At 38.0% G+C, this 143,679-nt stretch overlaps 5 protein-coding genes across 9 annotated transcripts; 2 read left to right on the forward strand and 3 right to left on the reverse strand.

Annotated features, from left to right (window-relative positions):
* Positions 1 to 25,809: 25,809 nt before the first annotated feature.
* LOC149823302 (serine/threonine-protein kinase PCRK1-like) lies at positions 25,810 to 32,285 on the forward strand. The gene is made up of 4 exons (XM_090020012.1): positions 25,810 to 26,869; positions 30,139 to 30,399; positions 31,115 to 31,237; positions 31,660 to 32,285. The coding sequence occupies exons 1-4, from the start codon at positions 26,441 to 26,443 to the stop codon at positions 32,194 to 32,196; spliced, it is 1,350 nt and encodes a 449-aa protein (XP_089876138.1). The 5' UTR covers positions 25,810 to 26,440; the 3' UTR covers positions 32,197 to 32,285.
* A 4,106-nt stretch (positions 32,286 to 36,391) lies between these two features.
* Positions 36,392 to 45,293, forward strand: LOC149823303 (serine/arginine-rich SC35-like splicing factor SCL30A). 2 transcript variants are annotated; one of them, XM_090018766.1, is made up of 8 exons: positions 36,392 to 36,481; positions 39,748 to 39,897; positions 40,044 to 40,121; positions 41,093 to 41,257; positions 41,414 to 41,454; positions 44,467 to 44,539; positions 44,646 to 44,834; positions 44,960 to 45,293. In XM_090018766.1, exons 2-8 carry the CDS (start codon positions 39,755 to 39,757, stop codon positions 45,075 to 45,077), a joined length of 807 nt encoding a protein of 268 aa, XP_089874892.1. In that variant the 5' UTR covers positions 36,392 to 36,481; positions 39,748 to 39,754; the 3' UTR covers positions 45,078 to 45,293. The 2 variants fall into 2 exon arrangements, with proteins under 2 accessions (XP_089874892.1, XP_089874893.1); XM_090018767.1 differs by having other exon boundaries at positions 44,963 to 45,293.
* A 1,995-nt stretch (positions 45,294 to 47,288) lies between these two features.
* Positions 47,289 to 71,019, reverse strand: LOC149823304 (Radical SAM superfamily protein). 4 transcript variants are annotated; one of them, XM_090018769.1, is made up of 11 exons: positions 70,780 to 71,019; positions 70,598 to 70,673; positions 70,383 to 70,480; positions 63,599 to 63,700; positions 62,981 to 63,067; positions 62,754 to 62,870; positions 50,288 to 50,391; positions 49,554 to 49,693; positions 48,555 to 48,691; positions 48,354 to 48,395; positions 47,289 to 47,872 (listed from the first exon to the last, which is right to left on the reverse strand). In XM_090018769.1, exons 1-11 carry the CDS (start codon positions 70,966 to 70,968, stop codon positions 47,846 to 47,848), a joined length of 1,119 nt encoding a protein of 372 aa, XP_089874895.1. In that variant the 5' UTR covers positions 70,969 to 71,019; the 3' UTR covers positions 47,289 to 47,845. The 4 variants fall into 4 exon arrangements, with proteins under 4 accessions (XP_089874895.1, XP_089874894.1, XP_089874896.1 ...); XM_090018768.1 differs by having other exon boundaries at positions 48,255 to 48,395; XM_090018770.1 differs by lacking the exon at positions 48,354 to 48,395.
* An 8,136-nt stretch (positions 71,020 to 79,155) lies between these two features.
* LOC149823305 (receptor-like cytoplasmic kinase 176) lies at positions 79,156 to 83,961 on the reverse strand. Its single transcript, XM_090018772.1, has 6 exons — positions 83,615 to 83,961; positions 81,518 to 81,849; positions 81,223 to 81,358; positions 80,440 to 80,582; positions 80,176 to 80,299; positions 79,156 to 80,019 (listed from the first exon to the last, which is right to left on the reverse strand). Exons 1-6 carry the CDS (start codon positions 83,676 to 83,678, stop codon positions 79,568 to 79,570), a joined length of 1,251 nt encoding a protein of 416 aa, XP_089874898.1. The 5' UTR covers positions 83,679 to 83,961; the 3' UTR covers positions 79,156 to 79,567.
* Positions 83,962 to 111,078: 27,117 nt separating this feature from the next.
* On the reverse strand, positions 111,079 to 119,632 carry LOC149823306 (triosephosphate isomerase, cytosolic-like). The gene is made up of 9 exons (XM_090018773.1): positions 119,546 to 119,632; positions 118,223 to 118,298; positions 117,573 to 117,696; positions 116,072 to 116,156; positions 115,107 to 115,239; positions 114,326 to 114,420; positions 112,385 to 112,463; positions 111,455 to 111,537; positions 111,079 to 111,335 (listed from the first exon to the last, which is right to left on the reverse strand). The coding sequence occupies exons 1-9, from the start codon at positions 119,582 to 119,584 to the stop codon at positions 111,285 to 111,287; spliced, it is 765 nt and encodes a 254-aa protein (XP_089874899.1). The 5' UTR covers positions 119,585 to 119,632; the 3' UTR covers positions 111,079 to 111,284.
* Between the last annotated feature and the right edge of the window lie 24,047 nt (positions 119,633 to 143,679).

Below are 143,679 nucleotides of genomic sequence, written 5' to 3' on the forward strand. Positions count from 1 at the left end.
ATGAGAGTGTAGTGAAGCTTGGTGAGCAAGAAATACCGGTGGATGATTGTTTCAAATATTTGGGATCTATCATTCAAAAGTATGGAGAAATTGATGGAGATGTAAATCATAAGATAAAGGTTGGGTGGATGAAATAGAAAAGTGCAACTGGAGTGTTGTGCGATCGTAGAATGCCATTGCGGTTGAAGGAAAAGTTTTATAGGACAACTATTCAACCCGCTTTACTATATGGTACATAATGTTGGATTGCCAAGAGACATCATATTAAAAAATGAGTGTAGCTGAGATGCGTATGCTTAGATGGATGTGTGGAAATACAATAAAAGATAAGTTTCGGAACAAGGAGATACGTAAGAAGGTAGGTGTTGCATCCATTGAAAATAAGATGACAGAGAATCGTTTACTGTGGTTTGGACATATTCGGCGAAGGCCTAATGATGCTCCAGTTAGAAGGATGGAGAAATAAGAAAATATATTAGTTAAAAGAGGTCAGGGTAGGCCTAGGAAGACTTGGATGGAGATGATAGGAAAGGATGTGAATGCTTTGAACCTCACCGACGACATGGCATTTGATAGAAATGATTGGAGGAGAAGAATTCATGTGGAAGACCCAGTATGATTTTCTGTTTTGGTTCATATCGCCGACCCCAATTGTTTTGGGATGAAGGCGTAGTAGTTGTTGTTGTTGTATATTTTTTTCTTTTCTTTATTTTTTTCTTCTAAAATATAATAATGCATTGATTTCATCAACATACTCGTTTTAACCGTATAAAGTACTAGACGGCCTGCCTGAGTGCAAGCGCGAGCGTGTCTTAGCCTCCTAATACTAGATCCAATACAGAACCATCCATTAATGAATCCGATTGAACCATTACATAAAAGAATTTATTAATATATATATATATATATATATATATATATATATATATATATATATATATATATATATATATATATATATATCAAGTTTTTTATCATTGGCTTCGCCTTAATCGAATCAAGCTCTAGGAAGTCAGCCTGCGTATGCATCGACATTTAGTAGCTCCGTGAAACAAGGTTCGAGATTAAAGCATTCAAATGATAAAATACTTATGTTATTATTAGGTGAGTAAACTCAACGAAAAAATATTGACTTTTGAAATCAATTTTATAAAGTGGTTTCTTGGTTAAATCTTCAAACACATTATATTAAGAGACTACTACAATTACATATCTGATTTGACATTTACTATGCACAAAGTAACTAAAATTCAGAATTCAACTAATAAATAAATGTCCAATTAAATAGTACTTTAACAGTTCAAAAAGTATTAAAATTTAAATAAAATAATAAGCCCTTGGGATCATCAAAAACATCAGTGTGCACAACCCCCTCCAACTTCCTTCACTCGCTCTAGCCATCACATGTTTCCTGAAAAACATTTTAGTTTGAAAGAATGAGACTTTGAAAAGTCTCAGCAAAATTCACACAACTAATACAATGTACAACACATAAAGCTTGCATGATATAAGTATCTCAAAATTTACATCAACTATCAACAAAGCAAATATAAAGTTTCTACAAGCTATTCATGAATTTTAGATTTATAAGCATGTAATAACAATCTTAAATATGCTACCATCAAACTCCAAATGAAAATAAGACATATATCAATGAGCACAAATTCACTAACTTTCAAGAACAAGAATAATTTACAGTAATATAAAGTAAAGAAAAATAAAGTGCAATAAAGTAATGTGAGCAAGTAATTTATGTTTTATCTTGATTTCTCGGTCTACCGGGTATGATGTAGACCAACCCAAAATAGGCTGACTAGGTCGGGTGTTTATTACGCTATGTATTTTATTATGTCTGAGTAGCTTCTTTAGTCGTATCCCCCAAGGATGAAACCCAGAATCATGAGAAAAAACAACTGCCTCGAGAGAACTCTACTCGAGGACGTGACGCTTGTGCCACAACGATGATCATGATCACTCACTTATGCTCTCATACATTCAAATCATTGCATTATTTATATATGGATTCATAATTCTTAAAAATAATAGGTCAATTCATATTTGGCCATTCAAGCATGAAACACATGCACATACTTTCTAAGTAAATCAGTTAGATATTCATGATACATAGGTATGATATGTTCGAATTAGACAATCATAATACAATTATTTGTAACAAAACTATGTAGGCGTGTTGCGTCATTCACCTAATAAGTCAACCTGGTCATTTGTAAGCGTGATGTGTCATTCACCTATATGTTAACATAAGCGTCACAATCATAACTTTATATCAAGATCTAAAATCAATAAGAATTGATTATCATATCTGAATTCAACATATAATCATGCTAATAATCGATTTATCATAAAAATCACATAATCAAACTAATATAATTAAATAGGTCCACAAATCTCACTTGCAACATGTATAGAAACAATAAATCTTATCATTAACTCTATCACAAATATTTATCTCAGATCAAATATGATTCAAGCACTGAATTTATGAAAAGTTTAAAGAAACAACAAAACATAATCAAAGTCATTAACTCGACCTTTATGATAAGAGCTCTCATAAACCCATACCAATCAAATCGATATGACTATAATTAATATTTTAAACTTTTAATCCTTAAATCATATTAAACCTAATTAAAATATCTATGATAACATACACATTAAAGAACTCATTACAACTGGCCCATGACTAAAAACACACAAGTCTTTTTCCCAGACCCAAGCCCACATATGCCCAAACTGAAAATACTTACATATTTCTAATTACGTTCAATTATAATAATGCTTAAACAAGATGAATACACATGACTTAAACTCAGTTCATGCCATACAAACTATCAACAATTTATATCTCAATGAAATATGCCTTTTTAGAATAGATTAGAACAATATATTTGTAAAACAATATGAAAGGAGTCATATATTACACATATGATTCATATAAACATCCTAATCAGATCGTCTCACATGGGTAGCTCATTAATGTTAATGCAATATGACATAAAATCACTAATAATATGCAATACATGTCAAAAATATATCAAGATCATAAGTTTTTAACACGTTGCTAATTAAAAACAAGTATAAGTTATTGAAACAAAATCAGATATCTGGTAATCTAATTTTATAAAATCTATCGAGAATAGCAGAAGACTGAAAAAATCATGGTATTTTTATCATGGTTACCTGTACCTGTCAAGAATATAACCCAACAAACTGTTTGCAAAACAAATAAATATAAAAATAATTACAAATATTTTATAAAACCCTATTCTGACAGAGTTTCAGTCCAGAATCTATAATATGAAGGATTTTAATCAGATTAAGGTATTTTTTGATTTTTTCAAATTTTTTTTTATAAAACCCTGCTTACACGATCTGATATTAGGTAGTAAGTTTCACCCAAAATTTTTATAAAATATTTGGAATAATTTTAAACATGCTTTTATAATGTTTATCAAAGATAGGTCAAAATCATCCTGTAAACAGAGCCAGAAATTGAGGCTCTGTTAAAATAAACATATCTGCATTAATACAGATCTAAAATGAGAAAAACAAGATTCTAAATTCAAGATCAAGATTGTAGATAATCATGGTGATTTTATTTAAATTTTTTGGACTGGTATTCATAGAGTGATCAATTTTTTCCAAAACTTATCAAGAAAATTTTATCAGACATCATAACTTTAGGTTTCTCAGAAAATGATTTTGTAAAAACCCTTTTTAAGATTCTAAAACTTTTAGAATCCAATTATTTTTTATTTAATCTAACTTAATGCAGGTTAATACATGAATGACATCATAAAGAATCAAATTATGATTAGATCTAATACGAAATAACAACAAAGCCCTAATTTCACATGTTTCTCAAAATCATTTTTAGGGAAAACTCATTGTTTGTGTTTTTCGAACCAAGAAATGACTTTTTCAACCATGAAAACATAAAGAACAGATCAAGAATATATTCAAAGTTGTTAGAAATCAAAATACTTCAATCATATATGCTCCAAGGGTGTAAAAGCATCGGCTATGTAAAAAATCTTACCTGTCTATAATCGATTTTCACAGTTAGAATGAAGAAAATGGATGATTTGACTCCTATTTCACCACCACCAAACAACTAAGTGCATGTCTAATAGCTGCACAAGGGTTTTTCAGGCCTTTTAGACGTTTTGGAGGAGTGAAAAAACCAAAAACAAAACGGAAAAAAAGAAGAGAGAAAGAGAGAGAGAGAGAGAGAGAGAGAGAGAGAGAGAGAGAGAGAAATTAGCTTGTTAATCCTTCTCGTGAGGGCCTCTATTTATAGATGTATTTAGACAAGAGTCTCATCTCTAATATAAGAAGTTATTATTTATTAATTTTTTTATTCATAAAATAAAAAAATAAATTATGCAACCTAATTCATTAAATTTCAAAATTATTTAAGCTATAAAAGAAAAGTAAGGACTTCTTACCTTAGCATAGGCTCTAGTGATATGGTAACGTTTCAAGAGGCCTACAAACCGAAAGACTCAACAAAATTTGATATTTAAATAGTCAATTTGACAGCCCTCGAAACGTAGATCATCATGGTGGTCTTAAATTTAATCATACACATATGGATTGGTAAGAAAAGTTAGTCGATGTCAAAAAATGTTAATTTTCGATATATAATTAGGCATGAACTTCGATCGATGATAAAATGATCAAATCAACACCAATTTGGGCATGTAGATAGTCGATTTTGATGCCCTTCAAGGTTAAATCCAATTTAATAGGTGAGCCACTGATCAGGAAAAATTTTTGTTGAAACAATAATAATATTCTTTGGAGCGTTTGATGCCATGGGTCAAATCCAATAAGATTGGATCTAAATCCAAAATCGATAATTTAAAAATATACAAATCATTTACTTTCTTGTTTAGTCCACATATTTTAGTTTTTTCAATTATCCTTGAAATATTTTTCATAACTTGAGACAAAGGTTTATAATTAATCAAAATCAAGAAAATCAAGAATATCAAAAAAATCTAGAAAATCAAGAATTCATGATTATAGTCATGAATGCACTGATAATTCACCATTTATTCATTTTAATTATCAAGAAAAAATCTTGGGCTTTACATGTCCTCACCTTCACTATATAGACTCCAAACAACCTATTATATATATCTCGTAAATAACAATTACAACTTACATCATCCTCATGTAGTTGATCTATTATGCAAGCAATTTTGTATCATTCCTCTTCCAATGATATTTGCTTTTCTACACTCTTTTACAATGCTTTAGGTTGGATTGTTCATCCATGTCAGACTCACTTCACATGCACAAACGAGAAAATTGATGGATTGTAGGCTATTGTTCATGTGAGCTGATGTCAATGTGCTCCCGCCTCCAAATCTATCAATATAGTAACATTGATAAATATCATTTTTCATACAATTCATGAAATTTAAAACATAAACAGTTGGTAAACATACCTTTATAAACAAAATTATGCCGCAAAGTTCCTTTAGACCTTTATGTACTGCAACAAGTTATGCATAGACGTGTATAAGAGAAGCGCCCCCCCTCCCATGCATACTCTTAAACCTTGTCCAAGTTAATAAGGAACTATAAATATACTGCAGTGATGTGGCCACCAGTGGCATCTCCAAATAAGCAGGATTGAAAGAAATACATGAGGAATGCCTAATGCTCCTTGTCTATATTTGGTCCTAGAGCTTGAACTATTTTTTTTCTTCTCATGGTATATATCTACAACCATCTCAGTGTGATTCTCTTTCCTTTAATTGTCATCTTTGTTGCTCCCAAATACTGCTACACCAACTTTTTCACATCCACCAGCCTACTTCTAGAGACGAGTCTACCATGACACTAAAAAGCCATAATGTGCACTATATCCTCCAAAGTTACGGTGTTCTAAAAATTTGGAAACTAAAATTGTTTTTTGCATTCCATCTATTAGCCATTGCATCTACTTTGGTGTGCTTAAATCTCTGTGGCTTAACCTCTAAAAACTTTCTGAAGTACATCACATCAAGTCATGCCTTCTAAAACTCGACAAGTGATATATACCACTCATGAATCAAATACTAACTCCAACGCATTTGTAAGAACCACAATGGCTGTAAAAATAACAATGTTTAACATAATTAGTTAGATAATTATACAATAAAGTACTCAATAGGAAGCATTTTTTATAAACTTATTATTCTTTTCTCTCAAATGCATTTCAACCTAGATGGTTCGGGGACAAGTGTCATGACATTCTTAACATCTTTCTCTACCTTATGTGAAAATACACTCTCCTCTGTTGTATGCTCCTCTCTTCTATGCATTGTTGGTGATTCATCCCCCTTAGGTGATTAGTGGATCACCACTTGTATGTACTCTTGTATGCATTAATATTCATTCATCTTGTACTTCTTCACTGCCTCAATATCCTCTATTATCGCATGTGCGAATGCCATGAGGGTACCTGACATCCATGGTTTGCTTATGCAGACTTTCCCTTATCGACATGCTCTGTTATAGGTGTCAAATATATATTGTAGCCAATTATCACCAGCATGGAGACCACCTGGAGTTGGTGGGCTCAAAGTAGCACCAATTGTACTATAAATAGTCCTAGTGTCAGAGGATAAATTGTTTCACTCTTTATAACTATTCACCCCCAAATCCACTAGTGGACTCAAATTGAAAGTGGCTTCAGGATAAATAGTCATATCACCCAGATTTGTTGAGTTCAAATTCACTATGGTAGAAGTGTCCACATCAAATACTTGCTCATATAGCTTGACACTTTTTCTTTGTCCATCTTCTTTACTATCATTTTCAACTCGTTTTGCAAATATGTTATAATCCAAATTTTTATTTATTTCATCTTGATAATCATGACATGGAAGCCTAAAACAGTCTTCATCCAACTTCACTGCACCAAATGCTGAGTCTTTGAAAGAGTAGATCATACTAGCAACCACTTGCACACAAAAATATAAGGTATTGCCAAATGAATAAATGAAAGTCCATTATTTAACCAGCAAGTATTAAAATCATTCTAATTATTGTTATTGTCTATGGTTGGGATATTAGACAACTTGATGTAAAAAATGCCTTTCTCTATAGAAAGTTGAGTGAAATTGTTATTATGTAGCAACCCCTCGGTTTTGAAGATCCAACTTTTCTAAAACATGTTTGCAAACTAAGAAAAGCCTCGTATGGATTAAAGCAAGACACCCGAGCTTGTTTTGAGCGGTTAAATATTTTCTTATTTGACTTCGTGTTCAAAACCAGTTTTATGTATCCTTTAATGTTTATATATTCTTAAAGTCAATTTTTTCTTATATTAATAGTGTATGTTGATGACATGGTGCTTACTAGCAACAACCAAAAATTCATTGAAGGCTTTATTTAAAAGCTGAAGCAAGAGTTTCATATTAAGGACCTAGGGAAGCTCCATTACTTTCCAGGAATTGAAGTTGAGCACACCAAGGATTATTTTTGTGTTAAGTCAAATATGCAAAAGAGCTTCTTGAATGAGCTCAAATGTGTGTGTACACCCATAAGTACATACATGGTTGCTAAACTAAGAAGTATAAAAGGGGAAGAAGGTCAATTTGAGGATTTTACATATTATCAGATTGTGGTTGGGGCACTCTAATATCTAACCATAACCATCCTGAGATATCTTTTTCGGTAAACTATGTTAGTCAATTTATGCACAATCAAACAAATGAACACTATCAAATTGTAAAGAGGATTCTTTGGTATGTTAAAGCAACTATAGACTTTGGAATAAGAATTTTGGCCCAACTAGGACCTCTATGCATTTTGCATTGCGGTTTGGGTTGAATGTTCAACTACCATAAGGTCAACCACCAGGTTTTGTACATTTCTTGGAGGGAATTGCATATCGTGAACTGTAAAGAAATAGAACACAATAGCCGGATCAAGGGTTGAAGCATAGTATCATGCCATGGCTTCCACTATGACAGAGCTAAGTTGTATATTATTTGTTCTTAAAAAAATTGGAGTTATGGTTAAAAATCCGCCAATTATAAACTATGACAACATCAACTCCCTTCACATGATAGTCAATCCTATATTTTACAATCATTCTAAACATATTCAAATTAATTTTAATTATGTTAGGAAAACAATAGCTTATCATAATCTGGTTACCAAATTTGTAACATCAGAGTGCCAGCTTGAAGACATTTTCACAGAATCCTTGGGTAGAAGTCAGTTTGAGGCTCTTAGGAACAAACTTAGCCTTTGTAGTAGATTGAGTTTAAGGTGTAGTGAAAGCAGGTATAACATAGTTACTAGTCAAGCCAACTCGGCCAACACAATCAACAATACAACAAGGCAGCATTTGGTGACATGGCTGGGAAATTTGAATTTTAAAGGAGATAAAGATAAGCCTAACTCGTCTAGATTCAAGGAGAACCAAAAGACGAGTATAAGGAAGGGTCACAACTATCATTGCTGGCTTATCTCCTCACAACTTGCCTTTCATTTTTTGTATGGGATTTTTGCTATTTTCATGGGATTATTATCTTCATTCTTTGTGTCATTTTCATGGCTGATCTAGTTTTTATCTGTTACATATATATTTGCTTGACACCATGAATAAAGTGAGTGTGTGAGGAGTTGATATGTGGATGTAGGTTCTTGCAAACCAAACTAAGTAAAATTAAGTTGCCTCTTGTTCTCTTATTGTCCTTATCATATTTGATCTGTATCATTATAGTCACATTTAAGATATGTTTTATTTGGTCATAGTGGGGATAACCAATCACAACTCAGAAAGTAGAAGCTATGATTATTGGTCATAGGGTCAGCTTGTGGCCAACTTTTCACAAGATCCAAGGCAAAAACAATCATAGTTGGCATTCACAATCATAACTTGCATTTTTCTCATGTTACACTAACCTTGAGAAAGTGTTATGATTGAGATTTATAATCACAAGATCTTCAGAAAATCTAAGAATCATAGGGCATTGCAATTAGTCTTGTCAATCTTGTAGATGCAACAATAACTTGATTAGTAAAGGTGTGTTTGAAAGCTTCTGATCTAAAATCTAATCATCTAAGGTTGTGTGGGGCTTGCCGCTATCAGTGTGAATCTCAAGTCAAAATCCAAGGCTAATCAAAAGAGGGAGTTGAGATCCTTTAGTTTTTTTTTTATACTAATATAAAAGAGATAAAAGTCAAATCCTTAGATTTGAGAACCAAGGAGAGGAGGTCAGTATCATATCCTTGGATTTTGATTATAAGGATCTCACTTACATTTGCGATCTTGAAGCTTGCAAACACAACCTTATTGTGGGTGTTCCTTCTTTAACAATCAAGTTTTTCATCGATCGGACTTTACACATTGGATTTTTATCATTCATTTAGTGAATGACATGTTTTGTATTATGAATTTTTTATGTTTAGGTGTATTTTTTAAGTGCTAAAAATAAACAGCCCATAGTACTTTATACTGTAAAGTTTTAAATGCATTGTGAGCCATCGATTTTTCATGTTTTAAAAAACATGCCTATGTCATAAAGTCTTCATGTAAAGCATATTTTTTACTAAATAAATTATAAAGAATAAATATATGAGGTCTGATCGATGAGATTCTCAAGCATTGGAGGAGAGTCATCTGATCATCTTTGGTTATAGATTTTGGACCTTCCTTTGGTTAGATGGTCTCCCTTCCTTATATATACATACATACATACATACATATATATATAAAGCAAATAACAATTATATTAAAATTCAAACTTGGTGAATACACTGAATCTAGGACAAGCGCCCAAAAGACATTCCATTGACGAAGCTTGGCTTGTAACTCTCGATGGCAGCTTCTACATCCATAGGTGCTTCAGCTCCTCTAGCAACTTGCCCAACCCCAACAGCATAGAGAAATCACCACTATTTTGTTATAGGCTGAGAGATGTCATGTGAACATAGACATGAGTCAAGGTATATTTTGTTGCATTCAAATGTGATTTGGAATCTTATACAAACAAGAGAGTGAATCCCCTTCGTCTTATTAAGATGCTTTAGTTTCAAGCCCACACACGTCTCTAGGAGAGTCTTCTCCTATTGTTGAGTCCCACTCTATGGATCCTATTATTTTCTCACTAGATCTTCAACCTGCCCCAATCTGAACCCATCACAAGATTACCCTGTGTGGATACCCAAAAGGTGATATTGATGGTGCGAAATATCACCAACAATCTAAAAAGCACAAACAAGATGATGTATACAAAATTAAGGATAAACACACTCTAAATAAAATAAAATAAAATAAAATAAAAAGATGAAAGTGAAGTCACCATGGGCTCAGGTAGCCCTCCTAAGATGTTGACTTTGATGAGTGATGAATTCAACAGTACATCCACAGTACACGAGCTTAAGGAGGTTCAAATCCAAAAAAATGGATCCTAAGATAGGTGATCTACACCTATATTTGGTAAGTAGGTTAGTCAAAGTGAGGGTATTGGGCTAGGTTAAGCTCTCATAGCTACAACACTCAAACACTCTGAATCTAGATGTTGAACTAGGAAGCCTACACCTCTATTTTATAAATTGTTTTTATGGATTTGAAACTTAGCCTTATGGATTTAGGATTCAAATATTTGGCATGACCTTATTGGTTGGAGGTTTGAAGGTCGCTTTCTGATTTACCAAAGTTACCTTGCTTAGTCGCTAAGGTTCCTTGGATAAGAAGATAAACATATGGGTTTTTTAGGTTCTTGAATAGGGGTAAGGTTCATTGTATGGAGTTTTCAAGAGTTTAGGATATAAGAGGTTTCTAAAAGTTTATTCTCATTCTACATGTGAATCTGGACCAAATGAGTTAAATCACTTGCTAACAATACACTATGCTAATTAGGGGTGGCAATCGGGTCGGGTTGGCGGGTCAGCATACCTCAACCCGAACCGACCCGTTTATTAAACGGGTCAGCTGTGGCAAACACGAACCCGACCCGTTTAATAAACGGGTAACCCGACACGACCCGCCAACCCATTTAATAAATGGGTTGGGTCGGGTAAACGGGTTTTCAGGTTGGTGGGTCGGGTTGGCGGGTTGACGGATCGGGTTGGCAGGTAGGCAGGTTGGCGGGTCGGGTTGGCGGGTTGACAGGTCGGGCAGACGGGTTGGCAGGTCGGGTTGGCGGGTTGACGGGTCGGGCAGACGGGTTGGCGGGTTGGCGGGTTGACCCACCCGCCTAACCCGTTTATTAAACGGGTCAGGCGGGTTGGCATACCCCCAACCCGAACCCGACCTGTTTAATAAACGGGTTACACGGGTCGACCCGTTTATTAAACGGGTTGGCTTAAGCCCAACCCGAACCCGCCTAAGAGGCGGGTTGGCGGGTCGTGTCAGAAATTGCCACCCCTAATGCTAATGACACATAGTGCTAACGATGCTATTGAAGTGCTAACAACACTCTAAAATGCTAATAACACATAAGGGTTTTTCTAATGACAATTCATGATTTTTTGGACACTACTAAGATTACTTCAAAGAGCTGCTAATGACACAGAACTAATGATAATCCAATTTCTAATGATAATTTAAGAATTGTCATTAGTAGACAGGTTAAACTACATCAACAGATTAGCTTGTTTCAGCCACAACTTCCTATCCGAATGTCAGGTTGAAGTGATTTTTGATACGTTAGAACGCTAGCATCCTCTGCTTTAATTCATTTTTAAGTTCACACCAAAATATATCGTTTTGGTGGTAAGAAATTTATTCAAAATGGACCCTACTTAAAAAATAAGATTTTTACTATGCATGTCACCTTGTTTTACTCATAACTCCGGATTGGAATATCATATTTTCCTCATTTTTTCTTGTTTTAAAGTTGAAATCCTTTAGTTTAATTCATGTTTTGGACAAAAATCTTTAGAATATTATTTTGAAGGCCAAAAATAAAGTTTACATAATAATAAGCCTGAAATGGGCTGAAGACACTGGGTTTTGATGTGCGACTCTAGCATGAAATGATTTGGTTAAAATTGGGGTGTCTACACCCTGGTTTATGGATAAAACCCTAAACCCTAAAACTTACCTCTCTACCAGATACCCTATACCTCTTGTTCTTCTCACTAGCCTCTCCCAAGACTAGGAACCTACATCTTTTACCATTGCTAATAAAGACCCAAACTAGAGGAAAGCTACATCCAATGAATTCAATGCACTCATTCATAATGTGATCTATGTCTTAGTTCTGCCTCAATCCAACCATCATGCCTTTAGGTATAAATGGATCTACAAAGTCAAAAGATAGGTTGATGGTAGTTTAGAATGGTACAAAGTCAAACTAGTGGCCAAGGGGTACAACCAATAGGAGGGTATAGACTACTTGGAGACTTTCACTCTTATCATCAAACTTACCACTATCTGTATTGTTCTTCCCTTGTCAGTTGGGAATAATTGGCTGGTCTGCCAACTGAATGTCCACAATACTTTCCAACTGAATGTTCACAATACTTTCTTACATGGAATTTTACATGAGAAAGTGTTCATGTCTCAACCACCAGGATTTCAAGATCCTCGCAATCACAATCTTTTGTGTAAGCTTCAAAGAGCTTTATATTGTCTAAAGCAGGCCTGCAGGACTAGTTTCATCGCATTAATAATTTTTTTCTCAGAATGGGTTCTTGAAGCTCCAAAGTGGATATATCTTTATTTGTCTACCCTACATCAAACTTAGTTATTTTTGTTTTGATATATGTTGATGGCATTATAGTAATAAGAAATTTTATGAGTTTGCCATTAAAGATCCGGGTCCACTTAATTTTTTCTTGGTATTGAAGTTATACTAGCAAACTCATGGGTTCTATTGTGTCAGCGTAAATATATTTTGGATTTGTTGAAATGGACCAATATGGATGGATCTAAACCCATTAGTACACATATGGCAGTCAATCCATCTTGGAGACAACTCATTCTGGATCTACTTTTGAAGATCCAACACTATATCGTAGCATTGTTGGAGCACTTCAATACATTAATCTTACTAGACCTGATGTGTGTTATTCTGTTTTTAAATTATTAACACACCAAGATTTTCCCTAGAAAAACAGATTTCAATTGCCAAGAAAAACTCTTAAGATTTGTGAATCTGGTTTAAGATATGAACCCTCCACCAAACTAAAAGCTTCTCAAACTTGACTCAAACCGGTTGGGCTGGTTGGTGTAATGAGAAGTATTTTGATACCTAGAGTGTTGGTTACAAGCTAGCCTGCCACAAGCTAGTGACAGATATTGGTCTCTGCTATCTTTCGGCCAGGCAAATCTTGCGATAGTATAGGTTTATTTTATAAATCTTGAGAAAATCTTGCAAAAAAAGGAGGGATAGGATGAGCTCATATCTTTGTCACAGCACTTATATATGTCATATTAGAAATTTCATAAAAAAATCATCTTATATCGGGTATCCACACCTGTATCCATGTGACATAGATCCATATTGACTAAGTACTTATGGGAACCTTAGCAGGTAGCGGTTTTGGCCTGCTTGACTGTCTTACATGAAGTTGATGGGAGTTCACTCTCAGTGTTGCCTGCATGTGAATGGTAGTACTGATACTAAAATTTTGACCATATCTCATGGACTGTGCCTGTGACCTGAGATCAATAATTCATTGGAATCTTTATGACTCTTGGTACTGCCCTAGCGTGGATATCGAAACCAATACATATGTTTGGAATGAGATTTTGATTGATCTTTCGTTACTATCTCTATCCTCCTTCCTTGGTTGTGGTTAGGGGTGGCAATCCTGTTGGGTTGGCGGGTCGACCCGACGGGTTGGTGGGTCAGCATACCTCAACCCGAACCTGACCCGTTTATTAAATGGGTCGGCTGTGGCAAACACGAACCCGGCCCGTTTGATAAATGGGTAACCCGACACGACCCGCGAACCCATTTAATAAATGGGTTGGGTCGGGTAAACGGGTTCTAAGGTTTGCAGGTCAGGTTGGCGGGTCGGGTTGACGGGTTGGCAGATGGGTTGGCAGGTTGGCGGGTTGACCCACCCGCCTAACTCGTTTATTAAACGGGTCAGCCGGGTTGACGGGTTGGCATACCCCTAACACGAACCCGACCCGTTTAATAAACGGGTTAGGCGGGTCGACCCGTTTATTAAACGGGTTCATTTTTTCCAAACCTGAACCCGCCTAAGAGGCGGGTTGGCGGGTAGTGTCAGGTTTTGCCACCCCTAGTTGTGGTTGTGACATATAAACAGAAAATCCTGCAATGTACAAACGGGGCACAGCTTGTTTGGTAGGAGCTGTTAGTGCAAGTTACCATGTGTTGGGACCTTGCAAAGTTGCAAGTTCAAAACTCAATGGTATGTTGTGTAACTGGAGCGGGTCGAATCCTGCAATGTGCAATTTGGTATATATGGCAAGCTGAGTCAGTGCGATCAGGTCTTTGTGTTGGGTGCAGTCTTTTCGGGTTATGGATTAAAAAAAATGGTTATGTTGATTTTATCCAGTCACCCTTTTTTTTTTACTGTTGTTTGTGCCATTTAGCTTGTAGATTGGTACCCAATGCTGTTTCTGCAAGTTTAGTCCACTAAATTGCATAGCATTGAAAGTTGGGTATCTCCAACTTTGCAGCAGATTATAAGGTATCTCAATTCCACTATCCATTATGGGTTATCTATGATCTGTTCCAGGTATCAAGAATTTTAGCTTTTACAGGCAGGATGGTACAATGGAAGTTGTCAACTGATGCTTCTGCATGGCTAGGATAAGTGTGCATCCAGGTGAGAATATAAACTAATCCTAACCGTAGGATATGAAAAAAATCTCATCATGTCAGGTGATGGGACCCATTCTCCTACCTGGTGCCCGCTGACATATACTTAGTTACAAGCTTTGCATGATGTGTCACATTGATAGACATGCCGTTTAGAGGGTGTCATGAGTGACACTAATCATACTCATTATAACACGATGACACAACTCTGACATGTATAGTATTATTTAAACCCTTTTTCTAGTATTTTGATATATTTTAATAAAAATACAAATTTATATAATAAAATATAAAAAACAAATAAAAAAATGTGTTTTCCTGTTTTTTCAAAAATAAAATTTGAATTTGCATGTAGAACTTGGGCCATCTGTTTGGTTGCATGTAGGGGTGACAACAACGTCCGGTTTGGTTCGGACCCAGCTGAAACCAGACTTGGACCTGATTTTCGGGTATGGTATCGAGTCTAGACCCAAGTCTAATCAAGTTCACTATAAGAAAATTCATATCTAGACCCGATAAGAACTACATGAACCAGCCCCGAACCATACCGGGTAAAACCATATTTTTTTTATCATTTTTACATTGAAAAATTGTAGGTCTTAATTAATTGGAACTCGGGTCGGATCCAGGCCTGATATAAAATTTCACAAACTATACCTGAGTCCATGTATTAATCGGACCTTCGGATCTGGATGCGGGTCTTAATCAGTTCTTCTTATTTATCACCATACCCAGATCCTATAGGGATTGGTTCGGGTTGAGTACAGATAAATCGGACCTATTGAGCCCCTATCTCCGCCTCCATCCCCGCAGACGTTTTGATTTTAACCTTCTTCCCTGCCTCCATCCTCGTTTCATGTCCTCTATTCCTAGTCCAAACTGGGTGAGGCAAGGCATGTTCTGTTTTCCCTCAGTCCAGTGTCATTCCTAAAGAGTATTTTAGCATTTTACTAACAGGGATTGGGGACGGGACTTGGCGCGGTGGGAAAAAGCGTAAGTCCATCTCCACCCTTATCCCCGCACCGGTTTTGTTTTTAACCTCTATCCTTGTTTCATGTCCTCCATTCCCTGTCCAAACAGGCGAAGCAAGGTGGGGAGTGCCATCCCTACTAAGAGAATGATATACATATAGATAAGCTAAGTGGGATTTAACATTTTTGTGTCCAAGAATTTTCAACATTTTTTTTGACGTTTGTAAGCAGAAAAGTAGACCCTCCTTCTTAAGAAGGTAGTTGAGATTTGCTTCCATAAGACCAAGAGTAGGGAGAACTTTTACACCTGTGAAAATAGCGCATTTATTTTAGTCATTTGGCTTTGAGAAATCACAAGTTTGCCTGGTTCTAAAAAAGTTTCTCACCTGATATAAAATAATACAATTTCTCATGTGAGAAAGCAGTTCACAGGCTTTGCAAACATGTTAGAATTATGATGTCTTGGCCATTAACATAATGCCAACTGTCAACTATTGATGATATTTTGGTCTAAAATGCAGGAGGATGCTTTCTTGGAGCTTATATTTGGTACTAACGAAGGTACGAAACAATTGAGCTAACAATAATATATGCAATTTGTCATGGTTTGTTTGCTAAGAATTTGACCTTAATCATGTATTTTTTTTAAAGCATGATTTTTTAAGTTACCAAATTTTGGTACATTGTGAACCATTGGTTTTTAAAGCTCTTGAAAAACTTGGGTACATGTCACAATTACATGATTCAAAACTCATTTCCTACTAAACAAACATTGTAGATTACATCCATAAGACTCGACCAACAAAATAAAGAATAACAATATGAAGAAAAAAAATAAAAAAAAAAATATGAAATAAAAATGATTTCTACGCGAAAGTTTCTTACCTTCGTTAGTACCAAACATTTTACCCTCATTCTTGGTATATTGACAAATGTCTATTTTGACTTGGATGCCGAACAAAGGAACTGGGCCCCAAGGGGCTATTGGATAGACTTCAATTATCACTAATGGCGGCCCATATCTGTCAAGGTGGGTCCGAAAGAGGGGAGCTAAATGGATATGGTCAAGGGGGCCTTGGACATGCCAAGGTACAATTAATTGAGGCTGGACAAAGGGCTGTCCTATTTGAACTGATGGGCCCACTAGTTAGGCTCATGCGCCTAATCAGCCCAATCCAAGTTAGCTTGTGATTATATACATTAGGTGTGGCAATCTGGTCGTGTCGGAGGGTTGGCGGGTCAGCATACCTCAACACGAACCCGACCCGTTTATTAAACGAGTCGACTGTGGCAAACACAAACCCGGCCCATTTATTAAACGGGTAACCCGACACGACACGGTTAACTCATTTAATAAACGGATCGGGTCGGGTAAACGGGTTGGCGGGTTAGGGGCGAGTTGGCAGGTTGGCGGGGAGGGTTCGGGTTTGGGTAAACGGGTTGACCTGACCTGCCTAACTCGTTTATTAAACGGGTTGGCATACCCCTAACACAAACCCGACCAGTTTAATAAACGGGTTAGGTGGGTCGACCCGTTTACGATACGAACCCATTTAAGCCATACCCGAACCCGGCTAAGAAGCGAGTTGGCGGGTCGGGTTGGCGGGTCATGTCATAAATTGCCACCGCTAATATACATACACACAAATATATATAATAAGGCCGAGCCAAACTGGCTTGTTTCTAAATGGGTTGAGCTGAAGTCAAAAATCCTAGCTAAGCTCTGCCCATAAGCAGCCAGTTTGGGTCGACCCATGAGCAGCCTGACCCGTTGCCCACCTTACATCGGATGATATTCATCATTATGATGGATGGCATCCAAGAACTTTCCACATTATGGCACTGATCATGAACATGGCTCACATGTGCTTGCCATTAAAGATCACATGAATTTTTGTGTTGTGTAGTGATTGGATGTGGGCAATTTGGTATGGGAAGCATGCCCTACATCTCATTTTGTTTAGCCTGTTCAAGGAGGACAGGCGCATACCATGTGCATTGTTCCTCCTACTGCTGCAAGCTCAATTTGGCCATGCATTTGCTTTTTAGGTTTTTAAAGGATCTTTAGAACCATCTTGTTTTCGCTCCAAATTCCTAGTATTTCATGTGTTATAGGCATAGTGACAAAAGTTTAAAACGGCAAAATATAGGAAGGCACAAAACTTGAGAGAGGTTGAAATTTTTTATAAATCTCGCATTTTTTCGGCAAAATCTTGGGAATAAAAAGGAAATTAAAATATAAAAAATTAATTAAGAAAATATAAATAAAACACATTTAAAAATAAAAACATTGAGGCTTTTCATGATAAAATATCTTTTAAAAATATAAATATCCCGATATTTGTCTCGGTTTGAAAATCTTGCAAGAAAAAACCATTTTAAACTTTCAAGCAATTTCTCGCGGTATATCGGCGAGATGTTTATAAATCTCGCGATATTTGTCACAGAGGTCATGTGTGTGCATGAGAGAGAGAGAGAGAGAGAGAGAGGGGTGTGGGAGAAGGGAACATATAGAGACATATCATAATAGTGCTATCTCTGGTACCATCTTTGTTTTCTCTCCAAATTCTTGGTATTTCATGTGTCATGTGTGTGTGTGTGTGTGAGAGAGAGAGATGTGGGAGAAGGGAACAGCTAGAAAAATATTATAATATTGCTAAGTATATGATCACATGTAGTAAAAAACAATACATGAAGAGTGTTCAAGATATCACATTATCATGTAGGCAATATGTAGCCCCAAGGGGGTTGGCGTAGTGGGGGTGGGGCCTTGGCTGCTAGACAGGCAGTCCAGGTTCGATTCTCATGGGCATTGCCCCTTTGCGCAAGCCAACGCGTAGCATAGGCCCTTGGGGCCGGGGTCCTAGCCTTGAAGTTTTATGGTGTCTGATCGACGACTATAGATATGGCAGGCTGAGTCAACGCGGTCGGGTATTCGTACCACAGGTGCGGTTTCTTCGGGTTATAAATCCAAAAAATAATGTGCAATATGGTGATCTTGTACAGGATTGATTATCCTAGGGATCATCATGGTGGCTTGCTCTATGGGTGTTCTTTGCGGACCACTCACTTGGGGCTTACTATCTTTGTGAGGTTGGGAGGATGTCTTTTACATGTGAAAGCAAACAGATCAAATTGAATCGTTCTGAACATAAATCCAAAAAAGATTTGGATCGTTATCAAAATCCAAAAATAAGTTAAATTGGTCCAAAAAAATCGGCTAAAATTCTTCCCACTTGCTTATCTTCCTTTGGCGTTTATGGATACTGAACAATTATTCCAGTCAATTGACAACTAAACCAATTTTGAAATTTGTGATACATGGATATACACAAAGAAAATAAGATTTTTTTTGGAATATTTAAAGAATGAACATTTATTGATATTTGTATTCATTTTAAACATTTATCCACATTTTTGTTCATATTAAATGAGGTCACGATGCAGGCTCAAGTGGGTAGCGGAGTGCAACGGATCAGATCCAGGTCGGATCTTGCCAAATCCAAATCTAAATCTCAATTTTGAACTGAAAACACAAGGGTTGAATCTGGATCCCAAATACATGTCATAGAATGGGACCCAATAAAAACATGATTAAAAATTAAGCTTTTTACATTAAAAAATGCAATCAAATTGGATTTTGATCCAAATCCAGATTTGATCAACCTAAAAGTCCAATCTAGATCTGATCTGAATCCAAAAATAATCTGAATAAGCAAGTACCAATCCAATCCGAATGCATATTCGGATCTTGTTTGGAGGATCTGACCAAATTCATATATATATATATATCCCAAATTCAAACCGAATATCCAATTATATCCGATTCATTTACACCCCTAACTGGTACAAACTATGGGCAAGATTCTGTTTGCTCCCATCCTTCAAGTTACCAAAGAAAAGAGAGTGCTAGGGCTGCACTAGGCCACCCCTTAACGTGCCTCCCATTATACATATTGCCTCTAAAATGGTTCCCATTTCAAGATCTAGGGTTCTTGCTCCACTACTTTTAGGGCTCATATCTTAATATTTTACTTAGAGTTTTCATTCAAGGGAAGCCTCTTTCCTTTGAAAGAGCCACTTTGAAGGGAAAGTGCTTCAATGTAGCCGAGATCGGCGATTCATCGACTAATGAATCGCAATCGGTTACAGGCGATCTGGAGATCCCACGGTGGATCGCCAGCTCGGTGATAAAGCAGGCGATGTAAATGCAATATATCGCCTATTTAACATGGTTGTGCTTCCAGGGTGAGGAGCACAGTGACAAAAGTTAAAAACGGCAAAATATCGGCAGTCAAAAACTTGGGAGAATTTGGTTTTTTTTTTAATCTTACATTTTTTCAGCAAAATCTTGGTAATGAAAAATAAATAAATAATATAAAAATATTTTTTTATAAGAAAATATAAATAAAAATATTTAAACAAGATAAATAGCCATTAAAAACGTAAATACTGTGTTTAAATCATGATATTTATGTTTTGACAAAAAATTATGAAAATTTGAAAATATCATGAGAAATCGCCGTTTTTTAACTTTCAGCCAATTTCTGGTGATATTATGGCGAGATTTTGGCGATATTTGTCACCACGAGTAGAAGAAAAAAATATCCTGAAATGGGAACGTTAGTTAGAGGAATAGATGGAGAGAAAGCAATAATGAGAGAGAGAGAGAGAGAGAGAGAGTCAACCATAGTCTTATTAAAGAATATGCGTTAAAAACTAAATGACTTCACCACAAAAATAAAACCATTATCAATAAATAAAAAATAACATCAATATAGGAAATAAAATTTGAAAAAAATGAATATATAGAAAATTAAAAGTACTTTATGTGTATTCATCTTTTTATAAGGTAATATCCAATTAATAAGTTCGATAATAAAGCAAAAAATTAACCATCTTTTAGGACCAATTAGGCAATATATTCTCTATAAACTTCAATAATTTCAGCACTTTTGTTATCATAGTTTCTAGTTTTAGTTGCTTATATTTATTAATGTAAAATGAGTGATATTGCCGATTAATCACAAGTTAATAAGGAGTTTGAATGCCGAGATTTAATTTTTTTTCCTATTAATCACGATTTGCTGAGCAGGGCGATCCCTGAGGAATGGCTGAGGACTAGTTTAGGGATGACAGTGGACAGGGGGGAAATAGGGCCTCACCTTGCATCGCCCCGTTTGTATTGGGGATGGAGGCGGGGATGAAAGTTAAAATCAAAACCCATGCGGGAATGAAGGCGGGGATGGACTTACGCTTTCCCCCGCCCCACCCCGATCCCTGCCTTTCCCCGTCCCGACCCATCCTCAATCCTTGTAAGGGATGGCAATGAACCGAGAGGAAACGTGGCCCCGCCTCGCTCCATTTGGACCGGGAATGGAAGACATGAAACAAGAATGGAGGCAGGGATGGAGGTTAAAATCCAAACCCGTGCCGGGATGGAGGTCCGGATTTTGAGATGAGGCCCGGGTGGAGACCTTGTCCCCCACCTCAGTCCACTGCCATCCCTAGACGAGTTCGGCTACTATGAAGTGCTTCTATAGGGAGGAAGGCATGAACCCATTTTGACAAGAAAGTTGTGTTTGCCCCCCTCAATAGTTTTTCCTTTTGTTTATTATATGGGAAAACTAGCATCAGGTCAGTAATGCACTAGAACCTATGCGTAACCCCAATCTTTACCATGCTTTTATAACCCACGAACCCGTTACCGAATCCAAATATCCAAAGAAACTTTGGGTAAAAAGGTACTTTGTCTTGATTGAATATGGCCCTAAAGGCCAATTACTCGAACCCGGCTCGGCACGACACGGCGGGCGGGTGCGCGCGCGTGTGTGGTGGTCATCCTACTCTCTTGTTCTCAAGAACAAGTGTATGAGTTCACATGTGGCTTATAAAGCCCACAGAAAACTCAAGCACAAGCAATATGAGACTATTCCACCTCATCAAGACCACTTCCTCTAAACAACCCAGTTTCTCATTTGAATTTTCTCTCCCTTCCTTCTTACACCTAACACATTGTGCTATGCTCACCATGCCCAACAATGTAAACCCTCAAGGTTGCCCACTAGGGAGTTTCATAGTGACAAACGTTAAAAACTTTAAAATCTCATTTTTCAAAAACCCCTGAGAAATTAAAAAAAAAATAATAAATCTCACATTTTTCTGCAAAATCTTGGCAATAAAAAATAATTTTAAAAATTTTAAAAATATTTTTATAAGAAATTATTAATAAAAATTCTTTAAAAATAAAATACATGGTTTTTCATGATAAATAGTTGTTTAAAACGTAAATATCGCATTTAAATCACTGTATTTATATTTTTTCATAAATCTTGCGATATTTTAAAAATCTCGCAAGAAATTGTCGTTTTAAACTTTCAGGCAATTTCTCACCATATTATCTCAAGATTTTCATAAATCTCGCGATATTTGTCACTATGGGGAGATTACTGCTTTAGCCTTGTGGCAAAGAGTGCACACCCAGCTACAAATATCATCACATCCTTCAGCTTGAATGTTTTTAAACCGTCCCACCAAGCTAAGCCCTTGTTGGCTAATGATGCAAATGGATCAGATCCAGGATGGAGGTTTCACAATTTTTGGCTGATCCGTATTCAATTCGGATCTGACTCCCATTATTTAGCTGTTTCGAATCCAATCCGTTTGCATTGTACCTACTTTTGCAGTTCAACTATGGTGGTTGTTGTTGTTGATCAATCGTGCAGACAATGACTTGAGTTGAGCTTTGACTCATGAGCATGGTTGGTAGCTTTGTCACGGTATGATGTAATTGATATGTATCTAGAAAACCATCATGACATTTTTAAACAATTGGGATCGTATGGTCACTAGTTGGTCCCATGACTGATTAGGTTAATTTAAATAACATTCCATCCTGATCCAATACCAATATGTTTAGGTCTATTGTGGTTCTTGTCTATCTTGGTTCTGGGTCTAACCCATGTTCATTGGATCTGACCCATTTTGCATGTAGAAGCAAGAAAACAAAAAAGTTTCGCTCGATTAGGCTGGAGCTTGGTCGGCCACTGCTGGTTAACCCTCATAAATTGGTTAAGGAACTGTGATGCTAGTCCTTGATTTGGATCGGGTAGGACCCGATTCACTTTTATGCCCTAATATTTAGCTCTCTCTCTCTCTCTCTCTCTCTCTCTCTCTCTCTGATGGGTTCATTGGATGGCTAGAAATGATGCTACTTTTCGGGATGTCTTGTTCAACTTTAACTGTTTGACCCATAGGGTCTTGGCTGATGTGTATGCTATCTTACGCATATATCCTCATATAGATGTTTGTGGTCCTCTATGAGTGTTCTGTTTTGTGTTATTGGTGTTCTCATGTTATGCTGTTGTGTTTGTGCTTGTGGGTCTCAACGCTTTGTTGAGTTTCACTTTTAAGTAACTTTGATCGCTTTTCGGCTCTCTCTCTCTCTCTTAAAACTTGAAAGTTGACAATTATATTTAGGGATGGCAGTGGACGGGTAGAGTGGGGGACAAGGTCTCCACCCCACCCGCCCCGTCTTAAAATTATGCCCCTCATCCCTGCACAGGTTTTGATTTTAACCTCCATCCCCGTTTCATGTCCTCCATCTCCGGTCCAAACTAGGAGAGGCGAGGTGGAGTCCTCTTTCCCTTCGGTCCATTGCCATCCCTAAAAAGAGATTGGGGGACGGAGTGGGGGCAGGGCAGGAGAAAGCGTAAGTCCATCCCTGTTTCATGTCCTCCATCTCCTATCCAAACGAGACGAGGCAGAGCCGGGCATTTTTCCCGATCCACTGCCATCCCTAAATCTGTTTCTTTCAGTTTTTTTAAAGGTAAGTTGAGGTTAGGCAGACCCCACAGGTTATTATTCAACTTACCACTGAGGTTTGAACCTGCAACGTCCCACTACACGAAGACGTGCACTGACAAGTATGGTTGCAAGTATTTTTTTTTTTCAACAGAATCTTTTGAGCAGAAAACATGAATTAGATTAAATGGTTTTATGTTCAGATATGTTTTTAGAGAGAGAGAAAAAATCAACAGTTTATTTTGCATTATAACCTGGCAACAAAATATTTAAGTTTTTTTTTTGTCAATGAATTTTATTCCAAAAAATGTTTTTAGCAAATAAGTAATGATAAACACATCTAGAGATTTACATTAAACAAAAAAACAACTGCAACTATAATTCTTTTGAATAAACTTGAAGAATATCATGCATTAGATTAAATGTTTTTATGTTCAGATATGTTTTTAGAGAGAGAAAAAAAATCAACAGTTTATTTTGCATTATAACCTGACAACAAAATTTTTAAGTTTTTTTGTCAATGAAATTTGTTCCAAAGAATGTTTTTAGCAAATAAGCACATCTATAGATTTAGATTAAACAAAAAAGCAACTGCAACTATAATTCTTTTGAATAAACTTGAAGAATGTATTCTTAAAAGTTCAATTTGCCTCTGTTTTTCATAATTGGAATACACCATTGGCTAGAAATATGTAAATCAACAAAAAGAATGTTAAAGGCCTCAAAAAGGGTTGGCATAGTGGGGATAGGGATGGCTATGGACCGGGGTGGGGGCAGGGGACAAGGTCTCCACCCCACTCCCTCTCAAAACCCTAACCTCCATCCCCGCCTCCATCCCCACGCGGGGATGGATTTTAACCTCCACCCCCGCTTTCATTCCTGTTTGATGTCCTCCATCTCCAGCCCGAATGGGGGGGCAAGGCGGGGCCCATTTCCTCTCGATCTATTGTCATCTCTTAGAAGGATTGGAGATGGGGGCGGGGCAAGGCGGGTCGGGGATCGAGACAGGGATGGGGGAAAGCATAAGTCCATCTCCGCGGGGAGATGGATTTTAACTTTCATCCCGGTTGCATGCCCTTCATCCCCGGTCCAAACGGGGTAAGGCAGGGCGGGGGCCCGTTCCCGCCCACCACCACCACCACCACCACAAGGTCCACTGCCATCCCTAAGTGGGGATGGGCCTTCCTATCGTACCGGTGGTTAAGGTTCAATTTCTATGGGTAACACCCTTCTTTCACAAGCCATTGCGCAGCATAGGCCCTGAGGGCGAGGGTCCTAACCATGGAGTTTTCTTTCATAGAGGCTCAATGTACAATCTACCTGCTACCATATTCCTGTAAGTAAACCAGAAATCAAAAATTTGTTAAAGAATGAATATATGTTAAATATGTTTTGCATTAAAAAATAAATAAGGGTTTACTTTATAGAGGTGGGCCCATTAAGTGACATGTGTACTTAGGGCTACTCGTCATTAAAAAATATGTAGAAAAGCATTGAAAAGTTTCAAAAAACTTGAAAAATAATATATACTTGTTTAATTTGGCTTTATTTTAATGAAATATGGTCAAACAAAGTTTATTTTTTCTTGAAAGGAAGCTAGGGCGTAGGAGCTAAGGTATTTGAATCCATGACACACATGGTTCAAACCTAATGGTATTGTACTAATGTTGGTTGATATTGGATTTTTTTGAAAAATAATGTAAATATAGTATTTCTTTGCTTATCTAAAAAAACTTTAAACCTTTTATTTCCAAACGGATGAGTTTTTTTTTTTTTTTGCTGCAAGCATTCAGAAGAAACCGGAGCTTTGAATGTTTTACTTTTTGTGGTTTTCAAAGAGGTATCATTATTGAAAAAAACTGCGTTTTGGACAGGCTTTTCCTAACTACGATACTGACATTAACAGATTGTGTCTCCTCTTTTCTGGACCCACTGAGATCCGATCCGTTGATCCCCTGATCCAAATAGTTCTCTCTTGATAAGAACAAAACAACCCAACACACCACGTTGGCACAAGTAGCAGACTCTCTCTCTCTCTCTCTCTCTCTTCCGGACCCACTAGGACCCGACCCATTCCATCGCGGAGCCCTTATCCAAATCTCGGCTCCACTCTTTCGGACCCATAGGGTCCGACCCGTTCCTTCAGGGAGCCCTCTCTCTCTCTAGAAAATAAACAAAACATCCCACCCCACCAACTGACAGTCTCTCTCTCTCTCTCTCTCTCTCTCTCTCTCTCTCTCTCTCATGGCTTCCGTCACGCCACTCGTGAACGCTCTGCAAGAACAGCAGCTCTCTCTCTCTCTCGTCCTTCCTCACCCAAAGAAAGAAACAGGACAAACCAAAGAATCTCTCGGAAAAAACAAAAACCCCACAAATTTCCCCAATTTCCATTTCCCTTGTTTTCCTTCATTTTTTAAGAAAACACCAACTTCCATCCTTATATTATTACATCCAATATGCTATAATACGAATATTTTTACCTTCCCTTTCCTCTCTGCCATTGTTTTCCTGCTTTTTTCCATTGGGCCATCACTCCCACCCTTTTCCTTATCATTCATTTTCTCCTTTTGACATATCCCCATTTCTCCCTTCTCCCCCTTTTCCCGTCCTTTTGAATCCTGGGCTTTTCTTGTTCGACTTTTTCCCTTCTTCTTTTCCCTTCATTGGGGTTTTCTTGGGTTTTCTCGTTTTTGTTTCTCTGATCGATTTTTTAGCTTCTTATAATTCATTTTCTCCTTTTTTCGTATCCCCATTTCTTCCTTCTTCACTTTTCCCCATCATTTTTAATCCTGGGTTTTTTTCTGGTTTGAGTTTTTTCCTTCCTTCATTTCGCCGGATTGGAGTTTTTGTGGGGTTTCTCATTTCTGTTCCACTGATCGATTCTGGAGCATGAAGTGCTTCTACTTCTCTCATGGCGAGAGGAGGGAGCCGGAGGAAGGTGGGAATTGCGGGAACAACGCTTCCGTCGTTAGCGGCAGCGGTGGTGGTGGCGGCGGCGGTGGGGGAGGTAGCTTTGTTAGAGTCTCGTGGGCGTGGTCGCTCGGAGGGGGCACGTCGAATGCGAGCACCGTGGAAGGCCGGTCGTCGGGGCTCGAATCTATCTCGGACTTCGGGTGGAGGAATTTGTCCAGGGTGAGGAACGATCTCCGTGTTTTCGAGTTCACGGAGTTGAAGTCGGCAACGAGGGGATTCAGCCGGTCGCTGATAATCGGCGAAGGGGGATTCGGATGCGTGTATAAAGGTGTTGTCGGTGCGGCCGATGATCCAAATGCGAAGATGGATGTCGCGATCAAGCAATTGAATCGGAATGGGTTGCAGGCATGTTCTTTTCCTGTTATTTTGGTTCGATTTCTTAATTTGTAGAACATGATGAATCCAACAAACTGCTCTTTATGTAATGCATAGGTGGTAGGTGACTTTTCTTCTTTATTATATATATTTTTTAAGTGCCTTGATAGGTGAAAATGATATGCTGCATTTGGGTGTTGGTGAATTTGATTGATGCTTTAGTTCTTGGTATCATTCTATTAGTTGAACGAGGTCTTCATTTAGAATCATTGGTGCATCTTGAACTTGTTTTCTTGGACATTAGTATTATCATCAGTGTCTTATTGTTTTGTGTTTGATTTTTATGGAGAAACTGGAGACTAACAAGCAAGAACTGATTCTTCAAATCATTCCGCTGTTTCAGAAACCAACATTGTTGTGTAAGTGGTAGTTCTGCTGAAGTTTCACTAGGTTCTCCTCCTTACGCTTTTCAGTTTAGACGTGGATAATGGTGATGGGCTGCAAGGCCATTCTTGATTCATTATACCATATTTTGTTTATTATATTCTGTTTTGCAAGACTGGAACAGTGAATGCATTCGATGCCCAAATGTTTCAAGGTTATTTTATGCTTGGTTTTCTGCCTTGAATTCACATACGCCGTTGTGTTCTGACTGATTGACATATTTATGAGGTAAAAACTAGTTTACTGGTTATTGAAACAAAATGTAGCAAGAAGGTACTCTTTTCCCAGATGGGACTGCAATAATGCCATTATGTTAGCATTTTATCCAAAACAGGGCTTTGTTGAAGGGGTTGTCTACATCAGTAAAACACCAGTGAAGAAACGAGGAAGTGATAAGAAGTATATTAGTTACCACATACAGGACCAAGATTTCATTCTGGGTGAAGTGAGATCGATACAAATAAACCTCGTCTGACCTAAGAACAGCCAGAGGCAAGTTTCCTGCATGCTTGGATGTTGAAGATTTCACATGCTTTCAGTCCAGGATTCCTCAAACTTATTACCATTTTCTCCTGAACAGAATCCTTAAATGATTAGTCATCACTTTCAAGTTTCAAGTGTAGGTCTAGGTATGAAGTTCCTGAAATTGATTGTGTTCAAGACTCATTGTTACATATTTTTTTTTTAAATAAAGAGACAAATAAACTCGATCTACGTGTAGTACCAGAGAAAGATTGCTACAAAAGTTATAAACATTGGAGACATTAGTATTTATTTTCTTTAAAATGCAGCCCCAATTGAATTTGTTATGGATATTGATCTAGTAGTCCTATGTGCCCCTGTTTCTGTAGAGTTAAACCTTGATGTATTTCATGTAATCTAGACATCAGGATATTTGTGTTCAGCGTGTTAATTATTTGATAGAAAGGTCAGCTCTTGGATGAGCAGCTATTTGTGTAGTTGCTGTGACATCCACTGCTATAGAGGGGGCATTTATATGCAGTGCTATGTCAAGTTTGAGTTCTCAAACTCTGAACAGTCTTAAAAAGAGACTGCATTCGCCGCTTACAAATGAGGCCTTCTTAGAGTAGACTGATGTAGGCTGAAAAGCAAGAAAATTCAAAGATAAAACAACTAGGCAGTCAAAATGGAGTATCTGTGTGACATAGGTCTAAGGTGAATGTTGAATGCAAATGAAGAATAATGATGCTTTTTTTTTGAGTTGCCGGTGATTCATCAATCATTTTCATTGAAATTGGAGTTCTGAAGGCCACATCATTTGATACAGATGGTGGCTATCTATCCAACAGTGGCTGACTCCGGTATGGACCTAAGAGGGCTTAAACCATTCCCGAATTAAGTCCACAGAGCAACTGTCTGGTGTAATATTATGAAAGAGGATGCCCATGAGATGGAAACTGGAGATTTACGGATGATGATTACAGGCAGGGATAGGATGGTGGACAATTCAGCTGCTGATCAAATGAACTGTCTGCTGGAGTCAGAGTTTATGCTAACCGACTGTATATTACAAAAGGCTGTTGGGATTAAGGGCGGGAGGTTTAACACTCTCTCTTGCATCTCAGAATAGTCAGGGGGTAGACATTGATAATATCCAGTGCAATGCAGTTAGAATAGTAAGTCGCAAGTATAGGAAGCTGAAGTTTGTGTAAGTATCATCATATTCTGATGATATAAGGCAAATCAATGATGAGACATTGTTGAGTGACCAACTTGTTATTAGGTGGTTGCATTTTGTTAACATTTACTGTTTAGCTTACCCAAAAAAAATGTTTATTGTTAGATTGTTCTACTGATTGTCCTGGATTTCATTTAAATGGGCACTAGTAATTGCCATGGATGAGTATTTCTACAATGCATAACTAGGTGTGAGTTATTTGTAAACTTACAAGGGGCTCCTCTGCATGACATCCATGAATAAGTGAACAAGCTCTCCACCGATTTTTGTAGCTTTTTTCATCCGACTGGGTTGGTGCCTAACATAAACATGGTTGGTTTATGTATTGATATGGTTATTGCTTTCATTCAAATGTGGTTGAGCAGTTGTTTTGCAGTTTGTAGTCTTAACCCTGAACCGATTTAATGTAGTTTGGGTACTTGCCAATCAGAAATTCAAAGTAAATTGAAATAAAGCAACATATACATCATCAGATCATTATATTTTATTTGTATATGAGAAAAGATGAAAAATAGTATATGATAACATGTTTTGTCTGTAACTTCTTGTAAAACCCTGCTACTTTTTTTGGTTCCTGCAAAAGTCGCTTCTCATTTGTTAAGTTTTTTCCAAATTTGTATCTGCAATATGCACAAATTGTGGCTACTGGATGTTTGCGACATTAGGAAAGTGTCATTTATCAGATGTCAAACCAAATAAAAATGTCAGCTTCTAAAAGAACGGTGGTGATTAATGGGGTATTCCAGTAATTAATAAGGTGAATATAAAATATACAGAATAAATAACAGGAAATATTTCATTAAAACAATTTAAAACCAGCAGGTATTCTCAACCCAAAAACAGGAGCAGCTGCTAGAGTTTTCTTTTTTCAGGTTAATTACTCTGTAATTGGCATATGGCCAACAGTGTTTTGTTTTCCTTGGGCAATAAGCAGATTATTGTCCATATATTGTGTTGCAAAGCTTACTGTTATATGCAAGTGGCACGACAACCAAATATCTAAAAGCCATCATGAGGACTTAGCCCTGCATTTACATTTTCCTCTTGTTGTTCATTTCTTATTCTAATTTTTTTATTTTTTCGTAACTCGATAACCTTTTGGTAGATGAGCATATCTAACATATTCTTATCATCTGCTCTACTTTTTAGTATGCAGGGGCACAAGGAATGGATGACCGAAGTCAACTTTCTTGGAGTGGTGAGGCACCCAAACCTTGTCAAGCTGGTGGGATACTGTGCTGAGGATGGTGAAAGAGGGATCCAAAGGCTCTTGGTATATGAACTTATGCAAAACAGAAGCCTGGAAGACCATCTACTAGCTCGATTTTCAGAACCTCTTCCATGGGTTCTTAGGTTGAGAATTGCCCAGGATGCTGCTCGTGGTTTAGCATACCTCCATGAAGAGATGGAATTTCAGGTGCTCCATCTTTTATCATATCATCGAAGCTTTAAGCAGTTGGTAGCTCATTTATTTCTCCGATGTGGCTGCCTTGGATTGTTGATCGCTATGTATTTTTATGCTGCCATTTTAACTATAACAGAACTCTTCACCTTTGTATTTCTGAGAGTTTAGGATTATATACCGATTCTGGAACTCATTTTCAGTAGCCTTGTGTTCTACTGTAGTGTTCATATTCAGTGGTCAAATTTGAATATGTCAATGAAACATAGTCAGTAAACTCAGGAGACAACCATTGACTAATAAAAACTTGACTCAGGAGGAAGGCTTTCTAACTCTCAGGTTAATGTGCAATTTGGAAACATGAAATGACTAATAGAAGATGAAAAAGCTATTGAATGCTAGATTATGTGGCATGATCCTAACAGTTGGTGGTTTTATGAGTCACCAGCATGCTATCCATAATTTATGCTGTTAATGCAGGCTCTTTTGGAATCAGAAATAAAGTTTAGGATCTCTCAATTTCCTTTTGCCTTCTGAACTCTTCCTATTTGCCCACTTATTGGAGTTCTTGTGTAGGAATTAGGAGTTGATAAGTTGTTTCTAGGACTGTTGATCATGCTTTGCTTTTTCCTTTTTCCTTTTCCCTCTTTTTTCTTTTTGTATTCTTCTTTTTCCATTCTTAAATTGTAAATTGTATGGCAGGCTTTTCATATATCTATCCTTGGTGCAGCTAATTTTTCGAGATTTCAAAGCATCAAACATCCTCCTGGATGAAAACTTCAAGGCAAAACTCTCAGATTTTGGCCTAGCTAGGGAGGGCCCAGCCGAAGGTTTTAGTCATGTTTCTACTGCTGTACGTATCTAAATTTCTTTTATATATAAATAAATGAGCTTAGACTTGTTTGAATATCCGAAACAAAACTTGGAATTAAACTTTGTTCTGTGCATCCACATTCTGTTGCTTACGGCCAGAATTATCATCATATAGGAGGCTTTAGTGTATTTTGGTAGTGTGCCCTTTTCTGTGAAGCTCTATTTTTTATTTTCATTGCTTGAGAATGTTAGCAAAGTAGGAATATGGGAATGTATAGGGGAAAAGTCAGAGGCTATTCTATGTTGGTCTATTTAAAGAGTTTTGCTGTTCCAAAGCCCAATCACCCACACACGCACTTGCACGCATGCATACATGCAGAGAGAGAGAGAGAGAGAGAGAGAGAGAGAGAGAGAGAGAGAGTTTCTTTATTTTCTATTCTTATACCTCAACTTTTTGAGCAGGTTGTGGGTACTGTTGGCTATGCAGCTCCAGAGTATGTCCAGACTGGGAGGCTGACTGCAAAAAGTGATGTGTGGAGCTATGGAGTAGTTCTCTTTGAGCTTATCACTGGCAGACGATCTGTGGACAAAAATCGGCCGAGAAGTGAGCAGAAACTTTTGGAATGGGTTAGACCATATGTATCAGATCCCAAAAGGTTCCATGTCATAATGGACCCAAGACTTGAGGGGCGCTACTGTTTGAAGTCTGTGCAGAAACTAATTGCTCTTGCTAATAGATGTCTGATGAGGCAGCCTAGATGCCGACCAAAAATGAGCGAGGTGGTTGAATCACTGACCGAGATCATCGAGACTGCCGATGCTGGAGTCCGAGAAGCTTCTGATAAATCTCTACTAGCTGCTGCGTCTGGATTGGAGAAGGGTCGCAGCAACTCGAAGCGGATTTTTGATTTTAGAGAGAAATTGATTAGTCTGAGAAACAAGGAAAATAGAGGGTTAGATTGGAAAGGATTGGCCTCTGGGGTTCAAAAGACATTGTGAAGCAAATCTGTTCTCACAAGTACATTTGTAAATTTATTCTGGCAATTCCAGTTTTATCTTTTAATAATGTTAGCAAGCGCCTTATTTTTGTCTTAGTTTAGCAAAATTTTAATTCCCCACAAACCCCCTTTCCCAACCTTTTTTTGAAAATCTGTAAAAGGAAAGAGCTCGTGTATCATACCTAGCTTCTCAGTGTGGTGGTTTAATCTCCTTTTGCTGTGTGATGGTGAATTTCCCTACCATGTTCTTCTGTCACAAGGAGAGGCATCATTTTGCTGCAATCCAATTCCATATCTACTCCAGACAAACTGACAAAGTATCAAACGTTATTGATCCATGTAGGAAAAAATAAAGTTATCCTTTTTCATATATCATATGAATCATCTTTTATTTGTGAAAATTTGTGTTGATTGGACCTGTATCAAATCCTGTTAACCTGTGAAAGTTCTAAGAGTAATTTGTAGCTATTGTGTCGTCTTCCTCTTGGCTCGCTTTTGCCACTTCTGTTGTTTGTTTTACTGCAACTATCTCACCAGTCTCATTCTCAGGTTCTTTTTGGCAAAGGAAAATCTCAGATGATTTTTAAAATATGGGTTTTTCTCTGTAAAATATTGGCAAAATCTTGGTTTATATATCATTTAAAATACAAATAGTAAAAATAAGCAAAATATTTAGATATCTCACAATATATTTGGCTCTTTTTTTCCACTATTTGATGTATTTTGTTGTTTCTATCTATTTACCAAAATAACTGAAGCAAAGGCATGGACATAGATTTCTAAAAAATCCTGCCACTTAACCCATGTGAAAGCTTTTCATGTGGAAGCTTTCAGAGTTATGACTAGATTTATGCATAAAAATTGGTAGGTGGTGGAAAATGCTGGGGCTTACTTGTGCCAGCATTGAACTTCCTCACGGTGATGATTTGATGTTTGTTTCATTCATGGTGAGAAATAATTACATCAGGATTGTCAGTTCAACACTTTCCCATGTAAGTTGCATGAAACAAACAAGCTGTCATATAGATGGAAGATGGTAGAAGGCCCATTCAAGTCTACTACAAGTAGGGGTGGCCATCCTGTGGGTTGGCGGGTCGACCCGACGGGTTGGCGGGTCAGCATACCTCAACCCGAACCCGACCCGTTTATTAAACGGGTCGGCCGTGGCAAACACGAACCCAGCCCGTTTAATAAATGGGTAACCCGACACGACCCGCCAACCCATTTAATAAATGGGTTGGGTTGGGTAAACAGGTTCTCAGGTTCGCGGGTCAGGTTGTCGGGTCGGTTGGCGGGTCGGGTTGGCAGATGGATTGGCGGGTTGACCCGCCCGCCTAACCCGTTTATTAAACGGGTCAGCCGGGTTGGCGGGTTGGCATACCCCAACCCGAACCCGACCCGTTTATTAAACGGGTTGGCTTAAGCCCAACCCGAACCCGCCTAAGAGGCGGGTTGGTGGGTCCGGTTGGCGGGTCGTGTCAGGTTTTGCCACCCCTAACTACAAGGCTCTATTTTGGGAGTTGGTGTTGGTGCGGAGGTGGGCGGCATTCTCAGATCTCTGGGCTGATTCTAGGGATTCAAATGCACCCCTAGATTTATGCAGGGTGATGGATTTGGTATTTTTGGGGTGCAAAAAATTCTCTCATATTCTTGCATAAATGGTTCATCAGGTACACAGTTCGTGATTATAATGGGTGACATAAACAAGCTGAATATCTTTTTTTTATTCTTCTAATATAGAAATATTGGCTACCCTCGAGTGTAGGGTACCTTCTAGTAGAAGCCACATGTTCCTTTACATTTTCTTTGTTGTTTGTGAATAAGAGCTACAAAATTTGAATGCCTCAAAATTTGAATATTAAAAAAAAAATATTTTTTTATGTTAAAACCACCCGTTCCAAAGTGCATTTCTTATTAAACATACCATGTTGAACACATTCGTGGGGTCAAATTAGCCAAATAAAGCTGGTATTTATGATATTCGGTTGTAGGCAACATTTTCTCCTTTTTATAGAGCCTATAAATGTAGACGATCGAGTAAATTTGCATTATTTTAATAGCATATACCTTGAGCTGTATATATACTTATAAAAAAAGTTAAGGGACTAGATTTTGTATAAATATAAAAAAAAATATACATATTGTTAATTTATGAATTTACCTAATCAAAATCTTCTAAGTATCTTTATTCAACATTAATTACCCCTAAATTTGTGAAAGTTAAAGTACCAACCCTCTTAACCCAAATTAACTAAAGCCTAATTAGTAGCTTACCAGCTGCATGCTCAAACTAAAACAAACCTAAACTGTTTGGGGACACCAAACAGATTTATATACGTAGGATGTGTGCATATTGGATTTTGGATCAGATATCCAACCAAGTCATTTACTCTTATTCGGTAAACAAAGTAGCTTTCGATTAATAATCAGATTGGATTTAGTCTTCAAGGTTGCATATGAATCCAAGTATGTGGCCTATATAATCTGACCCGATTACATATAAAATGCATTTGATTAGCTAACTTGATGCAGATTCATTGATTCAGTATTACCTTGCTCCATCCAACTCTGAATCCAAATCCCGTTATGTCATATTCAGTAATTATTAGATCCAAACCAAGTTCGACTAGTTAACATCTCTATCCATATGAATCAATTTCAAACCAAATGGATATAGGTTTGATCCAGTTTAAATCTATACCAAATCCAGTCCGACCAAACCCATTAGAAACTTTACCATACTTTTACCTGACCTATGTTTACTGAGCCAGTGATCCACATGGGTCTAAGAGACACCCCAAACCGAACCCGAACCCGAACCTCATTGGTTTTGGTCTAGGTTAGGGATACCAGTGGATCAGATTTCATCCGATATTTGAGCAAATTTGATTCCATTTAGAAGGACTTGGTCCATATAGTTAAAATCCAGCCTAAACTCCTAGGTGATTAGGGCAAGTACCTAGGTAGGGGTGGCAATCGGGTCGGGTTGGCAGATCAACATACCTCAACACGAACCCGACCCGTTTATTAAATGGGTCGGCTGTGGCAAACACGAACCCAACCCATTTATTAAACGGGTAACCCGACACGACCCGGTTAACCTGTTTAATAAACGGGTTGGGTCAGGTAAACGGGTTAGCGGGTGGGTCGGGTAAACGGGTTGGCGGGTCGGGTTCGGGTAAACAGGTTGACCTGCCCGCCTAACCAGTTTATTAAACGGGTCAGCCGGGTTGGCGGGTTGGCATACCCCTAACACGAACCTGACCCGTTTAATAAATCGGTTAGGCGGGTTGACCCGTTTATGACACGAACCCGTTTAAGCCAAACCCGAACCCGCCTAAGAAGCGGGTTGGCGGGTCGTGTCAGGTTTTGCCACCCCTATACCTAGGTTAGTGGAAGGACACTAAAGTTGGTAATTTACATTTGTTTTATAATCTCAAGGTGATGTAATTAAGCAAGTATTTATTTAGATGAAGTTGAATGCTAGAAATGTAACTATGTTTTAATTATTGGGATTAATGATTTTTTTTAGGTTTTGGTTATTTAGCTTCATAAATTGTGTTGAATGTATGCAAAAATTTTATTATAATGATTAATTATTAATTATTTTCTTTTTTAAGTTTTGACTTGATAGACTAGTCTTGCTTAGGCATCGACCAGGCCTTTTAAGGGACCTGCGCTTAGGCACCAATTAGTGCTTTTGACTACTTAGGATTTGGTAAGCCAAAACCATATCCGATTATAATCATATGTGAATATGGTTTTGATATTTTGCTATTGAATCCGACTAATATCTGGATTTGATGGATATTTAGGATTTGGTAAGCCGAAAACCATATCCAATTATAATAGGATGTTAATATGGCTTTGACTTTTTGCTACTGAATCTGGCTAATATCTGGATTTGATGGATATGGATTTGATGGATATCTGAATCCATTTACATGTAAAAAACTGGACTGGACATGAGATTTTTACTATCTAGATCCGAATCCGAATTCGAATTCATTTGGTCAACATTGACTCCATCTACTCAGAATCCGAAAAATTTACATCCCTAATCTGCGTCAACGATTTTAACCATATTTGAAATCGGGTCTAATAAAATCCAACCCGACCCGGACCCACTTACATGTCAGTGCTTACATCTCACGCCTATTAAAGGGCACGAACATGACGCGTTTTCTTCTGTTTCTCCCTCTTTCTCTCTCCAGAAACCCTAATCTCTCTCTCTCTCTCAGAGAAATCCTCTTTTTCTGCGTCTCTTCTACGCGCGCATCGATTCGGTACGATCTCTCCTTTGCTTGATTTTTCTTCTTGAGCGCTTCTGTTTTGGCCTTTTAGGTTTTTCTTCGTTATCCTAGTGGGTGAGAAATTAGGGTTTCTTTTAGTGGTCTTGGATGTGTGTCTTTGATTGTCTACTTTGTGGAAACGCGAGCTTCGCTTCGCTTAGGATGTTTGATAGTGAGAACCTATGCCCCAGCCGTTGACTTTGTTTTGGGGGTTTTACTCTCTCATCAACTGCGAACAACTTACAACCCATGTAGCTAGTTTTTGTTTTCCTTATTTTTATTACGAAGATACCATAAATTTCTTTGACATGGTCTCTCTTGGATATTGAACCATTAGAATTCCTCTTATCAAAGGTTTTGTTGTATGCATTACTTTTCTTGGGATCTCAAGATCTTGTAAATTTCCCATGGAAGGCCGGAACACATCCACTCGTACATTAGTGTTAAGTTGAATTCGTGTTACACTGTACCTGAAATCGATGCAAATTCCCATTTTTTCATGTATGCAAGCATACCCTTAGTAGCTGAATGGTTGCTTCTTAGGATAAATAGTGAGGGCCTCTTCAGGGTGTTCAGGTAAGCAATTTATTTCACCTTGGAGCTAATGGAAAATATTGGATTCATAGTTGGATTGGACTTAATAGAGCCAATTTACAACCTACAAGGAAGTTGTAATATGATCCCAGTTAAGAGCCGTCAGTCTTAAATTATCAAATGACATGCTGAAATCTTGTGACCCTTTTGGATAAAACATAAATTTATCAATTAGGAAAGTGTATAAGTAGGCATTTTGGTTATTTTTAATTTGACGGCCAATTTCTATAGTTTCATTGTCACAACAAATTGTTACGAACCCTCCCAGATCTGACCCTGAGAAGCCATTCTCGATCCAAATCCGCCCAAGTGACCCAGTTTGACAGGTATTGAAGGACCCCTTTTCCTATTTGGATTCTTATTTTTGGTCTTTTACTTCTTTTAGGACTCTTTGGTAAACTCTATAAATAAGTATTATTATTCTTGATTAATTGTTAAATGAAATTAATGAATTAATTATAAATGATCTTGAGCCCTAGCCATAGAGGGGATGCCTTTTATCCTTCTCTTCTTCCACGTCTTCCTCAGGAGCAGTCCATCCAAAAGGATCAATATTCTCTTTCTGCCTTGCTGCTGGCTCTATCTGACGCAGAGCCTAGCCATATCAAGAACAAATTTCTCTCTTTTCCAGCTTTTCCCTACCCAGAGCCTTCCCGAGGCTGGATTTGGAGAAACCGTCCCTCCATAGGGTCAGGTTTTTAACAATTATTATGGCTGTTGATTAGGGATGCAATGTTTGGACTTCGGATCACAAAATACATTGGGAAGTTGGATTGGATCGGATCTGGAACAGCTGAAAATTTGCAAAAAGCCCTTCCCGAATGTGATCTGTTTACCACCCTACTGTTGATCCATATGCAATAATGTGACTAAGATGATTCTGAACTGTGAAGACAAGTATTGCATGCAAACATCTTATTTAACTATCATAAATGATGCGTGCAATGTGGTACCTTGGCTAGATATTCATGCATAGGATGAATGGTCATGGGCACTTCTACGAAGCCCCTATACTGCTGTCGGACCTGTACTGGTATTGGTTACTCCTAGATATGGGTAATCTCAGTTTTGAACAGTTTGGCCTTTTTTTATCCATCTTATGATCCAACAACGTGTAGCCTGCACTCAAAATTAAGGGTGTCTGCTATGAACTATATTTTTGTGTTAACTATGTAGATTTGACATGTTGTTTACTTTTTAGTTTGTCATTGACTGTCTATAACTTCACATCTAGAGTGGCATAAGTGTGTGTTTTTGCATACACATACACATATAACCCATCTTTTTAGAGATTTTTGTGTCGTACCATTTGTCCTTTCATACATGTGTGCCTTGTACATGCATCTGTACTGAAATGGCGTAGGAGGATGATTTTCTTGAAGTTGTATAGAAAACATAGTTATCAATATCGTTCTCAGCAATTTCTCACCAAGGTTTTTCTCAGGAGTTTTCTTTTTCCTTTTTTCAAAAAATTATTTTTCTCGGGAATATCAGAAATTCTAAAATTTAAAATATATAAACAATAATAATAAGGATAAGATATAATAGGTTTTATAGTATTTTTCTTGCAAAATATAAAGAAACAATTAGAAAAGTTTTAAAATTATAAAAGAAACAAACAAAACAGAAAAAATACTTAAAATATATAAAAATGTGTTTTTTGAAAATTTTGGGAAGATTTTCCCATGATATTTTATGATTTGGCGAATTTTGAAAATATCGACTGACCTTGAAATACCAGTAAAATATTGGCGATATCGGTGGCTATGATAGAAAGATATATTAGGGACTTTCATATGAAGATGTCATTAATGTATGAGAGGTTGCTTGATTCAATGTTAATTAGTTTGTAGTCCTTCGATTCAGTCTGGGATCCATGGGCCCAATTATCCAAGTGCAGATCATTTTTTATCAGATAATCCTATTCTTACCCTTATGAGCACTTTGTCGTTGATGACCTACAATTCTATTGGCTGTAAATTCTAATTGTAGAAATTTGATGTGATCCTTTTAATTGGGGATGGTACAAATTGTCTGGACTTCTAATGAAAGATTAGAATGTATATATGGTGCAAGTTATTTCTTTTGATCTCAGTATTTGATCGTTGTGTATCCAAACTTCCATCTTTAAAAATACTCTTGGTATGTTGTGGTGGTCACTCATTTGTTGGTGCCAACTAATGACATGCTCATCCAATTAAAGTGGATGTTGTGGGTTCGAGATGCAACAGTCCCATACTGACGGGGTTCAAATGAATTGATCGAATTGTGTCTACGCCTTCTGTTAAGGGGGGTGGAGAGGTGGGATTTATAGAGCAGGGGCTACTTCCTGGTGGAAGCATCTTGTTTAACATTTCTTATTTTATATGGGAAGCTCATTAATTATTGGTTAAAATTCCATTTTCTTGTCCAAATTGAACACTGGATTCTGGATTTATGTCTCAATGGAGAAAGGAGGAATTTTTCTTGTTCCTATTACTAAGTGAACATCTGCTTCTCGGTTTTCTCATTGTGGCTTGTATTGTATTCTATTATCCATCTGGGAGTTGGTAATTGCTTTTGAAGTTTGTTCCTAGGTTTTCACTTGATGGAACAACATAATTACTTCCAGATATGTTTTTTTAAAGATTCTTACATGCTATATGTGCCAATATGTCCTCTTGCAGTTCCATTATGAGGAGGTACAGTCCATATTATAGTCCTCCTAGGAGGGGATATGGTGGAAGAGCAAGAAGTCCACCTCGAGGCCGATATGGTGGCCGCAAAGAAAATAGTAATGGAAGTCTCTTGGTCCGTAATATTCCTCTGGATTGCAGGTAATGTATGATGAACTTGCATGGACAGAGGGAAATCCCATGAGATTGGGGTCTATATAAACCACATGTCTCCAACTAGTGTTCTAGCCTTATGTGATCAAACATGTACTTTGTATTTATTTTTTGGATTTTTGTTTTATTTGCAGGTCAGAAGATATTCGAAATACTTTTGAGCGCTATGGGCCAGTAAGGGATGTCTATCTGCCAAAAGATTACTACACAGGGTATGTTTTTATAATGTAAATATTTCCTAGAGTTCAGGATTTGTATGATTTGGCGGATGCCTACTGTGCATCATCATTCATGCCAATTTTTAAGCTTTATATTTCTAGTGGAGGCATTTGACAGCAGATATTGCTTCCCTTGTTTGTTGATGGATATACTCAGTGGAGTCCTGTTCTCAAGCATAATTCACTATCGATCTATTATGTCTTACTATGTCATGTCTTGTTCTTCAAGTCCATTTACAATTTGATTGGAGAGGTCAATATCATTGGAACAATTGTTGCTATCAAGAGACATTTGCTTTTATTATCAGGCACATACTTTTGCTTTTCACAATGAGTTGTTTTTTGAACTGGTTCTCAGGATATCATCGTTTGAAGATGAAAACAAGCCTGTTGAGACCACTGTTTTGGATTGCTTAACATGTTGGTTTCTTTGGGGTGTAGTGTCAAGTTCAAATGAAGTTCTTATAATGACGAGAAATAACATAACTCACAAGAATAGAAGTTTGAGAAGATAGAAGGTTGCCAATTGAAGTCAAATTCATAAGAAGATAAATTTGGAGCAAAGTTGATGTCAAGTGCTTGATGAATTTTCAAGAATATGAAGAATTTGAAGTTTCATGCAATGTGAAGAATTTGAAGTTTCATGCAATGTGAAGAATTTGAAGTTTCATGCATTTTTTGAAGTTGCAGTACATACTGACTATATTTGAAGGTCAGCCACTAAGCTTGGACAGCTAGCTGCTTTTAAGTTAAGTGCAAACTTCTTGCGTTGGAAGTGTTATAAAGGTTTTGGAGGAAAAACCACTAAATAATGTCTACATGTATCTCATCTATTTAGTTTGTTGCCTTTCTAGAGTTCTTATTGTTACATGCCTCTCTCTCTCTCTCTCTCTCTCTCTCTCTCTCTCTCTCTCTCTCTCTCTCTCTCTCTGAATTTCCTAAAATTTGATGCCCTCTCCATGCAGAGAACCTCGTGGCTTTGGTTTTGTGCAGTTTGTAGATCCTTTTGATGCCTCAGAAGCGCAATATCACATGAATGGACAGATTTTTTGTGGACGTGAGATAACTGTTGTGATTGCTTCTGAGAACCGCAAGCGACCTGAGGAAATGAGAAACAGATCTCATGTCAGGTATCCTTGTTGTTCATTACATTTCTTGTTTTGCTATATTTTACATGTGCATGATCAGCTGTTCATGCTGTGATTGTCATGATGTCATGTTTTTCTTTTTCTCAATATGGCTAGCTTCATCACCTCTGAAGCTTACAATTTTACCTTGTGTTCCAGGGGAAATTCAAGATATGATGCGCGGCGACCATCTTATTATGGTAATTCTCATTTGAATTCTTATGTGCTGTTTTCTGTCCCTATGGGGGAACAAACTGTGTGAAAATAACCTAGCAACCTTTTAGATCTCTCTTCCTAATTTCTGGACTGCAGGAAATTTTGTTAATTGGCTAGTCAAGCATAAACACCATTGTACTGATTTTTACAGTCTTAGTATTTAAAATATGGATCCTATTGATTCTGTTGAATCTTCTTGCAAATGTTAAATGATTTCTAGTATCAGTTGGATGATGTAATACAAAATGCCCCTCAACGTGATTTTTGGGTTGTTTTAGGGAACTAGAAATTAGTGGAGTTTGTAGGGCTAGAAGTCATGAAGTATGAAGTTTATAGGACAGGCATTCGGCAACTAGAAGAAGGAAAAGGATTGAATAGCGGAACTCTGGAGCATTTGGTGATCTCAAATATGTCCATTTCAATGGAATGGGTGGCTCATTATTTCAATGAACCATTTGCTCAAACAGTAGAGTCTGGAAAGACTTATTGGAAATCTCACTTATCAGTTTTGATTGTGGAAATGTAAAGCTGTTGGCTAGGAGACTGACACAGTTAATGTTAAAAGACTGTCCTGATTATGACAAAGTGAAACTTTTGTGGCTCCTTGGATGCAAATTCTGAAAGTTTACATGACTCCTAGGGCCATGATGATTGATTAGTTCAGTATGTTGATGAGCATAATTTTTTGGTCACTATATGGACTAATAGAAAGACATGTTTAGAGTCCCATCTTAGATACTTCACTGATATGTCATGTGGACATGACCTCTTGGTGTGGTGTGGCACAGGTATGCCTGTTCAGCACTAGAAAAGATTTCTCAAAACTGAAGTTTATGATATTATAATTAGTAACTTCAAATTGAACTGTTTAGATCTAGATGGTTGTGTAAGTTGGTTTTGTGTCTTAAAAAATTATGCCTTGGACCCCTATCTGTATGAGATAGCCAGTATTCTGATGTGTATTATTTGGTGCTATGCTTGTTCTAACTTACCCTAAGAGACCATGGGTGGGAAGAAAGAAATATTTGATGCCAATTACTTATTTTTGTCTATAGCTTCCATAAAGTCGAGTTATTTTTATTTGACTGCGATTAGAAGCCATGTAAGTTGGAACTTTTTGCTGAATATGCATCTCTAGCCAAAGAGTGTCAGCGAATTATGGCTGCATTTATTCAGCAAAGAGATTCCCAAATATGAGGGAGTTTATTTAGTGATTGATGATCTTGAGTCTTTTAGGGTAACCGCCAAGCGGCTTCATTTACTGTTCACATAATTTTTTGCCTGCAGTTCTTTTTCTTGTTCGACATGTTATCTTCTGAAAGTTCCTTGTCTGCACTCATTTTTCTTCTTTTTTCTCTCTCTCTCCCTCTTTTTTGAAGTTGTGATGGAGCAATGATGCTTTTTTTCATAGATGAAGTTTGATCAGGTGGCAGCATTTTCACGAAAAAGCTGAGTAGGTTGCAGAAGTTAAGAAACTGCAGGCCTAAAACCTTGGAAGTTCTGTTTTCAGCATGGAACATTTTCTGAGAATGTTTTTGAAGCTGTCTTTCTGAGAAAAATCTGAGGACTTTTTGGCGGTTCATGAGGAATCTCTGTCATTGGCTGTTCTTTTCAAAACTGAGGCCATTGATGGCTTCTCACTATTCTCATTACCCAAATGTGTCTGATCTATTTGAATAGACTCTTCTTGATGATTTGTTGGAGGAAAAAGTAGGAACTAAGACTTCTCACTATTCTCATTACCCAAATGTGTCTGATCTATTTGAATAGACGCATCTTGATGATTTGTTGGAGGAAAAAGTAGGAACTAAGACTTCTCAATATATATGAGATTATTATGGAACAGTATCTAGTTGAGGTTGTGTACTATAGCATGTCCTGATGTCCTTGTACTGTGAGAAAACACTAGCAGACTTGTGGAGACTCTTACAAGTTTAAGGAGAGTGGATGATCTGGTTCCTGATCTCTGGGGGCAAGGGTATATGCACTTTTCCATTGGTGCCTTCTTTTGAAGTTGTTTCATCATTATGTGGTGTGGAGTTATTCTATATGTGTTCATGCACTAAAGGAGAATACTGGGTGTTTTTAAAACTAGTCTGAATTTGTGTATTCATGAATATTGAATACCTTCAACAAATTGATGTCTACTGTGATTTGCAATTTGTTCTGCTAGTGCGGTTGCAATTATGCCAATGATATCTGTGAAACTGGTTTGAATCAAGCAAGATGAGTATTGTCATTAGTAATGAATCAGTTTTGATAAATCATTATACACATGATGGAAGACAAAAAAATAAAGGCCCTACAAACAATTTCCTGTCTTGTTTTCCTCTCCCAAACTACTGCCTGTCATTTTTTTTCTAATGCAATATTGCAATTTACTTACACCAAAGATGATCTTTATCTCATGGTTGCTGCAGCTCACATGATTTTTTAAGCTGCAAATCTGGTGAAAATCTGTAATATGTTCTCTAGAAGTTTGAAAACCTCCTTTGCATGGTACAGCAGTAACCTGCACATGTTTTTTTATGTTTTCTGTAATATGTTTATAAGTTTGAAAACCTTTTGTATAGTACAACAGTAACCTGCATATGTTTTTATGTTTTCTGCTCGTGTAGAATATCTATCGCTTTGCCAATTTGATCTCATAATGTTGAAATATAACCTAGCTGCATGATCTAAGTGGTGTTATACATGTATATGTTGTCCGTTACTGCTCCAAGGGACTGCTACACTTCCCAACCTGGAATTGCACCTGATGATGGTTGTGTGAGACAAAGATTCTTGAGCATGGCAAGAAATTTGTATACAATAATTACTATGAATTTTCCAAGCATTCTATGGAAATTTGGCATTTCTATATAGCATGTGAATAAATGTAACAACTTGATATCCTCAATATAATTCCTTGTCTAAATTAAATAAGTGTTATCCCATGAACTATCATTCGCTGTGTATTTTATTTTGGTGAGGAATTAACTGTGCAATCTATCCAGGCCGTTCTCGTTCACGATCGATATCACGGTCACGCTCGCCTGTATACAACTCAGGTTCGAGGGCCCGATCTAGGTATGTTCTTGTAATGATCAATGATCTGTCTTTACAGTTTTTCATCCTTATGCTTCTTTACCTCATCTTTCTCCTGTATGTGTAGTTAGTGTGTTTTTTTGTTCAGGTCATACTCCCCTGCACAAAGACGGAGGGCCGACTATTCTGTCTCACCGGGAAAGAGACGGGTAGAGCGTTCAAGATCCCCAATTGACCGTCCTCTGGATCGGGATCATGAACTTAGCCATGGTCGGAGGTCTTACTCACCAAATTGTGACATGGGAAATCGTAGTCCAGTTGGCAATAGCTATGACGAGTGAGTTGCAAATTATAATCTTATTAAATCCCTAAATAACCATTTGTCACAGATTGTTGCTCTAAACGGTATTGAAACATCATCTACGGCCTTCAGCTGCTTTTTAACGATTCTGGCATTTGCAGAAGACCTCTGCATGATGGGACGCACCACGATTGGCAATCACCCAGGCGTGTTTCAAGATCGCCTCCAGGTTCACGCTCAAGGTCTGCCGACTTGTCTCTGAAACCTAGCCGACGCTGAGGACAAGCCCAGGTGGCTTGAAATTCATAATGTGCAGGGGAAGTGGATCCTTTTGTGGACAATGTAAGCTATGGAGGTCTTTCTAAGATGTGCTTTGTGAGGTCTTTGGAACATAAAAATTTGTAGACTGGGATTTACATACTGATGCTCTTCTCTCTTACGGGCAAACTGAAAGATGGTTTTAGACTCATTAAATTAGATTTTAGTTTGATAGATTATGACGTGAATTCCTTAAATTGCTGTGCTGGGTTCCTGTTTTTCTCCAAGCAGATGAAGTGGACGAGCCCCCTAACCTGAAGATCTGATCCATCCGATGATGGTGTTTACGCTCATTTTAAGGAAATCTTCTAGTCATTAGTGCTTGCCATGGGTTCATGGTAAGGCCAGATTTCAATCAAGGGCTGTGAAAACAGCACTTCCCTCCATTATTGGATGGATGAAGAGCTGTACATGAGGACTTTATCTGCTTGCTCATTGTTGACTAAACTCTTAGCTATTATTGCATTTTTACTCAGGCCTCAGTCCATTTTTTCATGTTCTTTTAAGATGGACGCTTGGTTGAAGGGATACTCGGATAACAATCTTGAAGTTTAGCAAGCTCCCTGAATCTGATTTTATCAGACAGAATTCGATTCGGATTGGTTGCGTTTATTTAGCCAAAACCATATCTGATTGTAATTGGATGTGAATGTGGTTTTGATTTTTTTGTTACCGAATGCAGCAAATATCTGGATTTGATATTCAAATTTGTTTTACATATAAAAAAAGATAATTTGATATGAGCTTCTCGCCAACTGAATCAGAGTTCGTTTTAGCCAATATCTGATTGCTACATCCGATCTGAATCCAAACCATTTACATCCTTACAATATCCAAACCATGAACATCCTTAAAGGTATGGGTAGGCATCGGGCCAGCTTGGTGCAAGCCCAGGCCCGTTGAGAGCTTGACCTGGCCTGCCCAATGGGTCTGTCTATCAGGTCAATTCCACCCAACTGCATTTGTCAGTTACTTTTAATTAATTTATTAAATTAATTCTTATAAGATGAAAATGCAATGAATTAAATGACATTTATCAAGTCCAAATCAAAAGTTCATAATATCAATTAATTAATTTTTTTGTTTTTTTGTTTACAATTAATGCAACTAATTAGGTATATGGTACTCACCAAGCTATCATGCAACTACCTAATTATTTGTAGTTTTCATATTACTAAGGTAATACATTAGGTAAATCAGGCTCATTGGGTCCACGAGGGCCCGGTAGCCCATACGCTTACTCTGGCTTTTTCCATTTAAAGAACGCACCATGTTTCAGCCCGGTAACTAATGGGCCAGTGCCTAACCTGCCCAGAACCCGGCCCATGTTGGGCCAGGTCAGCTTAGAGTTTTTGTTTTTTCGATATGCAAGCTGCGGTTAGGCAGAACCCCACCAGTTATACAACGAACCATCAAATTTCCCTAACAGCTCCAACCCAATAAGTGGATCCCCTACATTATGTAGATAGGGCTGTCAACAGGTCAGGTTTGTACCGAGTACTCAACCTGACTCAAACCCAAATTCCCGTGTATGTATTCCAAATGCTGACCCGAATAATTTTGGGTCAACCAGGCTGGGTTTGGGTCACAAGTATCCTCGGGTACCCTACCCGACTCATCCCAGGTATTTTATATGCATTTTTAATAAAAAAAATCTGAAATTATGCTGGTCCGGGTTTGGGATTCCATTTTTGTGACCCGACCAAACCCGAACCCAATAATTAGGCTGGTCCGGGTCATCTCTGAACCTAAACCCAGCCTGCATATTGCTCTCATACTCATTGACAACCTTATATGTAGAGTTTCTTAGATCACACATGGTACTTTTAGGCTATGTTTGGGAGCATTGAATTGGAGGTTGTATTGTGGTTTCCGACATGCTCTCATACTCTTGCTGTTAGGGAGTGTTGGCATGCAGGATCAACAGCACATTTCAACACCTTCGGAAGAGAGTGTTTTTGGCAAGTCCTCTCAACATCACATTGGCAAATCAATATTTTGGCAAAACCATGTTCCAATCCCATTGCAAGGCTTCCAAACATATCCTTAAAGACATTGGAACTGCTTGTGACCCAACGTTTGTCTAGATTAGCCAAGTTTTCAGTTTGGAAGTTCAACATGAACTGGGATGAACATGGTTACAGCCAATAGAAGAAAACTATTGAAATTTAGGCATAAGACACGTCAGTAATTGTGCTTGCACTTGAACGGGCTACTGTTATTGGGCAAAGGGTGTGATTTCAATTCAGACCGGGCAAATTAGTACAGGCCTTGAAATACTGGTTAGTCATTTGATGATTGTTGAATCGGATGGTTCTTCCTGTTTTCGTTTTGTTGATGCAGTCAATTTAATCATGGTTAATCTTATGTGTCAAATTGAGAGAGAGAGAGAGAGAGGTCTGTGGGCAAGGACAATGCTCAGTAGCGACGAAGGTGGACAATGCTCCATGGGACATGGATGTTTTCTGAAGATCTTCCTGTTCGACATCATGTCTTTAGTATTCATGGTTAGCGTTTAATTCTCCTACACTTCAAATTTCTTGTCCAATCTCTTCCATGTGGCGCCACTATTTCCAGCAGCCCATTGCACCACTACCACCGGCTGCTGCAGCTTCCCTTATGCTACCATCACCACTCTGGCCCTGATCAATGTTCACCTCAAACTCGCGCTCATCTCAGCTGTGTCCATATTGTTAATTAGCATTGCAAATTCCTTTTCACCGAATGCCTCAATCAGCACAAATAAAATCATTCACCTGCATAGAAAGAACCAAAGCCAATTATAAATACAATTTAGACAATATGTAGAAAGCAAATCCAATGCAACTATTAAACTTGGTTCTAGCCCCTTTTTATTTCTCATTTTCCTGTTTTTTGAAATGCCATTTTTTAAGGCTTCTTCCCATTTTCTCTCTTCTAGTGGAAAAGGTAGGTGCCAAACTGTCGTATAAAAGAACTCTATAAAGAATACTTAAATTATATAAACAACTCTTATAGAAAGAAAATAAAAAGGGACCACGTATGTGAATTACAGTATCTCAATTTGTACACTTGTGTCACTCCACATCTTGGTTTGTTGCAATCTGCCTACACTGGACTAGGCATGGTTAGCCATTCAGAAGTTGGAAGATGGTTCACCTTAAATTCTCATACTGCCAGGGGACTCTTTTGAAACTCATTACGTAGCTGACCACAAGCTGCACTTGCATCCAGTCCTCGTGTTTGGCGAATACTTACTGTTATTCGGCGGGATTCGAGGGCAGCAGTGAATGCTAGAACCTGCCAGTCATTGAGACAAGAGGATGCATAGAATCTGTAAGTCATTGTGACGAGGTGTGCAATATCAAGGGACGCTAGATTCTGTTAATGTGACAAGAGGATGCATTATATGAAGTATGATATGTAGATCATCAGCCACAATCAAAATCATATACGTACCGCCTTTTTGTATGGCCGTCTTAACTCTGAACCATCAATAGGGTTGAAGGGTATGACGTTCACATGGTGGACACGGCCCCATCCATGAAGTAAGTCCGCAAGTTCTATAGCTTGCTCAACGTTGTCATTAATTCCAGCTGACAGAGAAAACAATGAGCAATAAATAAGAAACCAAAATGAAAGTGTTTGATTAAGCTTCACTGTTTTTTCATTCGCTTTTTGTGTAGCTGGTTTCTTGTTGAAGTGATCAAATCAGAGAATTTACTCTCTCTCTCTCTCTCTCTCTCTCTCTCTCTCTCTCTCTCTCTCTCTCACACACACACACACACACACACACACACATTTCTTGAGCAGTGACTTTGTCATCCAACTCACAATCTGTAAAGCCCTTGTACAAACCCTAGATTTTTTTGGACAGGAACAAACCCTAGATATTTGAAATTAATAACCATAGTAGACCATAAATCTGATAAATAGAGAAAATAAGGTATCCCCATACAAATCCTTCTTTTAACAAGTGTGCTAGAATTCTTCTGCAAAGTTTATCTTCTAAAATAAATGGCTATATGCAAATAGTAATAGATAATTTAGTCATTCCCTAAAATCATAAAAAGAACAGCACCAAAAATCTCAGTGTTGCTTATATTTCAGACACTAACAGGGATTCATCCCTTGCCAGAGTAATTCTGCAAAGTCAAAATCTTCAAGGAATAGAACAAAATGTAAAATATTTTTGCCTTAAATATTTAGATCCTAATTCAACAAGGTGCATTTGGATATGGTAAGTTAGAACTCAGACACGCACACACATATATAAATAAATATACATAATTACATATATATATACGTGTATATATATATAGAAAGAGAGAGAAAATAAAGGAATATAAAAAGATGCATAACACAAAAATATATTATATAAATTAAAATATGTAGAATATATATATGGTGTAGTAAATATAAACAAATGCTTGAACACTTATGAGAGTTAAATGCTACCTAAAAGGGTGTATTCAAATGAAACTCTACGACCAGTTTCAAGGAAGTAATCTTTGCAATCTTGCATGATTGCATCGAGTGGATAGGCTTTTGCACTGGGAACAATTTCTTCTCTGAGCTTCTGGTTTGCTGCATGTAAACTGCAGGCACAGAGAAACATCAGGTACCCAAAGAGTTATACCAAACTTTTTTACTAATAAAATGTCACCCCAAAAGAAAAAATGAAAAAGAAGAAAGAAACGAAAAACAACAGAAGTTATTAAACATCAAAGGCCTAGAACCATTAGGTGATTTGGACCTGACAAGCCAAGACCCTATCCATCTCTGTAAAAGCTCTAAAACCAGCTAGTTTGATCAATAAGCACACATCTGGTGTATTCTTTTGCACGATTCTACATCACGATAGGCGTTAGTCTTTGAGTAACTGAATTCACTTGCCTCACATGAAGCTGCAAAACTAAAATCGTAACCAACTCTTGAATGAATTCCCAACAACCAAACGAAGTGCAGACATGCAAGTTGAGACAATAATTCCAGCTCTCGATTAACATGTTAACCACTCCTAGAGCACTGCTCCCAATATTTGAAAAAATCTGGTTTGATCTTGGGGTTGTAAGTCAAACTATGCATTAATTGAATTTGTGCATTCCGTGCCAAATAGAATAGTTATGAGAAGAACAAAGAGGCAAATACTTCTCCACATTATCGCAAATAATGCAGAGAAGCAAGCATACCTGACAGCTAATGTGGACTGAAGCTTGTGTGATGCCAACTTCTTGATCGTATTTGGAACACCCACTGTAGAAATCGTGATCATTCTTTGACCAATTTCCATATCCTAGAGAAACAAAAAAGAGTAAATTTTGTAGGAATCAAAAATATCAGACGCAATTATAAAGAGAGAATTTGAAGAACACATGAATTTTTACATGCATAAATGACAACTAAATATCAAAAAATGAAAAAATGAAAAGAAGACAAACCTTTCTCATGTTTAAAAGTCAGATAAACACATCCACATGAAAAATCCTGAGACCATAGTTTAGATGAAACAAATAAACTGCATTTGGCTGACTAGGATAAACACATTCACATGAAAACTCCTAAGGGCATAATCTAGATGAAACAAGTAGAAGGCATTTGGCCAATTCAAACAAGAGGCACTTCTTCACAAATAGGAGTCCTAATAATCAACAGAAAACTACATACTAAGAACTGAAACAAAGTGCTTGACAAACAACTGCATCTACATTGAGCATACCCTTTTCTTTTCTTTTTTCTGAAAAGAAGAAACATCACTAAAAAATTCTCAGTCATTTTCCCCCTGTTTGGATCATTTTACAAAGTGGTCCATGGCATTTATACTTTTTTTAAATAGCAAGTTTTAGTGTTTGGATCTTTTACTTTTACTTTTTTTAATGACTTTTTATACATTTCACCCTTTTTTACAAAAAGAGAGAGAGACCTTTTTCTTACTAATTTTCTTCCATTCCATCCCCATCATCCCCGTTACCACCACCACTTTTCCACCATCACCATCACTACCACCATTACCAGCTCCACCACCATTCCCCCCCCCCCAATCCACCACCACTACCCACTAACCTTCTTTTCTTCTTTATTATAATTTAAACAGTTGGTGATCCAGACATTCACCTAATTAATTAAAAGTAAAGGCAAGATTCTTCTTTATAAAATGTGCTTAAATTTATATATGTAAATAATAAACAAAAATATATCCAAACAGGGCCTTAGAGTTGTTTGAAATAAACAAGGAAAACCCCCACACCAATTCCATCATTTTCCTTGTTTTAGGTTCACTCATAAAGAGAAGATGTTTTCCTTTCATCTCCAGTGGAGGACTCCAATTCTCTTGGAAGGCTCCAGCCAGTTATTTCTAGAATTTCCCTATACCAATCAATTTGTTTCTCTCACTGGTCTCCCAAACAAGAAAAACCTATGAGAATTCGTAGACTAAATGATGCAAATCCGTTGCTGGATTCGCAAAAGAACTCTATGATCTACGAAACTACCCCAAAACTATGCTAGGGAAGTTAGAGATCTAATGGAAAATATGCAGAAAATTTGAAGAAATTACTCATAATTTATTTTTCCAACTCTAAAAATAAACCCTTACAATCAATATTTATAAGTGGAAAACCAAAACCTTAATCTAATTTGGATCTAAGATATATTCAAATCCTAACTAAAATCCAAAACTAAAAAAAAAAACAGATCCAAAAATGGATCATGAACTCAGGTTCGTCTTGCTCCACCACCACCCTCTTTTCCTTCTTATCCACCACCACCACCATCTTGTTCCCTATTTTCTCCTATGTCCATCCACGTCGATCGATTGTCACCTGAAACCCTTCACTCCTCCTCTTTCCCTTCTTCCTAATCACCTTTTCCCTCTTCCCCATCTTCGTTCTCTTCCATCGTCCCTTCTGTTTAGCCCTTTTCTCCATTTGTTTATGCCGAAAATCTGGCGACCGGCTGTGAAATCTGGTATTTGTATGTTTCCAGAGCAGTCACAAAGGAGAGAAGGTATGGATGGGGTTGTTGTTTCTTTGTTCCTACGATTCTCAATGGGGAGATCGTGGTATCCTTCTCATTATATTGAAAATAAGGTACAAGGGCACTTTACATATTTTCCCATAATGAATACTTTACAAGACATTTGATACAATAGGTAACACTGGAAAGAAATAAAACACAATAAAGGAAACACAATATAATGTGATACTTGGTAACGTTATGCTGTATTGGATCTAGGTATTGAATCTGATCCAATACCCAGATCCAATATTGTTATCTCTCAATATCCTCCCTCAAGTGGTACATGGTAATCACCATAGAAAACTTGGACTTCAAATATCAAAACCATTGCTTTGTCAAACTCGTGACTGGGCAAGGGATCCAGATGAAAGAAGATCAATTTCAGGTTATTGTATATTTGTTGGAGGTAGTTTAGTTTCTTGGTCAAGTCATAAACAAAGAGCTAGCCATAGCTCGATCAAGTATTGAAGCTAAATATCGAACTATGGCAGTAACCGCCAATGAGCTGATGTGGATACAGAGTTTGTTACATGAACTAGATAAAACAACCCCTAGATCAGTTTTATTCTATGACAGTGTCATCAAGATCTCCTTGAATCCTATTCATCATGGAAAAACCAAGCACAGAGATTGATCAACACTTTATTAGAAGTAAAATCAAAGATGGTGAACTAGAAGCAAGATTAGTCCGTTCTGAAAATCAGATATGAATAAGCCATAACTATGAGAGTATCTCTATATCTCTTTTTTTAATAAAACAATCCATTACTCAGGGTACCCTTCAAATACCTTAGAATTCACTTCATTGCTTCCATGTGGGTAGTTCTTGGTTCATGCTTAAACTGAGACACTTGGGTTGGTCTGGTGAAGGTTAGAGATTGTAACATTCCCACAATACTCCGAGATTCAGTAGGGTCATTATACAATTCTCCATCATTAACACTTAACTGTTGGTGAATTGGAACATGAGTTAATAAATGCTTACAATCAGACATATATGTTTTATACGAGAGATCTATAGTGTACTTATGCTGAGTCAACACCACATCATCTTTCCTTTTATCAACCTCAATTCCCAAGAAGCATTTCAACTTACCAAGATCATCTTAAATATTTTTTTCAACACTTCCTTTATTTCCTGAATATGTTTATCTGAACTCCCTGTGACAATATTGCCATCCACGTATATAAGCAAAACAATCATATATCTCTTACCTTTGTGAATAAACAATGAGTGATCCAGTGAAAATCTATAGAAGTCATGTCTCTGTATATTCAGAGAAAAACTCTCGAACCACGAACAAAAGACTTGCTTTAACTCATATATTACCCTCTTAAGCTTGCACACATACTTGACTAGGTCCTTTTCACTGTATTCTTGTGGTTGTTCCATGTAGACATTTTTTTTCAAGTCTCTATGTAAGAATGCATTCTTAACATCAAGTTGATTCAGAGTCCAACCATGATCCATGGTTAGGGACAGTACATATTGTTCCCATTTTAAACATAGGGTTGAATGTTTCTTCATAATCTATGACATACTCGTGAGTAAAGCCTTTTGCAACAAGTTGGGTCTTATACCTTTCAATAATCTCATTTGGTTTATACTTGATCTTATAAACTCACTTTGACGCTGTCACATTCTTATCTGGAGGCCTTTTAACCACTTCTCATGTTTGGCATTCATGTAACTCCTTCATTTCATTATCCATGGCTTCAATCCATTTCTTATTTCAAATAGCTTGGAAATTAGAAATTGGTTCTTCTTGTTTTTCTATTTGCATAAGAAAAGCATGATGATCTGTGCTAAAATTTTTATGACTCACCCATATTTCAATAGGATGTTTAGCCCTGTTTGATCTTCTAAACACTGGTTGTGTTATCATTTCATCACATTGGCTGATGGTATTTTCAGGACCACCCACATTTTCAGTTTCCTCTCTCAATTCATTATCGGCTACCCTTTGTTCCCCATTTTCAAAACCTATAGGCATGATCTTATTTATATCTCTCCATAACTGTATTTTCTTCTCTTTCCTGCATGTGGTTTTGTGGAGCTCCCTCTTGTAGTGTGGAAATATCATTAGACCCTGAAAATAGCTCTTCATTGAATCATGGCTAATAATATTCAATGCTTCCCTCATTTGTTCTCTAAACCTGTTCTGTAGTGGAATCACTCTCAAAAGAACTCTCATCAAACACATCTCTGAAAATGACAATACACTTATTTTTAATACCATAGCACCTGAATCCTTTATAATTATTAGTATAACCAACCAATTTACATACATGAGCACTAGGTTCAAATTTATTTCTCTGGGACTTATTGATATGAACATAACAAATACACCATAAGCTCGCAAAGAATCATAATCTAGATGTTTTCCAAACAATGCATAATAAGGAGGCTTATAACTTAAAATCTTCATGTAAAACATATTTATGACATGAACAGCTGAATGAAAAGCCTTTGTTCAAAGAGATAAAGGAGTTTTTTCGACATGCAACATCACTAGGGCACTTTTAACGATATGGCGATGCTTTCTTTTAACAAGTCTATTTTTGTTGGGGGGTCTAAGGGCAAGATACACTTTTGTTGATTCCATTATTTTCAAGATAAGTAATAAAATCCTTCGAAGAGTACTCGCCCCCACCATCTCACTAGAAATTCAGAATAGATAGAGAATTGATTTTTGATAACATATGAAATTTCGTGAATATACTCAACATTTCATGCTTATGCTTCATAAAAAGTAAGCATATACAACGAGAGAAGTTATCAATGAAGGAAATATAGTAACGACTACCAGAAGAAGCACTGAGCGTTGGTCCCAATACATCAGAATGCATAATTTCAAAAGGTTTCAAAGTGCTTTCATTCAAAGAATTAAAGAGAAGTACATGACTCTTTGAAATTTAACAACTTGGACAAATAATACTAGCAAACTCACATTTTAAACTAGACTTAAGAATAAGTTTACTAGAAACCAATCCCTACAATGAGCAAGACGATTGTGCCAAACATTGGCTTTAATTAAGAAAGAAATATTAAACAATATTAATAGATTGAACGACTCTATACTAGGCGTCGAAACTGAACCAGCTGATTTGGACGTAGGATCTTCTTTGAAGATATACATATTTTCCGATCTTTTGCCTTCAACGAATATCCACTTCGTGTGAAGATCCTTGACACAAACAAAGGACGTAGTAAATACCACACATGAATTGGTATTTTTAGTAATTTTAGAAACAAAAATAAGATTCTTCTTTATGTTGGGAACAAAAAAATATTAGAGAGATTTTTAGTGTGTGCGATGGGGTGACAAGTCTCATCTCCAGTAACAATACTATTTTTACCATGATAAGAAATCAACGTTAAGAACTTACCCTCATCACCTATAATATGATTAGCAGCTCTAGAATCAAAATACCACACCCTTGGATTATTCTGCATTAAATTGAGTCTTGCAAGGGTAGCAAACGACAATTGTTTGTCTATTGGGAGTTGACTCAATCCATTGTTTTGTCCACTATTCTGACCTCCAAATTGAGCCTTGCCTTGATTCTTGTTCTGTGTTGTCCCTTGATTATATTTGGGGTCATCTTTAAACCAACAATTCACTTTGATATGGTATGGTTTCTTGCATATGAAGCAAGTGGGAATAGGGTGTCGCCCTTGGACAACAGTGTTAAAGGAATATTTGGTGTGGGCAAAATACCTCGGCCTCTCTGATTGCCTTCACGACCACGTCCCCTGCCTCCTCTAAAATATCCACCTCTTCCACTGCCTCGTGAGACATTAATGACCATAACTTTCTGAGTAACATTGGAGACATCAACATCGACAGCAAGGGTCATCTAATAACGTAACAATTTGGCCCTCAAATTTTTGAATGTGGGAAACTACTCTGAGTACTATAAGGTGGTAAAGAGGATGTGATAGTCAGGGCCAAGACCGCTGAGAGCTTGTTGGACCATATCCTTATCTGATACTTCACAGCTCATCATAGCAAGTTGATCAATGATGCTCTTCATCTAATTAAGATATTTCATGATCGATATGGAACCTTTCTTCAAATTCTAAAACTCCTTCAAAAACATCACCCTAACCCACCATTGATGGTGAATGATTTAGGGTTTCTAACCCTAACCAACAACCGCTTCCCCTTTCTCATCGTGGGAGGGGACCCCATGATAAGATAGACGAAACTGGTTCATTTCCTATTGACAAACCCAAACTCCCTTGCATGTCTCCCTAAGAACAAGTTTTATGACAAAACCTGTTTTAGCCTTATTTTACCTAACAAACCCGTCTTTTAGATCCAAAGTCCACTTTGACCTATTCTAACTTCTATTGGACCCCAATCCTCTTGAAAACCCACCCGATTTTATCCAAATCTATCCTATTAACTATCTAAGCCAAAATTCTAAATCAACACATGATCCCCATCCACATCAAACTTAAGATTTGAACTTAACACAACCTGAGCCTATGCTCCATAAATCACATCTTGGTGATAGGCCTCCCTGTAACCCACAAGTCTTAGGATTGTTTCTTGCCAAAGTTCAATGTAAACAAAGGGCAGATCCATATAAGGCTTATGGCATCAAGTTGGGTCTTCCTGAGTACATACGAAAATGCAATGCAAATATCTTCTTTAGTTGGATCCACACACTTGAGAGTATATGAGCGACATTAGATTCTTGATCATCGTAAAGTCATCTTGGCTTCTGCTTGACTCCATGATGCAGCTAAAGTTTGGTGGATGATCACTTGTGAAGGTCACACACAAGAAAGAATTTGAACATAAAATAAGTTCAAGCAACTAATGAAGACCAAGTTTGTTGATGATCCATTGTATGCTCCTATTCCCAAGCTTCTCCCAATCTAATTAGATGTGACCTCATAAAAATCCAATCCACATATATCTCATTTGGAACATTCACCAAATACTATTAGGTGCCCAAATCCAAATGAATTACATTTGGATCCCAACCCACAATTGAACCTTGAAATGGATCCTAGCTTCACCCAAAACTCACTTAAGCCTTGTGGATCCTCCATTCTAAAGCCCAAACCAGTTGAGGCTCTATCTGAACTTGTCCTAAAACCAATTTCATATCCAAACCTAGTTAAAGAACATTTGGATCCAATCACGCCCAATTGGATCCAAAAGCATTTTCAAATGAACCGTTCTAGTTTGACCCAAATCCTATATGAAGATCTATTTGCCACCATATCAAGTCGAGAACTAATGGATCAGATCATCTTACTCTTCATGTTTGGAGCTATTATGGATCAGATCTAATACTAGCAAACCTTCCAGATTTATGCTTAGCGGATTCACATGTGCATGAAGTTGCATTAGATCGATGATTTGTAACAGTAGCACGAAACTAGAAGAAGCAAAAGTGAGCTAGACTCGAGGTGAGTCTTCTCCAACTCAAGGAGAATGATGAAGGCCGAAGCATGATGAACCACGGACACTTCATGGACACGACAAGACACTCAGACATTTCATGGACATGACAAGACACTCAGACATTTCATGGACATGACACGACACTTCATGAGACAGGCAAACCAGTTTCACACAGTCAACATTGTCTCATTAACTTTCTCTATTTTCTTCAATGATCGTATGTTCTTATTTCATATTCACTTGAATTCTTTTTCCTTTAAAATTTATCATCAATTACATTACATTCAAATTTCAATTTACTTCATTATTTGATGTTCTTAATTATAGGGATTTAGAATTGTTGTTTTATACATACACACGCATAGATACATCTATGTGTGAGTACAGGTCCCCGTGTCCTGATTATTGAAAACTATCAAATCGTACCAAGCGAATCCTCATCATGTCCCACTCCCAAGTCCATATAAATGTGACATATATATATCATAGTCACTAATATTGTCGATACTTTGAAAATACCAGTGACAATATTGGATTTTAGGGTCAGCCAGGCAGTGTATTGCAAAATTTTCAAAATCTCGTTAGAATTCAAAATATCGTGATAACATCACAATATTTTTGAAAAAACTCTTAATTGTTTTTAGATTTAAGCTTATTTTTCCTTTTTTGGATTCTTTATATTTTAAGCCCTTTGAAAACTTTTTTCGTTGGGGCGTTCCCCACTCAGCGACGCGGTGTACTCTATAGGCGAGGAGGCAGTGATAAATGGGCAAGGGTTGCTAGGTCGTTGCCCGGAAGCGACGCGTCACACCGGCGCCCAGGTGTGGTGTCAAATAGGCAAGGGTTCCCTCACTTTGTTGAACGGGTGAGGGTAAAGAAGTTTGTCCAAGACCATAAAATTAAGTTAGCCACTTGGAACATAGGGTCTTTAACTGGTAAGTTGGTAGAGTTAGTAGATGTTATGTGTAGGAGAAAGATGGATATTTTATGTCTACAAGAGACCAAATGGGTAGGTGAGAAGGCAAAAGTGATAGAACCTTGGGGATATAAGATTTGGTATACAGGAATAAATAGGAATAGGAATGGAGTAGGGATTGTTATGAGTCGTGAGTTTATAGATAATGTAGTTGAGGTCCGTAGGAAGGGTGATAGGATTTTACTTATTAAATTAGTATTAGGTACGGATATTATTAATATTATTAGTGTTTATGCACCTCAAGTAGGTTTAGATAATTCCATTAAGCGTCAATTTTGGGAAGATTTAGATGGAGTAGTACAAGGGATATCTTATGGAGAAAAGCTTTTCATCGGCGGTGACCTTAATGGACATGTAGGCATTAGTAGGGATAGATTTGAGAGTATCCATGGAGGCTAATGGTATAGGAGAAAGAAACAAAAGTGGAGAAAGGATTTTAGATTTTGGTTTGTCCTATGATATGATCTTAGCAAACACTTGGTTTAGGAAGAGGGAGTCTCACCTAGTAACATTTAAAAGTGGGGTTAATACGAGTCAGATTGATTTTTTTCTACTTATAAAGAGAGATAGGGGTTGTTGCATCGATTGTAAGGTTATACCGAGAGAAAGTGTAGCTACACAACATAGAGTCTTAATTTTAGATTTTAAAATTAGACAATGCCACAAAAGGGATAGACATAGGATAGATCCTAGAATTAAGTGGTGGGCACTGAAAGGAGCTAAACAAGGAATGTTTGTAGAGCAGGTAGTTAAGGAAGTTGATTGGTGTATCGAGGAGGATTCGGAATCAATGTGGAATAAGATAGCGAGTGGCATGAGAAAGGTGGCTAAGGAGGTATTGGGTGAGTCTAAAGGCGGTGCACCGCTAGGTAAGGATACATCATGGTAGAACAAGGATGTCAAATTAGCTATTAAGGTTAAAAGAGAGTGTTATAGAAATCTAAGTAAGAGTCGTGATAATGAGAATTAGGAGAAGTATATGATAGCAAAGAAGGAAGCTAAAAAAGTAGTTCGAAACACGAGAGATAAGGTATATAAGGAGGTTTATGACAAGTTGGATACCAAAGAGGGCGAAAAGGATATTTATAGGCTTGCAAAGATGAGAGATAGAAAATCGAGGGATCTGGGTATGGTTAGATGTATTAAAGATGAAACGCAAAGGGTTTTAGTCAAAGATGAGGAGATTAAGGAGAGATGAAAAGATTATTTTGATAAGTTATTTAATGGAAGTCATGCTCAGGATCTTGGAGACTTCTCCATTCCTTTTCATGAGATAAATCGTGACTTCATGCGCAAGATTCAAAAGAAAGAAATTGCAGAGGCTTTGAAGAAAATGAAATCAAGAAGGACAGTTGGCCCCAGTGTTGTGAGTGATGCGCTTAAAGTAAATATAAAAAAAGTATACACGGGATTTACCATGGTTTAGGCAATTCGGAGATGCTACCATCGGCCTTCTCTTCGGCCTTCCATTCCTTGACAGCCCACAAGGCGTAAATGATCATCAGCACCCCAAGAAAGTTTACCGACATACAACCAGTGTTGTGAGAGGCGTACGCCTCAGAGGCGAAGCGCAGGCTCAACGCCTCGCTTCGCCTCATCGCATTTAACAACCTTGGTTGGCCCAGATGGTATACCTTTCGAGGCTTGGAAATACTTGGGAGAGAAAGGTTTAGAATGGTTGACATATCTTTTTAACAAGATTTGGCGGACGAATAAGATGCCTAATGAGTGGAGAAAGAGTATTTTGGTGCCTCTATATAAGAATAAGGGTGATATACAAGATTGCACAAACTATCGAAGTATAAAACTCATGAGTCATACTATGAAACTTTGGGAGAGGGTGATTGAGTCTAGGTTGAGGAAGGTTGTCATGATATCGGAGAATCAATTTGGTTTTATGCCTGAAAGATCAACTATGTAAGCTATACATCTTTTTAGACAAGTTATTGAGAGAAATAGAGAGAGAAACAAAGATTTGCATATGGTTTTTATTGATTTGGAGAAGGTATACGATAGAGTACCTAGGGACATTCTCTGGTGGACAATGATGAAGAAAGGTGTTTCTCTCAAGTACATTAGTATAATTAAAGATATGTATGAAGGAGTAGTAACCAATGTCCGCACTTGTGGAGGGGTGAGAACCAATTTTCCTATAACGGTTGGGTTACATCAAGGATCTGCTTTAAGCCCTTTCCTATTTGCTATAGTGATGGATGAGCTTACGAGATCAATTCAAGAAAATGTGTCGTGGTGTATGTTGTTTGCTGATGATATTGTTTTGATTGATGAGTCTAGAGCTGGGGTTAATGCTAAATTAGAATTATGGAGACAGACATTGAAAGCAAGAGGTTTTAAGTTGAGTAAGAGTAAGACATAATACATAGAATGTCGGTTTAGTAAGCAACGAAGCACTGATGGGAGTGTAGTGAAGCTTGGTGAGCAAGAAATACTGGTGGATGATTGTTTCAAATATTTGGGATCTATCGTTCAAAAGTATGGAGAAATTGATGGAGATGTAAATCATAGGATAAAGGTTGGGTGGATGAAATGGAAAAGTGCAATTGGAGTATTGTGCGATCGTAGAATGCCATTACGGTTGAAGGAAAAGTTTTATAGGACGACTATTAGGCCCGCTTTACTATATAGTACAGAATGTTGGGCTGCCAAGAGACATCATATTCAAAAAATGAGTGTAGCTGAGATGCGTATGCTTAGATGGATGTGTGGAAATACAATAAAAGATAAGATTCGGAACAAGGAGATACGTAAGAAGGTAGGCGTTGCACCCATTAAAAATAAGATGAGAGAATCGTTTAGGGTGGTTTGGACATATTCAACGAAGGCCTAATTATGCTCCAGTTAGAAGGATGGAGAAATGGGAAAATATATTAGTTAAAAGAGGTCAGGGTAGGCCTAGGAAGACTTGGATGGAGATGATAGGAAAGGATATGAATGCTTTGAACCTCACCGAGGACATGGCATTGGATAGAAATGATTGGAGGAGAAGGATTCATGTGGAAGACCCAGAATGATTTTCTTTGTTGGTTCATATCGCCGACCCCAATTGTTTTGGGATGAAGTCGTAGTTATTGTTGTTGTTGTTAAAACTTTTTTCTCTATATTTTTGCAAGAAAAATAATGCAACTTATTATTTTCTTATCTTTTTTATTATTATTTATATTGTTTCATTTTTTTCAACTTCTGAGATTTCCTGGGAAAAATCACTTATTAAAAAAACTCGAAGAAAAAACCTTGGCAAAAATTTGCCTTGAACGATACAGGTGGCTATATATATATATATATATATATATATATATATATATATATATATATATATATATATATATATATATATATATACTGCATGTATCTCAAAGTAATGCAAATCCAAACCTTAACCAAGAATTGCCCATGATCCTCTATTAACATACATGTGTTAGTCTGGCAGATGAGCAAGCTGCTAGACTTGAGAAACATCAACTTTCCACTAGATCTAAAGCATATGTAATGCTGTGCAAGGTGCACTTAATAGCAAAGAGTTTGTGGTCAACAACAGTGGAAAGTAATAGTAAGAGCTGTCATGTTTAAAATTTTATTTGGAAAGTACAACGAATAGAGTGAATGACAGAATGAATGCTACAATGTTCATCAGAAGTGTCGTAGCTATTTTGGTAGGAAGAAACTATCTTCTCAGCAAAACCTTTTTTCCCGCAAGGAGTCCTGATGTCTTTCTATGGATGTGTGTTATTTGAGGAGAATCTAGAAAACAGCAAGACATTAAGGCAACTAACCACTCTAGAATCGTAAAAATTTCTTCACATCTGCTTGGTTCCTTTGAACACTGAAGGCTTCAAGAAATGAAAAGGGCATAAACAATATCCAGTTCCATCACAATAGAGAGGAAATAAGCAGCAGCAATGAAGAAATGGAGGCATAACTATATAACAGATCTGATTCTTGCCCCTTCTGAGTTCCGACACACATCAGATCCTACACTTTGCCTTCAAATGCATGTTTATTCAAGAAACAAGACACACCACGGTCCACGAGTCAAAACTAGCATTTTTTTCTCTTCTTTCTGAAGCAAGCTAAAAAATAATGTTTCATCAGATATAGACCCACAAGTCTGAATTGGCACATTTCTAATCGTGTCCATAGTGAAAAAAGGGAAAATCCAAAAAAGAGAAGAAAAGGTATTCCTGACACCATAAAGACAGTAAAATTTGGGGGAGAAAAAACCTTATTCAAGCATCGGTGTGCATCCAGAACTGCTTTCAGGTTCAACATTGGCTCTCCCATTCCCATAAATACAACATTTTTCACCCTGTGCTTGAAGAGCTCTTCTATAGCCAATACCTGAAAACATTTGCATAAAATGATTAAGAGAAAAGAAGAACTTCCAACAAGGAAAGAAAAAAATAGAACATTGCTTTCCACAAATCATAATAGGCAAACTCAATCTTAACCTGTTCAACAATTTCATGGGGCTTAAGGTTCCTTGAATATCCTCCCTTTCCAGTAGCACAAAATGTGCAACGTAGTGGACAGCCAACCTAGATATTTTAAGAAGAGGAATAAAAAAAAAAGTAATAACAACATAACAGTAGTAGCAGCAATAATCATAATAATTACAAAAAAAAATTAGCAATAGCAGCAAAAACTAAGCGTTCGAGATGATTGAAAAGTGAAAACTAAGGGTAAGTTCGGGTGCCTCAACTCGCATGGGATTTGAATCAGAATGATTTCAAATCATTCTGATTCTGAATCCCAGGGCAACCCGTGAGATTTCAAATGATTCGTGATTTTGAATCAGAATGATTCGAAACCACAGGCTGCCTGAAATCTCATGTTCGGTTGAACATGAGATTTCAGACATTTAGAATTGCTTTCTCAGGTTCCCCTGAGAAAGCGATTCTGTGGGAACGAACCAAACGTCCCCTAAATATAAACTACAGAAAATAAAAGCTGATTTTGGGCTCAAATCCATAGAAGTGCTATAAAAGAAAAAGAAAATTTGCATGTAAAGAAAATATTTAAGAGGAGATATCTACATAAACACAAAATAAGTAGTTATCCTACTTCACCTGTGATGAGACGCAAGCCGTGAGCCGAAGAGAGCCTTTACCATCTTCAACTGGAATTCCAACAGTCTCAACCAGTCTTGAATCTTCCAGCTTCAACAATACCTGCAATTATCATCGATGACCAGAAAACATAAGGAACTCAACTTCATGAGAAAGAACTGGGGACTAAAGATCTTCAGGAAAGATCATATTAAAATAATAAGTAAAGATTTGCTGAGTTCACTCACTGACAGGAGGTACTGAAATTGGGAGGAAAAAATAAGAAAAGCAGTAACAAAATTTATCAAAAGAGAGCAAAATTTGTTAAAGGACCATTGTATGAGTTGAAGCCTCAACAGAGCTCATTCCTATCCTTTAACTACCGTAAAACCCAACAAAGTAAAAGCCTAATTACTGACTGTATCTTGGCCAAAGACTATCCATTGATCATAGCATTTACACATATATATAAGAAAAAGATTTCTTTAGCATTTCAACTTCTAAATTTGATTATCAGTGAATTAAATAGGCCTATCGATATCCCCAAGTCAGTCATGACTCTGGTCAGGAGGGATGCTCTCTACAGGTGTGTGACTCCTCGTAACACCATCAAGGTTTGCTTGGATATAAAGACTTGAAATTCTCCAGTAGTTGGGATCCCTAAGCATTTTGAATTCCCAAACTTGGGATCATACAGTAGCCTTTGAGCTATATGGGTGAGATTCTCCAACACAATGAATTGCAAAACTTGGATATCCCGCTTTGAAGTTCGTTTTACAATACCCAGGATTTTGAACTCCAACCTAGATGGGAGTTGGAAACCTGGGATTTGACCTTTTCAAAGAATGTTGACGGAAAGAAATTTATAAATTTTGACACAATCCAAAAAACATGTTTTTTACTTGGCACAAAATTCCAATCATGCAACTGGAATTTTGGGCAATTTAATTTTAAGCACACCCTCAAGAGAAGTGCCTCCAGGGTAATCTTTTAGTCTTTTCAAGTCCAAACTATAACTATAAAATCACGTCCTATTTGAAAATATGAGATGCAAAGCATCTTATACATATATGACTGCAATATAAGCAACCGCTTACTACCAAAGATGCTTAAAAGTTACATCCCACGATAGCTGTGAATTAAATCAAATATCAGAAAGATGAACAACAAAAGAAAATTCCCTCCCAACCAGAAAATATAGTTCTGCACTAGCAAAAATCATCATGCAAGTTAAGAAAAACCAAGAAGTAAACCAAAATTACATAGAGAGCAACCATGTGCACTATCACGAATCTGGTAAATAAATTGGAAGCCCATAATCCAGGCTCCTAGCCTTACATTGAGCAGCCTTACATTGAGCACCCTATGATTTACCAGGAGAAAAAAGAAAAACAAACTGCCTTTTTCTAAACAGCGAATATTAGCATGACAAGAGGAGAAAATTTTCCATTAAACAAAGAGTTATCCCAACTCAAATATATTATATATATGAGGTGCACCGGTCTAGTAGCCCACGGGCTTTTGGGTGTCTGGCCAGTTCAGGTCGGGATCAGGCCCCAATTTCGGGACCCTGCCTGACAAAAGCCGGACCGATCCAGGCGCGATATTTTTTTTTTAATTCTGACCCCATAGATGTGTTCAGCGTGATTGATTTACTAGAAACCGACACTTGGATCATGCATTTTGGATGGAAAAGATGGTATTTAGAGCCTCAAAATTATAGGCCGTTGATTTTTGAAACGTTATAAAAACATATCCATGCATCGGAATAAAATGCTCCAAGAAGTTATTCCTATATAAATAATAATATAGATCACATATGTATGGTCAGAATTTCGAAAAAACACCAAAAATCCAATAGAATGTTTCATTTGGCATCGTGCTCATTTTGTAGGTTTTCATATGTATATGTATATGTATATATAGATATATATATAGGGAATGAGGGTCCGTCCAAGCAAAGGAAGGTCCAAAATCTACAACCAATGATAATCGAAAGCATTCCTTCTCTAATGATCAAGTTTTTCATCGATCGGACTTTACATATTGGATTTTTATCATTCATTTGGTGAGCGACATTTTTGGATTATGATATTTTGATGTTTAGATGTGTTTTTTAAAGCGCTAAAATTAACGGCTCACAATACTTTGTATTGTAAAGTTTTAAATGTATTTTTGAGTCATCAATTTTTCACATTTCGAAAAACATGTATGTATGCTGTAAAGTCTTCGTGTAAATCATATTTCTTACTAAATAAATTATAATAAATAAATATATGAGGTCCACTCACTGGTAAATAGTGCAATACTTCTTCGTGAATCTTCGCTATTTGAATATTAAACAACATAACCACGAATAGGAATGAAGCGACAATAGCTCCTATATGAACTACTAGGGAGATCAGAGCGGAGAAGTTGAGACCTAACAAAAGAAGTAAACCGGAAGTGTTGCAAAACACTAGGATGGGAAACGAAACGGGATGTACCGGGTTTTTAGCACGTACAACCATCAAACCAAAGACCAAAGCAGGACTCGACGAAACAAAAAGTATCATGGTACGTCGTCCTTCTGAAATGGAACTTTCATGCTGGAGCAAGAACTAGCATTCAAGTCAATCTATTATGACCAGTGAGATGTTCAAGCATTGGAGGAGAGTCGTCCTATTGTCGTTAATTGTAGATTTTGGACCTTCCTTTGGTTGGACGGTCCCCCTTTCCTATATATAAGGTTCAACTGATTGAAATGACCAAAGCGCCCATTAAATTTTTTTTGTCACTCACTTTTAAAATTCAAATTACTAAATTACACATAGTCAATTTAAAAAAAAGGTGTGGGTTGACATGCTCTTTTCTTCTAAAAAAAAAGACTCACTATACTAAAAAAAGTAATCATACATTTTCAAGAATGTGATAGATTTTAAAAGTGTATTGATCATTTTAATAAGTTGATCACTACTTTCCCGAGCCAGTCTTTCGGAATAGAACATGTGCAGTGCGGAGCTCTACTGAGTGAAAAATGCATCGAGTGTAGGAACGTGTTGTATGTGTTCGTTTGATCGATGACGTGCAGTGGTAGCAAGGCATGCGATAAGCATCGGTATCATCATTAGTGCATCATTGTGTAGTGGCACAGACGTGGAGCATTGTTTAGTTAAGCAGTCCAAGCGGATCAGAGGATGTTGCCTTTGAAGATTTGGTTAAGGCGCTTGATCAGCTTCCGCCTGCTCACGGGGTGGTTCGCAGGGCCAATGAAAATGATTCAGCACATGGAAAGGTGTTGGTACGCGGCCTTTGATCGTTACGCTGGCCAGCTTAGGCAGCTTGGCGCGTCACGGGTTTGTGAAGCATTCTATGCCCATGACAAAGCGATAAAAAGGCTTGCAGCGATAAGGAAGGACTGTTGCGCCGCACTGACTTATTGAAAAAAGTAAGCCCGTGACAAATTGGTATCAGAGCAGGAAGATTCACGGTGACCTTATTCTTTATTGTGTGCGACACTGAACAGGACAATGATGATTTATCTTGGTTACGCAAATTTTCGTAGCTTAAGTGTGATTGACCGAGCACAAAAACAAGATGTTGGCAGGATGGTATGAGACATCTTTTCGATGATAAGCAGAAGTGTAAGGTTGATGTTCAGTTGGCTAAGGAAACATATATATAAGCCAAAAGATTCCTACCAATTGTGTTTTAGGCTCACAAGTGAAGCATGACGTTTGACTTGTGCATGTAGAGAATGCACGTTGGATTCGGCCGGATGGATTTACACCTTTGGATATGGGAGACTCAATTAAACTTTTAGATTCTCTTTCAAGATTGTGGGTTAGCGGAGTTCCTACGTTGAGCAGAATACTCATTGTTTTGGTCCTTTGAGTTGGCATATCCTCAATGGATTGTGTGTGTAGAAAAAGTTGTTGTTCGTGGCTTATTGGTTCCTGCGGGAACGTTTTGCTGACTCTGAGAGAGTTACAACATGTTGGCTTCGGGAGGAGAGTTGCAGCCTATGTCACATGGATGCGGGGATTCGGCACTTCCAAAAAACCCAGGTGCGGGGGTGCGGCAGGGGTAAAAATATAAATATATATATAGAAGGGGGTCGGGGGTTCCCCCGGCGTGGGTCGGGGTTCAGGTTTTTTTTGCTGGTGTGTTTGTTTGAAGACTTGTTACCCATGCTCTGCTTGTTGTGTACTTTAGCTCAACGGGACAAAATTGATGAACCGAAAGGATTGGCAATCTGATCGACCCAGCCTGTTGCGTTCTGCTGACTGTCATGCATGTCTGAAACTCCCTGGTCTTCACGAAAAAAAATATAAGCGAAAGGTTTGACGTGGTTTGTTGGAGAGAGAGTCTTCACGAGGCCTACGACGCCACTGCCACTCCACTGCCTAGGGTTCTTCAAATTTCATTTTATATACAGTTGCACACAGATGACAACTAAAAGAAATTTATTGGATTTGACATGTGGAAAAGAGAGGTCTACACAAGGTTATGGCTAGAGCACCCATCTCGTAAGGAGAAAAGTGAATACAAATAGCCACCAAGGCTCTACTCTACCACCACCATTATCATTTATTATGGAGAGAGAAAATCCTTGACGAAAAAGGATTTGGTTGGTTGAAGCATAAAGACTTCAAAAGGCTCTTGAATTTTGGTTTTAATTTTTGAGGAAGATGGATCATCATTTCCAAGTTAACAGTATGTTTTCCAACGTTGTGAATTAATTGTTTGGAGGCAGGAATAGCATGGGATGCCAACAAAGCTCGACAGATGTTGTGGACACAAATGCCCCTTTATAAAACAAGAGCAGTAGCAACAAGCAGCTGTCCAGAAATTTTTCTTTTTTAATTCTGCAACCCATTTCGTAGGGCAATTTTTTTTTTTTAAAAAAAAATCTAAACAAAAATGTATTGAAATGACCCTGGGTGCGGTCAACGCACCCAGGATCGGATTGACTACACCCGGTGCCGCACCCGCGTCGAGTCGCGTCGACGCGGATGCGGCACCCTGCTAGCCGAATCTCTATGACATAGGTTGCAGCATTAGGGCAAAGTGCCCTTGTGATAACGAGTGCCCAGGAAGACACTTTGATGGACCACCTTGGGGTGATACGCAGAAAAGTGTCTCCCACTTGAGAACTAGTTTGGATCGTTGAAAAACAGCAAGTTGGTGCTTAAGGGAGTTGATATCCCTGTGACACGCATTGGTAGTCGTCTTTCTCTGCGAGGACCACGAAGGGCTTGGAATTGCCTTTGCTGGGGTTGGAAGGCACCTGGCCATGAGCTTGAATACGACAAGTTTGTTGTGCGGGGCGAAGATGACCTGTTTGTATTTGAGACTACACTCGTGAGTAGAGAATGCTCGATGTTGATAAAGCAGAAGACCGTTGTCTAAGTGATCAGAGATGCGTTAAAGGTATGGGACTTGGCGTGTTAAAGGTTGCGGCGATGGTGAATGCAAACCAGAACAAGTTGAGTAGGCTGAAGAAAAGAGTAAACCAAAGATAAGTACAAAGGGAAACTGATATATCAGTGAAGACTGTGTTTTTACCTACACCAGCATTGTCGAGGATGATAATGGTTTTAGGTGGAGGAGAATGTCCCAGGCCGATCTTTCGAAATAAGACATGTGCAGTGCGAAGCTCTACTAAGTGAAAAATGCATCAAGTGTAAGAACGCGCGGTATGCGTTCGCTTGATCGGTGACGTGCGGTGGTAGCATGGCATATGATAGGCATCGGTATCGTCGTTAGTGCATCATTGTGTGGTGGCACAGACGTGGAGCATTGTTTGGTTAAGCAGTGCCAACGGATCAGAGGATGTTGCCTTTGGAGATTTGGTTAAAGACCTCTCGGCTTGCAAGAATTCTCACGCATAGCGGTTGGACGCACAAGGGTCCATGTGGGTTAGGGCTAATTCTTCCAGGGATCACCTTAGGTGGTTCAAACCGAGTATGGTGACTCGAGGCTAGGCGAGTGAATGCCTAGACGTCGGCGAATGAGTATAGGTAATGTTCTTCGCTATGGTGTTCAATCATCAACTGGTCTTCAGACTGAGAGTCGTAATGTCTTGTTCCTTCAATGGCGATGTTTTGTTGTGTCGTGCGCATGAAATTGCAATACGCTCCATGGCACGCAAGGCTAAGGCAAAGTGTGTGCTTTTTTTGAAAGTGATAACGGGTATGAGACAACTATGCACTAAGCGGCATGAACTACATAGAATGCGCATTTGAAAAGGCACTTGATCAACTTCCGCTAGGAAGCCAATGAAAATAATTCAGCACATGAAAAGGCGTTGGTACGCGGCCTTTGGCCGTTAGGATGGCCAGCTTTGCGAAGCATTCTATGCCCGTGACAAAACAATAGAAAGGCTTGCGGCGGTAAAGAAGGATCGTCGTGCAGTGACTTATTGAAAAAAGTAAGTCTGTGACAGCTATCAATGTTCATATAAAAGGTTTAGAGCGCCCACACAGTTGTCCTTAAAAAAGACTAGTTGACCATTCCATTATATATTTGGAGAGAAAAAATGACTAAGAAAAAAAAGACAAAAATCAAATTCAAACAAGATTCCCTTAAACCATTCAAAAATCACAAAATTAAGATCCAAATTCCAAAGAAACCAGCAAAACATTATGGCAAACGCCGACAACAAATTTTCAGTAACCAGTCGATAGCGCCATTTCTTTATCCCCACACATATTAACCAACCAAGCAGAAGAAATGTTATACAGCAACAAGATATATTAAAAACCAGAAGGCAACACAACGAAACCCAAAAATAATACTAACGAAGAAACGAAATCCGCGTTACCTTAACAGTTCCATCGGCGGCGGTGACGATTCGATGGATCGACGACCGGCCGACCTTCCATCCCGCATCCTTTAGGCTATCCCTGAACGCTTGGGGCACTGTTCACACAATTATGTCCTACATTACGAAGCTAAAACCACAAAAGAAAAAAAGAAAAGAAAGAAATCCGTGGAAAAAGAGAGAAAAACGGAAGAGGAAGAAGGAAGAAACTTAACGGTGGCTGAATTCCTGTATCTCCTTCACCTTCTTCTTGTAGATTAGGTCGTGAAGCTGCGTTCCTCTGTAGCTTTGCTGCTCATCGAGGGAGAGAGAGATTAGGGTTTTTGAAGTGATTGGGAACGTTTTTAATTGAGGAGAAAGAGTTTTTGGAGAATTAGTATAGAGGAGAAGATGTAACCTGTCCGAAGTCGGCGGCGAGGTGGCGGAGGTCCTGCTCGGAGAGGCCGAGAAGCACCCTTGAAGTGGAGGTGGAGGTGGAGAGAGGGGCGGAGCAGCACCGTGGGACGGCACGCGCGAGGGACGACGGGCGGAATCGGACGGCCGGTGACGCCCACGACTGCTGCAGCAACGTCGTCACCACCGCCATCTCCGGAGGCTTCAACCGACAGTCTTCGCTTCGTTCGCTGCTCTTGAACGCTCTGGCTTTTCCCACGCGATAGCGCAGACTTTTTATCCCACAGTCAAATATCTTGCTCACGGGAAAATATCGCGATATTTTCAAATACAAAACACACCGTGATGGGAAAATCGTATACGGAAGGATAAGCCTCGTCACTGGTTTCCACACTTTAAGGCTCTGTTTGGGAACCCATGTTGGAGTTGCAAGGAGTCGGAGGAAAAATAGAACTGAATGAATTCAAGAAAAATGGATTTAGAAGTTGTGGACTCCCTCTTTTGTTTGGAAGCATAAATAACTCCTTCAAGGAACCTCACCATGTTTGGGATCCGTACAGCATGGTGTTTGGGTAGGTCTAGGGCATATAAATTAGGCCTAAGCTAGGCTCGAAATAGACTCAGCTAGGGCCCACTCATGTATATATATATATATATATATATATGAGAACTGAACATATTAGACCCACTTTTCTGGTTTCTTTCCATACTTTGAAATGTTTTATGATAGATCTAAACTGTTAGATATGTTTAGTATGCTTGATTTAGTGGAAATAAACTCTTGAGTCATATTTTTTTCGACGAAGAAAAGTATTTTTATGAGCCTGGAAAAATTGATGCCTTGGTAGCCAATGATTTTGGATCACCCAAAAAAACTATATACAAGGTAGATTCAGGTGATCCAAACGCATGTTCCCACTAAACAAAGCCTATAAATCACATATATGGTGTTAGATGTGAGAAAAAAATACCAAAAAACTATGATTTTGAGGAAAGAGAATGGGACAGAACAAGAAAGTGGGCAGAACCAGCACATTACTCTACATATACACATATATATTATGTATGTATAACATAAAAATATATCTTCTATATATAATATAATAAGCTCGACCTGATCCGATTAAACCTACGAGCATAATGGGCGAGTCATGAGCCAAGATTCTCTCAACAAGCCCATCCACAACCCATCAATTTATGGGCTAAGCTTTGGCTAGGCTGGTCAACAACTCAATTGACCCAGTCCATTAGGGTAAGCTCATTGTCCACCCCTAGTTGTTATTAACCTCTTTACTGCATCATTATTGCATTTAATAATGAGGTAAAATAGGTGAATATAAGATTTACTAAGATAAACAGGGTAAAAAAATTTGAACCATTAGACAAATAGGAGTCCAAATGAATATTTTGGAGATGGAGTTGGCTGATTCTCAGCAAAAAATCTCACCTCCCTCCAACTCCTCCCAAATGTCAACTAATTACCCATATCCAGTGTCCCATCATATAATTGTCTCCGATTACATCCCAACTCTGCTGACAAGCTCCAAACAAAACCTAAATCTTTCACTAAAATTCATGCTCAGTTCAGGCTGGTGTTCTGATTCTCAGTCGAAAATCTCACCTCCCTCCAACTCCCAAACGCCAGCCAATTACCCATATCTAGTGTCACATCATATAATTGTCTCCGATTACATCCCCACTCCTCCGATGACAAACTCTAAACAAAACCTAAATCTTTCACTTACATTCATGCTCTGTTCAGGCTGGTGTTCGCTGATTCTCAGTCGAAGATCTCACCTCCCTCCAACTCCCAAACATCAGCCAATTACCCATATCCAGTGTCACATCATATAATTGTCTCCGATTACATCCCCACTCCTCCGATGACAAACTCTAAACAAAACCTAAATCTTTCACTTACATTCATGCTCTGTTCAGGCTGGTGTTCGCTGATTCTCAGTCGAAGATCTCACCTCCCTCCAACTCCCAAACATCAGCCAATTACCCATATCCAGTGTCACATCATATAATTGTCTCTGATTACATCCCCACTCCTCCGATGACAAACTCTAAACAAAACCTAAATCTTTCACTTACATTCATGCTCTGTTCAGGCTGGTGTTCGCTGATTCTCAGTCGAAAATCTCACCTCCCTCCAACTCCCAAACATCAGCAAATTACCCATATCCAGTGTCACATCATATAATTGTCTCTGATTACATCCCAACTCCTCTGATGACAAACTCTAAACAAAACCTAAATCTTTCACTTACATTCATGCTTTGTTCAGGCTGGTGTTCGCTGATTCTCAGTCGAAAATCTCACCTCCCTCCAACTCCCAAACATCAGCAAATTACCCATATCCAATGTCACATCATATAATTGTCTCCGATTACATCCCAACTCCTCTGATGACAAACTCTAAACAAAACCTAAATCTTTCACTTACATTCATGCTCTGTTCAGGCTGGTGTTGGCTGACTCTCAGTCGAAAATCTCACCTCCCTCCAACTCCCAAACATCAGCCAATTACCCATATCCAGTGTCACATCATATAATTGTCTCCATTACATCTCAACTTCTCCGATGACAAGCTCCAAACAGAACCTAAATCATTCACTTACATTCATGCTCTGTTCAGGCTGGTGTCGGAGTTGGTTGATTCTCAGTCAGAAAATCTCACCTTCCTCCAACTCCTCCCAAACGTCAGCCAATTACCCATATCCACTGACACATCATATAATTGTCTTTGATTACATCCCAACTCGTTTGATGACAAGCTCCAAACAAAACCTAAATCCTTCACTTACATTCATGCTCTGTTCAGGATCGTGTTGGAGTTGGAGTTGGTTGATTCTCAGTCGAAAATCTCACCTTTCTCCAACTCCTCCCAAACGTCAGCCAATTACCCATATCCAGTGTCACATCATATAATTGTCTCCGATTACATCCCAACTCGTTTGATGACAAGCTCCAAACAAAACCTAAATCTTTCACTTACATTCATGCTCTGTTCATGCTGGTGTTGGAGTTGGTACCCAAAGTTGCCATCATCATCTATTTTTTTGGGGTGAGTGAACTTTTATTTGCCAAATCCAAGAGGGGTTGGGAGTTGATCATCCCATCTTCCAAATCCGGCTACACCATAGAGATGATATAGTTACCCAATCCCAAGACTCAATCATTTAAATCAAGGGCAAAAGCGACGGGGTGGGCACACTCAGACTTCACCCACACCCCTCCCCTCTAACCGCAGCCCCGAATCTCTCTCTCTCCCCTTGTCAACTCCCCTTGAAGCCCTGCACTTCGGCATCTATCTGCCGTCTGGTGGCACTAGTGGTGGTGCCAAAAAGTATGCCCTTGCCTTGAGGTCCTCTCTCTCTCTCTCTCTCTCTCTCTCTCTCTCTCTCTCTCTCTCTCTCTTGAAACTTTGTTGGATTGATTCTGGCCATCCGCCATCCAGTGACCTTTGTGCATCACCCCTGGACCTAGTGGTTGGGTCTCCTTTTTCTTCTTCTTTCCAAATTCTCTCTTCTTAATGCTTGATCGGGTCTTGATTTAGGGATTTTACTTGGATTTTTTTCAAACATCATAATGTATTAATAGGGTTTAGCTTTTTTATTTAATTATTTTTTGAAATAGCATTAATGTTTAATTAGATTTTTAAGGTTTTTTGTGTTTTTTCTTTCAATTAGCATTAGGTAATGAATGCTTGTTTTTTTTTTTTTGGGGGGGGGGGGTTATTTGTTTCTTTTTATTTAGCATAAATCTATTATTTCTTTTAGGATTCTGGGTATTGATTTGGATTTTTCTAAATTACATAAATATTAGGGTTTTTATATGATGATTTCTTTTTAATTATCATTAATCATGATTCCATTAATAAATGCTTGATTATGGTTACCAAACCCCTAAATCTTTAATTTTTGTTAAGATTTATGTCTTTTATTTTGATTTTTTAAATGATGTAAACATTTAATTAAGTTTTTTTTAGTTAACATAGATGTTTGTTAGGATTTAAGGTTTTTATTTGTTTTTTTAGGATGGCATACATGTTTAGTTTATGGTTTTAAGTTTTTTTTTTGTGTGTGTTTTTAATTACCATTGGGGATGACTTCATGAATATTATGTGATTCAATTTTGATTAGAATATTGATATCATATTACAATTGTTTTTGCATGAGCTTGGCTTGGCTTGGCTTTTGCAACCCATTGTTCTCATGTTTGGGTATTTTCAACATGTTTTTTTTTGTAAATCCAACTATGTGAATGTGCTTGGCATGGTGAATTTGCTAGGAATCATTTTTTCTATAAAAAATGCAACTTTTGAATGCCTGAAGATTTATGATGATTATGAGCCATTGATTTTAAAGTCTTAAGAAAATTTCATTATTGCATTAAAATTGGATGATTCAAGAGCGGGTTCTTATAAAACTATGCATGTAGAACACATCCTTTTCAAGAGGAAAGAACAAATAATCTATAAAAATGGAAGTTCACACATTAGTTCTTATATTTCTAGTTCTCATGTTCTAGTGACTCTTTCTATATATAGTCACTAAAATATGAGAACTAGAGATATGGGTATTTTCAACACTTTTTTTGCAAATCCAACCGTGTGGATGTGCTAGGTATGGTGATTTTTCTAGGAATCAACAATTGGATCATGTATTTTTTATGAAAGAATATGAGTTTTGAATGCTTGAATATTTATGAAGATTGTGAGCCATTGATTTTAAAGCCTTAAAAAAATCGCATTTATGCATCAAAATTGGACGATTCAAAAGTGGGTTTTTATAAAACCAAACATGGGATCACATTTGTACGGTTAGATTCAAGAGAAAAAAAAATCCATAAAAATCACGGTTCACACATTAGTTCTCATATATATATATATATATATATATATATATATATATATATATATATATATATATATATATATATATATATATATATATATATATATATATATATATATATCCACTTAATCCAAGGCCTGAAAGGGTTTGAGGTGAGGGCAAAGCCGATCCAAAACATTTGTTATTGACTCAGGCCTAGGTATAAGTCTATTTGGCCCCAAACACAGAAAATGGGTTTAATGATTGCTGTGCATGGGTTGAGGAGTCTACTTGACTGCAAGGCTAGATCCACTATAAGAAGGTTTGTACATTGAGTCAATCCCTTGTCAGGATAATTACATTAAAGTCCATCATGCTCCAAACAAATTGGGACGGGTCGGACTCTGGTCAGATATAGGCATTACAGAATCCAACCTTATTGGATATTGCTTAATCAGATGAGAAAAGGTAATACCTAATCCAACTCTAAATCTGATTAATTATTTGGACACATTTTTTATGTGGTCAGGTTCAATAATCCATCTGGATTTGGTTAAACTAGGATTCGAATTTGAATGCAATTCTGCATACTGAATCTGAATCCAAACATTAACCAAATTTGAATGTGATACTAATCATACTAAGTGATGAGGTATTGGATCCGGATTTGGGTCCAGCCATAATTTTCATATAAAAAAATATACTTAGATCCGATAAGAATTACATAAACCAGACCCGGTCCATACCTGGTAAAATAATATTTTCTAAGTTTTTTACATTGAAAAATTGTGGATCTTAATCAGAATTTGGGTCGGACCCGAGTTTGGTATAAATTTTCATAAACCATACCCGACCCATTTAATAATCGAACCTCATGGGTCTGACCCAAATAGTTAATCAGACTCATTTCTTTATAACCAAACCCTGACCCTATAGGATTTGGTATAGGTCGGGATCGGGTCATACCCAATCGGTTGACACCCCTAATTTGTAGATGGGATCTAATGATCTCTGTTGAGGTGTTTGAGAGCTCTCAGACCCCAGAATCTGATGTAGTGTGTGGGATATGATGTGGTGCAAACCCCACATCAGAGGCTTCTCAAACTTGAGACCCCTCACATAAAAGGGGGATGAGCCTGCATTCAGTTGCTGCAAGGCCCACCAATTTCGCTAGGGCTGGACAGTGGGCTGGGCAGCCTGTGGGTGGCCCGTGGCTCAGCCTGAATAGGCCAGACCTGGGCCTAGTTTTCGAAAGAAGGCTCGACTTGGGTCGGGTTAGACTAGCCCGCAGGCTAATAGGCTGGATATATGTGTGTGTGTGATTCCAAAAACAAATCAATCTTGAATCTCATTTATTTTATATGTATTTTTCTTATTTTTTATTAAAAAAAAAAGCCTATGCATTGAAAGAAATGAAGCAGGAATATCGTGAATACAAGATGACTTGTAACCCGGCCCGGCCCAACCCATTTTGAATTAGGCTCATGGTTCAAATGGGCATTCTGTGAGCTTTGTATTAGACCCGGACCTGACCCCAACCAGTTCTAGGCCCCATCTGATTGGTCAAGGGATCGGGCTTGACCAGGTCCAGTCCATCAACGGCCCGATCAAACCCATCCACTAACTGGGTCAGGCCAGCTCAGCCTGCCCATTGTCCAGCCCTAAATGTCGCCATGGGATTGGTCCCATCGACACAGATGATGAGTTAGGTTGTCATTTGATCCCAATTCAATAATTTGTGAATCTGGGTCCATCAAGTTAAACAATCTTGTTTAGACATTATCAAAACCTGACTAGAGTTAGTAAACCAGATCCGAGTAGACCTCTTAACTGGTTCAGTTAAATCTTTTGGAGCAAAATTCCTTCAAAAATCCCAATCATCAATTTTTGGCAGTCACCTTCCAAATACTCATATCATTCAGAAAATGTGAGATGTGGACCCCCTGACAACCCCATAATACCAGCCATCAATCTCAAGATAAAAAGGGAAAGCCATCCAACAAAGCAACGTCCAAAACTTAAACTTGGCTTGTGAGTTGTGAATGCCAGAGAACCGACAACCCTTCTTCATAAAAAATGGAGATGGAGAAATTGGTGACAATGAAGTTGAGCCAATCCAAACCCAATAATTGCTCCAAAACAGATGAAACCATGGCTACTGAAAGCTTTTTTGAAACTTAAAAGTTGAGTTTGGATTCATGAAATTACACTATTTTAACAGTTTGGAAGCTTTATGAGAAGCTCGCTTCCAAGAAATGGATTTTTTTTTTATGATTTATAACCCAAAAAAAATACACCCAACACGAAAACCTGTTGCACTGGCTCAGCATGTCATACCTACGGTTATCGTACCTACGGTTATCATACTTACGGTTATCGTACCAGCAGCGTAAAACTGTACCAGCAGCGTAAAACTCCGAAGCTAGGACCCCCACCCCAGATCCTATTCTGGGCATTAGCTTGCGCATAGGAGAGATGCCCATGGGATTGAAACCTTGATCGCCAGTCTACCGGCTAAGGCCCAAGACCACTATGCCAACCCCCCTTGGATGTAAGAAATGGAAAGCTTGATTATCTTGGTATGAAAATAAACTTCATTAATATTGAAAACGGTTTTTCATGTTAAATGAATTGTACATTTAAAAAAAGATTTTATTATAAAATACAATGATGAATATTTTCATAAAAAAATGAAAATTTATTTTATACAAAATGAGATTTTAACAAATGCTTTATGTTACTTCTTTTCTCATTCTACTTCTCAAATACTTAAGGGTTCACACACATCAAGGCATTTCCTATACACTGCTGCCTCAACCGCTTCTAGTTATTATCTCAACTACAGAGTATAGAACTCTCTCTCTCTCTCTCTCTCTCTCTCTCTCTCTCTCTCTCTCCTTTAAACCAGAAACAGGCCCTTAAAGCAAGGAAAGAACCTTATGATTCCTTCATAACATAGACAATAATGAACATTTTAGAGACACCAAAACCCAAGGTTACCAGACTAAAAAGCAAAAGCTGGAAACAAAACAAAATGAGAAAAGGATGAGAGAAGCCACATATTTTAAAATTTGTAAGATGCCAGAAATGAGAAATCAATTTAAAAGCAAAATAAAAAAAAGGGAAGTGATAAAAGATCAAATGAGAACCAAAATACTAATAAAAGGAGAAGAGAATAAAAACTAAAATAAAAATGACTTATTAAATTTTGTGATTTAATAGTGTAAAAATTAAATTCTTCTCCGAATCTAAAAATAATGGTTGTCAATTTGAAGAAACTATATGAGAAGTGTATTGGAAGCCTTAAAAGAAGCACATGAACAACATGAAAAAAAGCATGAGAAGTGAATAGGAAGTATGTATGGAAACAAGAAAGAAACATGTGAGAAGCATAGGAAAAGAGTACGAAAATCGAGATTTCTATCAAGTTTCAGAACCGAAGAGTTTCGCGCTTCTGAAACAAGTTTCAGAGAAGGGTGCTTCTCACCTATCTACGAAAATCCCGGTAACTCGGACAAAACCATACAAAAGAGGATCAATGCTGCTAAGACAGATTATAAGATTACACACAAGGGAAGCAGCTACAAAAGAAATGAACAGAAACCCCCATGAGCCAACTAAAGGAGTCGTCACAACAGAACTCTCAAATCTCCTCTTCGCACAATTTCAGGCCCAAGGTACAAAAAGAAATCCCCACATCAAGATTCCTATGCACTACTCCTGTGATCGTTCTCCCTAAGCACTACTCCATGGATCAATTTCCAGATCTACCAACAACTGACTTTGGAGATGTACATCAAGAACCAGCCATAAGCCATCTAACATAACTGTCGCCGGAGGCATTCCGGATCCCGGCAACTAGGGGAGGTTCTGCACATATATTACAGGAACGTAAAACTACAACAGCACAGTATGTCATTCTGTAAACGTCAAGTGTCGCCTTCCTATCTCTTATGAATACAGTGGTGAATCTGAAGGTCTAGGGTGTGGAACTCTGTTGCCATTCATGACATCAGACCATCGACGGTTCTTTTGAACCACTGGTGTGTTGTGGTGCCGTCCTCTGCTCTGCTCTGACTGAGGGTCTTTGGCCATTATTAGCTCCTGCAACTGCTCTAGCTCCACCACAACATTAGCCATGGTAGGCCTCAACCTTGGGTCTGCAGAGAGGCACCGGAGTGCAAGTGCAGAAGCTTTCTGAATTTCCTCCGTGGAATACTGGCCTTCCAGCCGGCCATCCAAAACACGGAATAGCCTGCGCTTGTTGTTCAAGTAAGGTTTTGCCCACTCCACAAGGTTGTGCTCCCCAGAAGGCCGGTTCTTGTCCACTGCACGTCGCCCAGATAGCATTTCTAACATGACGACTCCAAAGCTGTATACATCACTCTTCGCAGATAAATGTCCTTGAAAATTAGATAAAAGAAGTGTATCAGCAGAATACGTAAAAGCTCTCTCTCTCTCTCTCTCTCTCTCTCTCTCTCTCTCTCTCTCTCTCTCTCTCTCTCTCTCTCTCTCTCTCTCTCGTGTGCACATGCATGCATCAAAAAACTACATGATACCTGTGGCAAGGTATTCAGGAGCTGCATATCCATATGTCCCCATAACCCTTGTCGAGACGTGCGTCCTACCATCAGTAGGACCATCTTTTGCCAGCCCAAAGTCAGAAAGCTTGGCATTGTAGTTCTGTACAAAACCACAAACAAGCAAAGCAAAAATAAGACACAATAACCAGGGAAAGGCTATACAAGCACATTAAAGTCCCCCGGTAAACCAACATACACTTAAATGATTGAGCATGATAATACAGATACAGTAGTTCATACCGAATCCAACAACACATTTGATGTCTTAAAATCGCGATAAATCACTTTTGTTTGAGCACCATGCAGAAAGGCAAGCCCCTTTGCGGCCCCTAGAGCAACTTTTATCCGAAGATGCCAAGAAAGTGGTTGGAAGTATGTGCCCCCTGAACACACATGAACAGAACAACATGGTAAGTTTAGGCTGTGTTTGCATGGCAGCACAAATGCCATGCAGGCAAACCAGTGAGGCATTTGTCTTGGACATGCCAGTCACACCCCACGACCATGCAGCGCCTTATAAAGTGCCTGCACAGGAAGCGTTTTGTTCTGTGATGAACACCGAGCGCCTGCTTATCAAACACAGGACAATGCCCGGGCAGGGACTGGTCGGTCCCCGCATGGGTTGGTCCTGCATATCAAATGCACCCTTAAAAGAAAAATATCTTCCTGCACTGGAAAAGGAAAAGAAAAGGAACATCTGAAACAAAAAACAAAAAAAGAAAACAATGGCAGCATTTGGAGCAGTAAAGAATGAAGTTCATGAATACACACTAAAAATACAGACAAATGAAAACCACTATTTTAGCCTCGGTAAGGCTGGGATATGCATTGTCTTATTTATTAAAGCAAGCTGATCTACACTATGGCATGTAATGTGATCAAGGCTGTAAAGCACTCTCATGTAAAACTTTGAAAACAGAACACAACACTCAAAGCGCTCATTTGCAACCATGCTACAATTACCATTTCATTATACAGAACACACATAGGGTAATATACACTAGATGGTGAGAAGGAACTCACTCCTGAAAAGGTGATTTTCCAAACTTCCTCGAGGCATGAACTCGTAAACGAGCAGTCTTTGATCATCCTCTAGGCAATAACCAATTAGTTTCACCAAATTTGGGTGGGAGAGCTGTCCCAAATAGTTCACCTCTGCCTACAGGTTCTCAAATATAACAAACAGGTAAGCAAACTGAATGATATAAACACTGCATTCACGAAACAAGTCAATAAGCATACAAGTAATTAATTTCTTTTACATGCGGGTTGAAGAATGGCCAACTCATCGCTTTATGAGGAATCATATATCACTCACCAGCCATTCCTTGTGACCCTGAGACCCATCTTGATTAAGTTTCTTCACGGCAATGACCATGCCAGTACCAGGTCGTGACGCCGCCAAAGTATTTTCATCAATCCAACCTTTAAATACAGACCCAAAACCACCTTCTCCCAGCACAGAATCAGGCCGGAAGTTCCTGGTGGCAGCTCTGAGCTCTACAAAGTTAAAGCTCTTCACATTCGATGCTTGCAAGATCTCCCCCTCACTTCTCAGAGTTTGAGGTGCAGTCATAGATCCTGATGAGAACTTGCTCAAATTGCTAATTTCTGGTCCATCCTTGCCAGCATCCTTTGATGAATCAACACCTTTAACACCAAAAATCACAGCATCTGGTGAATATAGCAAGCAGAGAAGAAACGGCAAACAAACACAAATCATCCCCTAAACAAGCCAAACCTAACCATTGAAAGAGAAATAAGAGTAACTTTACCAGGTAAAACAACAAACAAGGTTCCATGTGAAAAGAAAATTCAGCAGAAGATTCGGAAAAATAGAAAAGAAAACAAACAGCTAACATGGTAACACAACAATCAGGATGTCCCACGTGTATTGTAAAGAAAATGTTATTGGTTCTGCGACCTGAAAACCATATCGCAGTAATTTTTCAAAATCAATCTTAAACAGCATGCACACGAGAACATAAACCACATCAGAAATTTTTTATCTCTTAAGGACCATTACCTAGAAACCATAGGCATCAAACACATTCCAACCAACAACCGTTTCACACAAACAACTAAGCTCACAACTGGTAGCAACAAAACATAACCGTCTGCAAGTAGATGTAAACCAAAAGATTTCCCATGTAGCTGAGCAAAGTCCATGACAAAATGAACAACATCTAACACCATTCCACCAACTTCCAAATTCGTGCAGTGTTCAGAGAACCACTCAGAATTAACCACAAAATTGATAAAGATACAACTAAGAAGGATCAACAAGGAACTAAAGTTTCAAGGGAATGAGGAAATTTAAAACGAAATCAAAGAAAAATACATTCCAACTACAAGCGTTTTCTTTTCAAGCAGCAACGTAAATCCTCAATGAGTGCAAAATATCCGATAGCTACACGAAATCAAGGAAAAGAAAACCGAGGGTTTCCTCGATGGATTAACCAAGAATCCCAAGAAAGCACACGTTTGGAAAAGAACTTTCAGTAAAGCATACAGCAGAGCGAAATTCACAAAAGTTAGTCGCGATCAAGCCAAGGGAAAAATGCGTTCCTTCATAAACATACAAAAAGTCTCAAAAAACGGATTTTGAGATAAGAATTTCACTCAAAACCCAAAATCGATGCATAATTTCAAAAGATCCACGCATAAACAACCATCATACCCTAAAATTTCGGCCCAAATTTCCAAAAACTACACGAAATTCACCTCTCGATCCTATACTCACGCAAGAACCCTAAATTTAGGTAAGAATCCAACGAGAACGAGGCACCAGGCACGCATTTCCAAGCACGGTTTTCACTAAAACCCGTCGAAGTCATTGAAAAATCTTCCAGAGACACTCCCAAGCAAGATTTTCACTAAAATCCATGAAAAATCTTCCAGAGACGTTTCCAAGCTCGATTTCCGCTAAAACCAGTCAAAATCAGGGAAAATCTTCCAGATACCACACGAAACCAATCAAGCGAAAGAAAAGACAAAGAGAAACAGAAAAAGAAAAAATCCTAAGAAAACGACGGTGGAGAAAAAAATGGGAAATCTTAACCAGGAACTCGTTTTCAAGCACGATCTCCAAAAAAATCCGCACTTTCTTCCAGAAACCACACAGAACCAAACATCGGACAGAATTTACGAAGAACGCCGTTTCCAAGCACGATTCCCACTAAAACCCGTCAAAATACAGGAAAATCTTCAAGAGATCACACGAAACCAATCAGGTAAAAGTAAAAAAACGGAAAATCTTAACCAGGAGCTCGTTTTCAAGCACGGTCTCCAAAAAAAACCGGCCAAAAATCCGCAATTTCTTCCAGAAATCACACGGAACCAAACATCGGAGAGAAAAAAATCGAAGAGAAACCCAAACTCTTTCCCTACCTCCAGCTCCGGAGCAGCGAATTACCTGTTGCCGGGACGCTATTGATCGGGCTCTCCGCCTTGATCCTCGCACTCCAGCAATTCCCCATCGCCGATCCACCACCACAAGAAAAAATAAGAACCACCACCGACCGCAGAAAATCTAGGGTTTGTCTTGAGTGGTGTGAAAGAAGAAGAAGAAGAAGAAGAAGAAGAAGAGGGCGGACGAGATCCGTGAAGAGCAAAAGGAGAGAGAGAGAGAGAGAGAGAGAGAGAGAGAGAGAGCGAGAGCTCACAGGCCACCGCCCTCCCAGTGGGGCTTTAACGGTCAGAGATCGCAGTGGGGTCTGTATCGGACGGCCCAGAATCGATCTCGTCGTTGCTTCTCGCAGACGTAGGACGGTAAGAGGGAGCGAGAAAAGAGGGATTTTTTTTCTTTTTTTTTTCTTAAATGATTTTGGCAGAGACTAGGCAGTTGACTGGGTGATGCCACTGATGGTGGCCGCGATCTACGTCATCTTATCCAAAAAATATCCGTTCCGCCCTTAAATTTTGTTCCTTTTGTAGATACTACCCTAATGTTTAAGTATTTACAGAAAAGCACAATAGCCTTATCAGGAAAATACCAACATATTTAATTATTTACACTTAGTTTTTTATTTTATAAGCAAGTGGGGTTATTCAAACTCCAACCAGTCATACAACTAGTATGATATTTAACTATTTAATAATTTAGTTTTTTATTTTATTGGCAAGCTAGAGTTAATCAGACTCCAACCAGTTATACAACTATACCATTGGGTTTTGAACCTGCAAAGTCCCAACACAAGGTGACTTGAACAGGTTGAACAACCATGACTCTCGATCGGCTCAAACTAAAAACCTTTAATTTTTAAAAATGTTCTTAATTTTTTTTAAAATTGCATTTGAACTTATGCCGCTTCCAAAGATGACCAATGCTTTATCCACTAAGTTAAAGCCGCTATGATTATGAACAAAATAGATAGATCTATAAATTTTTTTTTTATATATAAACTATGTGAATCGAGCTTAATTGAGCTTATTTGAGCTGGACTGCCGGTTCAAACTCGGTTCATTTATGTGTTTCGACCCTGAAACCTTATTCAAGCTCGATTCATTTATTTTTCAAACGAGTTAGAGCCAAGCTTAAACAAGTCAAGCCCGAGCTAGCTAGGCTCATTGTACATTCCTATGTGCCCACCTTGACCCAAAAACACTCTAATCGAGGAAGGACCAGGGTGGCAGTGCCCACCCTGATCTTTTATGTGCTCTCTAACTCTTTCTCAACCCAAAACCCCCCAATAAAGGGGTAAAAGTTAAGTCACCCCTGCTCTTTGGGAGTAGGTCACGAGCTGACTTGTTTTTAAAAAAAAAATGTGTTTTAGGCATTATTTAAAGCTTAAGAATTAATATACAAAATATATGTATAATACATATAAATATATGTTTATTTCATGTACAAAACATATATAATATGCATTTTATATATATAATATATCTTTATGTAGGGGTGGCAATCAGGTAGGGTTGGCGGGTCAGCATACCTCAACCGGAACCTGACCCATTTAATAAACGGGTTGGCTGTGGCAAACACGAACCCGACCCGTTTATTAAACAGGTAACCCGACACGACCCACCAACCCGTTTAATAAACGGGTTGGTGGGTTAGCGGGTCGGGTTGGCGGGTGGGTTGGTGGGTCAGGTTCGGGTAAACGGGTTGACCCGCCCGCCTAACCCGTTTATTAAACGGGTCAGCCGGGTTGGCATACTCCTAACACGAACCCGACCCGTTTAATAAATGGGTTAGGCGGGTCAACTCATTTATTAAACGGGTTAGTTTAAGCCAAACCCGAACCCACCTAAGAGGTGGGTTGGTGGGTCGTGTCAAGTTTTGCCACCCCTATCTGTATGTATAATTTTTTTTTCTTGAAAGGCAAGCTGGTGTTAAGCATACCCCACCAATTATTATTCAACTTACCACTGGGGTTTGAACCTGCAACTTCTCACCACAAGACGACATGCACTGACAGCTCCTACAACCACTCGGAGCCCTCGTCCATATAATATATGTATAAATATATAATATAAAAGTATATATAAATAGATAATATGTAAAAATGACCTATACAAGTCAAGCCAATTGAGCTTGCCATGTTGGTGCTCGATCGGCTCATTTACTTAAATGAGCTAGCTAATAGCTTGACTCGCTATACTCAGTTTATGAGTCAATCCTAGCCAAGCCAAATGACAAGTTGTTCATGTCATTTCCTAGCCTTAGAATTTGTGCCCACCCTAGTTCAGATTCCTATCTCCGCCCCTCCTTGATTGCCCACCAAGTACGATTCTTGGTTCTGACTAGGGATGCAAACAGGTTAGATTTTGAATGAAGGTTTTGCAATTTTTTGCTGTTTGGATTGGATTTTGATCTGAATTCTCATGTATTTAGCTGTTTTAGATTCGAACCCCTTGCATCCCTAGTTTTGAACTCATATGTCTTGGGTCGCGCCATCGAACATGCTTTGCCACGTTAGATGCGCTGACGTGTGCGGTTAATATTTTAATATTATTTTAATAAAATTATATTTTAACATTAAATTAACAAAAATATTTTTTTTACTGATGACAAGTGCTCAAGTTGTCAGCTTTTTGAAAAAAATTAAAAAGTTTAGAACTAACCTTATCATGTCGGCACTTCTGGATACATAATTGCACAAATTATGCTTTAATATTCTTTGTTAAGAGAGCTTTTTTTTACTTTGAAGTATAAGGATATTACGTCAGGTGCAATGGGGTCGCACGATTTTAGTGTGCTGCTACACTTGATCGCCCTCCGTCCCACAACTGACAGGCCCTATCTCCAAGATGAAGGGTGATCGGGAACAGAACACTAAAAGTGTGCAATCACATTGTACCTGATATTTTTTCATGAATTTCAGCCTCATGTTTTTCTCAATACAAGAAAAGGATGTTAGATAAGTATGAAAGCTCTGCGACAGTTGCTGCCTCATTGCTTCCCATGAGTACAATGCAAGGCTTTCCTTGTTGGCCCACTTGATTGCAAAGTTTTGTATACCTCTTATATTGCTCATATAATTAGAGATGAGCTGCTTGTGGTTTGGCTTACACTCGCATACATGACTCATTCGGACTCTTTGTGAGCTCTAGCTCGGCTCGAGTTGTCACAAAAATGAGCCAAGCTTGAATACATCACATTCAGTTTGTTCGGCTGGGCTCGCTTACCGGCCTACATATAACCATTTTAATGTGTCCACTTGCTAGATTTTTGCTTGTATTCAACCAAATCGTGTTGGATTAGATTCCATAATTACATTCAACTTAAATTTGCGCACCCTAAAAGGGTTTAGCATAGTGGGATGAGACCTAGGCCGCAAGGCAGGTGGTCTAGGTTCAAATCTCATGGGCATCACACCTTGCGCAAGCCAAAGCGTGGCGACTCCCTGAGGGCAAGGGGTAAGCTCATAAAGTTTTACACTACCAAAACAACGACCCAAAGTACAGCAGTCAAAGCCAGCACACTTAGGTCTCTGATCTTGGGAGTGGTTTCTCCGTGTAAATATACAAAAAAAGTTAAATTTACATGCAAAAATAAAAAATAAAAAATAAAAAATAAAAAAGATCTGATCATAATCCAGATACCAAGCTTGAAATCCAATAAATACTCAAACTGGTTCCAAGGTCCAATTAGCATGCAAAGAGTTGAATATTGTTAAGATTAGAACCCATATCCAAATCCCAAACTAGTTAGATCTTGGCATCATTAAGATCCAAACGCAAATCTCAGATCCAATATTCAAATTATTTAGATCCCAACTCAACGCATTATATTCAGACCATTAGTTTGAATCGTGTTGAAGATCCAAATGAGCAATTCAGATATATTCTGTAAATAATTTTGAATTCTCACATGTATCCAAAAGATGGAGTTAGAAGCAAGGACTTAATTGGATTTAAATTCAGATTCAGAGTAGGATAGCTAATATCAAATCTGGATCTTAGTAACTAATAGGATGCATTTTATGGATATTTGGATTCAGTTTTAGTTGTAATACCGCATGCAGAATCCATTCTTAATCGAATTTTCACATGCTCTACTGGATCCTACTAAATGGATTCAGAAACCTGACCCGAATCCAATCTCATCACATCTTTGCCCGTAAATCTAAAAAACCCATCTCCACTACTTTGTCCATCCAACATTCATGTGAATACTTTTTTGGCTGAGCTCAGCAGCGTGGAGAACAAGTACGACCCCCGAATTTTTGTCCTCGGTTTTGAAGGTGTTTTATGTCCAGAACGTCCCTACCAAAAGGGAATTTTTTTTATACGTTTGATAGCGCATGAAACCCGGACAAAAAATTCATGTGGATACTTTTTTGGATACTATCAAATGCACCTTTAAAACACGTTTGGAAAACAAGAAAAAAATATTATAAAAAAAGAAATATTTGACTATGACAATTTATCATGAGAACTTTTCTATATAAAAAATATTATCCTGTTTGAGTGGACTGAGAAAATGAGGTCAGAAAAATGTCAGACTGTTTTGATTAGAGTGTGGTCTTCCCTCAAAACTAATTTTTTGAGGAGAAATTTCTCCATCTTTTGAAATAGAGAATATTTTTTTATAAAAAAACAAGGCAAAACATGGATCTTTTTTTAAAAGATTTTTTATTGTTTAGAAGGAATAAAAAAAGTTGTCACTTTTTCTTTCTTATTTGTATTTTCTTATCATTTTCTCGCTCCCAAACACACCATGTTTGGAAGTAAAAATATGTAGAAAAAATGAAGGTAAGAAGAAAAAAGTTAAGGATTTTTCAATCATTCCAAACGAAAGAATTTTTCTTAAAAGTATAATTTTTTATACAAAACATTCTTCAAAAGATGCAAAGAATATTTTCTACCAAGAAAAAATTATGATTTACACTCTCCACCACTCATCTCACCACCACCACCACCACCAACCATCATCACTACGAGGGTCATCAATGTGAAGGGGCTCTTCGTTGTCGTGCAAGCAGAGCCTACAACGGAGTTACCGCTTTTCTCAACAACTGTTGTTTTGGCTTGCCAATGATCCAGCCCAAATATATGCATAACCGTGTTGAGGAACATAGCCATGGTGAACGAGATGAGGAAATGCTTGGCGTGATGGCAGAGCTTTTGGGTTTGATAGGCCGCGGAACCCTCTCAATGCAAGTGCACGCAACAAAGTGCCTAAATGTGCTCGCCAGGCCATGAGTCCATGCTCTGGCTGCTAGACCAGCCCACCAGCTTGAAGGCCCAAGATCAAGATGTCGTCGTTCTTGGGGAACCCAATTAGATAAGAAGAAGAACCACTATCACCACAAATTTCTCTTTGTTTTTCTCTTCTAACATTTTCTCTTTTAATTTTCTCATGCTACACAAACAAATGAAATATTTTTATTTAAAAAAATTCTCATATCAAAACTTATAAAGTAGGCAAATTTTCATTTTCTTATGAGAGTTTTTCTTGCTTTCAAACGTACCCTAAACATGAGAAACCAAGCCAATTAAAAAAAAATAGTTATGAGGCCTGTTCTAGAAATTCTTTTTAAAATTCAAAGTTTTTTACAAATAGCAAAACATCATAGCAAGTGCGGATATTTTTAGATCAGGTTCCTACTAATGTTATCGGTCATTTTATGACTTGGCACGCCCTTAGCCGTTGCTTTGTCTGGACGCTATCTCCGGATGTTTCTAGCCGTCGATTTCATCTCCTTTGTCTCGATCTGAACCTCCAATCCGTGCGCTTAGTCAACATTGAGGGCTCAATCATTACTGCTAACTGTCCCTGAGCTTTTTTTGTCTGTACGTGAGTGCAAACGGGTCGGATATGGGTCATATCACGGTAGAATCTAATCCAAATTCAAATACTGCGAAGAAAATCCAAAAGCCAAATACAAACTTTAATTCGATAATGAATTTTGGATCTGGTTCACAATTTTAAATGATAGTTCCAAATCCAATAAGAAAAAAGAGTTGGAAACTACATTCTATATGTGAAGAGGTGCAAAGTGTTGGATTCGATTTGAATCAAATAACTAATCGGAATTTAGATCGAAATTCAAAAAATCAAGGTTCTCATCCAAATAGGTATTTAGACGGGTGAGGTTTAGACCGACCTGACCTGTACCAAACCCTATAAGGTCCGAGTATAATGATAAATAAGAAGACCCGATTATCCTTGCATCATAATCAAATGTTTCATGAACTGATTCCTATAAAAACAAGCACATAGATCACATTTGCAAGGTTAGAATTTCCAAAAAAATACCAAAAAATCCAACAAATGTTTCTTATTAGATACGTTTGAATTTTTTTCTGATCCAGTAGGTTTTTATTTCCTATATATATATATATATATATATATAACATGCTAAATGAGTTTTTTGAGGTTATTTTATTTTATTTTTAAATGTTGACACTACAGATGTGATCTATGTACTTGATTTTATAGGAACTAGCTCTTAAAGTGTTTGATTCAAACACAAGGGTGGATTTTCATAACTTTCGAACAATCAACCGTTCAAAATATTTGTAAATTTTTGAGGCTTCAAATATCATATTTTTCATGGAAAACATATGATCCCGGTGTGGATTCCTCATAAATCGACCATGCCCAACACATTTATGGGATCAAAACTGGGAAAAAGAACGTCCAAAGAGCAGAAAAACCATTTAGCATGCTTTGTTTAACAGGTACCCATATTATATATATATATATATATATATATATATATATATATATATATATATATATATATATATATATATATATATATATATATATATATATATATATATATATATATATGGGATGGTTCACCCCGTTGTCCCTTTCAAAATTTGTATGTTAGTTATGTTTTTTTTTGGAAAATATGACAATATGGATATTATGTTCATGATTGAAAACATATGAAGAAACTCTTTGATCAAACTTTTTTTTTTGTATAAAAAGGATTTTATAGCGACCCAAAAATCAATAGTTCTGAATTTTTTTAAAATTTAGTCTACACATGATTCAAGAGTCTAATCATATGTTTTCAACCATGAAGATCATGTCAATACATTTAGATTTGTCAAAAAACATATCTAAGATACATATTTTGAAAGGACAAGTGGGGGACCATTTAGTGAGTAGACCATCCCACTTCTTTTATATATAAGTGTAGTACTTATGTGCTAAATGAAACATGTTAAATGAGTTTTGCAGTTTTTTCATTATTTTGTTCACATTTTCGACCTCATAAATGTGTTGGACATGGTTGATTTAGTAGGAATCCACACCTGTATCTTGTGCTTTCGACGAAAAAATGATATTTGGTACATCAAAATTTTATAAAGATTTTGGACCATTGATTTTTCGAACCTTATCAAAATCACCCATGTTTGAATGACTTCAATAACTGATCCTTATAAATTCAAGTATAGTGATCACATCTGTAGGGTCAGAAATTAAAAATAAGACCAAACGAGCCCGAACACTCATTTATCTCATATGCAATACCTTATATATAGTTAAATGAAAACCTCCCCAATGGAAAACCCTCCTAAACCTCTCCAATGAACATTTTATTAAATTTTTTTTCAAAATTCTGACCGTACAGATGTGATCTATATGCTTGTTTTTATAAGATTAAGTTTTTGAAACATATGATTCCGATGCATGGATAAGTTTTTATAAGTTTTAAAATCAACGGCATACAATTTTTATAATATTTTGAGGTTCAAAATACTATTTTTTCTATTCAAAATTCATGATCCAAGTGTTGATTTATAATAAATCAATCATGCTGACCTCGTCTATACCGTCAAAATTTAAAAAAAACCCAAAAAAAATCTCTTGAAAATGTTTTCATTCTCATATATATATATATATATATATATATATATATATTGAGAGAGAGAGAGAGAGAGAGATTTCCTTGTCCATATTGTTTTTTTATAACGGGATTTGTGACTATGATTTGGACCTTATATTCAGATCCGTATCCGGAATGTATTGGATTAGGATCAGAAAGCTGCCCCAGTAGTATCCTTGACCACTGTAGGATTTAATCCATGTGAACCCCTACTTGTACCAGTTGAAATCACCTTTGAAATCTTTCCTTTCCTCTTTCGCCTTTTACTTTTATTTATTTATTTTAATATTTTGTTCAGTTTTCTACTTTTCTTTTGTTAGTCGTTGGATCTGGGTCCACTTTTTTAGTTTGACTTTTGTGGGTTTGGTATTTTCCCACCAAATCGTGACCCGGACTCTTTCCAGTGCCAGCCTTACCGCGAGTCAATCTTATTAGGAAAATTGACCAAGAGGTCACCCAAAAATCAAGTTCCACACGAAATGCTGCCAGTTGTACAAATAGATAATGGCCCCTGGACTTTTTTTCTTTGGTTTGCAGCTGGCAAGAAGTAGTTGTTGCAACTTATTTTTTTAACTCACACCAGGGGTCAAGGTATCTTTTTTTTTTAATTTTTGGTCATATCTGCCCCAGTAGTATCCTTGACCTCACTGTAGGGATGTCAACGGTCGGATGTAATGTAACCCGATATCCGAATTTGATTAGTTAGATTCGGTAGCCAAATCTGAATCCGATTAAAAATCAGGTTCGGATTCGGTATTAATTTTTCAATAACACCTGAATCCGATTGAAACCCAAATCTGACTAAGATCCGAACGTAATTAAGTGTAAATATTGGGTTTTGGACTAGTCCGATCCGTATTCGGTTCTATCATTTTCTATCCAACTGTGACTCCAAATTCAAATAGGTCAGATTCGATAATGCCTAGTTCCAACCTGAATCCGACTTATTGACGTCCCTCCCTCACAGGCTCGAGAGGTCAACGGTTCCAGTTCGGGTTTGATGTCTGGACGAATCTTAGTCGGTTTCTGCAGATATACCAATTCCTGGTTACTAATTGGTCTCGGGTCCAAATGGAGTATTTTTGTAGGTGAATGATCCGAGGCCTGTTCCAATCCGAGAAAGTCCAAACCGATTACTTGTAAACACTAAACAGGTATTTGATTCTGGAATATAACTTAATCGGATCCAGGTTTGAGACTGAATCCAAGTGTGATTAACCTAAATCAACTATATCCGACTCGAGTCTGACCCGTTTACATCTCTATAGACTGAGTTCAAGTTCCAAGCTGAGACAAGGACCATACTAGATCAGATCAGAAATTCGGCACGTTTTGACAGAGTTGGTAACCTAAGCTTGTCCAAGGACCGGGTCTGGGTCTTTGGGTTCGGTTGGGTAATTGTGGCTTCATTGAAGGCACTCATGTGGCCTGGGCGAACCCCCGTGATGTTGGCTCAACTGGTCGTGAAAAGTCAAAGCCCAGAGTCAACGCTTTTTTTTGTAGGCCATCCTGTGAATTAAGGTGGGTCCCACAAAGATACTGAATTGCCTGGCTTTGAAGTTTATGCCTAGCTATCCTTACTGGGTCCCAGTGTTTAAAATTAATTTTTAATATTATTTTAATAAGTTTAACACGTGCCGTGTTTTGATTGACATAAAATAATTTTTAATTGTTTTTAGCCGATTCAGAAAAATTCACTTGTGAATCTGTATCGGCCTATTCACCTGAATCATTGGCCAAACGATTCAGGGCCGGATCATACCCCTTGGATGCATGGTTGCTTTTGTAACTTTCAGAGGTAGGCCACATAAGGCAGGGTGGTCGTGGGGTCTCACCTGGGTAGGGATGGCAGTGGGGCGGGGCGGGGCGGGGGACAAGGTCTCCACCCCCGCCCCTCCTCAAGACTAGAACCTCCATCCCCGGCGGGGATGGATTTTAACCTTCACCCCCGCCTTCATCCCCGTTTCATGTCCTCCATCCCCGGTTCAAATGGGGATGAGGCAGGGCGGGGAAAAGTGGCAGGGACGGGGTGGGGTCGGGAAAAGGGTACATCCATCCCCGAACGGGGATGGATTTTAACCTTTGTCCCCGCCTCCATCTTCATCTCCGGTCCAAACGGGGCGGGGCCCTGCTTTCCCTCGGTCCACTGCCATCCCTACACCTGGGTCCTGGGATTTTATTCGATGGCAGTGGACTGAGGGGAAATGGGGCCCCACCCTGTTTGGATCGGGGATAAAGGACATGAAACCAGGATGGAGGTTAAAATCAAAACCCGTGTGGGGATGGACTTACACTTTCAGCCACCCCTCTCCATCCCTGTCTCGCCTTGTCCCGTCCCTAATCCTTCTTTAGAGATGGCAGTGGATTGAGGAGAAATGGGGCCCGTCCTGCCCCACCTCATTCCGTTTGGACTGGGGATGGAGGACATAAAATGGGGAGCCCCACCTCATCTCGTTTGGATCGGGGATGGAGGACATGAAATGGGGATGGAGGCAGGAATGAAGGTTAAAATCAAAACCCGTGCGGGGATGGAGGATAGGATTTTGAGACCGAGTTGGGGTGGAGACCTTGTCTCCTGCCCCTGTCCACTGCCATCCCCAGTTCTTCACCCAAAAAAAAAAAAAAAAGAATAAGATTGCTGACAATGATGCCAATAATAACTTCACACCTGGCTAGGTGAGTCGGCTTAGTTGTTTGCCTCAAGGCTTGAACCAAATTGGAAACTATTCTTGGTAGTCTTGAAAGGAAAACTTACTGCACTGTAAGTGTAGATACCGGCCAGACTCACAGTCAACTTGACGCCTCTTGACCTATTTCGGGTAGGGCTGGTAAATGAGCAGAACGAACGAATCTAAGGTTTTCAATTTTTGACTCATTTCTTATGTCGAGCTGAGCCAAACTTGAGCTCATCAAAAGCCCCACCTAAATGAGTTGGTCACGAGCTAGCTCATTATATATATATATATATATATATATATATATATATATATATATATATATATATATATATATATATATATATATATATATATATATAGTAGAGTTAAAAATAATAGAAATTGCACCTTAAGCCTACTAAACCGAGCTCAAACTTGCTCATTTACAAATATAAATAATTATTTCAAACTTGGAAGCAGCAGGATTTAAACACTAAACTTATTGCTTACAATCAAACAATTCATTCATCTTGTGGGGAGGGCAGTGGACAGGGAGAAAACAGGGCCCCGCCTCGCCTCGCCCCTTTCGGACCGGGTATAGAAGACATGAAAAGGGATGGATGTTAAAATCAAAATCCATGCAGGGATGGAGGGCAGGATTTTAAGACGGAAGGGGGGTGAAGACCTTGTCCCCCACCATCCCTAATCAACTTCACTTGATAATATAAAATATTTTTATTATTGATTAATGAGCTTATATGAGCCAAGCCGAGCCAAACATTGGTGTTTTATGCTCGACCTTGTGGATAGGGATGGCAGTGGACCGGGGGAAAGCGAGGCCCTGCCCCGCCTCGCCCCGTTTGGACCGGGGATGAAGGGTATGAAACGGGGATGAAGGTTAAAATCCATCCCCGTTCGGGGGTGGAGACGGGGATGGACGTGCACTTTTCCCCGCCCCGCCCCGCCCCATCCCCGCCGCGATCCCCGCCTCATCCCCGCCCCGACCACTTTTCCCCGCAATATCCCCACCCCACCCCGCCTCATCCCCGTTTGAACCGGGGATGGAGGACATGAAACGGGGATGAAGGCGGTGGTGGAGGATAAAATCCATCCCCGCCGGGGATGGAGGCGGGGGTGGAGGATAAAATCTTGAGGCGGGGCGGGGGTGGAGACCTTGTCCCCCGCCCCGCCCCACTGCCATCCCTACTTGTGGAGTCTAATTCAGGAGTTCAAGCGACCTCTTAATGAGCCAAGACACGAGTTGCTCATATAATTTCCCAGCCCTTGGGACATCCAAACCATGCGGTGGTTTATCCATGATAAATAAAAAAAGGAAAAAAAATTGTTGATGATTTCCTTCTCATCATGTCTTTAATAAGTATGCATGATGGCCCAAAAAGAAAATTCAGCTGAAAGTTTTAAGTTGGTATAAAGAGTTTGGTTATGACCACAGTGACACAGGCGAGAAATTGCCTAAAAGTTTTAAACGGCAATTTCTGGCGAGATTTTCAAAATATCGTGAGATTTATTATAATAAATAAATATCGCTTTTTAAACATGATATTTACTTTTCAGCTATTTATCATGAAAAAATATGTATTTTATTTTTAAATATTTTTTATTAATATTTTCTTATAAAAAAATTATATTTTTTAATTTATTTTTTATTGGTGAGATTTTGCCAACAAAAACATGAGATTTATGAAACCTTTTCAAATTCTCACTAGTTTTTGAAAAACGAAATTTTGTCCTTTTTAACATTTGTCACTATGGTTATGACTAACACAAAAGGCAAATAGTTGAGATTTTTAACCTTAAAAAACCTAATCATTTTTACAAGCTAGGATTTGATTTAGTAGGCTACTCTATTATTGGATATTTTTGGGTAGGGCTAGAAAACAAGGTGAGCTGCTCGTGGCTTGGTTCATGTTTGGTTCATAAAAAACCAGTTTGAACTCGTGAAATAAGCTCGATGAGCTCGAGTATGAACAACAAATGTTCACCTCAATTCAGCTCATATAGACTCTTTTATTAATAAAAAATATATTTTACATGTGTTTTATTTTATAGAATGAATATGGTTGAAGTGTTTGGCTTGCAAACGATAAGTTTAGAGTTCAAATCGTATTGCTTACAAGTTTTATTTTGTAATTGAGCTAGGTTGAGCTTGATTAGTTAGTTAGGGTTTAAATTTTATTGTTTTAAACTTTTAATTAATTTATTTTTTGTAAATGAGCTTGCTCGTGCTCGTTTCATTTAGCTCGGGCTTTTCATGAGCTCAAGCTCAGCTCAGCTCGGCACTAGAAACCAGCCAAGCTTGAACACACTCTGATTCGTTTGGTTCGTTTACCAACCTGATTTTCAGGCAACTCATTATTGTTTCCTTTTTTTTTCTAGCAGTGAAGAGAAGGACGATCAAGGTTCTTTGAAATTCATAACAAATTGATGAAGGCTATTCCCTTTTTGCCTAATGTCCTCAAGAACCTCAACCTTATAATTAATGGAAGCCAATCCATGATTAAAATGCACAAATTCTTCATTATAAGTGGCATCCAAAATGCTCTTCATGTTAATTCCATGATGCACTTTTTACTTTATTTTCTTTCTAGGTAATTTTTGTGCTCCATGCTACTGTTACCTTACTGGAAAAAATTCATTGGGCTCATGAATTGTCACTAGTAATGGTTAAAGGAAACTTGTAATGTTTCATGGTAAACTCTCTCTCTCTCTCTCTCTCTCTCTCTTATATATATATATATATATATATATATATATATATATATATATATATAAAATCAGGTCTATTACGGGCCTCTCGTGTCAAACGTTGGATGCGGCATCCGAAGACTCGAATCATGGGGATCGCCGGAATACTTCCTATCAATAGATTAAATCCGAGATCTGATATTGAATTGCTCATTCAATGAGCATTCTCAATATCCCCTCAATCCCCATCCTTTACCATAGAGAAGGGAAAGTCCTTTTAGAAAGCTTTGAACCATTTAAATAACACCTTAACACTTAGCTTTGTGAGTGCTTTGATGATGAGCGAAAATTACTTGTTAGCTTGGTCTGATACACACATATGTAAGAGAGAGAGAGAGAGAGAGATGACTCGTTACTTCATGTCAATTCCATGATGCACTTTTTACTTTATTTTTTTTTTAGTTTATTTTGTGGTTCATACTACAGTCATCTTCCTAGAAAAAATCATTGGGCTAATGAGTTAGTCTTGAGTAATGATGAAATGAAACTTGTAATGTTTACCTGGTAGGAGCAGCTAGTGCAGGTCACCTTGTGTTGGAAAGTTGCAAGTTCGAATCCCAATGTTATCATTGTATAACTGGTAGGAGTCTGCCTAACCCCAACTTGCCTTTAAAATAAAAAAACAGACTTATAATTTTTCATGATAAACATTGCATACTCGCCTCTTTTTTTTCCTACTAGGCTGAGAAAATAAACACCCATCACCAAACAATCAGTGGCAACACATTGGCAGGCCAATAGTTGATAAAACTCTTGAAATCCTGCTGCCTATTTGGCAGTGGGGAGTACACCCAGCTTTGATCTCGTGACAAAAGATGCTCACACAACCAGGCCTCAACTTTGTTGGCTTCTAGCCAAGAAGCCAGAGCCCTTCTTTTTTATTACTTGAGTAGTTTAGATTTTCTTATGTCTCTTCGCAGTTAAGCTTTCTAGGGATGGCAGTAGACCGGGAGGAAACAGGGCCCCGCCCCGCCCCGCCCCGCCTCACCCTGTTTGGAGCGAGGATGGAGGACATGAAAGAGGGATGGAAGTTAAAATCAAAACCCGTGTGGGAATGGAGGCGGGGATGGACTTACCATTTTTCCTGCCCCATCCCGTTCTTGTCCTCGATCTCCACACTGCACCACCCCATCTCATACCATCCCCAACCCTTCTTTAGAGATTGCAGTGGATCGAGGGAAAACAAGACCCCCGCCTCGCCCCGTTTGGACCAAGGATGGAGGGCATGCAACAAGAATGGAGGTTTAAATCAAAACCTATGCAAGGATGAAGGCGGGGATAGAGGGTAGGATTTTGAGATGGGGCGGGGGAAGAGACCTTGTCCCCTACCCCCTCCCACGGTCCACTGCCATCCTTAAAGCTTTCTTATTACATTCTACAAGTAGTTCAAGGAAAGAAGATATCACAAAATCCTATTTGTTTGACTTGTAAGAATTTGAATGATAGTGTAGTCCTCCTGCCTTGTCATTGGAAACCCAATGCTCAAAATGCAAATTGGCATCCTTTTGGCTAAAATTTTCATTATTTAAAAATGAATGACCATTTTGGTATTTCTTTATTTGCAAGTCCAAGGATACGAGGAATCAATAGGATTTTTTTTCTTCCTACAACAATTAAATCTAAGATAACATAATTTGGTCTCCAAGCTCCTTTTTATTATATGTTTGTGTATGTTAAATGCACTTTGATGCAAAATGGTTTGATGTCAAGAGTTATGAGAAAATCCTCCTCATCATGCACATCTTCAAGAACTAAGAAGGTATATGGAAACCTAAAAGCAAATTTAGTATAAACCAAGTATACCAGTTCCCATATTGGATATAGTAAGTTTCCCTAGGACCTTAGTGAGAGTACAAGTTAAAAGATTGAAAAACTTTGGCCATGTTTGACATTAGAAGGAGAAAAGTCAAGATAAACTTTCAAAATCCTAAGTAATTTCCTTCTTAAAGCCACAATTTGGTTGTGTTTTTGGCCAAACTTCTTATTGAACTTTGCCATTACTAGTTGTAAAGAAGTAATGATCAAGATTCTTTGGATTCCATATCAATTCATAAAATTCTTTCTTTCTTGTGCCAATATGTTAATTGAGGGAGGATAAGGTTAGGGCAGTGTGACAAACATCGCAAGATTTACGAAAAATCTCGCGATAATATCGCGAGAAATTGCCAGAAAGTTTTAAACGGTAATTTCTCACGAGATTTATGAAAAACATTAAACATTATTTTTATGTTTTAAACGGCTATTTATCGCAAAAAAACATGTTTTTTATTTTTAAATACTTTTTATTAATATTTTCTTATAAAAAAATAAATTTTATATTTTTAAATTTATTTTTTTATTGTCGAGAAATTGAAAGTTTTTGAAAAATGAGAAATTGACGTTTAAAATGTTTGTCACTATGGGTTAGGGTGCCCTTGATGGTGCACTCCCAAATTATGGGAATTTCCATACAGGTACATAACATATCACAAATTTAGGATTAGTTGCATCAATTTTAAATCTTTAATAAAAATGTCTACCTTTTTAAGAAATTTCTTAGATGACCACTTGAGATACTTTTTATGATGCATTCTCTAATCAACTCATTAAAATTGACAATTTTAACCTTTTTTTTCTTTAAATTATTAAATGTCATTTTTACAAACCATTTTTTATGCCAAATAAATAATTTCAAAAGGTAAAAGTAACTCGAGCAGTCATTTGAGCAAATTCTTCAAAAGGTAGGCGTTTTATCTTAGATATTTGAATATGAGGCAGCTAAAAGTAAATTTTCATGTGTTAAGCACATATACATAAATTAGAAGAAAAAAATAATGGTTAAAACACTATCATTTATTCATTGAGTGGAACTAAGGACACTATTCTGCCATCAGTTGTATGCTTGGTTCATTTGGAAGATGAATAACTTCTCACACACTCTTTATGATCATTTCCTAAAAAGCACCTCTAACTTGATGTTTTCTTCTCCTCATTTATTGAAGTCTATATTGTTAAATTTGAACTAATAGAAGATTACTATTGGATTTATGAAACATTTAATTCATAAGAGTAGTAGAAAATTGATGTTATATGCTCTAACTTTGCTTTTGTGCCATGTCCTTTGATTTTCTTTTCTTTTTTTTGTCGAAAGCTATACAAGAATAGTGTGTTTTCGTGTCCTTTTAGCTGTGTCCATGTGACACAGAAGAAAACTTTTTACAGATTGTGAGATGTGTTTCAACTTTTGCCAACTCATTTTATTTATTTACTTGACTTTTTTAGAATTTTTCTTAATTTTAATTAAGACTCCTTTTTTTTCAAATAATAGTTGAAAAACCTCTCTGTTTACTGAGTTTATTGGCATAAAACAACAGGCGGCACCCCTGCCCACAAGTAGGGGTGGCAATCGTGTCAGGTTGGTGGGTTGGCGGGTCGACCCGACGGGTTGGTGGGTCAGCATACCTCAACCCGAACCCGACCTGTTTATTAAACTGGTTGGCTGTGACAAACACAAACCCGACTCATTTAATAAACGGGTAACCCGACACGACCCACCAACCCATTTAATAAATGGGTTGGGTCGGGTAAACGGGTTCTCAAGTTCGCGGGTCAGGTTGGCGGGTCGGGTTGGCGGGTCGGGTTGGCGGGTCATGTCAGGTTTTGCCACCCCTACCCACAAGGAGTACACCCATCTTCAGCTCATGGCAAAGGTAGCACACCTCATGAGTTTTGAACTCATAACTTTCGGTCAACTTGGTGACATTCATGAGTTGTCCCTGCCAAATGAACAATACTTCATGGACGAATCATTTTCTTTTATTACTTGACTTGTTTAGCTTTTTTCTTATTTAATTTCAATTAAGAATTTCCTTTCTCTTTTGACACAAAACCCTAAGCCCCGCTTGCCCCCACAAGGAGTACAACTGGTTTTAGCCTCAATGGGTTTCAAACTTGTAACATCTTGGTGATGTTCACAAGTCACCCCACCAAAAGAATAAAGCCTTTATGAGCCAATCATTTTCTTTTATTGCTTGACTTATTTAGCAATTTTCTTGTTTAATCTCAATTAAGATTTTCCTTCATGTTTTGGATGACGTGGCAAAAACCTCTTAATTTAGCAAATTCATTGACATAAAACTGAGGCTTCTCTAGCCCACAAGTACACCTAGAGATGGCAGTGAACCCGGGAAACAGGCCCCCACTCTGCCTTGCCCCGTTTGGACCGGAGATGGAGGATATGAAACGGGGATGGAGGTTAAAATCAAAACCAGTGCAAAGATAGATGTGGGGATGAACTTATGTTTTCCCCCGCCCTGCCCGTACCCGTCCTCGATCCCCACCTTGCCCCATCCCCGATCCTTTTTTAGATATGGCAGTGGATCGAAGGGAAACAGAGCCCCACTCCACCTTGTCCCATTTGGACCAGGGATGGAGGACATGAAACAAGGATGGAGGCGGGGATGTAAATTAAAATCAAAGCCAGTGCAGGGATGGATGGTAGGATTTTGAGACGGGGCGAGGGTGGAGACCTTATCCTCCGCCACGGTCCAATGCCATCCCTAAGTACATCCAACTTGGGCCTCATGCCGAGAGTTGCACACCCTAGGGTTTTGAACTTGTAATATCCGGTCAACTTGGTGCATTTACGAGTTGCCCCCACCAAGTGAGCATAGCCATGGGTGAATCATTTTTTTTTTATTACTTGACATGTTTAGCTTTTTTTTTGTTTAATTTCAATTAAGACTTTCCATATTATCATGCACAAATAGAGCAAAGTGGGTATACCTGGTTCAACAAAAAGAAGATACCACAAAGTCATCTTCTTTGCACTTGTAAGAGCTTGTGGGAGTGGATATGGGTGCAGGTAGCCCTATTGGCTAGTTTTTCATTGTTCTTTCTTTACAAGTTGAAAAGATGAGAGGTATTGATAGTTTTTTTTTTCAATAATATTTAAGTTATAATTGTTTAAGTCTAAACACATTTTTCTTTGTGATTTGTATGTGTATTATTTTTTTTAATGATTTTTCTCTTTTGTAATATAATATCATGTTTGGCTTGTATTGCTTTTTAAAGGGTACCAAGAGAGCCGGTTTAAATCTACAAACATGCCATATGAAAATTTGTCCTCCATGATTGAAACCCACAAATACACAAATAAGGGGAAATGCATGTATCCACAGCTAGAGCAGGTAAGATATGAGCAATCTCTTTTTTAGGCTTGCAATGTAGCCCTCCATGGTGGAGCAATTGTTTTGCAGGGATGATTTAGTTATATTTCTTCTTTTCTTGTATAGGATGATAAACCAGGACAAGGAAGTCAAAGCTTGCGACAAGATGATGACCCCTACCTTGCACAAGCAATGGAGCATATTGAGAACAAGATTAATGACCTTGCATGGAGAGACTCAATTCGACGCTTGTCAATGTCAATCTCAAATCTCTCTATCAACCAAGTCAAACTCTATAGTCGCATTTCTAAAAGTCTGATGGTAATGATCATGATACTTTTTTCAATTATAACATAGTCAGATTAGGTTGATTCAACTTCACCTTTGATTATATGATTAGTTCAGTAAAAGGGCACACACACACACACACACACACACATATATATATATATATATATATATATATATAGATAGATAGATAGATAGATAGAGAGAGAGAGATCAAAAAAATGCTAAATGGTTTTTTTTTGGCTTTTCTGGTGTTTTTTTTTTTTGCAATTTCAACCCCATAGATGTATTTGGCAAGATCAATTTATTAAGAATCAATGCTTGGATCATGTTTTTTAATGAATGGAACGATATTTGGAGCCTAAAAAATTTTACATAGATTTTAGACAATTGATTTCAACCTTATAAAAATTTACCTATGTCTCGTATTCAAATGCTCCAAGTGTTGATCTCTATAAAATCACATCTTTATAATTAAACTATAAAAATAAAATGAAAAAGCATAAGAAACCCATTTACTATATATGTTTGCATCACTCCATATAAATATATATATATATATATAAAATCTATTTTACACTTAACATTTGTTATTTTTTTATTTTATTGTTCTTAATGTTAAATCTAACTTCAAAATTGTCATTTACATAGTTATTTTAATGGGGTTTAACTATCGAATTGTTAAATTTTGTTGTGCACATATTTTGGTATATATATACACAGATATTTGCACATACAATTTTAATATAAAGGGGTTTTATTTAATTTTCACCTTTTTCATATGGAATCATCATTCACTTTCTTTTTTTATATCAACCACTACAAATGTAAACTACATGGTGTGTTTAGTAGAAAATCAATTTTGGATCATGTATTTGTAATGCATGATTCAAAATTGATTTATACGGGATCATTATTTCACCTTCCTTTTTTATATCAAACACTATAAATGTGATCTACATGGTGTGTTTAGTAGAAAATCAATTTTGGATCATGTATTTGTAATGCATAAGTAGGTTTTTTAAGGGTCAATGTAACTAAAGCTAATAACTGAATATTGTGATGTATACTAAGTTCAATAATGTTTTAAGAAGGAAAATGAGAGAATCTTTAAAATCAGTTAGAAATTGAATAATATTTAAAAAAAAAATATTAAAGTTTTGCTTGTAACTACGAGTAATTATCAATGTCTATTTTAACTCAGTAATTATGGTTTCTTTGAGTTATGATTGCTTGACAAATGTTTGTTGCAAATAACAAGATGATTTTTTTTCTTAATGTTATACTTTTCATATTAGTACTTTACGAAACTAATTGATAACCTATAAGTATATTTGAAAATAACAGTAATTTAAGTAGGAGAAGTAATTCATGTAAAGCAAAAGACATGAACAAAAATTGAAGTTTTAATCAATTGAAAAATAGTTCTCTCTAATAAAAATCTGAATCTTAATTACTACTTGTTTGAACTATCATATCTTGCACCTATATTTTTTAACATATTGTATCAAATCCATACTGAACTTAACTTATCTTGAATTTAGACTAAAGTGATGGGCTAAATGTGTATTTCTTTTGTCTTGTAGTACACCATTCAATCTACACAATATAAGCTTTGTTAGCTTGACACTAAATTTATAATAGGATCCACTTAGAGTAGGTCTCCTTTATTATCTTAAATCTAAATTATAAGTATAAACCATCTTATTAAGATTCACGCATCCTTGGTCTCCATAGAATCAATGATAATTGGAGAAAAATAAACTTTTATAGTTGGTTAGTACTATTTGCTACTGAATCCAAGGAATATCCAGATTTGATGGATATCATAATCCATTCACATGTAAAAAATTGGTTTTGGTGTGCGATTTTCACTGTCCATACCCGAATATGAAATCAAATCCATTTAGCCAATGTCGTATTAGCCACATATGTTATTGACTACTTCCAACCCCAATCTAAATCATTTATATCCCTACTTCATATACAACTAATGCAAATAATTATGGGCCCAAAACATATGCTTGATATAGTTTTCACATTTATTTTAGCTCTATCATACATCTTAAATGACAAATATACGTACATGAGACTCATTTTTTCTTCAGTATTAGCTAAATTAGTTGTCTTAAAATTCTGCCATATGTTGTCTCAACATCAACAAAAACCTAATGCCAATTTTTTATTTTTTATTTTCAACTTTTCAATAAGTTGCCATGATAAAAAAAATGAACCTTTATTGTTTACTTTTTTTATTAAAAAGAAAAATCCTCACCAAGAACCAAGTCACTTAATGGGCTCGCCTCCCTGTGATGTAAAAATTAACCCTCTATTGTTTACCTTAATAACATAAAATCAAATAGATTTTCAAATAGCTATTGCATGAGGGATTTTTGGCTCAAATCTTGTTGACAATTAAAACATAGTTTCTCTACCAAAAAATGGAATAAAATTGTTAAAGAGGAACTTAGGTAGGTCTAGAGATCACCTTGTATGCCATATATTTATTGTTGTATTTTTATTTTATTTCTTTCACCATTTTTTTTATGAAACACATAAGATTATGTTTGTATAGATGTGTCTTTTATTCTATCATTCTCTTCTCCTTGGCCCTTTAATTTCTTTCAATCTATACACAAGATGTTTTTTAAAAGCTTTTTGTGATCCCTCTTGCCCAATTTTATAAAATTGATTTAGTTATAACATGATAGATTATATTATCGATAACTCTAGGAGACTTTAAATACAAGCCATCTATCTTGTAATATTCATTTACAAGAATAACTCTTCACTCAATTTAAGAGAAAATTTACAATTCATAGTCACAGGAACTCCCATTGCAGTTTTATCATGATAAATTCTAAAAAAAATGAACAGTTATGGTATAATAAATTGATTGCAAGCTTTTCTAGAATGTCCCATTGTCACTTGCCAATGAATCATAATGCAATCCACACTATTATTCTCTTTTTGTTCATCCTCCATATTGACCTGAAGGGCTTCTAGTTCATTAGTGTCTTATCATTCAATGCTTGTTGGTTTTGTCTTAACAGTGGGTGGCATATTGAATGACCAAATTTTTATAAGGATAAGGTTTAGAGCAATGTTATCGGCCAATACGCATCATATCGGCAGAAAATCGATACACTTCACGTATCGATAGAAAATTGATATGTTTCACTCCTGAATCGACTATTTTTAATAAAAGTAAAAAAATACTAAAAATTAATTTGCAATATTATTTTAATGGTTATAACACGTGTCACGTTATGATTGACATGTAATGTTTTTTTTTTTTGGCTGATACAGAATGATTCACTTGAGTATCGGTATCGAACGATAAAGTTGAATCGATGGCCAAACGAGTCAGGGCCAATACCGATACTTACAACATTGGTTTAGAGTATGATTATTCTACCTAACTATTGTGTCTTAATCTTTATATTAAGTGATGTCATGGATGCAAAGGTGGGATAAGTATATAGAGGTAAGTTTGCTAACATCACAAAGCTAGATAAAAATGGGATACTAATTATAGAGGAAAAAATATTGACTACACTAGAATACCATACTTTGTAGCTGAAACTCATAGGTGTGAGCTTCTTTTGATGAATATCTGACCCAGGAGCACTCAACATGGTACATTTTTTATGAGATATACTTTGAATTGAGTGGTTCTTTTATAAAAACATAAAACTTTTATGTGTACCATTTTTACTTATTGATTTTGAAGCTCTTAAAAACTGCATATACAATGAAATTGAACAATTTAAAACTTGCATTTAACTAAATCAACCATATAGATCATATCCATAGAGTTTGATCGAGAAAAGGCAAAGAAACAAGATATTTATATTAGAGAGTATGGTATAGTCGAGGGTGGCCAATATTTCCACTAAAAGAGTGTGCAGTAGTTTCTTCAATTAGGGATGGCAGTGGACTGGGGCGGGGGACAAGGTCTCAACCCCCGCCTTGTCTCAAAATCCTACCCTCCATCCCTGCCTCCATCCCACACGGGTTTTGATTTTCACCTCTATCCCCGCCTCTATCCCCGTTCCAAACAGTGTGGAGCCCCGTTTACCTTCGGTCCACTGACATCCCTAAAGAAGGATCGAGGACAGGTTGGGTCAGGGCGGGGCAAGGCGGGGATTGGAGACGGGGATGGGGCGGTCAGGGTTTTGATTTTAACCTCTATCCCCACCTCCATCCTCATTTGATGTCCTCCATCTCCAGTCTAAACTGGGCGAGGCAGGGTGGGGCCTCATTTTCCTTCGGTCCACTGCCATCCCTATCTTCAATAGTGCTTGTAACTTAATCAAAAGTAAAAATGGTAGCTTTTGTGTTTTAAGTCATGTTTGGTCAATCTATATATGTGGGCTAACTGTACATTGGGAGCATAGTCACAAATATCATTATGGAGATTTTCTCGGCAAAGGAAAACCTTGCAATAAAAAAAAAATTCTATAAAAAATATTGGGAAAATATAGATAAACTTGGAATATATATAAAAAATATATAAGAAAAAATATAGAACTTAATACATAAATATCATGTTAATAACAAGATAATTTCATAAATAGGTGATATTTTGGAAATATCACTTTTTGATAGAATCACAATCTTTTCAAAAAATGACCAATATTTGTGACTATTAGTTGGAATTGAAGGTGGTTCTTGAATAATTTTGAAAAAACTCGGGTGGGTGTTTGAATAAGACCAAAATTTTCTACAGCAATTCAATTCAATTCAGGTAAATGACTCCATTGGCTTAGTCACGTTCTTTTTAATTATACTGAGAAACCACTCACAGGATAGGATACCTAGTTGTGCTGGCTCTGCCTGCCATACTTACAGTCGCTGTTCTGGTAGCATAAAACTCTGTGGGCTTACTCCTTGCCCCAGGTAGTCACCACGCTTCGGCGCCCATGGGATTTGAACCTATTACTCCTCACTTGAATGCTATGTTTTGCAGTTGAAGGATAAGCTCGATTCGCGTGAACAAAAACCATGGATGATGAATTCGAGGGTTGCAGAGTGTGGTCATATTGCAATCTCAGATCGCTGCCTTTCCTGTGAGCTGAATGCTCAAATAAAATTAAAGAAGAAATAGGGAGGTTTGGTTTCTGAAATAAAGTGAAGATCTCCTTAGGCTTTATGATGCAGTGATGAAACAATATCTTCCATTTGAGGCAGACTTGGTTATTTGCACTCTAGTATTTGATATGATTTTCATGTAGTTGTTTTGTTGGTTTCTGGTTTCTAAATTCATAAATGGTACATGACATTTAAGTATTTGATGCTGTGGAAGTAAGACTTGTGGTTTCTACTCCAATGAAAACATTATCTTGTGAATGGTGTTAAAATCATAGTTACCAGGAAGCGAAATGGATACGGGAATCGATGCATGAAGCGGAAGTAGGGAAGAGAGTCTTAAGAAGTAGTGTGAAGCAAGATTAGTTTTGGAAGCTATGGAAGAGTGCGAGAAGCGAAAAAGTAAACATGAAAGTAAGTCTTACATTACACTATTTTCAAGTGCTGTTGAAATATAGTGTTGTTAAAACAGTGTTGCCAAAAATGTGTTTTTGGAGTCCATGAGGCCTTCATTCATTTGATAGGGGTGACTTGTGAATGTTACCAAGATAAAGAGATGTCACAAGTTCAAAACCCATGAGTGAACCGTGAGGAGGAATCAAGCTGGATGCAGTCAGTCATTGGTAGACAAGTGGGATCTAGGCTTGTGGTTTCTACTCCAATGAAGTCATAGTTGGCAAACCCACATCCGCACGTGTGCAAGTGTGTTAAAAAATCAAATGTGCATGTATATTTAAAAGTTAAACAATGACTCACAAGTGCATGTGTGCAAGTGCCTTCATCTCAGCACCCTCACAGCCACCCTGCTGGCCACACTGGCAAACCCGCATTATCACCTGTGCAAGTGTGCTAAAAAATCAAATGTATGTATATTTAAAAGTTAAACAATGACTCACAAGGGCTTCGCTCATGTGGTTAGCAGGCGCGGCTCATGACATAACTAAGGCTAGGGATGGGAGTGGTCGACCTGGGGACAATGGGCCCCAACTCGCCCCATTTGGACCGGGGATGAAGGGCATGAAACGGGAATGGAGGCGGGGATGAAGGTTAAAATCTATCCCCGTGCGGGGATGGACTTACGCTTTCCCCCGCCCTGCCCCATCCTCATCTCAATCCCCGCCCCGACCCGTCCCCAATCCTTTAAGGAATGATTATAGACCGAGGGGAAACGGGGTCCCGCCCCGCCTCACCCCCGTTTGGACCGGGGATGGAGACGGGGGTGGAGGTTAAAATTCATCCCCGTGCGGGGGTAGAGGCAGAGATGAAGGTTCAGATTTTGAAACGGGGTGAGGGTGGATACCTTGCCCCCCGCCGCGGTCCACTGTCATCCCTAACTGAGGCTCTATCTGGGAGCTGGCTTTGGATTGGGAATGAGAAAGGATATGGAAATGGACGATGGGAGTGGAGTTGTCAACTACATCCTTGTGAGGACATAGTTGAAATGGGAAGATGAGACGAGCTCCACTCTCATCTCTGCTCCTACCTCCCAAATTATGTGCTTCTAAACAGCAGCTTTGGTAGGAGATTCCATGGAGCTCCATTTCCCTCTCAAATCCAACTAAATGCAACGACACAAGTCTGAAACCTGCAGTGCAGGTTCCCTACCGCAAGGCCGAAGCTGGGTTCCGTCCCTGGCTGGTAAGGGGGACCTAGGGTTTTAGGCTGACAACGCGGTGCATGGTCAACTGGTTGGTAAGAGCTGTCAGTGCATGTCTCCTTGTGGTGGGACGTTGCAGGTTCAAAACCTCGGTGGTACGTTGAATAATAACCTGTAATGGTCTGCCCAACCCCAGCTTGCCTTCAAAAAAAATTAACAATGCTTGCAATCACTGCTGAGAAAGTAGAAGCTGTGATTGTTGGTCAAGGTCAATCTTGTCACAACTTTCAATAGATTAAGGAAAAAGCAATTGCAACCACAATTTCTTTGTGTTTCACTAATGTTGAGAAAGTGTTGTGGTTGTGATTTACAGTTGCAGGAACTTGAAAAGATTCAAGAATAGCATGGCATTGCACACATGCCCTTAAAATTCTTGAATTACATAGGGGTCTTCAGCACCGTGCAGAGTTAAGGAGAAAGGTGCCTACTTAAGTTTAAGTTGATTCAGATTTGGTATGATTACATGTCTAAAGTTTCATGTTCTTCATCTCCGGTCCAAACAGGGCGAGGCAGACCTTGTCTTCGGTCCATTGCCATTGCCATCCTTAAAGAAGGATTGGGGACGGGGCGGGGGAAAGCGTAAGTCCATCCCCACCTGGGTTTTGATTTTAACCTCCATCCCCGGTCCAAACGGGGCGAGGCGGATTGGGGCCCGTTTTCCCCAAGTCCACTGCCATCCCTAATCAAATTTGAGTTTGTTCCTATAAACAACGATAAGATTGGTCATTGCTCCCTCTGTTCCATATGCCATGAGAATTAAACAGCAGCAATAGACACTGAAGAAGCACACAGCACAAGATCACTTTGTCCGACTACAAAATACCAATCAAGTCAGATTCCAGACTTTGAAGTCTTGAACAATCAAAGCTTTGGAATACCTGCTGTATTTTACTTAAATTTCTATTTCACGCAGCAATCAGGAATTTCATTGCTTTGTACATTAAAATTGATAACTATTTAAACTTGTCCCTTTCATACCAATTCAAAGCTTTGCCCCTTGTTCATGCCTCATCCCAAACTAAGTTCTACCCATAGTGACAAAAGTTAAAAACGGCACAATATCGGCAGTCAAAAACTCTGGAGATTTTGAAAATTTTCATAAATCTCGCATTTTTTTGGCAAAATCTTGGCAATAAAAAATAAATTAAAAATATAAAAAATATTTTTTATAAGAAAATATAAATAAAATACATTTATAAATAAAAAATCTCAAGGGGTTTTTTTTCACGATAAATTTCTTGTAATATGTCATGCTTTGAAAATCTCACAAAAAAATTGCCGTTTTAAACTTTCAAGCGATATTATCGTGAGATTTTTATATATCTCGCGATATTTGTCAGAGGTTATAAGCCAACCCATTTAAATCCCACAGTCGTGCAAGAAAGCCCGTTTGGTCAGCAGGAGCACTGTTAAGCCTGTTAATGAGATGGGTTTTTTTAATAATCCAAAGGAAAAACCCAACAGCACTGACCGCACATTGGCTGACCTCTGGTTGAGATCCCCCAGCCCACCAGGGATAGGGAACCCAGCTTTGACCTTGCAGAAAGAGATGCCACCCGTGGATTTTGAATTCGTGATGTTCCTCCAACATGACATTCACAAGCTGACCCTACTGAGGGAAGATTATGAAAGACAATCACAGCAGTAGAACAGTCTAGGAAGCTTATTTATTCAGCCTGTCCTCGATTAGCAAAATGTGATCGGGATCAACTGATTCAAGCGTCGGCCAAACCCCCCAAGAATCGCCGGAACATCAAAAGGCGCTGATTAAGGCTGATCCAATTTGATTCTGACAACACTGACCAAAACCATCCAGGCACCCAAGAAGAAACATATGGTTTTCCACCGTTAGAAATGATGAGACAATTCATTATCATATTGTGAAATTCCAAATGACAGAAAAAGAGCAGGAAGAGTCTAACATCCAAAAGAAAAACAGAAGATATAACAAAAAGTCCAGCCCGCTTCAAAGCAAGGCATTTGAACACAAAACTTCATTATTTATTCAAGGCATGAAAATTAAAAGTTAAAACAACTCAAGAGTATCATACCCTGAAAAAAAGCCCTACCGAGATGCTCATGAAAAAAAGACACAAAAAGAGGTCCTCTAAGGTTTCGCATAACAGTTCATACTCGGAAACAGAATGAAGGTACAGGAAGCCTCAGAAGCAGAGCTAAAACGAACTCAAGCTGACTTCTTGGTTTCTGCAGACTTGATGATATCTACAAATTCAGCCTGAAGTAAAAAGTAGGAAGAAATATAAAAAGAAAATGTCAGACATAACATAGATATGAAAGCAACTATAAAAATGCAGAGAAACCAATAAGATGAGATAATAAGAGCCTGAATACAACCTTCAGAGAAGCCCCGCCAACCAGAAATCCATCAACATCAGGCTGGGCTGCCAGTTCCTTGCAGTTTGCACCATTGACCGAACCTGCACTTATCATAAAGATGCGTTGATGAAGAAACTCTATGGCTGTACCTTTGTATTTTTAGGAGATGACTGTAATTTTCATGATGATGAAATGGATGGAAATCATAAAAATACTCTTGATTTCTCGTAGGAACAAGAAACTGTTTGGATTTGACACTGTTGGACAATCGTGGAATGTGAAGAAAGGGGGATTTAATGAAAGAGACAATGTAGGATTTACGAAAAACTCTGAACAATCTGAGAACATCCAAAGCATGGCATGTTATCTGGTCAAGCAATAATCTTACTTTGTCAATAGTGAAAGCAAAGGATGAACTTTGGGAAATGCCAAAGGGGACTATGTTCAGTCATCCAAAACCATGAAACAAGGTTAGAGTGACAGACAGTAAAATGAGGGCTTTTCGGATATCCAAAATACAAATCTCTTAACTCTCAACAGCCTCCAATATGTCTGGCCTGAATAGCGGAGAATTCAATCTCAATTAGCAGGCATTTGTTCATGGATAACAGAACAGAGTGAATAAACAAAAGTATCTCCCAGATAAGCTAGGAAATTCAGGGATATAGGAGCATGGAACAGCTTTTTACCATAGCAAGCATCACCGTTAGTAGTAAACAAGGATGGAGAAGCTAGAAAATGAGTAAGGGATATAGGTTGATGGGAAGGATGGCAGGCAGGCATCATGCAACTGAAGCACAAATAGACATCTAAAGCATGGCTTTCAGTAAATGTAAATAACATATATGGCACAAGCACTTAAAAACAGCACTGCCATAAAACAGGAAGGCCACCTGCTCACAAGACTTAATTGCAGAAAGAATTAATAACTGTTCCGAAAAACTTTACCTCCGTAAAGAATCCTTGTGGATGCAGCAATTTCAGGACCAACATTTGCTGCCAGCCATTTCCTCAACTCAGAATGCACCTGGTCCCAGATAAAGGAATCAATCATCACAATGAAGGAAACATGTTTCACAATGTTTAATTATCAGCAAAAACCATAAGTATCTACAGTCAAACTGAAGTTATGGGCCAAAATGACTGTCATGCTTCTAATACAATCTAAGAATATGAAACAACTCGTACTTACACCTGTGATACATGCATCTATGGTAGTAATATTCATAGCAATCATTCACAAGAAGGAAGCAAGAACAATAGTGAACCAACCTAACATTTAGGGCACGTTTGGTTGCGAGAAAGATGTAGGAAAAGTGATGCAAAATAGAAAAGCCGTACGGATTTTCCAACCCTTCCAAACAAGAGACTTTTTCACTGAGTTTTTCTAAAAAGTACACTTTGATAGGAAACACTCCTCCAAGGGGGGGGGGGGTGAGGGATGGAGGAATGTTTCCTACCAAGAAAAAAAATTACACTTCACACCACCTCACCACCACCCTCCTCTCATTTTTTCACCTTTTCCCACTCTGTTTTTCTCATGCTACACAAACGAGCAAAAAACTTCTCATATCAAAAACTCTCATAGGCAAAACTTTCTTTCCTAAGAGAGTTTTTCTCTCTTCCAATCGTCCCCTTAGGCATGTTGGAAAAGCGAGAATTTGAATCCCATGAGAAATATGTGAGCTGAAAAAGTGATTTATATAATTCACTTTCCAGGCAAAATTTTCACAAGGTAGGTTATCCAACCTTATGTTTGTGAAACAGAAGAATCATTTTCCCAGCCCAAAAATATGAAGACACGCATGGGATCTCACAGGTGCAAGTTCATTTGACACAATCTGACACTGCAGATGTTCTCAGCATTGTAGAATTGCAAGGGAATTGCGTACTGGCTCGTGTTTTTCATGGAAAAATATAGTTTTCTAAAAATGAGAAATTTTTTAGAGCATTTACACATATTTTTGGATCACCAGAAAAATCTGCTCACACATTGGAATCAGGCGATTTAAATGTTGATCCCCACCAAAAGGGTTCATGTAAATCACATTCTCTAGGATTAGATTTACCAAACAAACAAAAAATAAAAAAATATGAGAAGCACGGCCAATCATAGCAAATATGTATGTGTATGCATGTGCATTGTTTTTAGTACAAAGAGAGAGAGTGTGTGTGTGTGTATGAAACGGTGTTTCATCAGACAAGATTTTTGTCTGATGAAAATCGGACGCAACGTGCGACGTTGCGCACATTTTTTTCCGCTTTCAGAGCTTTTAGTGGCGGTCCAAGACCGCCGCTAAAACCCCTGAAAGCGGGCATGCCTGATGGATGTCGGACAAGAAGGGGGTCCGACAATACCCTCTCTCTCTCTCTCTCTCTCTCTCTCTCTCTCTCTCTCTCTATATATATATATATATATATATATATATATATATATATATATTGATTTTCATATGCAATATGTAAAACAGATTGGGTTAGACCCTGATGGAGACATATCATCTGCATCCGACAATAAAAGTCAGATCTTGTTTAGGACCAGAGTGGAGCTACGACCCATTTGCATAACTAGATGAGTGCAATTCTCTGACAAAGTGTGCCTCATGGTCAGTCCCATGACTCGCTTTCTCAGGTTTTGGCGGTCATCTTTCTCAGCTGAGTTTTGAAATCATGAGATTCTGACTCATGTTTGCATTAACATGAGAAAGTGAGCCCTTGAACTTACCGGGCCAGCAAAAGTGCCTTTAAAGAGAACATTTTGCTTCTGATGGCTAAAAGAACAATTACTAAGGTTTGACAACATCTGAAACTTATCAGGATCAGATTACAGCATAAAAGAGATGGAAAAAAATGAAACTAGAGACCAAGTTCATTCTGTAAAAAACTTACATCTTGTGCCTGAGCAGGGGTTGCAACTTTGCCAGTGCCAATTGCCCAAACAGGTTCATAAGCAATTACAACATTATCCCAGTTTGATACTTTGTCTGTGAGAGAACACAAATTAATCAATTAACAAGAACTTTCTAGCAAAAAGTAGAAAGTGGCATAATCTGGCATAACAAACATGGTTACTCGACACAACATACCAACACTCAGAGATTGAATCAAGATGATGCATATTTAAAAAACATGCTACTTCAGAAGTGATGAAGCAAACAAACAGTCTAACAACTACTCCAAAATGACTTAAATTCTCCGAATCAGCATTCTACAGAAACACTAAACTTTACAAAGGTGAATCCAACAATGCTAGAAGACTAAATTGTCAAATGGATAAATCTCGGTTTCTTTTTATACTTTTCATTCATCTCTTTCTTTTCTCCATTTAAAGGTGACTTGGTCTTTCCTCACCAAGATGTTAATAGAAAGGAACCATCTAAGGTTTCAATTAAATAGGTATAGGGAGAGGACATATTTCACATAAATGATACAAAAAATTCCGACAAAATGTTCAACCAAGAAAGACTAAGGGGTATTTGAATGCCCAGGTTCTCAGAACCGAGGTATCGGATACAAGAATGATCCCTCCTCCCCCAAGAGCTTGGATCTTTGCATGGGCCCACACCACATAAGCACCACCTCACACCATCTCAGATCTGAGGATCTGAGATCCGAGCTTTCAAACATGTCCCTAAAATGAAGAGAAAAAAGTATAATTCTAAATGTTCACCTGCAATTGCCTTAGTTTGTGCAGCAACGACTTCCATGGTGGACCCTGATTCCCTCTGTTCAAGGGTCTCTCCTACACAAGCAATCACTTTCAAGCCTTGAGAAAGTGCATATGCCACTTTATCTCCAACAAACTGAGAAAAATGAAAAGAACAAGATGGTGAACAGGCATAAAAATACAAAACTATACATACATATATATAGGGTAAATATTGGCCACTAATGAAGGTACAGAAATAATGAGCTAGAAATCATAGGTGCAAGTTGTATCGACTTAATCTAACCACATAGATGTGTTCAGCATGGTTTGTTTGCTAAGGATCAAGCCTTGGATCGTGCTTTTCTGATGTAAAAATGTTATCTTTTGAGTTATGAAATTCTGACACATTGTGGGCCGTTGATTTTTGGACCCCTTTAAAAACATAATTACTTGTCATAATTACATGATTCAAAACAAGTTTCCTAATAAACAAACCATGTAGATCACATCCGTAACATTTGAACTACAAAAATTAAATTTTTTTTGAAGAAAAAAGTAATATCTAATCATTAGTTTGGTACCTTCATTAGTAGCCAATAATATATATATATATATATATATATATATATATATATATATATATATAACAAGGATAGCAAATTTAAAGATTACACAAGCATATGTACATAGTTTCATCTTAACATGCTAGAAACACTTAAGGGGAAGACAAAATCTCAGAAATGTCATTAAGGAATAGCATATCAAGCCTTCATACTTGTAGTTCCTTAAAACAATTGCATTAATGCAAATGTGTTATCAGGTGAATCTAATTCTACAGCAGCCATTCTCTCTTGGATGGCCATCCTGCAGTACTTGCAGGATTAAATTCCCATTATTTGTCTGTTTATGCATGTGATACAATGCACAATATCCTTGGTGATTGTTAAAATGCATAAATAGTTGAAGGGATGCACAACAGGATATACCTGGTTTGCCTCATTCAAAATGAGTCTTCTTTCAGAATGGCCAAGAATAACCCATGGAATTCCCAAATTGACGAGCATCTCCGCACTGAAACAACCACAAAGAATATACTTTATGTTGCCAGGGTGGAAGATTTTAATTTGACACATAAGAACAAAAAAGTCAAACTTTCATGCAGACCAGAGAAATGAGCACTACATGGATAAAATATTAGAAACAAGCCACAAGATGCATACTCCACAAAAAGCAGCTTTTGATGATGAAGTGGATAAAGAAAAAAAAGGATAGATAAAAAGCAGTACAAATATCCTGATTTATGTTTGCCTCAGTTTTCAAGCACGTTATGTTTGCCTCAGTTTTCAAGCATGTCAAACAGACAACACTGTAACTCATGAAAGGATGACCTAGGGTAATGCTTCAGCTCTGTGAAGCCAGAGTATAAAAATTAGAGATCAAGATCACACCAGAGTGGAAGATTTCAAACTCAATATAGGGGGCTAAGCATGTTCATGGTGCAGTTTCTTTAAGTAAAGTTATTTTATTAAAGCATCACTAAAAATACTAATAATGATAATAAGATCCTTATAATCATCAATATCATCATCTCCACTGACATACATTATAGATACTATGTTGCTCTTGTATTTAAGTTTTTGTAATTTTTATGTTTGTTTACTTTATAGATATCAAGCAAAATCTTTAATGCTATTTGAGATACTGTAACATAATCATTTCAGAGTATCAAACTATATAAAAAAAGATTAAAAAAATAATCAGCATCACGGATCACCAATCAACCTGAAATAAAAGCAAAAGTAGATCCATAAACTACCAAGAAGGTAAAGATCAAGCTTAGGTAGAAAGAAAATACTGCTTTCATTAAAGCTGCTTTATCTTGAGTGGAAGAAATGGAATGGATTGTGCAGTAAAAAAGTGATAGCTAGAAACCCAAATAAAAAATATTTCTATTAACAAGCTACAAAAATCCAAAATAAAGTCTAAGGATTATTAAATAATGCTTTTTATTTTGTCAACATTACATGCTAATTTTTTTTACTTTTTTAATTGCCCCCAGGCACTCTCCTGCAGAGATCCATTCTGGCAAATTCGATATGACATGTCGACAATGGTTGATAACTGTACAGTGCAGCGAATCTGCCACTCGCATTGATGTAATCAGTCAATCACTTTATACCTTAACATTAGCAGCAATAGAGAAAATTCGTCAAATGGAACATCTTCACATGTGATGTCAGTATCCAAACAGACATTACACAGAAAGCAAGAGAAAAATACTCTCAAAATAAGCCATAAAGAAACCAAATGAAAATTTAGCTTCACATAGAGCATGTTTGCTTTGGCCACAAGTGAGAAAGTAAAGTTGAGAAAGTACAAGCTGTGATTGTGAATCACAAGGTTAACCTTGTGATCTACTTTCACAAGATTCAAGGCAAACACAAGAAAAAACAAATAAAAAAAGGCAAAGAATAAGCTAGACAATACCTGATCTCACCAGTGAAAGCGCCACCTTTTCTAACCCAGCAATTTTGTGCAGAAACAGAAAAATCAGAGCGTAGCAGGCTTTTTACAAAAGGAAGGAACACAAATGGAGGGCTCACCACAACCTCTGTATGATATCAATAACTCAGCAATTAAAATCAATAACGTGATTAACTAAGGACCAAACTTCTAGGACTTAATTTTCCATTATATGCAAGAAGTAATACCAAAAATAACACAAGCAAATAAAGAAGATGATCACATAATTTTTGCATCTGAGAATGAATGGGGGCTTCAAGTTGCCAATTAATTGGAGAAAACATTGTCTAGTCTTTAACCTATCAAGTACATAAGGAAACAAAACTACAGTATGTATAGTCCTCTACGTCAAATTAAAACATAGTATGAAGTTAAGTAACGCTGTGATATGTCAAATTCCTGTGAGAGTACAATGAAGTTTTCTGGTTAAGTCTGCATGTGCATGCCAGTATGTGCATTGTCATACACAGACAGTGGGACAAATTGAGCAATTTTGTAAAGCAAGTCTCAGTAAAATTAATATGTCAGCCTCAGGTTGCCCGCAACCTCTTGTAATTCCTTGTAACAACTCAAAATGAAACACAATCCGAAACAACTACATTCTCAATACATACCCACAACCTCCTCTGATGGCACCTCAGCCTCATTAAGAGTGGAAACAATCTTTTTGACTTCCTCATTGGACCCGTTCTACAGGAAACAAAATCAAAATAACAATCAGCACCCAGCTACAATATTTGCATCAAATTAACATGAAGATTCACAACCCAATGTGGGACCAAAGTTTACAGCTTTTGAATAACGTAAAACTCATCATGTGTGCGTAATAAAATAATCCATCATTACACGTATCCCATATGACAAGGTGAGCACGTTACTACAATTCATGGTTGGAAGAATAATCTATAAAAGTGACAATCAAGATAGTACTGGAGAGCGGTAATCATTGCCATCATAAAGATGAATAAGGACCATAACAAGGATGGTGACGAAGAGAATGGTAGCAAAGACAAGGAAAAAGTAACAATTGGCAAATTGAGTTTGTGTCCGGAGTTGTTAAGCCTAGATCACCACCATGCGTGGGTCAAAATAGACCCAATGACAGCAAACCAAGCAGCCGCGTGACTGCAATTTCAAACCACAGCGATCCAAAAGTGCAATGCGAGACAATGGAGGAATCGATAAATAAAGAACAAAAAAGCACCCACTTCTAACCCAAAAGATGCACATTAAGTCAAAGGAAAATGGAAAAGAATATAGGCTACGCTGGACAGTACTATGATATCCACTAAAAACCACCGGTTTCTTACATTATCATGATTTTTTCTTGCAGTTCAAGCCCTACGGAAAAGATCTGAACGGATTTTTCAGACGTGGTGCATGATCAGGTTTTTTAAGAGCTAGAACAATCAACGGTCCACAACGCACCAGATTCCACGATTGGACAAAATCATGTTTTTAAATCAAAACTACCGTATCCAAAGTGCGATTCCTAATAATCTAACCGTGCCGAGCGCATCCACGGGTCCAGATAGATCATATAAAGCTCTCAGGTGCGAGCCTCTGCTAGAGAGTACAGTACAGTCGAGTGTAGCCAATATTTTTCCAAAGAAAATCCCTAAACCAGAAGCAAATCTTTAGAAATCGATAAAAAACAACATTTCGAGAAACGCTTTAAAGACATTCTCAGGTTTACACATCATCAGCAGTCCACGAACAAAACGAAACCCTAATCTCAAAATCTCAATCGGTCTAAAACCCTAGAAGAAGAATCAAAAGAAACAAAAATCATAAAGTGATCATTCCCGCGACAAAGCTAACCATCGGATCGGTAGAAACGAAATCGGAGAGATCTCATCGGAGGAAAAAAAACAGAAATTTCGAGAAAATATGGGATTAAAAGCAGAAAGGGAGAATTCTCAGGGAGAGGGGATTACGCATTTCCAGTTGCCTCCGATGAAAAATTTACGCCCCATTTTCCCTCCTCTTCTTTCTTCTTCTTCTTGTCTGGAAATTGCGAGATGAAAACGAGAGAAAAGTGATCGGGTTATGGGCTTTTATAGTGCGGTGGATCCGTGGACAAGAGAAACAATGGGTACCCACGGGAAATTCTTAAATGACGATAATACCCTCGATGTAAAATATCCAAAAAAGTCCCCCCGCACTTTTTCCAAATACGAATAAGCCACTTAAGTTTGTGAAAAATATAGAAAAAAGGTTAATTTCATCGGACCCCTAACCTATAGTAAGCTTATGTTTTAACCCTTTAGAGCCCAGTGGTCAGGGTTCCGTCCCCATGAGTAGGGGTGGCAATCTGGTCGGGTTGGCGGGTCAGAATACCTCAACCCAAACACGACCCGTTTATTAAATGGGTAACCCGACACGACATGGTTAACCCGTTTAATAAACAGGTCGGGTCGACACGACCCGATTACATGACACGGCGACCCACTTATTAAACGGGTTGACCCGATAACATAGACACGATTCGTGTAGTTCTTATTAGGTCCGAGTAGTTATAAGTCTCTCTCTCTCTCTCTCTCTCTCTCTCTAGTAGCATTAAAATAAAACCCTAACAAACTCTTTAACCGTCAACGAGCAAACCCAACAATTAACCCACGACCATCGATCGATCATTCATCAGAGAAATCATCCTCATCGGGCGAATCAACTTCCTCATCATCACCATCACTATCGTCTTTGAACACCATGTCTTTCTCATCCTCGACATCCTCCTCATCCTCATCGGTGCCGGAGCTCCAGTGGCCACTAACAGTGAAAGTTCGAGGGCTGCTAACGAAGAATTGGAGAGCAACGGCGGGTCTGAGGACGGTGTTGGGTGGTGGCAGATGTGAAGGGGCGGAGATGTGCCGAAGGAGGAGGTGAGGGATCAGGAAAAGGGGAGGAGTCAACGATACCCTCCACAAGATGATCGGAGAGAGCGCAGAGGCCGCAGTCTGCCACATCCTTTCTCTCTCTCTCTGGAAAGTACTCGGGGGTTTCCAAAAGGAGGAGCAGAAGTTTAGGGTTTTTGTGGGTTAATATATTATATAAGAGGAAATATTTTTGTTCGATCAAAATGGTGCATGATCTTTTTCATCAAAGACATTAGTGTCCTTAAACTTGTGACTTTGGTGGGTCGGACCTGAGGGTGTTAATTGGTTGGGTATAACCTGCCCGTCTAACCCGTTTATTAAACGGGTCAAACGGGTTGACGGGTTGACATATCCGTAACACGAACCCGACCCATTTAATAAATGGGTTAGGCTGGTCGACCCGTTTATGACACGAACCCATTTAAGTCAAACCCTAACCCGTCTAAGAAGCGGGTCGGGTCAGATTTTGCCACCCATACCCATAAGCATCTAGCTGTCAATGGGCCTAGTCAGGGTGTACCCGGTCCCGCTCATATAAAGTATTAATCAAGTTTGGGTTCTATTGGGTCACAAAAATAGAATTTCATACCCCAACTTGCATATTTTAAAATATTATTATTATTATTAAAAATACATATAAAATACTCAGATCGGGTTGAATACCCGGCAAAGAAGCCGGTCCGGGTACCTGACAAAAACTCATGACCCAAACCCAGCCAGTATGTGGATGCCTTTAATCTGTGGGCTCTGGGAGGGTTTGGATAACTTTTTCGACCCTCAAAAATCTGATATAAATATATGAAACTTGATGAAAATACAGATCATATCTGAAAGGTTAAATGTAAAGGAAATTAAAAATAAATCCAAGTATTTCATTAAATTGTTTGAAGCGTGTGAGGATGGCCAACATTTTTTATTTTCAGACAACTTAACTACCGTTAACTCCTAAAAATGACAGTTTTAATTCTTTTTTCTTACTTTGAATTATTGAGAAAGAGAGAGAGAGAGAGAGACTCAATTAAAGGCAAAAAAAGATTTTAAATGGTAAAACTATAATTTTATAGTAAATTTTGAACAAAAAAAATAACCTAAGAGGTTTTCTGATCAATTTCTTAAAAAATTTGATACTCGTATTAAATATCTAAAACTTGAGGTGCCTAAACATTAAGTTGACATGAATTAGGTGTCTGTAAGAAAATAAAATCTGTAGGAAATACTAAAAGAAGAGAATATTCCTAAGTTGTTCCAATCGAGTGAAACCATTTCCACATCCGTACAAATGAATGGATAATTGGAGTCTAATTTTTTCGAAAAAGGATCGGGTGCAATATGATTGCACAAAAATTATGCAATAGCCATCCATTGGGCCCCATACCTAAGAGGTCAGGTCAGTCCCTAAGATGTGGTCAGGTGCATAATGCACAAATATTTGTGAAATCATATTGCACCCACAAAATTTTCTCAGCCATGCATCCTCGCAAATTTCATAGGAAAGAGGGCCAATTTTCTTAGAAAAACCCCGGTCGGGGAGCGAGAAATACCTCATTGCACATGATTTTTGAGTGAAATTTAACCCAGGTCCATGGTATGAGAACAGCTTTTGAAAAAATGGATTTTGCAAGGTATACAAGTTTTTTGTGTTAGATTTTTTTTTCAATAGAATCGACCAAATAATTTTGTTTTTCAGAAAAACTCAAAAAAGCAACATCATAAATAAGATTTTAAAAGTGTTAAGAAACAAAGATGACACTAATTTTTTTTTTTACTCGGCGAAACTGCCCTAGGTTTAGAGACCTAACCGCGCTTGATCAGCCTGTCATACCTACAGTCGATGTTCGCTCAGCATAAAACTCCGAGGGCTTACCCCTTGACCCCAAGAAGTCGCGAGGGCTTACCCCTTGACCCCAAGAAGTCGCCAAGCTTCGACTTACCCAGAGAGGTGACCCCCATGGGAAAGAAGACACAAAAAAATTCTAACACAAAAAAAAAAAAGAATCACAATATCATGATAAGTTTACAATATTTTGGAAATGGGTGATGCTGTGAAAATTGAAAATATTATGCTTTTAACACAGATAAATCATTTTCATAATATATTATGATAAAATATGATATTATCTAAATATCACCAACATCAATGTCTATGATCCAAGCCATTTATATTTCTATAGACAACCATTTAATTAAGGCCCAGGGGTCGTGGGCCGTGGTAAAGAGGGTCACGGATCACCGCATTATGTTAATTAAATAGTAGTTGAGTGTTCTGATATATTAGAAAATTTGAGAGCATGTTTATAAAAAAATAAAGAAATTTTGAGGGTGTTTCTGAAACGTCACCGTTGCTGCTGGTTTTGTTTTTTTGGGTGGACACATTCGGCCCGTTGTTTTCCCAGTTGAGTTTTCCAATCAAACGCATTTTAATTTAAAAAACGATCGCCCAAAGACGCTTTGAAAAAGTAAAAAATTTTAAAGCCCAAATTTTATAAATACACCCCGTATTTATGTAGTTTTGGTTTTAGTGCCTAGTTACAGGGTTGGTTAATGGGTCAAGTTTGACTCGGACTGGACTGGTACCAAACCCCTAGGGTTAGGGTTTGGTGACAAATAAGGTCAAGGATGGCAGTGGTGGTGGGGGGGGGGGGGGGGGGGGTGTTTCGCCCCATTTGAACCAGGGATGGAGGACATGAAACGGTGATGAAGGCAGGGATGAAGGTTAAAATCAAAACTCGTGCGGGGATGCACTTACGCTTTCTTCTGCCCCGCACCCGTCCTTATCCCTACCTTGCCCCAACCCACCCCCAATCCTTCTAAGGATGACAATCGACCAAGGGGAAACGAGACCCCGCCCCACCTCATCCCGTTTGGACCGAGGATAAAGGTTAAAATCCAAACCCGTGCGGGATGGAGTTCTGGATTTTGAGACCGGACGGAGGTAGAGACCTTGTCCCCCGCCTCGCTCCACTGTCATTCCTAAATAAGGTCCTAGGTCGAAACCTGAAGGGTCCAATCAATATATGGAGCTGGGTATTGTTTGTGAAATTTCACACCAAACTCTGGCCCAACCCGAGTTCTGACTAAGATGCACAAATTATTTTACTAAGTATGGTATGGGTCTGATTCATGTAATCCTTATAGGATCCGGGTATGGTTTTTCTAATGGTGGGTCTGATTGGAGACGGGTTCAGAACCTGTACCACTATCTCAAATTAGGTCTGGGTCTGGTTCCACTTGGATCCAAACCAAACCTGACCCACTGACACCCCCCAGTCTGAGGTAGATTTGTAAACAGTTCAGATTTGGGTCAAATTGGCCAATACAATATTTGACAAATCAGATGTTGGCTAAACAAATTCGAGTTCAGATTCAGATAGTGACAAGTTTGTACCAGATCCACTTTTTTACATGTAAACACATTCGGATATCTATCAAATTCGAATATTTCTCGGATTCTTTAGCAAAAAATTAAAACCATATATGCATCTGATTATAATTGGATCTTGGTTTGGCTTACCAAATGCAACTAAGAAGAACCAAATCCGGTCCGATATCGGATATAGGTTGGTTAATTGACATCCCTAATCCAAGGGGTACAAATGGGTCAGATCATTGTAGAACGAAACTCGAAGCCGCACATTCTGCAATGGATCTGACCTTGAATTAGATACAAAATAGCATAGCTGATTCTGAATCCCAAAGTGATATGATCATGTTGGATCCGATAAGAAATTAGATAAAAAAGTAAAAACCATGTTCTTATGTGTAAAATGATCAAATGGTTAGGTTTTATCCTGGATCTGTGTTAGATCTAATATGAAATATTTACCGAATCCAAAGTTGAATATGAAAAAGCCCGATTAAGTAAGTTTCTATCTCATCCAAAGATGCATTCAAATCTTAATTTAAGATCCAAATCTTAAACAGTTGTGTTGGCTTCCCATAAGGGATCGGACCTAACCCGATCCATTTTCACCCCCTTTGTTGGGGGGCCTCAAGAGTCACAGTTTTGCCATAATGTATCTGCAATTCCCAATACTATTATCTTTCCTTGTATCTGAGTAATTTGATGTCAACATAATATTTAGTGATAATTATTTTTTTTAGAATTTATATTCCTTTTTCTTATTTGTCATATGTTTTTACATTATTAATATTCACACATGCATGGACATTAACTAGAGTTTGCACCATAGTGACAAAAGTTAAAAACCCCAAAATATCGGCAGTCAAAAATTTGGGAGATTTTGAAATGTCTCATAAATCTCACATATTTTCGGCAAAATCTCAGCAACAACAAAATAAAAATATCTAAAAAAATATTTTATAATAAAATATATTTAAAAATAAAAATCTTGAGGGTTTTCACGATAAATATATGTTAAAAACGTAAATCTTGCGATAGTTGTCACACTTTAAAAATCTCATGAGAAAATACCGTTTTAAACTTTAAGCAATTTCTCGTGATATTATCACATTATTTTTATAAATCTCACGAGAAATTATCATTTTAAACTTTCAAACAATTTCTCACGATATTATCGCAAGATTTTTATAAAATTGCTCAATTTGTCATTTTAAGCTGATGCATAGCATAAGCCCTAGGGGGCAGGGATCCTAGCCATTGAGTTTTAGGTTGACAGCAACGATGACCAAAGGTATTTCAGGCTGCCAGCACAACCAGGTCTTCATGCTAGGTGCAGTTTTTTCGGGTTATAAATTAAAAAAAATCTTATGTTTGTGTTCTTTTTCTTTTTCTTTTTTTTTCTACTTTTTAGCGAGCAAGCTAGGAGATAATCTAGGGGATTGGAACCTGAGGTTCTTTGGTTATGATAGTATTAGTGCTTAGTGGTATCAATGGGTTTGAAATTCGAACATGACAGGACCTAGGTAGGTCCAGGCTCGGATCCAACTCTAAGGTGCTGGTACCAAGATCAGGTTCGGGTCCGACCAAACCTACGAAAGGCAAAACCATATCTGGGTCCTACTATAAGGGTAACTTAAACCGTATAGTAAAGTACTAACTTTTTATACATTTTACATTGAAAAAATGTGGATCTTAGTCAGGAGTAAGGTTGGACTCGAGTATGATATGAAATTTCATAAACCATACCTACCTCTATATGCTAACTAGACCATATGGGTCTGACTTGGATAGTTAATGGGAACCCATTCTTTGTTACCAAACCATGACTGCCCTAAGAGTGTGACTTAACCGTTCAGCTATCTAATTCAAACATACTTCTTTTGTATCATAGTGTATACAAAATCCATTTTTATTAAAAATTTATGATCAAATTCTCAAACAAGTTGAATTTTTTTTTTTTACTAAGGGTATCATATAGATTATAGAATATTTATTTCCAACTACTCTGCACATAATCTAGTGATGTCAACAATTCCCATTTGTGTTTGACAACCAAATACCAATTTGTTAAGTCAGAATCTGTAAAGAAAACAAACTTGGATCCGGTGCAGGTTTTACATTGTAAATTGAATCCAGCAACCACATTTGAGATTACGTGTAAAAGGCCTATCCAATAAGCTAATTAAGTTAATCAAATCCAGATCACACAACAACTTTTTTCATCCAAATCCTAGTTTAAGAACCCAAAATTCAAATAAGCTATCTAATTATGTAGAATTTAGTAATGCCCACATCCAAACCGAATCCAACCAATTTGCATTGCTAGAATGCTCATAAGGATGAAAATGAGTGGCAAACATATACCTTATATTTGACAAAATACATTTAACCATCTTGATCCAACAGTACCAAATGAAACCCCAAAGATTTAAAACAAATGGGCCAATCAAAAGGTCCTTGGCCCAAGACCAGCTTGAAGACTGATTAAAAGTAATGACACTCTCAAAAGATGTGAAAAATGCAGGAATTCGAATTCCTATATCTGATGGATTACATCACCATATTTAAGAATTTGGAGCATTATTACCCAAAAACCTATCTGACTGTGCATGAGCGATGCAATATGTTTGTTGCTTGAAGGACGAACTTCGGAGCCGAGTCCAAACCAGAGGCCCTCAAACCCTAGTCGAGGCCATTGAGGTGGCCACCATCCTCGAGGATGACTGGGAGCAGTCCAAAAGCGCCCAAAAGCGTCCCGAGCAGTTAGGGCCGAGGAGCAGAGAACGAAGAGTGAAAGGCACAAACTGTAACTATAAAACCTGTAAAATTCAAGAGTTATAAATAAATAAAGTGAATCTCTTTATGATCGAGTTAGAATTTTGTTTTGGCTTTTAAATTCTATTGGTTGATGAATTGCAGGTTCATTTGCTCATTTTTTGCCAATAAGGGTATAATTGTTATTTATAGAATTATTTCAAGAAATTAACCATTTAATATATTTAATTATAATGAAATATATGTATTTGATGGTGTTTATAAATTATCAAAATGATTTCATGGTGTTTTGAAGTTAACTAGATGTATTTAGTTGTTATAACTTTGATTTTAATCACAAGGGCATTTTGGTTAGATAATAATTAATCGGCCATTTTGTTTTGATGTATATATTGGTTATTTAAATATTGCCAAAATAAATAATTTAATAAAAAATTTAGTGGTTCTAAACATATTTCAAAGATTTAAAATGCAAATGGATTTTAGTGTTGACTAGGTGTCCAAGTGTATTCAGACCTAATGGACTGACCTAATTCAATAGATGAATTGGCTTTTTATATATTAAATACTCCTAAAATAATAATTTAAAATTTTAGTTTTGATTAATCTAACTGACTATTGTACAATTAGCTAGTTATATATATATATATATATATATATATATATATATATATATATATATATATATATATTGTTCATTGCGTTACGGCTTGGGTGAGAACTCAACCCTAACTGGACTCATTTTCCTTGGGGAGGTCAAATAGGGCGGGGCTCACTAGGGCACCTGACCCTCTCCACTCTCTTCCTTCTCAAATCCCAGCCGAATAAGCCTTTTTCATTTTTTGCTTCTCATTAGGCCCAACCAAATACCCTCTTTCCCTCTATCTCTATTCCTTTCGGAGTTTTGCGCAAAACCCAGCACCAACCAACTCTTGCCTAGGGTTCATGGCTGCTACATGACTTCTTCAGCCTCCATTGACCCCCCATTGGTGAGTTTCAATCTCCTTTCTCACGTTCTAATCTTGCTTCCTCCTTTCTTTGTGATTGTTAGAGAGATTGATCTCTATTCTTTTCCTCTTTCTTTTGGGATTAGCCCTAGTCGAGCCACTGATTTAGTATTCACACTGGGTTTTGAAGATTTGAATCACACTTCAACCCTCCATCGATTTTCATTGGTAAGATCCTCATTCTTTCTTCTTCATCCTCTTCGATCTTCTTCTCCTCTTCGATTTTGAGAGAAATCGATCTCTCTTTCTTCTCCCAATGTCGACCTCCTTATCGTTTTGGTTTCTTTTTGGGTTTTGTGTGCAACATGAATTTATCAATCACATAAATAACTTAAGTCAATATAATGTTTAAAATAACAAAATCGTATTTAATAAAAAGTGCTTGAGAAAGAAAAAAATTTGACTCCCGACCTGTCACAACATCTCGCTATCGCAAGACATCCTCAATCAGTACTTGCATGAAAAACTACTATTTTGCATTGTTTTTTTTTTAAATGATGCATGACATGACTAAGTTAATGTGCATACACTTATTGTTTCACTTTTTAGCCCCGATGGTACTGACATATGCCTAACTTAGATCAGGGCAATGACCCATGAGGAGTATTTTTAAAAATGTTCAAACACCTCTATTTTGACGCATCAGACTTCACGCATGAGTTCTTTACCTGACACCCCATAACTACTTTAGAGGTTTTCTTTATTTTCGTGGTTAGGAAGAAATAACCTTCTCTGTTTGAAATTCGGTGGCATGAAGCCTACAGTAACACTTACCCTCTTATTATAAGCCTCAATAGAATTAATATTCACATATTATTTTTTAAATTATATTAATTTTAGTATTTTTTATGCACACACATAATGAATTTATCTCAAAAATTCATGTCTCAAATTTGGGTACATATATGCATGATTCAATGGCAGCATTACTTTCATGTCATGCATATTAATTATAACAGATTCGCATTCATTCATAGGCATTGAATATGATTCATATCATGCGTCTATATATTGTTGCAAGCCATATATTTTAATGCACATGCGCTTGCAGTTCAGTAAAAGTATTTATTCAGTGGCATGTAATAACAATTCATCTGATATGCTTATTAGAAGTTAGAACATGCACTTAAAATACATTAAAGGGTACAATTGCATGTTAACATGTCATTGCAATCAGTGTTGTGAGAGGCAAACACCTCAGTACCTGAAGCGTACGCCTCAGAGACAAAGCGTTGTAGTGAGGCGTTTGCAGACTCGAAGTGCATGCTTCACATGGGTGAAGCGCATGCCTTGCATTGAGGCGCGCTTCACTTCTAAGGCGTACACATCATGTTGTTGTAAATCCCACGAAAATAAAAAACACGGAGGGGGGGGGGGCAAGGGTTTCTTTTAAACCTTTATTCCCCCCCCCCCCTCCCACCCTCTCGCATTCCCTTATTTCTCCTATGCAAGTAAGGAAACCCCCTTGGGGTTTTCCTTTTCATGCCTCCCCCAACCCTCTTTAAAAATCATAGAGGGGAGGGAGGGCTTTCTCAACCTGCGCCTCCCTCCTCCTCTCCTCTCCTTGTCTCTCGCTCCCACCGTCGATGACCTCGCGTCTGACGCCTCTCAGGGGAGCTGACGCTTCCTCCTCTCTCGTGTTTTGATCAACACCGTCGTTGCTATCGTCGATGACCTCGAAGGTACGCACCCTCTCTACCTCTGTCTTCTTCTTCTCATTCTCCCCTCTTTCTTCTGTGTTCGCCAGGGAGGCCGACGGCCCCTTGTCGTGCCTCCCCTCTCTCTCACTGCATACGTCGGGGGGGGGGGGGGCAGGAGGTCAGCGCTCCCCTTGTCGTGCCTTCCACCTCTCTCTCCCTTTCTGTTTTCGGTAGGCAGGGGCTTGCCCCCTGCCACCTTTGGGATCCTGGCAGGCAGAGGCGACGTCCCTGCCGCCTCTCTGCTTTCGACAGGCAGGGGCGATGGCCCTGCCACCCTTTTGTTTCTGTACAGGCAGGGGATGCCCCTGTCGCCTCTCTATTGATGGCAGGCAGGGACTTGCCCCATATTGCCTCTCTATTTATGTCAAGCAGGGGCAATGCTCCTGCCACCCCTTTGGTTTCTGGGCAGGCAAGGGACGCCCCTGCCACCTCTCTCTATTGATGGCAGGCAGGGACTCGCCCCCTACCGCCTCTCTGTTTCCGACAAGCAGTAGCAATACCTTTGCCACCCTTTTGTTTTTGGGCAGGCAGGGGACGCCTCTGCCGCCTCTCTATTGATGGTAGGCAAGAACTCGCCCCCTACCGCCTCTCTATTTTCGACAGGTAGCGGTGATGCCCCTACCACCCTTTTGGTTTCTGGGCAGGCAGGGGACGCCCATACTGCCTCTCTATTGATGACATGCAGGGACTCGCCCCATGTCGCCTCTCTGTTTTCGACAGGCAAGGGCAATGCCTCTGCCACCCTTTTGGTTTCTGGGCAGGCAGGGGACACCCCTGACGCCTCTCTATTGATGGTTGGTAGGGACGATGTCCCTCCCACACTTTTGTTTATGGGCAGGCAGGGGACGCCCCTATCTGATTCTCTATTTTGCCTCTCTATTGATGGCAGGCAGGGACTAGTGCATTAAATGTTTGACTGCCTTATAATGCCTTATAAGAGTATGTTTTAAGAATACTCTTATGAAAATTTTTAGAAAACTTAAGAATAGTCCTGTATTGAGCGTGATTTTGTAAAAAAAATTAATTTTATTATGCATGAGTTCAAATGCACAAATTTTTTTATATTAATTGTGCATTTGAATTTTATTATTACAACAAAAATTTTGTGCATAGAAGGTATTTCTAGAACAGGTCGATTTGGAGATGGCCCCACATGGATTCAATATGATTTCATGATTCTATATATAACTTGTTTTATCTTGCACTATGAGTCTAACTTAATTATGGTTTACATGTGCATGCATATAAGAAAATGAATAACACAAGTTAATTATAAGGAAGTAGTATTTATTTTATATTGTCGTTTATTAGTAGTTCTTATTTAAAATTTATATTATTTTATTAATATTATATATTTTATTAATATTATATATTTTATTATTTTGATCATGAAGCTTACGCTTCAACGACTCGTGGCTTACACCTCGCTTCATAACATGCTCAACGCCTCGCTTCGCCTCATCGCAATTAACAACCTTGATTGCAATCACTTTATAACATCGAAAGCCCATACTTCACATAACTTAATCAACTCATATTTGGTTCAGGACCCGGTTATGTGAGATTTGCCTCGCAGTTACAACAATCACAATACTATACACATGATGAGATCTGAGCTCATCTTACTTCCATAAATGCACGTGTTTGTCAGCATTCATACGCTACAAACAAATGCATGCCTGGATGATTGTGAGTAAGAGTATACACAGACTATTCATACACAATAGTTGTTTGATATGTACGCATTGTGGTATGCATGCATTGTATGCTATGATCTATGCAAAAAAAACATGTGTAGAGTTTGTATAGAACACACATAAAATCCATGACTTGTGTGTTATGGCATACACATAAAAATATACGTATTGTATTTTAAATTATTGTAGGATGATTCATGGTTACATAAGTAGGTATGTAACTTATTATATTTTTAAAATCATGTGATTGATGTTCCAAAGACCTAGTAAAGGTCTGCAAAATTGTGTTTAGACATGATGTGTCTCACTCTTAATAATTTATATTTTTCAAATCCATGCACATAGGTGAAAGATAGTCATAGTACGAGAACTTCGATTTTGGGATGGACTGAATTGAAATCTTTTTATATAGTTTTGGTTGTTTTTGTAACTCTGAATTTTATTCATGAAATAAATGAAATGAGTTTTAATGTGTAGCTCTGAGTTTTATTTGTGAAATAAATTAAATGAGTTTTGATGTGTATTGTAAATGGTTTGATTCTATATCTGTGATGCGCTCGAGTTTAAGGATTATTTCAAAATGTTCAAAAAGACTCACTGTATTTCAAAGTTAAAAAAAAAAAACCAAATTTTCCAAATTGTTAGAGGTGGGGTGCCACATTCAAACTTGCCGGATGTAGCTGAGAAACAGATTGAGTCATGTATCAGCCCCATTTTGTTTTAGCAACACATGCATCTCACCACATTTTCCAGTTAAATTCCTAGCAAACTTAATCGGCTTAGTAATTAACCAGATGCCTTGCATCAATTCCATTGCCATTCCCGCGAGGCATGGTTAAGTGAATGGGCTGCAACTACCACTTTCCAATACAAAGAAAAATCACTACATGCACAACAATTTTAGGTGTTTGATATGGAATGAATATTTTGTAAAGTGGTTCCCCGTGGCTCTTCTACCGATGGGAAAGTATGTCATATCAAGTGATTACCACATCTCCTCTCAGAAAAAGGTGGCTACGTCTCCAAGAAAACTTTCCCAACATTTTAATTTATCGTTGGAGCATACCTTATCTTATGTATAAGTTTTGAGTCCCATTAAGAGTTGTACCAAAAAAGCCAATATCCGTGCCTTATAATGTATAGAGATATTTGGTAAAAAGGGGTTTTAAATTTTGTCCCTTTTTTTTTAGGGATGGCAGTGGCAGGGGCAGGGGACAAGGTCTCCAATCCTGCCCAGTATCAAAATCATGTCCTCCATCTCCACTTTCATTCCCGCACGTTTTTAATTTTAACCTCCATCCCTTCTCCATTTTCAGTCCAAATGAGGCGAGGCGGGGCAGGACCCTGTTTTCCCTAGATACATTGTCATCCCTAAAGAAGGATTGGGGATGGGGCAAGGCGGGGATCGGGATAGGACGGGGAAAAGCGTAAGTCCATCCCCGTATGGGTTTTGATTTTAACCTCCATCTCCGTTTCATGTCTTTCATACCCGGTCCAAACAGGGCGAGGCGGGGCGGGCTCCGTAACCCCCCAAGTCCACTACCATCTGTACTTTTTTCTCTTTTCTCCTTTGGCCAAATGTTAAGACTTGGATTGATTAACTTGGTTATTTGGTGAACCCCTGGCCGCACAATCAAATTGAATTCCCTCCTTTTTTTTAAATAACTAACCTTGGAAGATGAGGAGGGTTTGTGTGAAAAAATAAAATGAACAAACGTGGTTCGATTTGATCGCCTGAATGCCTGGCCAAGTTCAATAAATAGGATCCAGACTGATCTGAACCGGTACGATCCAGACCGACCCGAATGCCTGGAAACGATTGTAGGAGGCAGTAGAGCAAGTGGTAATAAAGAAAGCGACTGCAAAGGAAAGATACAAATTTGGTTTGGGTCTGTGTTGGTTGGTTTCTTGTTGTTTGCAACCAACAACACAGACCCAAACCTAAATATAGATCCAAACTGGACACGTACACTTAGACTGACCTTAACCAAGCTAACCTGAAAGGCTAGCTCAACCAAACACCAAGAGCAATTGCCAATTGTATGAACCAACGGTTCCTCTCGTACTAAGTTGGATTACTATCACGGCGCGATCATTAGTAGGGTAAAACCAACTTGTCTCACGACTGTCTAAACTCAGCTCACATTCCCTATTGGTGGGTGAACAATCCAACACTTGGTGAATTCTGCTTCACAATGATACAAAGAGCCGACATCGAAAGCAATGTCATTACGAACATGGCTGCCACAAGCTAGTCAACCCTGTGGTAACTTTTCTAACACCTCTATCTTCAAATTCCGAAGGTCTAAAGGATCAATAGGCCACACTTTTATGGTTCGTATTCGTACTGGAAATCATAATCAAATGAGCTTTTACCCTTTTGTTTAACACGAGATTTCTGTTCTGGTTGAGCTCATCTTAGGACACCTGCGTTATCTTTTAACAGACGTGCCGCCTCAAAAAACAAAAAAGACGAAACAACTTGGGCGCAGTTCGAGGGAAACTTGCACTGAAAGGAGGGAAGGATGCAAAATCCATAGAAATGGAAGGGTAGTTGACACCCCAAGCTGTTCCACGAGGAGTAACTCTTCTTGTGTGGGAGTTGTTGTTTCCTCTGATTATGAGAAGCTTGCTCTTGTAGAAGCCTAAATGGCACATGTCCACATAATCCCTTTCATTCAGGTGCATTGTAGACCAGACCCGAATGCACTGCTCCAACTGGGTTCACATTTCCCGATCCATAACCAAGTTCCATGTCTGGAAGGAGGGAAGGGTGCAAAATCCAAAAGAGCTTGAGACTATTTTGAATGCAGAAAACACATGAATACGTCCAGATTAAATTTTTTTTACTTAAAAAACTATCAATGATTTATTGTATAAAATATATTTGCAATTAAAATATCATTAAAAAGAAAAAATATGTTTGCATGTGTCATTGTTTTAGTGTCCCAAACGTGAAAAGGAAAGTGGTAGGCCTCTCTCTCTCTCTCTCTCTCTCTCTCTATATATATATATATATATATATATATATATATATATATATATATATATATATATATATATATATATATATGAGGGCAGGCCATTGAAGAAATAGACATGATGTTCTGATTGTTTTAATCTATTGACATAATTAATACCACAATATCTTTTGTATAATTTTATACTTATCATGTTATTTGTCATGTGTTTTTCCTGAGATGTAGTCAATAAAAATGCAAATATCATAATATACTCAAAATACTTTCATAGAACAAAACTATCATGATATTTTCAAAATACCATGGTATTTTTTATGTTTTAATCTGTTGACGAAATACCATAATATTTTCTCCATAATTTTAAAAATATTGCAGCATTTGTCACACAACTTTTAATGTCATATATACATCGCTTAAAAGACATTGGCTCTTTGCAAAGTTTATGGTGATTCAAATAACTTGCATAATTCATGAAACATAAAAAGTAAATAATAATCAATGGTGAGTGAGGTGCTAAGCAAACATACTCAGTGGCTATAGCCATAGTGACAAATATCGCAAGATTTATGAAAATCTTGCCAGAAATTGCCTGAAAGTTTAAAACGGCAATTTCTCACGAGATTTTCAAGATATCGTGAGATGTATGAAAAAACATAAATTCCATGATTTAAATGCAATATTTATGCTTTAAATGGCTATTTATCTTGAAAAAACTGTGTATTTTTATTTTTAAATAATTTTTATTAATATTTTATTTTAAAAATATTTTTTACATTTTTAATTTACTTTTTTATTGCTAAGATTTTGCCAAAAAATGTGAGATTTATGAAAAAAATTCAATTTCTTGTGACTTTTTGAAAAATAAGATTTTGCCATTTTTAACATTTGTCACTATATCTATAGCTAGGGATGTGAAGAGTCCGGGTTCGGGTCAGATGTAGCCAATATCCAATTCGGCTAATTAGGGATGGCAATGGACCAGGGCAGGGGTGGGGGACAAGGTCTACACCCACGCCCCGTCACAAAATCCTTCCCTCTATCCCTGCACGGGTTTTAATTTTAACCTCCATCCCCGTTTCATGTCCTCCGTCCCCGGTCAAAACAGGGCGAAGCAGGGCCCCGTTTTCTCTAGGTCGATTGTCATCCCTAAAGAAAGGATTGGGGATGGGGTGGGGCAAGGCAAGGCAAGGCAGGGATCGGGATGGGTCAGGACGGGGGAAAGCATAAGTCCATCCCCGCCTCCATCCTTGCACGGGTTTTGATTTTAACCTCCATCCCCATTTCATGTCCTTCGTCCCCGGTCCAAACGGAGTGAGGCGGGGAAGGACCCCATTTTCCCCAAGGTCCACTTCCATCCCTACGGCTAATTGGTTATGGGCTAATCGGAGTCATATTCAGATTTGTATGGCGAAAGACTATTACTTTGATTAAATACATGTAATTGGATTCAGATATCCATCAAAAATGAATATTCAATAGATTCAAGCATAAAATATTTAACTCAAATCAATTTTGATTATTAATCAGATTCAGCTTTCCTTACCCAATCCGACTAATCAGATTCGGATTTTGATTGATTGGTTGTCAGATAAAAATGGGTGGAAAGTGGATCGGAGCTGAGACCCGTTTGCATTTCTATATTGGATAAAAACGGCATGCAGACTTGATTTTCGGAATTGAACTTCTATGTCAAGCGATATTTTCCCCAATATAAAGATCCATCTCAACAAACCTATTAAAGTTTCACTATCGCATTCTCAACTTTACGCTTCATAACAAAAATTACGTAAAAAAACGCTAAAATCAGTTTTAAATAAACCGATTATCAACGCAGCGGTTAGTAAAGTCCGTCTTGAATAACACGATTAATCATTAAAGCGAACTTTTCAAAAAACACACCTAAGTTTCGGATATTGTTAAAAGCCTGACTAAATTTATGCTTCGTTATCTAAAAACACGCTAATCATTAAAGTTAACATTCCGAAAACACACCTTAAGTTTCGGATATTGTTAAAAGCATACCTAAATTTATGCTATGGTTAACTAAAAAACACATTTCTCTAAATTTAATTTGATTAGAAAGGGGAATTTCCTGCCCTTCTCCTTATGTGACCATTAGGACCATCCAAAAATCATAGTTTTAGGTGTTTTATGATTTATATGAATAATTATACGTTATCGTTACTTATTTATTATTAAAACAAACTTTGTTTCGAATTGATTTGATGTAAAAATTATAAATATTTTTATCATAAAATTTTAGTATACTATCAACCATTGGAAGACGATTAAAGATTTGATTAAAATTTTAGTAGATAGTAGGGTTGGAAGTGGACCGAAGGCAGAGTAGGGGACAAGGTTTTCACCCCCGCCCTGTCTCAAACTTTTGCCCTCCATCCCTGCCTCTATCTTTGCAAGGGTTTTGATTTTAACCTACATTCCCGCTTTCATTCCTGTTTTATGGCTCTCATCCCTGGTCTAAATGGGGCGAGGTGGGGGTGGGGCCCCATTTCATTTCGGTCCATTGTCATCTCTAAAGAATGATTGGGGATGGGGTTCGGTGGGGTAAGGCAAGCATCGGGATGGACCGAGGCTGTTAAAAGTATAGGTCTTTCCCTGCCTTCATCCCCGCACGGGTTTTGATTTTAACTTTCATCCCCACCTCCATCCCGGTTTCATGTCCTTCATCCCCGATCCAAATAGGGAGAAGCCCGGTGGAGACCCGTTTTCACCAATCCACTGCCATCCTTAGTAAAAAAATCTTTATTTTTAAAGATGATTTAAAAGCTACGAAGGAAACAATTGGGAGATAAAGATATCAAATCAAAATCCTCTTGATTCATAAGCTTGCTAAAGAGAGGTTAGAAGGCCATTAATGTATTTTAATGTTGGATGGTAAAATAGTAACATCTTTGTACTTGTAGAAGACAGTTTAATAGTGCACTACGAATTCATCAAAAAAAGTTTATTTTGTAATCTACCTAACAAAATTTGGGTCCATTACGAATATATGGAGCATACTGCTGCATTTTTAAATTAAGCTAAAATGTCAGTGGGAATGTTGAAAATATATTGATTTTAAAAAACAGAAAGGAATAGGGAAGGCCCTATGCTTACATGGCACGTGTGGATGGGATTTGTGATAATAAAAAAGACACATAAGTTCTAGATATTGTTAAATAAAAATTGTTTTGGGATGTGTTTATGATAAGGATGAAGATTAGCTTGCCTCAAAAAATTACAGTTTTAATCATTTTATGATCAATCTAAAACAGTTAGATGTGTTTATCATTGTTTATTTAGGGATGGTAGTGGATTGGGGCGGGGTTTGGGAACAAGGTTTCTACCCCGCCTTCTCTCAAAATCCTGCCCTCCATCCCGGTTTCATGTTCTTTATCTCGGCGAGGTGGAGGGTGCTCCGTTTCTTCTGGGTTCATTGTCATCCCTAAAGAAAGAGCGGGGCGAGGAAAAGCATAAGTTCGTCCCCGTCTTCAACGCGCACGGGTTTTGATTTTAATCTTCATCCCTGCCTCCAACCCATTTCATGTCTTCCATCTCCTGTTCAAACGGAGCAAGGCGAGGTGGGGTCCTGTTTCCTCCCAGTCCACTACCATCCCTATGTTTATTCAATAGAAAACATATATTTGATTAAAAATATAGATTTTTTTTTACAAGTTTATGGTACATGAACTATCATATTCAGATTCAAAAATCATTGCATTCAAACCCAAGATAGGGTTCAATACTATCCATAATTGAGTTTTTTTGAAAAGTATCTTTTTCAATATGGAATTTTATATTCTAAATATTTCTTTAAAAAAATGTTTTTTTTTTAAATGTAGAGTTTGATTTTTTTTTTCATTTTCAAAGTTTTATTTAAAACTATGAATTTTAAATAGAGTTTTGCTAACTATATTCTTGACTTGTCTGGTAGAGATAACTTGTGGATGTCACCAAGTAGGCAGAGGGGACTCAATTATAAGTAGGGATGACAATGGATCAGAGGAAAATGGGACCCCATCCCGCCTCGTTTCATTTGAACCGGAGATGGAGGACATGAAATGGGGATGGAGGCGGAGTTGAACTTATACTTTTCTCCGCCCCCACCTCGTCCTCATTTTCAAACCTCGTCATGGCCCACCCTGCCCCGCCCCATCCTCGATCCTTCTTTAGGGATGACAGTGGACCGAGAAAAAAACAGGGTCCCACCCCACCTCACCCCATTTAAACCAAGGGTCGAGGACATGAAACAGAGATGGAGCCGGGGGAGGTTGAAATCAAAACCCTTGTGGGATGGAGGCAGAGGAGGGCAAGATTTTGAGACAGGGCGAGAGTGGAAACCTTGTCCTCCGCTCCTGCCACGGTCCACTGCCATCCCTAGTGCAAACAAAATGGATCCATATGACAAAATTCTGCTTTTTGGTTATTCTGACCCAATTTGGATCCAGTTGCATCCCTAATTATGTTGTTTTATTGGATAAGGAAGTTGTTTTTTCTCCAATAATCAGAAAAATATATATTTAAAATATATTAAGGGTTAGATAATCTTCATCACCTCTATGCCAGTGGAATTTATACATTCAAAAGTGAGATCAAACTTTAAAGGGAGATATAAAAAAAGGTGATTAATAATTTATTTTATGTGATGTTTGAGCCTTGAGGTTTTGGTAAAAGATTTAATGACTATTATTCATCAACGGTGACAAAACATAGTTATATTTCTGCAAAAAAATTGAAAAAAATAGGGTTCTTTTTTAAAATTATGCGTTTTATTTTTTTTTAAAGAAAAAAAATTACCCTTTTTTAACAAACAAATATATGGAGAGGACGTTGATCCCGAAATTATTCGAGGCAGTTGTCGTCTTGCGACCTTCCAGGCTTCCGTGTGGGCCCCAGCTAAGTTAAAAAAAAGATAAATAAATAAAAAGGAGAAGGAAATTAAGGAAAGGCTGGGGTTGCGGGGCCCGCGGCGATGGAGACGGCACAGATTTCTGACACCTAGCGAGCTCTCGTCGAGTCCCTATCGACCGCGCCTCCTCCGCCGTGAGACCCGGACTGGGCTGGGACTCCCTCGCCACCTCGCGGGACCCACGCGTGTGCCGGTCCCCTTCGACTCGCGGGACCCGCTGGCCATTATGGCGAGGCTCGCGTGGGCCCCACTGTGCGGTAGGACCCCCCCTCTCTCTCTCTAGACCGTGAGCTCGGACCCAGGCTGTCTAACAAACCGAGCAGCTGGTGACTTAGCTCAGTTTGGCTCGTCACGAACCCGTTTGTAATAAGTTGGCATAGATGGCTAGCTGAACCACGAGCAACTCGTTTAACTTAAATGAGTCAAGCCCGAACACAGCATTAGGCTCGAGAGAGCCCACGTATATAAATATATATAGAGTATAATATATAAAATTAGAGTAGTGAGTAGGTGCTTGAAGGTTTTTTTTTGGGCTTCTAGGGTGCTTTTGACCCTATAAATGTGTTGGGCATGGTCAATTTAATAAGATTCCACACCTGGATCATGTGTTTTGGATAAAAAAAAAGATGTTTGGAAGCTTAAAAAATTTATAAAAATTTTGGACCGTTGATTTTTCGAACCTTATAAAAACCTATAGATGCATCGGAATCCAACACTTCAAGAGCTGGTCCCTGTAAAATCAAGTAAATAGATCGCATCCATGAAAAAATTAATGTTTTGAGCTTCAAAAATTTACAAAAAAAGAAAGATAAATAAAAATATATATAATATAAGCTAGTATAATATATATTTAAGTATAATATATAAAAATATATATTCTATGTATAAATAACATGAAAAGTTTTTACACAAGCCATCTTGTGTTCAGCTCATGACATTCAAGTACGAGCTGAGCCCGAACATGGCCTGTTTGGTTCGTTTGCAAGCCCTACCGGTAAGGGTGCAAATATATCAGGTTTGGGTTGAATCTTGTCAGATCAAAATCTGAATCCAAAGTGTAAAAAGTATATTCGAATCTGAATCAGATACAAAGAGGTAAGAATCCAAAATACTTGTGGTAAATAGTAATGTATGAACTAAAAAAAAAAAAAGAACCAAAAAACATGCTATTTTACGTGTAATAAAAAGTGCAATCAGATGGGTTTTCTGTTCAAATTAATTTCAGATTTGCCTTAAAATGTTTATCTGAATCCGAAAGTAATATGATTAAACAGTGCTGAATCCAATCCGAATGCACATTCAGATTTTAGTTGAAGGATCCATATATGAAAATAGACTCAAACCAGATAGCCAACAATAGCTGATCCGTTTGCAACTCTAGTCAGGGTGACATCATGAAAAAAAAAATGTAACGTCTGGTGCATGGTGTGAGTTTGAAAATTAAGCCTGAATTCAATAGCTGATATGTGAAAAAGTCACATGTGAAAATGTATATATACCTGTGGGTGGGGTGAATGATTCACTAGGAGGGATTGGACGGTTTTGATATGAATTGTTTTTTCTAATATGACCTTTCAGATGATCTACATGTTTTAGATAATATAATCAATTTTTGGATAGGGATGGCAGTGGACGGAGGCTGAGGCCGGAGACAAGATCTTCACTCCTACCCCATCTCAAAATTAGGGGTGGCATGGTTGGTGGGTCAGCATACCTCAACACGAACTCGACCTGTTTATTAAACGGGTTGACTGTGGCAAACACAACCCGACACGACACGGTTAACCCGTTTAATAGATGGGTTGGATCGGGTAAACAGGCAGGTTGGTGGGTTGGTGGGTCGGGTTCGGGTAAATGGGTTGGCGGGTCAATTTGGGTAAGCAGGTAAATGGGTGGGTCGGGTAAACGGGTTGGCAAGCCAAGTTCGGGTAAACGGGTTGACCGGCCCGCCTAACCCGTTTATTAAATGGGTCAGTCGGGTTGGCATACCCCTAACACGAACCCGACCTGTTTAATAAACGGGTTAGGCAGGTCGACTCATTTATGACACAAACCCGTTTAAGCCAAACCCGAACCCGGCTAAGAAGCGGGTTGGCGGGTCGTGTTAGATTTTGCCACCCCTACTCAAAATCTTGTCCTCTATCACTGCAGGGGTTTGAATTTTAACCTCCATCCTTGCCTTCATCACCATTTCATATCTTTCATCAGGTCCAAACGAGACGAGGCGGGGTGAGGCTCTGTTTCTCTTCGGTCCATTGTCATCCCTAAAGAAAGATTGGGGACGAGGCGGGGCAAGGTGGGGATCAGGATGAAGACGGGGTGGGTGTGGGAGAAAGTGTAAGTCCATCCTCGCATGGGTTTTGATTTTAACCTCTATTCATGTTTTATGTTCTCCACCTTCTGCCCAAACGGGGCGAGGTGGGGCGGGGGCCGTTTTCCCCCTGTCCGTATTTTTTTAGGTTTAAAAACTGAATGACTGTAAATCTTCATGGATTACAAAGCTCATATAATTATTACTATTTTATCAATAACCATCAGCCAATAGCTTATCTTTGACAAATAAAACACGTCTGATTTGCAAAACATGATTTAGATAATTAAAAATCAGCCATTATCCACATTATATACTAGGGAACTACCAAACACATTAGCGACACACAAAGAAGAATGATCTCACGTGGTTTGAGTGGACCCCAACTCATGTCTTGTTGTTGAAGTTCATGAGATGAAACCCTTTTTTCTTTTTTTTAAAAGGCAAGCTAGGGTTAGGCAGACACTTACCGGAACTAAAGCCGCCCCTATTGATAGAGGGATTCGATCCTGAGCCATCAGCTTGACACAGGACCTAGCTTACCATATGGGATACCACCAGTGGTACATGAGTGGAGCCCTTGTGGACAATAACGAACTACTCTTACGATTTTTCATTCTCAATTAAATTGAGTCAAATGACAATAATACCTTCAAATATCTAAAATACCTTGGCTTTTCTATTCGAATAAATAAGTATTTTATTAACTCCCAGAGCAATATGAAAAATTAAAGAATTACGTTTCTCAAGACGTAAGAGTTTAATCTAAAGACATTATTTGATTATTTCCAGGAAAGTTGTGGCTCGTATGAGACTCATTTTTTTTAAATTAAAGGCAAAAGGTTGGGCCTTAACTTTCTTTTCTTTTTATTACAAGTTTTTACTATAAAAAAAAACATGAAATATATTAAAAAACTTTCTTCACCAAGCTAACGAATATTATTTCGAGGAATTTGCCGTTTGGGTTGAAATTCAATTGCTTTATGAATCGCACGAAATTAGCTAATTTCACAAAACAGAAATTAATGTGTTATTTTTAATGCATTTCATATGCTGCATAAAGTTTAAAAAAATGATCATTTTTTGTTTTTTCTTACAAAACAATTCATGGATGCCATTTTATTTATTTATTTTGAAATATAAATTATAAAAGTACACAGCCAAAATGTAACAAGTGAAATGCCAATCAGTGTTTTGTAAAGAGAAAATAACTTAAAACAGTTTTCTATAAATTATTCTTTGTTTGAGGGAAGTGATTGGAAGGATCCACATTTAGGGATGGCAGTGTATCGAGGCGAGCCCCAATAGTTTTCGGATGAAGGCGTAGTAGTTGTTGTTGTTATTGTAGTGTATCGAGGCGAGGTCGGGGGACAAAGTCTTCACCCCCTCTCAAAATCCTGCCCTCTATCCCCACATGAGTCTTGATTTAACCTCCATCCATGTTTCATGTCCTCCATCATTTAGGGATGGCAGTGTATTGAGGCGAGCCCCAATAGTTTTGGGATGAAGGCGTAGTAGTTGTTGTTGTTGTTATTGTAGTGTATCGAGGCAAGGTCGGGGGACAAAGTCTTCACCCCGTTCCGTCTCAAAATCCTGCCCTCTATCCCCACACGAGTCTTGATTTAACCTCCATCCATGTTTCATGTCCTCCATCTCTGGTTCAAATGGGCGCAGCTCCGTTTCTCCTCGGTCCACTGCCATCTCTAAAGAAGGATGGAAGATGGGGGCAAGGCGGAGATTGGAGATAGGGATGGAGTGAGGCGGGGAAAAGCTTAAGTCCATCCCCGCCTCCATCCCACCTGGGTTTTGATTTTAACCTCCATCCCCGTTTCATGGCATTCATCCCTGGTTCAAACTGGGCGGAGAACAGGGGCGGAGAACCGGGGCGGAGCTCAGTTTTCCCCAAGTCCACTGCCATCCTTATCTACATTGGCTTGTGGGAAACTCATAGATCTTATTAGAGACACCAATGTGATTACAAACATAACAACTTTCTTGTTTTGCAGAAGCAAAGCAAAGGTGCTAAAGTACATTGCCATCACTTTTTGATGCAAAAGACATGGAGAAGATTTCCAACTAAGATGCTGATTTTAAATGAAAAGTGATTTCTAGCACATACACCTCCAACACAAACCGACAATCATCCAGTCTAGTCAAGTCCTCTCTGCAAATCTCAAAACATAGCTTTATGAGACATTACCAATAAACAAAAACAAAAAACAGAAAAGGTAAAAGGGACACCACTATTGTCCCCTAGCCTATAGGGCCTACCCTAGTTCTTAGGTGATCAGTATAGTAGTAAAAACTAGAAGCATCTTTATGGCATGCCAAGATACATCATTTATCTAGAAAAGTATCATAGCTTATGAGATTCCATTGTACCCTACAATACAAAGTTTCAAAATCAAACATTGAAACATGCCCTATAGAAAGTAAAATTTGATGAGAAACTGC

The sequence above is a fragment of the Nuphar pumila genome, chromosome 10, assembly GCF_984573655.1.
Source record: "Nuphar pumila chromosome 10, dmNupPumi1.hap1.1, whole genome shotgun sequence".
NCBI lineage: Eukaryota > Viridiplantae > Streptophyta > Magnoliopsida > Nymphaeales > Nymphaeaceae > Nuphar > Nuphar pumila.

Excerpts from the sequence above, each read along its gene's own strand:
- LOC149823303 (XM_090018766.1), top strand. The coding sequence starts at position 39,755 with ATGAGGAGGTACAGTCCATATTATAGTCCTCCTAGGAGGGGATATGGT. Across the intron at positions 41,455-44,466 it reads GCGGCGACCATCTTATTATG|GCCGTTCTCGTTCACGATCG; the intron begins GTAATTCTCATT and ends CAATCTATCCAG. Across the intron at positions 44,540-44,645 it reads GGTTCGAGGGCCCGATCTAG|GTCATACTCCCCTGCACAAA; the intron begins GTATGTTCTTGT and ends TTTTTTGTTCAG.
- LOC149823305 (XM_090018772.1), bottom strand. The coding sequence starts at position 83,678 with ATGGGGAATTGCTGGAGTGCGAGGATCAAGGCGGAGAGCCCGATCAAT. Across the intron at positions 80,583-81,222 it reads GGAAAATCACCTTTTCAGGA|GGGGCACATACTTCCAACCA; the intron begins GTGAGTTCCTTC and ends ATGTGTGTTCAG. Across the intron at positions 80,300-80,439 it reads CAAATGTGTTGTTGGATTCG|AACTACAATGCCAAGCTTTC; the intron begins GTATGAACTACT and ends GGTTTTGTACAG.
- LOC149823306 (XM_090018773.1), bottom strand. The coding sequence starts at position 119,584 with ATGGGGCGTAAATTTTTCATCGGAGGCAACTGGAAATGC. Across the intron at positions 117,697-118,222 it reads GCCATCAGAGGAGGTTGTGG|AGGTTGTGGTGAGCCCTCCA; the intron begins GTATGTATTGAG and ends GATATCATACAG. Across the intron at positions 116,157-117,572 it reads GCTTTCACTGGTGAGATCAG|TGCGGAGATGCTCGTCAATT; the intron begins GTATTGTCTAGC and ends TGGTTGTTTCAG.
- LOC149823302 (XM_090020012.1), top strand. The coding sequence starts at position 26,441 with ATGAAGTGCTTCTACTTCTCTCATGGCGAGAGGAGGGAGCCGGAGGAA. Across the intron at positions 26,870-30,138 it reads TGAATCGGAATGGGTTGCAG|GGGCACAAGGAATGGATGAC; the intron begins GCATGTTCTTTT and ends TTTAGTATGCAG. Across the intron at positions 31,238-31,659 it reads TTAGTCATGTTTCTACTGCT|GTTGTGGGTACTGTTGGCTA; the intron begins GTACGTATCTAA and ends CTTTTTGAGCAG.
- LOC149823304 (XM_090018768.1), bottom strand. The coding sequence starts at position 70,968 with ATGGCGGTGGTGACGACGTTGCTGCAGCAGTCGTGGGCGTCACCGGCC. Across the intron at positions 50,392-62,753 it reads CACACCGATGCTTGAATAAG|GATATGGAAATTGGTCAAAG; the intron begins GTTTTTTCTCCC and ends TTGTTTCTCTAG. Across the intron at positions 48,396-48,554 it reads GACGGCCATACAAAAAGGCG|GTTCTAGCATTCACTGCTGC; the intron begins GTACGTATATGA and ends AATGACTGGCAG.